This window comes from Peromyscus maniculatus, chromosome 2 (genome assembly GCF_049852395.1).
Source record: "Peromyscus maniculatus bairdii isolate BWxNUB_F1_BW_parent chromosome 2, HU_Pman_BW_mat_3.1, whole genome shotgun sequence".
Classification (NCBI taxonomy): Eukaryota; Metazoa; Chordata; class Mammalia; order Rodentia; family Cricetidae; genus Peromyscus; species Peromyscus maniculatus.
In genome coordinates this window covers 148,482,896-148,602,986 of record NC_134853.1, presented here as the reverse complement: position 1 = coordinate 148,602,986, position 120,091 = coordinate 148,482,896, and the positions used below count along the sequence as shown (strand labels likewise).

The window sequence follows — 120,091 nt, the reverse complement described above, 5'->3', positions numbered from 1 at the left end:
ACTGAGTGCCTTCCTGACTTCCCAGGGTGGAAGAGGTCCAGTGGGTCTTTGTCACATGGAAGTGGAAAGCTCTGCAGGGCTTTGGTGTGTGTCTGCATGTCAGCTTTTTAACCCACCCTGCCGGCCATTCCTAGGGCACCATGGCTGAGCTGGCATCTTGCAGATATTCACTAGTGATTGAGTGGGTTATACTTGTATCCTGTCCACCCTGCACCCAAATAGACTGCAGCTGCACGTTCAGGAGGCACACCACACACACACACACACACACACACACACACACACACACACACACACACACGGGGGGGGGGGGGGGGGGAGGTGCCCATGCAGACACATGCACACACAGCTCCTGAATCAGACAGGACTCTCTTCTTCATCCTTCCGCGGCTCTGGTGTCTGTCCTGTCTCATGGTGTCTGTCATCTCTTTCCTCCTTCACTGTGACCTTGTCCTTGTCTCTCTCTCACCGTCACCTCTATTTCAAACCCTCCCGTGTCTCTCTGCCTTGAGAGCTGTGTCTAAATCCGCAGTTCTCTCTTATGTCTCTGGGTCTCTCTGTCTTTTTCTCACGGTCCCTTTGAGTTTTGGTCCCCAGCTCCTGTCCCTGTCGCTCACTTTCATGCTAGTGTCTCTCTGCCTCTTGGTCTCTCTCTTTCTTCCTCCTGTCTCTGTCACTAAGCATCTCTCTCTGCCTCCAATATATCCTCCTGTAGTGTTCCCCACACCCTCACCCTCACCAAGGTCTTACTCTGTAGCCAAGGCTATCCTTGAACTCATGACCCTCCCACCTCCGTCTGCCGCCTCCTGCACCACCACGTGCAGCCATTGCTCTGTTTCTAAGTCTGGCTTTCTATCTTTGACTGTTCCTGTCTTTTATTCTCCACGCTCCTCCCTGCCCTAAATCAGCAACAGCACCACGTCCCACGGCTGCCCGTGTCCCTGGGGCAGGGAGAGTCATCTTTTACCACTGACTGTCAGTTTTATGGTCCTGTGGGGAGGGCCAGTGCCCCACTCTGCTAATGCCCACCTGTCCTGCAGAGTCACAGCAGACTAAGGCCTGGCGACGGTCACCTGCCACCCAGGCCTGGTCAGGGCATTTTCCTTCAGGTTGCTCATATTACCAGGCTTTTGCTCAATATGGCTACCTTGATTGTCCTAGAAAGGTGAGCTCGGATCCCAGGAGGCTGAGCTGTAGACATGGTGATGGCCAGTGCAGATGGATGCTGGGAGAGGGAGACCTTGAGGTTTCCTGGGTCCTAGCTCTGCTGGCCCTTTGGGCTCTTCCTACTTCTTTTGAATGAACCATGGAGAAAAGGCAGGTGCAAACATCACCTCTCCTTATTCTGCAACCCTAGTCCTCAGTCCCCATTGTAACAGAAGGTTAAACTGTCAATCCCAGCTTGACCCACCATGCCTGGTGTGAAAGCAGCTAAAAAGAACCTTACCTGGGGGCTGGGCAGATGGCTCAGCGGTTAAGAGCACTGGCAGCTTTTCCAGAGGTCCTGAGTTCAATTCCCAGCAACCACGTGGTGGCTCACAGCCATCTATAATAGGATCTGATGCCCTCTTCTGGCATGCAGGTGTACATGCAGATAGAACACCATATACATAAAATAAATAAATCTTAAAAAAAAAAAAAGAACCTTGCCTAACTGCTCATGGGTCTCAGCAGAGGGGCAGTTTTGCACCACCCCTCCAGACACACATGGACAATGTATGAAGACACTGTCTTAATAGAAGAAAAAAGTGCCACTGGCATCCAGAGTCGGGCCAGAGATGTTGCTAAACATCCTCCAGTGTCCAGGACATTCCTCCTAATAAAGAAGCAGCTGGTCCCAAAGTCAAGAGTAGGAAGCTGAGAAACCCTCCCTGCCTCCCAGGGCCAGTACAGCTCTGCAGAATCCATGACCTCCTTTAAACTCTGACCAGGGATGGGAATCATTAGAAGACCCAAGACTCCAGAGTTTGACCCTGCTCTTGCCTTTAATAACCTCTGCTAACATTTATTGAACCCATATCAAGCACTGGCTGGTACTGTCTACGGAAAACTCAATTTAGTCTCACAACACCATGGGAGGCCGCGGCACTATTACCAGCTCCGTTCTAAGGGCGAGGAAGCAGGCGGAGAGGAGGAGGATAATCAGCACAAGGTCTCTCAGAGGACACAGATGGAACACGGATTTGAACTGGTCATTTGGGGACAAGTCCAAAGGACAGAGCGCTATCCAAGAAAGAGCCCACACGACAAGAGTCCCAGCAAGGCCTTCCTTCCTTTCACACTCTTTTGTTAAAAGGGACACGCTACATCACTGAGCCCTCCAACCGTGCTGGGCAGTATGGCACTCCCACCGCATGGCACTGCCACAGCTGCCCCACCAGGACAGTGGGGACTCAAAGATTTACCTCTCAGAATGAGCCCTGGGAGCTCCGCTCTGCTCACGGCTTCTGTCAGTCGGGCTACGGCAGCCCCTTGAAGTAGTAGCTGCTGTCCCCTGGGAAGGGCTTGGTACAGAGTGTCGGGCTTCTAAATCCATCAAGTCCACCAAGTTCCCAGATGACACTGACCCAGAGAACCATGCTGAGAAGCCTGGGCAGGCATGATATCAGAGTTTGGACCTGGGCTTCACACCTTGCTCTGGCTCTTGCTGACTGTGTCTTGGGGTGATGACTTACCTCTTCCTCTCAAAGCATCGCCTCCTCTATCACTCATGGTCACCGAAAGAATTAAAGGAGATGGTAAGGCTGGGCTTGATGACAAGGGCCTAGACCCCCAGACACTCAGGAGGTGAAGTGGATCACAGATTCAAAGCTACTTGGGCTACACAGTGAAACTCTGTTAAAAAAAAAAAAAGTTTATTCACTTATAAAAAAATCAAGTAAGAATTGTCCTTGGGCTAAATGGGGTTGAATCCCACCCATACCATCTGTTTAGTATGGAGTTTTGACAAGTTACTCTCCCTCTTCTTGTTGGAAAAATAGCATTGTCCATACTTCACAAGGAGGGTTGCTAAGGGAGTACCCGTAAAGGACTGAGCACAGTTCCTGGAACCCAATAAACAGCAGCTATTCCAGACACACAGTGAGTGTCTGTAACCTCAGCACCACAGAACACACAAGCTCTTGGCGGCCTCCCTCTTTCTTTCTGCTCTCCCCTCGGGGTTAGCTTTAGGTTGTTTTCTCCTCCTTCCCACTTGGGGATGGGGGCGGGGAGCAACTGGGACCCGTCTCCCAGATGGGCACATCTGGGCAGATGCTCAGAGGAGAGAGGATAAAGAGGAGATCTGAGAGAGATGCTTGTGAACCAGTAAGCAGCGACTATTGATTGGTTAGAGTATCTAGTGCCCTTCTGCGCACCAGGCTTAGAAGGACCTGGTTTGGGTACCATTTCCCTAAAGCCAATGGCAGAGCCTAAGTGGGTTTTTTTTGTTCTTCAATACAAAGTATAAAGGAGGCACCACCACCACCACCCCTTTCTGAGGACCAGAGCCAGTGCCTGGTGAGGCATGAGAGGATGGGCGTAGCCAGAGACTCCTCCCACATTCTTTCTTTGCATGCAACAGCCTCAGACAGTTAGACTCATAGATCCACAAATTCGTAGAACCCTGGAATTTCTGGGTAGAGAAAAGCTCTGACTGATGTGGACCTTCCCTCCTTCCAGTGGTGCCCTCGGCTAGGCTGTGGGGGGGCCTGACAACTTGGCTAGCAAGACAAGCTGCAGCAGTGAGGCAGGCATGCATCCAGCTTTTCCATCAAGATAGAAAAGAAACGATCGGAGAGAGTCCGACCCCGGTTCTGCAATGTCCTGGCTTTGTTCTCGTAGGGCTAATTCACTGGGTTCTCTGAGCCACTGTCTCCATAGCTGTTGAATGGGGTGGTCTGTTGAGAGGATGGAATGAGACAAAATATGAAATGAAGCCAAGTCCATAGGCAAGACTCAAGGATGCTAATTATCACAGTGGTCATCGTCATTACTGAGGGGTCTGGTAATGTACTGAGGACTCTTGTCCTGTACCTCACAGCCATGTTCATCTGACATTTCCTCCGAGCCCTGGCTTCTGCCCTGTTTTATTATTTACCTAGTTGCCTCTCCGTAGCTTGAAGAAGCCAATGGTATTTCTGACAGATATGATGGCTTTTTTTCTGTCAAATGGCTGAAGTAACACCTAAAAAAAATAAAAACTGACATTGGGATATGTCAGCCTTGACCTTCAGGAAAGGCCTGACATCAGTATTTGGGGGCAAAAGAGGACAGGGATTGGAGTGGACGTGGGTTTTTGGGTTCAAGGCCAGGGTCTGCTTGGGTACATTTGGTTTTAGGTGCTCGGTGTCCCTTGGCCAAAGGGAAGGCTGAACTTGGGGACTCTGAGCCTATCCATCCCCCAAGTCTGGAACCTTGAGGACCCAAATATGCCTGCTCCTCAGGGTGACAAGTGGGTTGAGAAGCCAGACCTGTGTGAGGCTCAGTGTGCCACCCCATCCCCTAGCATTCAGGCCCAGGACATGCCTCAGTGTACCAATTGTTCCATATTCATCCAAGGGCCCCGCACCACTTTAGCTGAACTCCTTCAGGGAGCTGCACCCCCACCCCACACAGAGGAGAGACGTCAAGCATGGAAGCCAGCTGGCTGAGCGGGGACTGAACCAAGCGCTGCTCCCAATCCGTCGCTGCTACTTAACAGTTTTTATTTATTACCGCGTGTGATGGAGGAGCCAATACCACGCACTCATCCGGAGGTCCCAGGACATCGGTGTGGAGTCAGTCCTCTCACCTCCACTTGGGACTGGGGTTCGAACTCAGGTCGTCAGGACTGTGCAGCAAGTACTTTACTGGTTGAACCCTCCTGCCAGCTCCAGCTGCTACCTTTTAAAAGTAGTCTCAGCAGCAGCATAGTACTAAGTTTCATTGTTCTCACTTTACAGGTGAGCAAGCCATCATTCTGGTGTCCTCCTCGGCTTCACTGGACAGGCCCTAAGACGTGGCCAGCTAAGAGTGGCCAGCTAAGAGGCAGGACAAAGGTTCGAGTATCAGGCTCTCACACACTGTCTGCTGGGTAGTGGCCCCTTCATGCATTTGTAACTCGGTTTTCTCATCTGTAGAGTGGGAGTGTTTGTTCTAGAACCTCTAAGATTCCCAGATGGGCTATCTCTAGTCCAGGTCCACACCCAGAAGCCCAGAACAGTCTAATGAACTTGGGTGGTAGGGGCAGGTGCAGGCGTGATTGTCCAGCCAGGGGTGGGCTCAGCAGCCAGACACACAAAAACAACCAAATAAATCAGGCCAAGGAACTCCTAATCTTTCCCGGCTGTGCCTGCTACTGCTCACAGGGCCTGGAAGCAGGGCACCGCATGGCCAAGAGCGAGGTCTAGCCAAGAGACTCGGAGTGAAGCCGGGCCATCAAGACTGCCTCTGCTCCCGCGGGGGGTGCGAGAAAAGGCCCTCCGGACTGGTGACTCAGACCTCCCTGACCCCCTCCTGGGTGGGCACTTTCCAGCGCCTATGTCTATTTTTAGAACTGGCTCCAGGTCTAGAGCACAGAATAGCAGGAAAGGGGGTGGAGGAAGCTTGAGACGCCGGAGCAGCTCCTCCTTTGGGGCTCAAGCCTTGAGGCCCTCCAGCTGTCCACCTAGAAATGATAGAACCACGAGGGCGCAAGCGTCATCACCTATGGAGGGGGTGCGGCACAGGCCCAGAGATGAGTCCCCTTCTGCCCTCCCACCAGGCCTGGCAGTTCCAAAGAGCGGGGTGCGGCCTCTGTTAAGTGGGGCCAGGAGCCGCTGAGGTGTCTTGTCTATTGGACTGAAGGTCCCCTGGTGACTGCGCCGGCTAGAGAGAGAGCAGAGAGAGCTGCCAGGTTCACGAACCCAGATTCCCACCCAGCTGTTGGTCACGCCCCCAGCCTCACTTTAGCCACGCCCTTACTGACCACGCCCAGAACCGCTTTTGGCTTCCCTTAGGGTAGGCGAGTCTTCCTCTCCAGGGCCTCACGCTAAGCCCCGCCTCCAACTTGGCCCTGCCCACCCCCGGTCCACTTTCCACCCAGTCCCAAGGTCTAGAGGGCTTGGATGTCTGGGACATGGGGCAGATTTGAGAGGAATGAGCCCCCACCTTCAACCCCCGCCCCAGCCCCTCCACCCTGGCATTGGTTCAGAGAGGAAAGGCGTCGGGGTGGGGGATAGGAAGTCAGCAGGGGCGAGGTCATTAACGGGACACCTAAGGTATAGGACGCGTCTGCTTGAGCCAGACAGACTTAAGAGACTGGAGGGGCTGAGACCGCCCTGAGCTCAGGAACAACCTTGTATAGACAGCCCCGGGGTGCCACAGGATGGCGCTTAGGCCGATGCCTCACCACTAAGCTGAGACCCCGTTTCTGACCACTCGTGGGACCCGGCTTTTGGGAGGTCCAAGTCGAGGGCCATCCTTCTGGGGTGAGGGGCGGACGATGGGAGGCGGAGCCCGTTCTCCCGCACCCTCTAGTGGGAAGTTGAGGAATCGCAGAAGACAGAAGGGGGTTGGGGAGAGGCCCTAAGCCTCCGCCCTCTCCCTCGATCTTCCTTGAGGACCTGCATACCACCCTTCAGGGGGATATCCTCATCAACAGGGTTTCCCTCACTGGAAACAGGAGCCATCTCATGGGTGTATTCCAGCTCCAAGCTCTGTCTGTTCCTTGTTCAGGATTACTTCCAACCTCCTATCTGTCTATCCCAGCCGCTGGTCCCCGAAGCCCCTGCCAGCTGCCGCCTCTTCTCTTACTCTTGCCCCAGCTATTCCTGATAGACACACAGTGTTTCTACAACGGAAATCTAGCAGTGTAACTCTCGTGATTGAAATATCCCTATGGTTTCTCGGGGAGTCCAGATCAACTCCACACTTGGGACTTGAGTGGCCTCTTCCCCATTAACCCCACCTTGTGTGGACTTCATCCCTCTGGTGGCTCCTTCTGCCTTTCCATCCCATCTGAGCACTCCCTGAGTTGGCCTAATCCTTGCCATTTGAGGGGTGAGCCTCATCCTTACCATCTGAGTCCCCAGCACACCTCCACCGCTCACAGAGCAGTCTCCACCTAGGACTCCAGCTGCCCGTCATTCTGCAGGGCAGCTTATGGAGATAGTAATTGCTTTGCTTTTCCTGTCTTCCCCCTCCCACTTCCAAGCTGGTAGGCAAGGTCTTTGATTTTCCTAGCCTGGGGGAACTGTGCTGGGTAGCACACAGTGGCTGCTTGAAGTCTGATGGCTCCCGCCTACTTTTGAAAAAGCTGACCTTCTGGAAGCAGCTGTGCCAGGTGTTTTCAAGGGAGGAGCAGGAGAGGACAAAGAGAGAAGAGATTGGCAACTGGTTGCACAGGGAGCAGCAGGGGACGGGGGGGGGGGGGGTGTGTACTGTGAGTAGAGATAGATGTCCTTGATAGATGACAAGGTGGGGGGGTAGTGCACCGGGGGAAACTGGGGTCTGGGTACTGAGATACTGGCCTCACTTTCCCTAGGTGCCAGGGGAAGAGCTGGGTCAATGATTCTCAAGAACCCCACAGGGACCAGCACCGCAGGCCTCTCCATGGGGCTAACATGAGCCAGGGCAGGAGGCAGCTCTTCCTCCGTGCAGGCAGGAGCATCCGATCCTTGCATGAGCCTGTGGAGAAAGAAGGAGAGGAGTCCACCAGGGATGGTTGAGATGGAATTTTCTGCAAACTCCCAGGAGAAGGCTTAGAATGAATCAGATTGAAGGTTTTAAGAGAATATGGACACAGGGTATTTCTTGGGCCAAGATTCCTACCTGCTACACCTGTCTGTGTGTACCTCGGATACAGAGCTGAGACACATGTGTTTCATTCAGATTTGTCACCTCAGGCCACAGCGTGGGGTCTGGCTTATAGTTAAGTGCTCAAAATGGTTTGTTGTTGTTGAATTCACTTTTTCTCAGTAAAGTCAAGAACTCTAGTCTGTTTTAGTGGGGTACACGAGGGTACCCCTACAGCCCTGCGGTGGGATGTATGAGGATATCCCTATAGCTCTGCGGTGGGATGCATGAGGGTACCCCTATAGCCCTGCGGTGGGATGTATGAGGGTACCCCTATAGCCCTGTGGTGGGATGTATGAGGGTACCCCTATAGCTCTGCAGTGGGGTATGAGGATAACCCTATAGCCCTGCGGTGAGATGTATGAGGATAACCCTATAGCCCTGCGGTGGGATGTATGAGGGTACCCTATAGCCCTGTGGTGGGATGCATGAGGGTACCCCTATAGCTCTGCAGTGGGGTATGAGGATATCCCTATAGCCCTGCAAAGAAGCTAATACACAGTCCCCTCTCCAGGCCCACCAAGCCTCCTGGGGTCGAAGCCCACCTCCCTCACAGCCTGTCTCTGCAACCCACCCTCCATGCAGGCTTCTCTCCAGCCAAATGGCACTGTTTGTAATTCTCCAAACTTGCCAGGTTGTTTCATGCCTCCATGCCTTTGCTTATGCGGCATCTCCGCCTCTGGTGCCCTTTCCCCTCTTTCTGCCTGCTGAGCTTTCAATTAGTATAAGTTCAGCACAAGTCTTCCCTTCCCCATCTTCTCTAACATTCTACCCGTCCCTGCAAGGCAGAACAGACCCCCTCCTGTTCACATCCATGTCTGTCTCCTCTGCAGGCTGTATCCTGGGCTTCTCTGGTATAGCATGTCTCTGTGCCCAGCATAGTGACATGGCTTTCTGTCCCCCTTGGACTATTGGTGTGACCTAAGCATCCCTCTGGCCTCAGTTTCCCTCTGTCTGCACAATGGACCTCAATGGTCCCTGGGTTACCTTCTTCCCTCATGTGAGCTTGGTGGTGATAGCATGTAAAACCTGTGTCCCTGCAGGCCAACTGAAGGCCATGCGTGCTCAGACATGTAGATGCACATAGCCAAGCACACAGCCACCTGGGAGCAAGCCCCTACTAAGCAGTCGCATGTGACCCACACATAAAAGTATGTGGTCTTCTGGATGCAGGTGCTTGGTCCTCCCAACCCCCCATCGCCAGTCAGCCAACTGGCCTTGACAGTGAAAAATTCAGAAGCAGTCAGTGCTGCCAGTCCAGTAGCGAGTTAATATTCAAGGAACGAGCCTTCTGCAATAGGCATGCCCTGAGGCTGGTGTCCTGTGGGGCTCCCCCTTGCTGAGGCCTGCAGAGGCTTTGGCCTCCTACCCCACCCACCCCAGCTGTAGACCCAGACACAACCTGCCTGCAGCAGGCCAGCCACCAAGACCCAGACCCTTAGCTCCGTTTTGCTTTCTGGGCACTTCCTTCCCGATGTCTCCTCATTCCTTCATTCAGGATTGTCTCTGAAGTTCCTATGATGTGCTCCTCTGACCCTGCTCTTTACTCAGGAGCTCACAGGCCAGTGGGGGAGACAGGAAGAACATACTAGATATAATTTCACGCCAAAAGAAATAGTACTAAGGAAAGAGTAAAATGATATGACATTTTTTTCCCTCTGTGTACCAGTTCTGGCTGTCCTGGAACTCATTTTGTAGTCCAGGCTGGCCTCGAACTCACTGAGATCCACCTGCCTCTGCCTCCTGAGTGCTAAGATTAAAGGTGTGCACCACCACCACCTGGCTAAATGATGTGATTTTTAAAAAGTTGATTCAGGACCAGTGAAATGGCTCAGTGGGTAAGGGCATTTACTACCCAGCCTGACTTCCTGGTTCATTGCTGGAACCCACATTGTGGGAAGAGAGAACTGAGTCCCACAAGTTGTTCTATGATCTCCACATGCACATAATGATATGTGCATGCTCACACACACAATAAAATTTATATATATATATATATATATATATATATATATATATATACACACATATATAATCGTTATTATTGTTCTTAATGATTCAAAGAGTGCAAGAGACAACCATGCACTTCTGGGAAACACTGTAGCTGTCATCAAGAGTATGTTAGGAGGCTGGCGAAATGGCTTAGTGATTAAGAATGTTTATTCTTACAGAGAACTCTGGGTTGGTTCCTAGCACCTGCATGGTGGTTCACAACCATCTGTAACTCCAGTTCCAGGGGATCTAGTGCCCTCTTCTGACCTCCAAGGGTACCAGGAAGGTATGTAGTGCACATACATACATGCAGGAAAAACATTCATACACATAAAATAAATAAATCTTATGTATTTATCTTCTTTACTAAATTTTTTCCATATGATATATTTTGATCATATTTTCCCCTCTTCCAGTTCCCCTCAGATCCTCCCCACTTCCCCACCCACCCAACTTTATGCTCTTTTTCTTTCTTAAAAAATAAACAGAATAGGCCAGGTGGTGGTGGCGCACACCTTTAATCCCAGCACTTGGGAGGCAGAAACAGGCGGATCTCTGTGAGTTCGAGGCCAACCTGGTTTACAGAGCAAGTTCCAGAGTAGCCAGGACTGTTACACAAAGAAACCCTGTCTAAAAAAATCAAAATAAAAATATCAAAACAAGAAACACGCAAAAATTCTACAAAAATGAAAATAAAAAATAAACAAGGAAAGACCAATAAGACAAAAAAATGCCCAAACAGAGCAAAATGAGACAAAAAAATATCGTTGATTTTGTTCTGTGCTGGTCATCTACCCCTGGGGAATGGGCCTGCCCTGAAGTGTGGTTAATATACCCAGTAAAATTCCGCTGGAGAAAACTGATCTTTCCTTTGCCAGAAGGTATCAACTGCAGATACTTTCTTGGTTAGGGGTGGGACCCTGTGTCCACTTGCACCTCTCAGTCCTGGGACCCTGTCCGGTTTGAACTTGTGTAGGTCTTGTGCATGCTGCCATGGTGTCTGTGAGTTCATCCACGCATCAGTGGAAGCCACTGTTTCCATGAAGCCATGCATCACCTCTGGCTCTTGTAATTCTTCCACCTCTTCCACATAGATTCCAGGGCCTTGAGGGAAGACATCCCATCTAGGGCTGAGTGCGCCAAAGTCTCTCACTCTCTGCACATCATCCAGTTATGAGTCTCTGTGTGAGTTCCATTTACTTCGAGAAGAAGCTTTTCTGATGAGAGCTGAGTGGGCACTGATGTATGGGTAAAGCAGAATGTCATTAGGATTCTTTTTATTGTTATGTTCCTTTAGCAGAAGAATAGTATTAGATTTTACCTTAGGCCTATGACCTATCTAGTCTCAGTTCTTGGCCACTTTAGCAGTGTCAAGCATGTGTCCCATCTCGTGGAGTGAGCCTTAAAGCCAATCAGAATGTGGTTGGTGACTCCTGCAACATTGGTACCGCTATTGCACCAGTGTGTCTTTACAGGCAGGTCACTGTTACAGATTAGAGGACTAGTAGGTGGGGGATATTGATGATCACCGTCCTCCTCGGGGAGTGTGCAGAGTACCTTCCAGTGTCATGAACACTGGTCATTAGGGGAGAAGTATCTCGTTAGGCACCGGCTCGACGTCTCTGTGTTCAATGACATATGTAAGTCTTGTCTTCAGCAACAGCGCTTTACCACCAGGTTGTGGCAGGTAATAGCCTTGGCAATAGCCTATGATGTTTGGAGTTTCCCCAGAGCCTCTCTGGCCAGTGACTCAACAAGATGCAACCCATTCCTGGCTCTGGAAGTTTTACTTGGTGGCATAAGATGTCTAGTTGTGGAGTCTAGATGTCTCTTCTGCTATTTGGTGACTCCATTTAGGTTCATTTCACATATGTATACATTTTAGGACACTTCTGCAGTAGTAGATTTCCACACAGCTTTCCAAATGCCCTTTAGTATCATTGTCCCTCCCCGTATTCCTCCATTTACCCTTCTCAACCATTCCCTTCCACATTTAATCCTCCCATTCTAGTTCCCCGTTGTCTCTCCAGGACAATGTATCCTAATTCCACTTATTTGAGAGACCCTCTCCTCTCCTCTAGCCCCTTACTAGGTAGCTCACCTCTGTGGTTATTCAGATTATAGTCCACAAATGGAAGGTTTGAAAGCTAGCATCCACATATAAGAGAAAATATATAATATTTGTCTTTTGATGTCTGGGTCACCTCACTCAGGCTATTTTCTAGCTCCATCCATTTGCCTGAAATTTTCATAATTCCATTTTTCTTAACAGTTGAATAATATTCCATTGTGTGAGTGTATCACATTTCCATTACCATTCATCAGTGGATGGACATCTAGGCTGTTTCCAATTTCTGGTTGTTATGAACACAGCAGCAATGAACGTGATTGGACAAATGTCTCTGTAGTAGAATGTGGAGTCCTTTGGGTATATACCCAAGAGTGCTATAGCTGGATCTTAAGCTGTATCAATTCCCAGTTTCCTAAAGAACCAATGCACTCTTTTCCACAGTGGCTGTACCAGTTTGCACTCCCGCCAGCAATAAATAAGTGTTCCCCTGGCCCTGCATCCTGGACAGCAGAAATGGTCATTTGCTGTAAATATTTAAAAAGCCAAAGAGTGACCTGAACATGGCAATACACATCTGTAATTACAGAAGTTGGGAGGCTGAGGCAGGAGGATCACAATTGAGTTCAAGACCAAACATAGTTTGACCTGTGTCCAAAACAACAAACTATCGGGAAGCAGAGAAAAGGGAGATGTAGGAAGTCTTTGGAGCAGAGGATACAGCAAATTCAAAGGCCCAAGCAAGAGACAAACCATGAAACAAGTTCCAGGGGCAGCCAAAGTAGCCACAGTTGAGTCTGAGAAGAGCGGTAGACATGCTGGTGAGCAGTGGTGGGTACCAAGTCGGGCTGGGTCTCTTGGGCTGTGACAGAAGACTTACACTCATTCAAAGAGCAATCAGAGGCCCCTGGGAAGACTACCTATGGCTTCCCCCAGCTTTCTCACCTTGGTATCCTTCTTAGAGACTGTATATTCCTCCTCTCTGTGTTATCAATGCCCCACGTGTGGCCCAGCACAATGTTTACTGAATGGCCAAGTCACATTCTCCCAGCACAAAGCTTGACTCAAAGGCCCAGAGTAGATCATCTGAGTTACTGAGGAGTCATTGGACAGCTCAGGACAGGGGTCATCTGGACCAGGTGAATACATGTAACTATCCTATCCATTTAGAAGAGTCTGGCCTTTCCATTCAGGGCCATAATGGAAGCCACACCAGCCCATGAAGCAAAGCACATTCACCTATCTGAAATAAAAATAACATCTTTGGAATTTTAAGTAGCAAAATTCTGGATATGTTTATCACAGCATAATTTTATACATTGTGGCTGCCTGGCTGATGTGTTCCAAGTTGGACATAGACTGCCCACCGAGTCACCCTGGGCTAGGTGTCAGGCCTTGCCAGACAGTGCCCCCAGTGATATGGTGTTTCTCGGAGAGGCACAGTACACCATCTGATCCACAGACCTGACAAAAACAAAGTGGAGGGGCTGGAGATGTAGTTCAGCTGGTAGAGCGATTATCTAGCGCGCCGGAATAACGCGCCGGAAGCCCTGGGTTCAATCTCCAGCTCCACATGATAGCTCATACCTATAATCTTACTACTCCGGAGGCAAAGGCAGGAAGATCAGACATTCAAGGTCATTTTCTGCTACCAGGGAACAGACATGGGTACGAGCAATCGGTTCCAAAGCAGGAGGGGTCTATGTAGTAAGATCAAAGCCTGTCTGGGCTACATAAGAGCCTGTGTTGGTGGGAGGTGAAGGGAGACCAGCCCAGCCTTGAAGGGAGCCCAGCCCTTGCTTCAACCTCCTCCTCTTTCTTTTCCTTCCTTGTATTTTTTTTTTCCTCCTGGACTGCATTCTGAGCCTCTAAGCTCAATACTTCCCCCACCACCACCAGTCTGCCCTCTAGAGAGAGACCCTCATCTCAGGGTCTTCATATGGATTCCACAGCATCATCTACTCTGTGCATGGACCCTAAGGGAATTAGACTCAAGTCCCCAGCTAGGAGAAAAGTTGACATACCCCCAACCCCCCCATACACACACACCTCACTGTCCTCTCAGGAAACTCGGATAGGAAGCAGGGTGTCTCAGAAACAGCACCCCTGTACAGGCCAGCGTCTCCCAGCCAACGCCAAGCCGAGCTGAGCCTCGAATGCATTCTAGCAGCCCACCCCAGAGCGGGCAGTGAGTGGGTTGAGGCAAACAAGCCTGAGGAAGCGGGAGTGGGAGGGGGCTGCCGATCGATGGCATTAACATGGTGCCCAAATTAAATATTGACTTTCCTGGTTGACTCTAGGGACGCCTGGATTGATAGCTGGAGCTGTGCAGTGCCACCATGGCAGAAGGGGGCATACCAGCCTGGAGTAGGCACTATGGGAAGCTGAGGCCTGTGGGGAGGGTTCCCCCGCTCTTGCCTGCTTAGGAGGAGCAGAAGCAGAGGCTGCAGCGGGGAGGGACTTGTTCCTCCTTCTCATGGAGCCCAGCATCCTCCTCCCACAGGCCTTAGACCCCAGGCTTTATCAATTGCCCCCACCCACAATACTCCCTTCCTCCCCTCTCCAGGAACTGTGGCTGGCCTACAGCCCAACCAATGAGCTTAAATCGATCCCTGTGATGAGCCCCATTACTGGGTCTCGGGACCCTGCCTCAGCATGGTAGGGCTGGTTATTTCTCATTATGTAGGAACTTGGCAGGGAGTTGGGGGCGGGTGAACAACATTCTCTCCAGAGAATTCACCTTCAGCGTCCACAGCAGGCCCCGGGCTTTCTCTCCCCTTTTCAAAGCTTTGTGTCAGGAACTGTCTACATCGCTTTCATTTCTTCCCCTCCTACTCGCTCAATAGCCCGCTCCAACCCAGCTTCCCGCCACGTCACTGTCTCTAGCCCTCCTGGGTTCCAGCCCTGTGTGTCCAACCACCTACCCTCTCCTGATAGCTCCCCTTAAGTATGTTAGGAACATGCCCAAGGCCAAATCCACGACTGTCTTTCCCAAAGCAGTTTTTTTTTTTCTTTTTTTAGATTTATTTATTACGTATTCAAGGTTCTGCCTGCGTGTATGCCTGCACACCAGAAGAGGGCACCAGATCTCATTATAGATGGTTGTGAGCCACCATGTGGCTGCTGGGAATTGAACTGAAGACGTCTGGAAGAGCAGCCAGTGTTCTTAACCTCTGAGGAGCCATCTCTCCAGGTCTTCTTGAGCTCCTAAGCCAGTGGCATGGTGGGTAAGAGAGCGGCCTGAGAGCCTCACTCCTTGCCTTGCCCCACCCACAGGAAGGGGCACGCACACAGCCCACCTTCCTCCCCAGCCACAGCCCCTATACGGTTCCCTTCCGGCGGATGGCTTCCCTGCCTCTGCAGCCTCCTTCACTCTTTCCCCCACCCACCCAGAGAACCCTGTTAATATGCAAATTTCGCCACGTTGCGCCTCTGTCCACATCCTCCTTAACTTCCCATGTTCTTCTTGCCCTACGCACTGAGCATGTGCCTTCAGGAATTAAAAGGTCGGTGATCATACTGGAGCAGGTGGCCTTAAGGGAGTGAGAGGAGGAATATGGAGGTACTGGGATTGGCTTTAGAAAACCTCAACATGGCCCCCATCAAGTAGCCAGTGGGCATGAGGAAGCCCAGAGAACAAGGAGTCCAGAGGCAGAAGTCAGCAGCAACTGCCATAGGTCTTCCCTCAGGCCACCTAATTTCCTTTTAATTGGTACCTAATGAAAGAAAATTAAACCCAATTGAGTTTTAATGTGTGCATTCGAATACCAGCCCCAATTTGTTTGCTCTCTTCCAGGACCTGGGGTTTCAGGTGAAAGATAGGGTGAGGGCTAGGAGAAAGGGGACCTTCCTGCCCCCAAGGCAGTCAGATCCCAGCCTGCAGGTATCCTCGGGACTGTCTCCTACATTCCCACAACACCTCTGCCCCTACCCAGATCTCCAGGACACCAGATTCCATGAGCACTGACTTGGCGATGTGTTAGGAATTTATCCTACCTCACCTCCTGGGACCCTCCCTGGTCCTAGTGGGGACTGTCACAGTGAGGCTCCTCCTTTTCAGAGGATACCATACGGGCTTGCCCAGATACCATACGGGCTTGCCCAAAGGTACTGCCTCTGTTCTGCCTATGATACGCTGCACCACATGATGGGCACCAGCCACATGTGAGTACTGAGCATGTGTAGTATGGCATCGAGATGTGTGACATATGCACACGAGAATCCAAGTATGAAAAAGGACACATGAGGCAGCGGACTGTGAGTTCAAGGCCAGTCTGAGTTATGGAGCAAGACCCTGTTCTGACTAAAAATAAATAAATAAAAGCCAACTTCCTTGGTAATTTTTATACTGATCTTACATTTTTAAAAAGGTGTTTAAGCACGTTATAATGGCATGTTCCTGCAATTCTAGTACTTGAAAGATGAAGACATATGAAGATCAGAAGTTCAAAGCCAGCCTTAGCCTTTTAGCAATTTTGAGACCAGCCTGAACTACCCAAGACTATGTCTCCCCCAACAAAAAAATTCATAATTTTAATATTTTGTGTTAAATATATAGTTACAGTTATTCTCAACCTTTTAAAACTTGTCTTTTCAGGCAGAGTCTCATTTTTTAGTCCAGGCTGGCCTAGAATTATGTAGCCTAGGCTGGCCTTGAACTCATGGTAATCTTGTCTCAGACTCTTGTGGGGCGATTTCAGGTGTGGGCCACCATACCTGGCTTAACTTTAAAGAAAAATTCTTTAAATGGCTATCTGAAAATTGCAAACATGATGTATCATTTCCAGGGCCTTCTCTCAGTGGAAGAAGGCATGGTGTGTCTGCCATAGGAGCCCGGTAGCTACAAGGTAAGGACAGGTGCAGAGCTCCGTGGGCAGGGAGTCTTGCCTGCTGTCTTGACCTACCGAGTCCTTTCAGCACCATGGGCAGCACCCCACGAGGGGTAGTGGAGATCCCACAGAAGTCCAAGGACTGCTAAAGGAGCATTTAGTGCCTACAAAACTTCCCCCAACTTCCCTCCTCACTCCTACCTCCCGCCACTCAACACTACCGCTGAGCCACACCCCAGCCGGTTAGAATGCTTGCCTAGTATTCGCAGGCTCTGGGTTTGATCCCTTTCAAAAACTGTAGGGTGGATGAGGAGAGCAAGGCTCAGTGAGCTCTATGAATTCTGTCCTCTTTGTTTACTGTTTTTGGTTTTTCAAGACAGGGTTTCTCTGTGTAGCCCTGGCTGTCCTAGAACTCGCTCTGTAGGCCAGGCTGGCCTCAAACTCACAGAGATCCACCTGCCTCTGCTTCCTGAGTGCTGGGATTAAAGATGTGTGCTACCACTGCCCTCAAATTCCATCCTCTTAAAAGTCTGCTGAGATCGGCTTTCTGTTCCATGACTGAGTGCACATGCCTGAACCAGGTGGATGCACATGGTAGCCATTCTGTGTGACCATGGCAACAGTAATAATGCACACAGGCTGTAGGGGCCCAATGAGTGGTGTTTGCTGAGCCCAGGGGCTCAGGGACAGTGTTACAGTCTCAGACAGGAAGAATGGAGTTTGCCAATTCAGTTGGTAAGAGGAGAGGTGGGAGGAAAGTCATGGAGGTGAGAGAAAGGTCAGGAGAGATGGGAAACAGCCATGTCCCAAGAGCTTTGCCTTCTTGGCTGATCCTCAGACCACACATGGCATTGCACTGGGCAATGGACCACCAGATCTGTGGTGCCGTGTATGTGAAGAACTGGAGACTGGAGGCAAAGAACGTGAGGATGATGAAGGAACATTGAAGTCCGGGAAAGAAATGCAGAGTGTTAGAAGTCAGCGCAAACGGACTGGCCATCAGGCCAAGGATGGGAGCTCAAGTCTGGCTGGACATGTGGTTTGAGTGGCAGCATCCTGAAATGCTCTGGGTTCAGTCTCCAGTCTCTCCCTTCAAAACAAGGGAAATTCAGACAATGTCCAGTGACCTGCCCAAGGTCATCAGGCAGGCCAGTGCCTGTGGAAGCGGGGACTGGGGGCCAGGCAGGGGCACAGCCCCAACCTAACAAAGCTCAGCCCCTGCCCATGGACCTGGTAGGTCTCAAAACTGTCAGGCGCTTCTACTGGCAGCTGTGGCTGCTGAGGGAGCAGAGTCAGCATGGTGGACCCAATTTCAATGAGAAGAGAGCAAGCATGGAGTGGGGGGATCGCACCTCACAGATCAGCCCCAGAGAGCCCACAGGAGGTGACAGCTGGTTCAGCCCAGGGCTGGAAAGGCAGGAACAGGAGCAGAGGGAAAGTCAGTAAGAAATCCATTAGAGGTGGTGGGGGGCAGCTGAAGAATGTGGCAAGGGTGTGAAGTGGGATCTGCTGGCAGAGACGCAGGAATTTGTTTGTGCAACCCCATCACCCGCTTCTAGGAACAAGCATCCCCTCCCCACCCCGCCGACTTTGAGACTAGTTTCCCTCACCAGGGCTCCTAAAGAGGCTGCCAATCACAGTTCTTGGGACGAATCAAATTTTTTTTCTTTCCTTGGACATTTTCTAATTGGAATTCAAGAGAAAAATTTCTTCCCCTTTGGGGCCAAGGCAGAGTGATGGCAGGGGAAGCCTTGGAGCCCAGGAGGCGAGAAAAAAAAAAAAAAAACTAGCTAAGAGAATGGAGCAAGCAGGGAGGGGATGGAGCTCGCTGAGACTCAGCCCATCACCCACGGCCAGCCTTCTACACCCACGTCTGTCCTTGCCCTGTGTGTGTATTCCTGAGTGAGCAAAGCGCCCTGTGCCTCGCTGGCTGATACTAGGTTCTACGTCCTTTCCACCACATCCCAATTAGTCACTCACAAGCTGTGAGGGATTGGTCTCCTCCTCCCTCCCCTACCTCCCTTGGTGGCCAGGGACCAAACCCAGTGTCCCCGTAAGCTGGGGGAGCTGGGAAAAGCCCCAAATCTCTGAGCTTCGATTTCCTCATCTGTAAAACAAGGAACTTAGACACTTGTCTGGGACTCAATCAGAGCCCCCAGTGACCACTTTGTATAACTGAACCCCAGGGAGAGGACAGGGTACTAGGGTTAGGAGCACAGTCCTGGGAGGACTCTATTCCCACACCTCCTCTGACCGGGACCTACTTCAGGAAGGATTCCAACGGGACTGAGAAGCCTGTGCTGAAGCCTGCAGAATGGAAAAAGTCCACACCCTTCCTGTAGCCAGTCTGAAGCCATCAGCTGTGATAACCCACCCCAGTGGTCAGTCCTTTCTTCCTAGATTCCCATTCCCTCAGCTCCCCCAAGGGCCTAGATTTTGTCTCAAGAGCCCCTAAGGGTCCAGAGGTGGGCGTGTTACTAAACGACCAGGCTAGCAAGCAATGCCCGTAGCCACTGCTGCATCTTTAGCTCCTGCAAGAATCCTAGCACGCACCACGAGACCTTCCACATGCTGATCCCATGCCCCCTTGTACTGGCGCCCAGGAACTCGGACGTGTGAAGAATACAATCCAGCCACGAGCCTCAGAGCCCCGCCCTCCAGCACCAAACTAGCCTTTGCTTTCCCAGCCCCAGCCCCATACCACACCAGAGGCTCCACCACAATCCAGCTCCTCACAGCTCCACTGCAGCTGTGAAGGTAACTCCCAAAACGCCGAGCTGAAATGCAACCTCCACCAAGCCTGAGTGTGAACACAGGCTCTGCCTTTGACCGTGGCCCTGGGCACATCACTTCCAATCTCTTACCTTCATTTTTGTAACCACAAAGTGTGCAAACTTTCCAGCATGGATGCTTCGAAGAATTGGGGACATGTGTGTGTGGTGTTCCTAACACTCCTGTCCCCTGACAGGACAACCCAGTGCGAGCAGCCTGGGCCCTGCCCCAGTGAAAGGCAGCCATGCCTGGGACACTCCCTCAGTCGCCATCCCACACTGCCCAGGTAAGGGGTTGGTACAAACAGAGTAAGGGGCCAAAGTCAGGCTCAGCATGCAGCCAGCCCCTCTCCGCCAGGCTTGGCCTGACCCCATCACACAACTACAGACCTACAGGAACGAAGAAGTCGGGGTCTCAGGCCCGGGCTCGGCTTAGGAGCGGCAAACAACAGAGCAAGCCAAATCCACAGAGTGAAGTTTATTCCCAACAAAGTTTCCCTCCCCCCTCCCCAGCCCAGGACAGGGACAGACAGGCCGGGGCAAAGAAGAGCCTCCAGTGGGTGGCTGCTGAGGGACCTCTGAGAACAAAGAGGGGCCCTGGCCCCCAGGTCCTGCCAGTCTGGCTGCCCCCAGCCAGGCTGAGTCCTCTGCACCTCCTGCCCAGCCTCGGGAGGGGGAGGGGCGCTGGCTCCTGGTAGTTCCAAAGTGGAGTGTGAAAATAGATATATATTTCTGTGCAGTGGGCAGTCCAGCATGGCACTCACACCTCTGTCTGGAAGTCGCCGTCTGGCGGTTCTGTGGGCTCCCAGGCTGCTGCCCGGTGCAAGGCCAGCCGCTCTCGGGGCTTGGGAGGCAGTGAGCCCAGTGTCATAGATTTGAAGGTGCTCCAGCTTTGATGTCTCCTGTGCTGGGACAGGCCAGGGCGTTCCCCGGGGCTGGGTTTCTCCTGTGGAAGGAGGAGGGTGAGCCTGTGGTACCGGTACCCTCTCATCCAGCGTACAGAGCAAACCAACGATGTCCCAGGAGGGTTGAGACTGCCCAGTGGCACCCAGTGGCACCCAGTGGCCAGGTGTCAGGCTAGCTTCTGAGCCTTATTGACGGCGACTGCAGGGGCATTCCTGTCTACGCGCCCTCCTTTTCCAACTGTGGGGGGCCCTGCTCGTGTTTGCTTTCTGTGGCACCTTCCCACCCCCATGCACCCCTAAAACCGCTGCTTATGGCAGGCAGGCCCTGGGTAAGGCATAACTCTATGATTACCCAGGCAAGTGAGGAGAGCAGGACAGGAGCCCCTCAGAGCCCGGGGCCCCACCTCAGGGACCATGCGCTCGGTGCTATGGGGCAGGGGCAGCAGCAGGAGCCCTCACCTTGGCTGAGGACTGGCTACGGTAGCGGTCAAAAGTGTGGAACTTCTGGTTGAGTTCATGGTAGAGTTCCGAGTGCCGTTTCCGGGTGTGCATCACCTTCTAGGGGCCACTTGGGGGTCAGAGGAGTGCGCTTCTCTGGGCAGCACTGTAGACACCCCTCAGCCCCTCTGCTCTGGGCCTGCTGGGCCCTCTGGGGCAAGGCTAGAGTGTGTTCTTGTCTGTCTGTCTGTCTGTCTGACCCACTCTCTCTCTCTCTCCCTCCCTCACTACCCCCCCCCCCATTTCTGCCTCAGAGCAGAATAGTGGGGGAGTTGACAGGGAATCCAGAGGCTTGGTGACCCCAGGACCGGGCTCTGCAATGGGACTTGGGGTACTTTTAGGAATCGACCTTCTGGGGACACCCCCACCCCCCAGCACCAGCACTCACCTCAAAGTCCAAGTCTGAATACCGAAGCTTCTTTCGCTACGGAGCAACAAGCAGGCCATGAGAGCAGAGCTTTGCCCAGGGACCCTTGGGCCCCAGGACTCTACAGCACCTTCCCCCACCCAGAGCCTAGAGTTGAGAGTCGTTATCTTATGGGCTAGCCCTTGGGGTCACAGCACAGCAGCAGAGGTCCGCAATGCACACGTGCGGGGGAGATTGCTGCGGGAGCGCACACGCGGACGGAAACACAGGTCAGCTGTGAAGAGGCAGGACACCACCACATAGGGCCACACAGCCCACACTTGTTTTCTGTGCCCTGGATTCTAGCCTTCTCTCCTGCCTCATATGCCCTCCCCTCTCCTTGGAACCCCGCCCTTGCCCTGCAAACAGGATGTTGGCCTTCCCATGCCCAGCCTATCTGCCTCCACCTGGCCTCTTTGGACTCCTTGCTTCCTCACGCTCTTCTGGCCTCACCTGGCCAAGGCCACCTTCAAGGCCCCAACCAGCTCAGTGACATCCAGCGCCACTCAAGGAGACCTCAGAGTCTTAGAATGCTGGGATTGAGAGGACTCGGGAGACCCAGGGCAACTGTCCCAGTGAGATGGGGAAACTGAGACCCAGGAAGGGGAGGGAAGGGATTGGCTGCTTGGCCCCAGACCCTCAGAGGTGATGCTAAGACCGTGCTGTGGATTTCCTCAACCTGACTCCACTCTCCTGATTTTCCTCCTACCTTCCCACCGTCTCTGCCTCCGCCATGCACCCTGCCTCTCCATCACTATGCCTTGCCCATCCCTAGCTACCTCTCTTTCTACAGGTAACGGCTCCACTGTCCCCACCCACAGTGCTCCAGAGGCAATGGCAGACCCACGCCTGTACCTCCAATGGGCCCGTACTATTCTGGACACCACCTTTGACCCCTCGCGCTTCTGCCACATTTATTACTACCTCCCACACAAGAAGGCCGCCTGCCCACCTGCCCGCCCTGCACTGGGCCCTCCCCAGTGGTCCAGCCATGGGCAGGTGCCCACGGAACAAAGCCTACCCCAGCGCTGAGCACACTGCCTCCCATCACTGATGTCATCTTTTCTGTCGTCTCTGTTAACGCCTTCCTGTTCGTTGCCATCTGTGGCAGGAGCAGGCACCAAATGTTCAAGGAACATTTTAGGCACAAAGCTAAACTTGTGACCCCTTAGCTGCTAACTCAATTGTCTTTGTGCAGAGGACAGAGAGCAACTTTTCCAGGCTAGACACAAGCAGCTAATTGTGTATAAGCTGCAACTCCAACCTCTTGCCTTATCCACATCCCCCTCATTCCTCCAGTTAGAGTTCTAGAATGTCCTGGAGTTCTACTTTGGGTTTCCACTAATCTGCGTGTTCCCAGGGATGGTCTGCAGGGGGCAGGCCAGAGGAAACAGTTGGGGGGGCTACCATTTTCTCATTCGAGGTCCAGGGCAGCACCCAGGGCCAATTTCTGTGCTAACAGCATCTCCCAGTTTCCCCGCACACAGGAATAAAAGGCTTGTATCACCCCATTCTCCAAACAATAACACAGAGGAGGTCTCTGTACTATACCCCTCTACACACAAGGAGGCCGAGGCTCAGAGAGGCCATGCAATGTGCTCAGCATCGCGATGCTGGTCAGCGAGTCCAGACCAGACTGGGATCCACATGCTGCAGAGGCCCAGCTGGGCTCAGCCTCCTCCTTACCCCTTGGGCACCTGAACCACAGTTGCCTTCAGAGAGGGCTCATGCTGACCAGTCACCCCAGAGGGGGTACCAGAGCACTAGTGAGTGAACTCATGAAGCTTCGCCCGTTTGAGGCATTCAGACGCTCCAGAGTTTCCTTGGAGCTGAGTTCTGTGAGCCCCGGGAGAAGGAGGGACGCACGCACGTGGTATGCGCGCCCAGTACTTCTCTGGGGGAGGATGACAGCTTCCCTTCCTGGCTGCAGCCTATGACTTAGACATGGTCTCAGGCATACAGTAGGAAGACTCCCCCTCCCCACCCTCCACAGCCCCTCACCTCAAGGGAGCCCAGCTTCATGGTGGAGCCAGGTACGGTACGGGGCATGGTCCGGCTGCGTTCCCCTGGCTCAGGTACTTGGCGGGCGCTGGGTGTCGGTGGTGGTGGTTGGAAGGTCATCCCATATGGGTTCTGGAGAGACCCATAGGCAGGGCCCAGCCCTAGACCTGAGTGCTCCACAGACAGGAAGCTGGGGTAGCCTTCAGTGTGGGCCACTGTCTTGGCAGCCCGCCGGGGGGTCCCCTCAGGCCGGGCCCTTGGGGCCTCCTCACCCCCTGGGCCCCCACCACCAGGCTGCAGGCTCAAAGTCCGCCGGGGCAGCACCATGTAGTCCCCCTCAGAGCCTGGCTCGCTTGGCCGTAGCCATGTAAGGTCCAACTGCCGTAGACCACCCTCCCCGCACATGTATACGGGGTTGGTCTCTTGGGGTGGTGGTGGCTCCCCGAGACCTGGTGAGGCCGCCATGGGCACTAGGATGTTCCCGGGCAGTGGTGAGAAGCTGAGGCCACCCTCAGGACCCACGAGGCAAGACTTGGGCTCCTCGTCCTCATCCAGGGACAGGCGGGACAGAGTGCCAGTGATGGTGGACGGATTGCAAGTGTTGACCTCCTTGAAGAGCACTAGGGACAGAAGTGGAAGGGAGAGGTGAGCCCTAAGGGACAGAGACCCTGTGATGCTCTTGCCCAGGTCTGGGTGGGTACTAAGCTTCCAAGCTTGGGCAGTGAGGGACACTGATTTCTGGGGAGGTGGTTGGTATTCTCTAACATACAAGAGGGACCCAGGAAGACAAATGGCTCATGGGCCCAAGGGATGTGGGTAGGGAAGCCAAGGCTGAGCGCCCACGAGTGCCCTGGTACGTGACCTAACTTTCACTCCACAGTCCCAAGGCTATCAAAGGGCCTTGCTCTTCCCTATCCCCCAGGAAGCATATACCTTAGACAAGGAACTGGAAAGAGATGCCCGTGAAAGCCAGTGAAGTAATGGAAGAATGTAGTGGCCAGCATACGCGAAGGCCCCTACTGTAAACTCGGTGTCCCGTAACTCACATAGGCCCTAGGCCTTGCTCGTGCCCCGAGACAATGCTATTTTCTCCTTACTAGGTATGTGACGGAGGCTTAGAGAGGGGAGGTTTTTGCCCAGAGGTAATTGGCCTTCCCAGATGTCAATCTGTCAAGGCAGGACACGACAGTGGTCCCCACCGGGGCTGCTATGGCGGAGTGTGGGGCTCCTGTCTTAGCCATGCCTAGGGCTTCTTAGCGCCACCCAACAGACTCACCTGTCTGACAAGCCAGGTCCACATCCTTTTCAAAGTCCGACTGTAAGTCGAGAGGGAGAGAGCAGGTTGGCAGAGGGAGGAGAGCCGTGTCAGGGCTGGGGAGGCTCAGGCCCCTCCCCCACCCCGCGCCTCATTCCTCTCTGGGCGCCACCCAACAGAGCCTCAAACCTGTAGGGAGGAAGCTGAAGGAGGAGGATTTGCCCAGCGCCACCCCAGTCAACAGCCGAGCCTGAATTAAAACCCAGGCTGTTCCCTTCCCGTCTCAGATGGGATGCGGAAGGGAAGGAGCCTATGGCAGGAGGGGTCTGCTCACTCACCAAGATCTGCAGCTGCCCGTTCTTGCATGAGTCAGGGGAGTCTTCGCTCTCATCAGCCCGACACACACCCATCTGGCACTTGACCACGTCCTGGACCTGGGGGCAGGAAGTACTTGCTGGGCCTGAGGCCTCCGTAATAACGCCACCATAGTGGGCCGGGTCTCCCACCCCGGGGTACCCAGAAGGAGACACAAGCATGGAGCCTGAAGGTGATGCCACCTGGACTGAGAAGTCACAGAGGAGGAACTAAAGAAGGCCCAGGCCTTCAAGGCTACCCAAGTCAGAAGTGCCCGCACCCAGGGCCTGAAGCACCCTGGTCACCCTGTACCCCACAGTGGGGAGAAGCCACAGCTCAGCATGGGGTGGGCACGCGAGACGAGCCTGGGCACCTCTCGGCGCAGGAAGCAGTGCACGGCAGTGATGACGAAGCCCTGCGCGGAGTTGAACACGGCAAAGAGGGCCTGGAAGAGGACCGAGCGGCGGTCTGTCATGGCCAGGACAGCAGACATCCAGGTCAGCGCCAGGAGAGGCAGGACCACGCAGGAACTCCAGAGTGAGGCCCTGAGAAGGACAGCAGCAGAACGTTTGTCAGAGTGACACTCCACAGGACAGGGTGGCAGGAGCCTGGGCCTCTACTCAGCACGGGGACCGGCGGGGACCCAAACTCCAGCATCTTGGGAGTGCTTCCAAGCAGAGAGGGGGCAAGGAACCGGACGGAAAACAGGACAAAGACAGAACTACGGGGCAGGGGCCATGAGGGGTAGGAGGGATGGGCACACAGACACAGAGGGACTGAGCAGGCGCAGAGGCGACATTGGGAAGCAAGGGTGAAGACGGCGAGACAGGAGGGAAGAGGGGCAGACAGACATGGGCAGCTTCGGGCCCAGCTTGCACAGAAGCGCCTTGGAAGCTTTGGAAAAAGACACAGGTCAGAACTACATCCCCAGAGACCCCAAGACAGTAGGCGGGAGAGAAGGAGAGGGGGAGCAGAGAAAGATGGCCGCCACAGTAAAAGGAGTACGAGACAGACCCCCAGACAGGAAGACTGAGCAGGCAGAGCATGTGGACGACACCACAGCGCAAACCCATGCAGAGAAGACGGGGTCAAGCCCAGCCAGCTTGAGGCTTGGAGGAACCTCTGGCTCCTGGTGGTTGCTCAGAACCCAGGGCAGAAGGATCCTAGCTGGGGTCAGAACCAGGCCTATGCATCCCTGGCCCCGTTGCAGAGACAAAAGGCAGACAGGATGAGGCCAACAGACTGGTCTCCAGCCCCAACAACTGCTATAGCCCATGAGGAAGAAGAGATGGAAGCCCCACTCTGGCCCACCCCCGGGACCCCCAGCGGAGAGTGAGGCACAGCCCCAGACAGGGCAGGGTGGCAGGCACCGTTCTGCAGAGACAGCCAGAGGCTGAGGCAGAAAGATGGCCAGGCAGGGGGCCAAGACCTGTCCGGTGAAGAGCGGTTCAGGGCTATTGAGCCAGGCAAGGTTGGGGTGGAGGCACAGTGTGTCTCTGAAGCCCTGGAGGCGGAGCCAAGAGCCGGAGAGGCTCTAATCACAGTAATAAGAGCTGTCATTGATTAACAGGCAATTCTCTGCCAGGCCCTCCACTGAACACTTTACATAGATTATTTCAAATTGTGATCAAAACAACTCCAACAAACAGGCCCGGGGACTAGTGTCCCAATTGACAGATGAGGAGACTGGAGTGTGCCCAGCTGGACAGGGAGAGGGGAGCTGGGACCCAAACCCAGCTTGGCGAGCAGACTCTGAGGCCTACACTTTGATCTGCCGGTTTAGCAGACTCGGGCACAGGGAGGTGGTAGCCCAAAGCAGAGGAAGCTCACTGCTCCTCGAGTGTCACAGGGCTCGGCAATGATGGCACCAGCCGCCTCCACAGGTCCCCTGAGGTGTGTGACGAAGCTGTGCCCTTTCTGGTTGGGAGGACTCAGGTGGCCATCCAGCCCTGGGGTTCTAAGATTGCAGAGCTGGGGTTCTAAGATTCCTAGCTGCTAGGTTGGGGTGTCTCGAGATAACTGTCTTCCTCCATGATTCTCTCTCTGATGGTGAGATTCAAGGCCTCTGAAACTCAAGTCAGATTCTCTGACGGACAAGAGTGTGTTTCAGTCATCCTAACACTCTCAGCTTCTGACTGTTTATTCAAAGGTTCCACTATTCTAATTTGAAGGTTGAATAGCTCAAAAATTCTAAGGGCCTAAGATTCTTAGGGCCTTCGGGCTGGTGGGGAGAGGAGGAGGAGGAGTCTGCAGCTGTGCCTGTGTAGGAAATTAAGCCAGAACAAGGACAGGGACCAGAGGGAAGGGTGAGCAGAGTACCACAGCAACTTGTGGAAGACTTCACTCCCATCACCCTCAGCCACCTCAGACCTGAACTCCAGAGAGCATGTAGCAGTTGGGGGTGGGGGGGCGGGCGAGGGCAGGGCAAGCTCTCCAGGACACTGGGCTGATATACCTCCCAATCCCCACCATGGGCACTGCCCTCCCATTCCTTAGCCCCTGCCCGCCCCCACCGCCCCCCCCCAGGGGGCACGACTAACATGGCATTCCTGGCCGAGGCTGAGCTGAGCAGGGGGCTGGGGACCGCTCCACACGCTGAGCAGGGGAGGAGCAGGCTGGCCCAGGGGCACCGCTCCGACCTCGGGGGGGCGGCACAGACATGGGAGAAGGGGGAGACACATGGGAAGCCGGGAGGTGGGCAGAATGAGCCCCGAGAAGGGTGGGAGGGGAGGGCAGACGAGAGAGAGAGAGCTGGGTTAGGGTGGGCGAGGGGTGGCCGCTGAGCACTCCGGGTGCCCACCTTGCCTGCACCCTTGATGCCCCAAGGTTGGGGAGCCTGGGTTGGCATCAGCAAGCCCTGAGTCTCCGAGGTGCACTCGGCTCCCCCTCCCTGCGCATTTCCCAGAGTTGCAGAGACCCTCCCCTTACCCGGCCCTCTGCTTCTTGGATTTGTCTGACACGCCATCTCGAGCCATGAGCTTGTTGAACACGATGATTCCGATGAGCATGTTCACCTGGGGGCCCGGTGGAGCCGAGCGAGCGGGGAAGACAGGATCACCAAGTGCCCTCGGGGCAAGGACACCCCCAGGTGGGAGCTGGAGGTCAGGGAGAAGGCAGAAGGAACCGATGACCCCCTGGGGCCACATCCCTCCCTGGATGCTGAAGGGGCACGCACATACCAGGACAATGACTGCAGCTGGACCCACAAAGGCGTAGAGCAGGCCCCCCTCCAGGGAAAGCCAGCAGCTGGGGCAGGGGAGAAGAGAGGCAATCAGACACCCAGCAGGCCTTTCCTCCCTTCATCCTCCACCTCAGGCCCTAGGCAGTCATGCCCACATCACCAGTCCATACTAAGCCTCCATCCCGTCAAGGAGAAACACAGCCATGTCATGACGAGACTCTTTCCTCTCCCACAAAGATTCACATCAGGCCCCCACAGAAATAAAAGTAAGCTGACCCCTGGGTGCAATGGTGTTTAGAAATGACCCAATCCCAACATGTCCTTTTACAGCCAGGGAAACTGAGGCTCAGGGATAAGGAAGTTTACCCAAAGATCTGCAGTAAGCACAGGTCAAGACCTCAGCCTGGAAAGATCTAATGCCCAGTCCACTTCCTCCAACAGACCCACAGACCCCTCCACCCCCACCCTCACCACAGGAGGCACACGTACTAGCTGGATGTACCGTATCCTTTGGTGCGTGTAAAGCCAACAGACACAGCCACCACCAGGGCCGGCAGACCTGGGGAGTTGGGGTCACAGGTAAGAAGGCTGCAGGGGGGACCCTCCCTATCATCCTCCAGCCCAGCTGACCCCCGTCCCCAGAGAGCTGGGCCAGTGTCCAGGTAGCACCTCCCCGGCTTCCCCGGCCACTCGAGGCCCGACAGCAGAGTCCAGCACTGGCCTTGCTCACCCCAGCCCAGGCAGAGGAAGCGCTTGCGAACCAGGCGGGTGCGCATCCGCCCGATGACAGCCAGATAGGATTGCCAGGCCTCTGTAAGCACCCAGCAAAAGGAGGACAGAAAGAAGAAGTGCAGGAAGGCAGCCGTCATGGTGCATACGCCCTGCAGGGAGAGGTAACGGGAGGGAGTGGCCCTGAGCAGTGGCCAGGGTGGGCGCTGCCAACTTCCCACACTGACTGCCGGGCCTAGGCGCTGCATGGCCAGCCGCCTACCTGAGCCCCTCCCCAAGAGCCCTGCCAGGCACCCCCGCCTTCCTGCACCCACACACAGCACGACACAGGCCTGGTGACATGCACACAGCACTAGGCATCCGGGGAGGCGGGCAGGCAGGCCACCCACGCACAGACAGGAGCACTTGCCACGTCATGGCCGAGCAAAACCCCACACCTGGCTCTCTCAGTGCTGGCTGGCACTGGGCAGAGGAGGCCAAGGAGGGTAGGAGGGAGAGTCAGCATGGAGCATCTGCAGGCAGATGGCGACGGAGGACTCACAGACAAGAGGGGGGTCTGATGCCTCCCGCCCAACACCCATGCACGCACCCAGGCACTCACGCACACATTCACTGATGTATACAAACACTCATTACTGAGTACACACACCCCAACGCCTTCAAGTGTGCCTGCACACTACACACACACACCCTCACCAACATCCATCCCTCAGGCCATCCACACAAACGTCTACCCTCAGAGTTAGAGAGATGACCCAGCGGTTAAGAGCACTGGCTGCTCTTCCAGAGGACCTGGGTTCAATTCCCAGCACCCACATGGCAGCTCCCAGCTGTCTATAAGTCCAGTTCCAGGGGATCTGACACCCTCGTACAGACATACATGGAGGCAAAAATACCAAAGCACATAAAACAAAAATAAATAAACCATTAAAAACAAACCCACCCTCACTTGCAGGCACTCGCCACCTTCACCCGCTCCTTGGATGCCCCTCCCCACACACCCCCAGGAGCCTGCACCTGCCTTGCTCAGCACCCGGGACTGGCCCACGAGGATCAAGATGTTGGAAGCCAGGATGGACAGGCAGAAGTTCAGCAAGATGATGGAGCGTTCTGACTTTATAAACCTGACAGGGCACAGTGGGCAGAGGCAGAGGCATTGGCTGCCTGCCTAACCCTGGAGAGCTGGCCACCTCCCATCCTGCTCAGCCTCCGACTTACCTCCAGAAGGCGGCATAGATGGCAAGCAGTGTGAGCAGGGCCATGCAGGACACTGCACAGCCGATCACCAGGGGGACCGAGGGAGCACCCGCCAGCTCCAGGGTCTGTGGGAGATGGGTTGCCGGGAGAGGGCAGAGGTAGGGCACCCAGTCTCCCCATCTGATGCAAGCAGGCATGCTCCTCACATGCAGAAGGGCACAAGTGCACAGATGTATTTACACTCAGCCACCCACACTCTTCCAGACACAAGCCGATGCACGCACATACCCACATAGGCACACAGGCTCTCACTCACCCACCGCCATACACTCCTGCGCAGGCATTAGGGCTACGATCGACATCAGACCCCCGACCTTGTGCGATCCCACAAGCACATCTGTACAGAGCCACATTTGGGGTCACTCAGATGCCTGGACGAGCCCCAGCACCTCTCTCCCACTCACCAGGTCCTTGGGTGGCTGAGCCAGAACGGCAAAGGTGGACAAATGTTGACACTGGCAGCGGGTGTGCGCTGCCTGGGTCTCCAAGGTCTGGCAGTTCTCAGTGTTCCAGTCCCCTGAGCTGGCATCTCTTGGATGAGGGAGAAGTGGCGTGAACCCAGGGCCCATGACTGTGGCCCCGAACCCAGTGCCGACTACTGCCCAGACAGGTGAAATCCAGGGCAAGGCTACAGCCATGAGATGGAGTAGGGGGCCCAAGGTGTGCTCTTGACCCCTCAGACCAAGGATGGCACCAAGGAACCCTTTGGCCTTCTAGGTGGGAGACCATTTCTGATGAGAGGGTCTAAGGTTGCCCCAACTCACGCTCTCGAATAGTCCCAGCTGGCACAGTGGGGATCGGTGGTGCCCTGGAGAGCAGAAGATGTGTACATGCTAGGATGAGCAGCGCACTGGCCCTTGCCGCGGTCTCTCCTGCCTGCCAGCAGCTCCCACACAGATCAGGCCCACCATCCAACACGGACCACCGCCCTGAGATAGGCCTCAGGCCCGAAGTGGGCAGACATCTGGGGTCCCCACCTGGTCCCTCACTCACATTGATGATATAGGACAGCTCCACTGTGATGAGGGGCTCAGCGGGAGGCTGGGTGGGGGGACGCACAGTCACTGTCATGACCCGGGAGGTAACAGCAAGCGGGGGCCTAGGGGACAAGTACTGAGGTCAGCTCCTGCCAGCAGGTGTTCAGACTGGGAGACTTTAATCTGTCATGGCTGGGGACGGCCAGGGGCCAAGGGAGGGCCCAGCACTTGGTCTGCAAAGTCCTGGACACCAGCACAGCCTCCTGAGAGGCTGGCAGGCATATAACTGCCTGAGTGTTATATTTTTTGTGGATCTGTGTGTGTGTGCATGTGCATGTATGCAGGTGGGTGTATGTGTGTGTTCATGAAGACAACCTTGGGTGTTGTTTCTTTGGCACTGTCCACCTGTCCTTTTTGTTTTTGTTTTTTGTTTTTTGTTTTTTTGTTGTTTTGTTTTTTTAGACAGGGTTTCTCTGTGTAGCTTTGCGCCTTTCCTGGAACTCGCTCTGTAGCCCAGGCTGGCCTCGAACTCACAGAGATCCACCTGCCTCTGCCTCCCAAGTGCTGGGATTAAAGGCGTGCGCCACCAACGCCCGGCCACCTGTCCTTTTTAAGACAGGCTTTCACTGGCCTACAACTTTCGAAGCAGGCTAGGTTGGCTTGTCTGCAAGCCCCAAGGATCTACCTCTTCCTGCCTTCCCAGCACGGAAAATACAAGTGCACTGCCAACATGCCAGGCTATTTTTACATACGCCAGTGGTTCTCAGGCCATGGGTCTCGACCCCCAAAGACCATCGGAAAACACAGAATTTACATTCAGAACAGTAGCAAAATTATGGTTATGAAGTAGCCATGAAAATAATGTTCTGGTTGGGGGTCACCATAGCATTCATTAAACTTCATTTAAAGGGTTGCAGAGTTAGGAAGGCTGAGGACCCGCTGCCAGAAGTCCTGGGGTCCTCCTGCTTACAAGGCAAACACTTTTCCGGCCCTGGCTATTTCTGAGAAGTGACCATGTCCACAGGCAGGCCAGGGGCCCCTTGAGGTGCAGGCTGCAGGGGGACTCACCTGGGGGGTGGGAGGATGAGGCCGAGGGTGCGGTAGAGCACAGCACCGATGACAAAGTAGGAGGACTCATCTGGGTCGGCTGGGAGAAGGCGCTGGTGGGCGTGGCCTGGGCCAGGGGGCACCGTTCCTGGGCCCCTCCCCCTGCCTGGGCTGCCTGCTGTAGCTGCCCCAGGTGTGGCTGGCTTCCCTGGGGAGGACAGGCTGAGCACCTCCTTGGGTAGGAAGAGGCGGTCCTCTGAGTGCCGCACCCAGTCCTTCATGCCCCTGCGGCCCCGCATGGGAAATGTGATATCACTGGACACGGCTGAGATTGGCTCTCTCTGGATGCTGATCACTGTAGTGGAGGGGAGGCGGGCGGGCGGGCGGGGCACATCGAAGACAGACAGGGAGGTGGGGGCGCGGGGGGGCGGGGGGGCGGGAGGCAAGGCGGGCGGGCGGGGCACATCGAAGACAGACAGGGAGGTGGGGGGGCCCGGGAGGCATCCAGGGGAAGAGACAGATGTGAGGGAGACATACACCAGGGAGGACACAGCAGGAACCAACACAGAAGTGAGGGGCGCGGAGGGGCGCGGTGTGGCGCGGTGTGGCGCGGCGTGGCGCGGTGCGGCGCCAAGGTGGATGCAGAGACAGTGGAGCGGAGGAGGGGAGGAAGAGGTGGAGAGGCAGAAGCATGGGAAACAGGACTTGTAAACAAAAGAGCAAAGCAGAGCGCCCCTCACCAACACCCCTCCCCCAGGGAAGTATGGTCCTGTGGTGCCCGGCTCCCCTCCCCTCCCCTCCCCCTCCCCTCCCCCGCCCACATCCTTGTACCTAGATTGTCCGTGACAATCAGAGAACTCTGGAAGGCCTTGAGAGCATCACCCACGAGGTGAATGAAGTCTTCCACAACACGCAGCAAGTGCACAGAGCCAGGAGACACCTGGGAACAGAGAGTGTGTGAGGGTCTGAGGCAGGGGTGGGTCATGGGAGGAGAGAGAGCTGGAGGCTGAGCCCCTCACCTGCTGAGCATCATCCCACTTGTCCTTATTCTCAGAATCCACCATGAAGCTCACCACCTGGAAGAAACGCTGGGAAAAGCAGTGTGCGGGTCAGGAGGTACCCGGCACCCGGCTGCCCCAGCAGACCCTGCCACTGGGGGGTAGTACCTGCACATCATCAGCAGAGGGGACATAGGTGGCCCTCCTGAAGGTGTCGGTGACATTCCTCAGAATGTCCACAGAGAAGAGCAGGTCCCCGCTGTAGTAAGTGCGCCGCGCCAGTAGCTCCTGCAGGCTTCTTACCACCTGTGACATGCCCTCACCTGCCAGCATGCGCTGGCCCTTAGCCAGGTGCTCTCGAAGCTGCAGGTGACATGTGCATGCCCCTGTCACTGGAGCGTTAGAAACCGGGACCGGCCTCTGGCCTGTCCCTCCTCCCATCTACCCACTAGGTGCTTCCAGGAAGAGAGAGGGCGTGGGAAATCAAAGAGAGGCTCCCAGAGACACAGTCCAAGAAAGGAGTCGGAGGTGACTTCGGAGACAGGAGGAACTCTGAGGTCCAAATGCAGAACGATAAGCTTTTCCCAGGGACTGGGCACCTCCCTGTCCCTAAGGGGCCTTGATCATTCTGAAACACCACACACACACAGGCTCTCTCAAACACAAGTTCTCAATGCAAACACACCATCATTACCCAATTTGGTCAGAAATGTTTGCTGATACCATCCTGACACCATGCAAACCCTTGGCTGGGAACCGGGGACATGATGGTAACTTCAACTTTGTCCCTGCCTTCAAAGAGCTCCCAGTGTAGGAGAGCACAGTTAAGTGCATTCTTTGTTTGTGTTTTGGTTTCTTGAGATAGCTCTCTCTATGTAACCCTGACAGTCCTGAAGCGTGCTGTGTAGACCAGGCTGGTCTCAACTCAGAGATCCACCTGCCTCTGCCTCTCCAGCGCTGGGCTAAAGGCATGTGACATTATGCCCAGCTACAATGCACTCTTCGCTCTCCTTGTCTGAGAAGCTCAGGATGGGGGGGACTGTGGGTGGGAACCCAGAGGTATGTACCAGGGATAAAGACACCTGAGAGGCCCTGGTATCTGAGTAGGAGTTTGCCAGACAAAGAGAAACACAGCATACACCAAGGTGTGGGGGGATGGATGAGCCCTAAGCTCCTGCCACCCCCTACCAGGGCTTGGGACGCATCACATGGCTCCCCAAGCCAACGAGGCACACTCACTGACAGGTACAGGTAGCGGTACTCATGGGAGATGCAGCGAGCAAAGCTGGGCAGTCCCCAATATGCCACGCCCTGTGCACTGAGGAGACAGCGGCGGCTGGCAGACCCTGCAGAGAGATAAGACGGGGACCGGCATTAAGGCTGCGCGCGCGCGCTCTCTCTCGCTGCGCCCTGCACATCTAGGGATGCAGACCCAGGGCCTGGGCCCCAGAGGTGGGCAGCAGGGATGGTGGGGCACGGGTCTGCAGACCCAGCTGCCTGCCCTTACCCGAGGCATTGGGGGGACACTTGTTGTAAATGATCTCGCCGGCCGCTGCCTTCTTCCACGTCATCAGCATCACGTACTCATCCCTGCACATCTCGTGGAAGGCTGTGGGGATAGGGCGAGGGGTGGGGGCTCAGCTGGGCTCGCACACGTGACCCCAGCCCCAGGGCTGAATAAGCAGTACCTGGACACCTCTTCTCACTGCAGGGCTTCACCTCCTCCCCTGTGCCCTCACACGGGTAGCCCTGTGTGCCCGAAGCCTGGCACATGCGGAAGCGGCGCTGCCAGCCGGTGTCACAGGTCTTGGAGCACAGGCTCCATGCGTTCCATGGCCCCCACTTGCCGTCAGTGGCTATGAGAAAAAGGGGAAGTTTGAGAAGCCATAGGTGCCTCCAAGGCCAGGGCGACCACCAGCTACCCGCACACCAAGCACTCACCCGGACATTCGAGATTGCTGCACTCGCGAGTGTCGGTAAGGGCACCTGTGCATGTGGCCCAGGCTGGGCCGGCCATACTGCATTTCCGGCTGCGCTGCTGGGTCCCGTTGGCACACGATGAAGAGCATGGGCCCCAGGGACCCCATTCTAGCCACTGGCCTTCCACTGCATGGGGAGACACAAGCAGGGGTGGCCGTTGAGCAGAACGTGGGTGAGCTAGTAGGGATAGGGTTCCACGGGGAGGTGGCAGAGCCTGAAGGCCACTCGGACCTATGACGGGCCAGACCATCTGAGCTGGGCATATGAAAGGGTCTGGGGTGAGTGGGTGGTGACTCGGGGGCCTCTTTCTGCCTGCCTGCCTGCCACCAGCTCCAGGAATACATGACACCTCTCCACGCAGCACCAAGGGCAAGCCTCAGAGGTGAGTTGTGTGTGTGAGAGAGAGGATGTGGATTGTAATGGCACCTTTGCCTACACATAAGCCCAGCTTTGTGTCCATGGTGCCAAGGACACCAAAGTGCTATTTACAGCAAGGGCAGCTGACGGCATGGAAAAACGGGCACCGGAAAGCAGGCCCCTTGTGATGGGGCCACAAGGGGCCAACCCCAAGTCAGGGCTGGGTTTCACCACCCACTGGTTGCTAACAGGTATGCTTCTCCAGTCTCCCCATGCGTGGTCCAAGTTATGGGAACCCCGCCCTCCGCCCAGGGACGGGGCACTGGACCTGACTGCCTCCCCTAGGTCGCCCGATCCCCCCACCCGGCTGGGCAGCGCCTGCCTAGAAGCCCCTTGGCGCTACTGACCCGGGCAGGCGGCCATACTGCAGAGTTTAGTCTGCAGCTCGGGACCCTCGCAGGCCTTGCCGCCGTGCTGGGGGGGCACGCAGGTCCGCATCCGACTCCGGGACCCCCGCCCGCAGCTGCGGGAGCACAGGCTCCAGGACCCCCACTCCTCCCACACGCCGTGCACTGCAAGGAAGCACGTGGCCGGTGGCTGGGCGGCACCTTGGCTCCGCCCACAGCCAGCGCCCATCCGCCCGCCAATCAGGAGTTCCGCAATTCTACGGCCACTTCTCATTGGCTCCGCCCTGGGTTCTGTTGCCAGGGCGAGATGGCTTAGGGTCCCCAGGATATCCACCCTTTGTGGGGATGTGGTCCCAAATCATACAGAACAGATTCTGTGGACACCCGGATAGGGTGGGCAGGACCAGCCTGAGGAGCCAATGGTCTTCCTCTCCTGGGGGCACAGGAAGACCCAGGAAAGGATCCAAGATCCATCCTTCTCTTCCCTTCCCACCCCCAGACCCAGAGCCCCAATCCAACAGGGCAGGCCTGGGGCAACAGAAGTGCCCCTCCCAGCCCCAGCTGCATAGACACACAGACAGACACGAACCTCTACATAGACACTGACGGACACCACGAGCTCACAAGCGGGAACACAACTTTGTCCCCGTGCTCCACAAGCCCCGGCTACACCCCCAAGTCCTGAGAGCCTTCCCCGGTAAACTCTACTAACTCTACTTCACCCCAGGGAAGCCAAGAGCAGAACTGGCTGTCACTGCCCTGTCTCTCAGTCACCGACGGACCCAGGCAGAGACACCATGCATTTCCTCAGTACCTGCCTACAGTACCTGCGTGTTCAACTGATTTAAGTCTAACGGCCCAACAGAGGCGCCCAAGGGAGCGGAAGGGGAACCATCAGGGAGGGCTTCGTTTTAAAAATAGAGTGGCATACATCTTAGATCTAAGGGCGGGCTGAACGCTTTAGCCATGACGGGAGAGGGTCAGGGTAAGAATAAGCAAATGCAGAGAGCTGGGACACTGCCAGAGGTGCTGGTGAGGTCAGGACTAAGGGAGAGTGGAAGAGGCAGTGTGCAGAGAACAGCCTTGGCTACCAAGATGGCGGCGTCAGGGGGTGAAAGCAGACCCCAGATGTGTGTTCTGCTACTTCCGTAACCCCAAGTGCTTCATGCCAGGTTGGCATAGTGCCTGGGTAAGGCATGGTGTGTGTTGGGGGGGGGGGGGAGGCAAGTCTGTTGAAGGCGAGGAAGGGGTAACCGAACATTTGGGGAAGCTGTGAGTTTTATGTCCTGTCACAGACGGGACCTGACTCTGCTGGCAGATGGAGCAGGGAGGAGGACGCCTACCTGGGCAGGTGGCTGAATTGTTGCAGGGCCGGGTCTCCCGAAGGGGCCCGCTGCACAGAGTCCCATAGGGGGAGGACACGCAGGAGCGGGTCCGCACCTGCAGACCCTGACCACACGTCAGGGAACACACGCTCCACGGGGACCACTCCTCAGCTGCCGGGTCGCCTACGAGAGAGGGACAGCGTCGGCGGCAAGGGACACCTCCCAGAGAGTTGCATGGTGGATGGAAGGACCAGAGAGATGTGGGTAGGTATCACAGGGACCCTCCTACCCTGAACCCCGAGTGGCAGGCTCTTTGGAAGACAACCCATCCCTACCCACAGGCTTCACATGGCAACATAAGTGAGCTCCAGGACATAGACACAGACAGGCACACGCCAGCACACATGCCACCAGACGCCACAGTCGGGCCCCCGCCACAGAGGAAGGGAGGCGGGCCCGAGTTACCTGTCTGCGCCATGTATAGCCCAGGCTCATCTGCAGACCTTGGCCACTGGGTTTTCACCTTCGGTTCCTCTTCCGGCTCCTCACCTGGAACACGGAGGTGGGCGGCAAGCGGCTTTAGCGGAAGCCAGCTCAGTGCTGCTCTCAGCGGTACAGAGAGGGCAGCCTTGCTGGTCCTTGGCCGAGGGCCTGGAACCAACTGCAGGCGATGCACAGAGAGCATCACCTTGTGCCCCCTGCCCCACCACCACCATTTTACAGATTAGGAAACTGAGGCTCAGAAGGCCACATGGGACTACTCATAGCCACCTTGTCCACCTCTTGCCTCAGGCGAATGGGATGGGAGGGCAATGGCCAATACTGAGTTCTGAGGAGGGGTCTGCGCTATGCCAAGCCATGCCCACACCTATTTCCCCTAACTCTCTCCCCGGGAATATGTGACTGGCATCTCCGTTGGGAGGTGGGACTAAGGACTTAAGAAGTACACAACCCACTGAGCCTGCTGCTTGGCCGTTTCTCCTCCCAGAACTGGCCACCTCAGACCTGCTCTTTGGGTCACGGTTTGCATGGAGTGAACCATGGTCTTGGCATTCAACATAGAACAGTAATGGACTGTGGTGTAAAGGCCCTAGCTCACCTGAGATGGGGGCGGGGGTGCTCAGGCAGAAGTCTATACCACCCCCGACCCTCCTCCCACTAGAGGACTGGTCCAGGCCCTGGCAACCCCACTGGGCCTGGAAGTTTGAGCCTGCCCTACTGTAGACAGCAGCTCCTAAGCCTTCCCCTGCCACAGTGGCCTCCAAAGGCCCGTGTATTTAAGGTTTAGTCCTCAGTTCGGCACTACTGGGAGGTGGCATTAGTGGGTAGAGCTTAGAAAGTCTTGTGATTACTGGGGACAGGAAGGGATGAGTAGACCTTTGTCCCTTCTCCGTCTCCTTTTCATTCCTGGCCATGAGATGGTGGCCTGATGCACATTGCCACACTGATATGCTGTCCTACCACAAGGCCCCAAACAAGAGGAAAACAGACCAAAACCTCGAAGCTCTGAGCCAAAAGGACCTTTCCCACAAAGTCAGCAGATAACCTTTTTTCTTTATAAGCCGATCTCTCAGGCCTTTGTTACAGTAAAGGCAAAGCTGACTGCCTCAAACTGGGTGATCAGGGGGGGAACGGTAGGAATCCACAAGGGAAGACCACACCCACAGTGGGGCCACTAGACAGAGGACGGAAGAGCGTGTAGGCATAGGGCTCAGCCCATAGTGTGATTCCCCCCCCCCAACCAGAAAGAATTGCTCCCCTTCTCTCTGAGAGCTCTTCTGTTTCAGAAAGCTGGGTGGGCACCACGCAGGCAGGCACTGGGGCCGCAGAGAGACCTGTGCTCCTCCCCGCCCCCTGCTGCTCAGTCACGTCACTGCACCTGAGGGAACGCTGACCAGGCCAGTGGCCACCGCCAGACAACCTCCAGGCCAGGTGTGAACTGCCCCCAGCACTGCATCCAGGGCTTGTCGTCTTCACCGGCCTCGTGGCCTGAGCTACTTCCCATAACTTCTGCACCATCGGAAGCCTGGACACCGTAAGGGCATCACTGGACCTCACCTGGAACGTGAGCCCTGGGAGGCGACGCTAGCCGGCTCCGCAGCTCTGGGCAGTCCCGTCCTATCTCTGATCCTGACTTCTCTAGCAAACGGTGCTTGTAGCATCCCACCTCTGGCACCCCTAACCTTGAGGGTCCCCCAGAGGAAGCACAACAGGAACGACATCCACTGTGGCATCATCTGCTTCCCTGCTACCCCGTCGCCTCCACGCCTCCTTGAGCCCTTGGACAGCCTCAGGCTCTGCTGGTCATTTTTTGTCAGCTCGGCACAGGCCTCCCAGATACACAAGAGGGAATCTTAATTGAGAAAATGCTTCCATCAGATGGGCCCATAGGCAAGTCCGAAGTGCGTTTTCTTGACGAATAATCGAAGTGGGAGGGCCCGGCCCACTATGGGGGGGTCACAACTGAGCTAGTGACCCAGGGTTGTATAAGAAAGCAGGCTGAGCTGGGCATGGTGGTGCACACCTTTAATCCAGAGGCAGGAGGATCTCTATGAGCTCCAGACAGCCAGGGATATGCAGAGAGACCTATCTCAATAAATAAATGTGTGTGTGTGTGTGTGTGTGTGTAAGCAGAATGAACAAGCCATGAGTAACAACACACCAGTAAGCAGTGTTCCATGGCCTCTGCATCAGTTCCTGCCTTGAGTACCCACCCTGACTTCCCTAGATAATGGACAAGCTATTAGACGAAATAAAGCCTTTATTCCTCCAGTTGATTTTGGCCATGATCTCTTAACCACTGCAACCGAAACGTTAACTAAGATCCCGTCCGTCTCCAGCAGTCCTCAGAGACGTTGGAGCCAGGCCAGCAGCTGTTCGGTCCCCTTTACCCGTCTCTTCTGTCACGCCTGCTCAGCCATCCCAGCCTGGAGCCTTGTGACAAGCCACTTTCTCCACGCCCACTCCCAGGCTGCTGAAGGCCCTCGAGCGAAGCCAGCTGGCCCCGTGACAGGCTTGGGGCTCTGCGTCTGCTAGGCACCCAGGCTTCCCAGAGGCCCTTGTGGGCTCCATTCCTTCCTCCTTTCCCTCTGTGGCCCCACGTGCCCTTATCCACTCTCCTCAAGCCCACCTCACCTGCTTCTTTAGCCACAGTCTCCTTCACAGAGAAGGGCAAAGCTGGGATACACAGCCCTGACTTGTGGCCACCTCTCGTCCACCTTCCCAGAAGGCCCCATCCATTCCCTGTCCCCCTCCTGTGAGCATTCCCTCAGCTGCCTCTCCTCGGGGCAAGTAGCTGACCCGGCCTCCTCTGTTCTAGGGGGCTCTCCTGGCCGCCCTCATTAGCTGCTCTTTCCCTAGCTGCTGCCCTGGGCTTCCATCCAGTCCCGCTGAGTGGTCCCCAGCTGACTCTCCACTTTCTCACCTGCCGCTCACTTCCGGGCTGGAATGGCACCTCCCCCGTGGAGATCCACTGCAGTCTTGCCGCTGCCGCCGCGGCCCACACCTTTCTACTGAATCCGGACATGACAAAGTCCTCAATGTCCTCGCTGCTGCTAAGTCCTGGGGTTACTCTGCAGGTCTCATCTCTCTTGACCCTCAACATCGTTGGCCCCACTGATCTTTCCTGACCTCAGCCTCCTCCCTACCTTCCTACAGGGGTTCCTCTGCCGCCTCCCCAAAAAGTCTACCGGCCTGTCACTTCTCACAGCAGGCATTCGCGCCTTGTTCTCCCACAATCATCCCCTCAGAGCTTAATGAATCCAGAACCAGCACTCTCCTCATCCTGTGCAGACCCTGCCTGCCTCACCTCCACAGCTAGGTGACCTCCTGAACCATTTCACATCAGATCCCATTCAACGCATCATCTCAAACCTCTCCCCTCAGGTCCTCACCTTCTTTGCTTAGAAAACTCCTACTCAACCTTCAAACCCCACCTCCAATAGCCTTTCATCTCAGAAGCCTTCCTTATTGGCCACTCCTAGGCAGCAGCTGCCCCCTTTCCTATGTCCCTTTCATCAAAGATGGTTCCATTCCCACCTTTCCAATTATTTATTTTTACGTGTAGGGGTGTTTTGCCTGCATATATGTCTGTGCACCTGGAGGCCAGGAGAGGTTGTTGGGTCCCCTGGTACTGGAGTTATAGACAACTGTGAACGGCCATGTGGGTGCTGGGAAGCAAGCCCAGGTCCTCTGGAAGAGCAGCCGGTGTTCTTAAGCACTGAGCCAGTGTCTCCAGCCCCTGATTCTGTCTTCTGTCTGCGGTGTCCACCTCTCCCTTTGAGCCCTTTGAGATGTGTGCAGGCTCCCCCAACCCAAGCCTTGTGAACACCAGCCCCAACTGGGACTATCCTTAAGGCCCGCATCAATCCCAGTCCACACTCCGGGGATACTGTGCAACTGGTCCTAAGTGCTGTAGAACACCCTGGGTCCTGCTCTGATTACACCTTGTGCCCATCTCTAGGTCTCAGTCTGGCATGCAGTAAATGCCAGGTCATGTCACAATGCAGGTCATGTCAGAGACCATCTGACCTGTGTGTTCTGGGCTTGCCTTGCTCCCTGTGGACCCCACATCCCCCAGCCAACTCACCAGCCATATGCTGGCCAGCGCCATAGCATAACCAGAGAGGAACTAGTGGCTTCCAGAGTCCATCCTACTTGAAATCAGCTTTCCCAGACTGAGATCTGGGGTCCCTCTCTCAATCTCCTGAGCGGGGCCAGATTGGTGAAGGAACGAGCCTGCGGCTACAGAGCTGGGCCTATTCCCACAGCCTTCCCATCCATGCACCGCCCCACCTCCCTCAGGAGTAACCAGCAATTCATCTCCCCGCTTGGGAAAGCCAGTTGTCCCTGAAGGGGGCGAAGACGGATAAGACCAGCTGGTATTCACTGCCAGGGACATTTATTCAGTGTGCATGTGCAGACCCAGAACACGGCAGGCGTACATGAGGCCGAGGCAGGCAGATTCCAAGAGGACAAAGAGGACCCAAGAAGGCCGTGAGTGCCCCCATAATCCCCAATATCCTACCTGTGGTGTGTGTGTGTGTGTGTGTGTGTGTGTGTGTGTGTGTGTGTGTTGGCGTGTGTGAGTGCAGGTTTGTTCATGCCACGGCACACATGTGGAGGTCAGAAGACAACCACAAGCCTGAGTCCTCACCTTCCACCTTGTTTGAGACCACATCTCCTGTTGTTCACCACAAGATATGCCAGGCTAGCTGGCCAGCAAGCTTCTGGAGTCTTCTACCCCACCTCCCACTTTGTGGCAAGATCACAGGGATCACAAATGTGTACTGCCATGCCTGGCTTTTATACAGGTGCCGGGGATCCGAACTCAGGTCCTCGGGCTTGCATGGCCAACACTTTGCCCACTGAGCCATCTCCCCAGCTCTAGAATGTCATTTATTAAATAGGTTCCGGGTGCCTACCACCATGCACTCCCCAGTACCTCACTCAGACCCCCCCGGGGTCAGTTCACCCACTGAGGAATGAGACTCCCATGGGGGAGGGGCTGAGCGGGGCCTCCCAGCCAGGCCTGCCTGACTTGGATTTCCTCTACAGAACTGCCCTGCTCTGACAGGATAAAGCTTAGCCAGAACCGTCTTGGGTGTTCCTGCCTAATGTCCACGGAGCCTCACCACAAACAGGTTCTCACCTGTTACTCTGCACACGCTAATTGTTCCATTTCCCTCTGCTTCCCCTCCCAACAACACTACCTCCTGCCACCATAAGGGCCTAGCTCTCCTCTGTGGCTTCCAGTGACACTTTGGGACGCCACCCCAGCCTCGTGACTCCACTCCTGAGGGGGCCTCCAGTAGTTCCCCATTATTATGGCTACACTATAAACCTCTGGATCCCATTGTCCTGTCCAGTCCTGTTTTCACCTTCCCACCAGACAGTCCAGCACACGGCAAGACCGCCTGGACCAATGGGAAGGACACCGATTCTGGAGCTGAACAGATGTGAATGTGACAGCTCTGACACCATCTTGCTGTGTGCTCTCAGCCAAGTCACCTGACCTCTCTGAGCTTCGGATTCTTCAACTGAAAGTTGTTGTTGTTTTTTTTTTGTTTGTTTGTTTGGGTGTTTTGTTTTTGTTTTGTTGGCTTTTTGAGACAGGGTTTCTCTGTGTAGCTTTGGTGCCTTTCCTGGAACTCACTCTGTAGCCCAGGCTGGCCTGGAACTCACAGAGATCCACCTGCCTCTGCCTCCCGAGTACTGGGATTAAAGGTGTGCACCACCACCGCCCGGCTACTTAAACTAAAAGTTAAGGATAATGTCTACCACATGTCACCATAGAGAGAATTAGAGGTGTGGACTATCTAGTCTCTGTACCCCTTTTCATCGTTCAATCACACGAATACTTTATTCTCTCGATGCTTCTGTTCCCTCCTTGCAAAACGCCCTTCCCTCCATCTCAGCCTGCCAAGCACATAGTAAGTGTGGCCTCTTCCAAGAAGCCCTTCCAGACTGGCCACACAGGAATTTGGGTGTGCTGACCCCCTTTCTGTGGCCTAGTTCTTAGATCATCTTACACTAGCTGTCAGTCACCTGTACCCACAACTCCCATGACACCAAAGTCTCAGTCCTCAGTGCCCTCTGGCACAGAAGGCCCAGACTCCAGACAGCCAAGCACAAGGAAATCATCCAGGATCAGAAAGCATAGGTCAGGTCATCCTGGAGATCCCTCCACCCTAGCCACCAGGGGCTATCCTCAGCTCACCTTGCCTCCTCAGCTCACCTTGCCTCTATAGGCAGGATCCACAGGCTCTCTGCTCCTGGGCTACAACTGCCCATAACTGCTGTGTGTGCTGAGCTCCAGACTCCACGAAGCTCGGCACCCAAGACCTCTATGTTATGAATGTGTTAAAGTAATCAGCACTTCCTTGGAGAGACAGCTGTGACTTCCAAAGCAAGTCCTCCCCAGGGCTCCCAGCACCCTTCCTCACACTGGCCCCAGAGCTGGGGTGGCACCAGCCAGCCCCCTGCTGTGTCCTTCCATGCCTTCCCCCGCACCAGGGTGCAGAGAGGGAAGCGGCTGTTGAAAACTCCAGGCTCTCCCCTGCAGCCCGACGTAACCGGGTCTCCCTATGGTAATGGGGTCTCCCTATGGTAACGGGGTCTCCCTATGTAGCTAGGTACCTGCCGGGATGCCAGGCCCCCCGGGGACCCTTCTTCCAATGAACCTGTGATGCCAATCTTCCACCTGAGCTGGATCCCTGCTACTTCCCCATGTGGTCACATCCTCCTGGAGAGCCAGGATCACTGACTGATCACTGACTCAGCCCGCCTGCCTCCTCCACAGTGACGTTTCTTGCTCCCTCCAAGCCACTAACCAACAGGATGAGGTGGCTTGGGATGGCAGTCGGAGCCCTGGTCCCAGCTCCCTGCACAGCCAACAGCTGTACTCCTTACGGCTCTTTCCTCACGTGATATTTCACACTCCCGCCCTTGCGCAGGCTGTTCCCTCGGCTAACGAGGCCCTTCCAGGGGCTTTCACAGAGTGCCAGCAGGATGGCTGGGGCGGCTGGGGCCTTGTGGACAGGAGAAGCTGCCCTTTCACTGCTAGGTCTCTTCTAGGACAATTTGCTGACGAGTCGGGACAATGCTGTTGGTGCCTGTTGTCTCCCCGAAGGGCACAACTCCGCCTCCCAGGAACGTCAGTCAGAAGCCCTTGCAACTGCCCGAAGGATAAAGTCTCAGGAGCCCAGACTTTCACACGTAGCCACCCAGTGCTAATTTCTCTTTCTAACAAATGAAGGAGCAGGAGAGCAGAAGGCTGGGATTTAATACCGCCGCTTTGTTTTCGCAGTGGTGGTTGCTTTTGTTATCGTCTCTTTCAGATAAGTGATAACTCTTTCCATTTATGATATGAAATCTCTCTTTAATATATTAAATTTAAAAGGCAATTCAATTTAAGGAGAAATTTCACAGGCTAGTGGATTCCTATTCACTCCTCAAAACCCACCTCAGAGTCACCTCCTTTAACTGACTTCCCACTCGTTCAGAGCTTGATCCTACACTCTCCCGCCCCACCCTCCGTGACATCCAGAACACTAAATCATGCTAACACAGCAACTGAGGTTTAGTGTGTGTCCCAAGGGCTCGTGTGTAGAAACTTAAGTCCCCATTGTGGGGTATGAAGAGGGTGGAAATTTAGAGCCAGGCATGGTGACACAGGCCTGTAATCCCAGCGGTGGTAAAGAGACAGAGGCAGGAGGACCAGAAGTTCAAGGTCATCCCCCGCTACAGTTGTGAGTTTGAGGCCAACCTGGACTACATGAGACCCTGTCGCAGAAACAGAAAAGGAGTTTAGAGATGTAACTCAACTGGTAGAGTGCTTTTCCTGGCATGCACAAGGCCCTGGCTTCAATCCCCAGCACTGCATGAAACCAGACATGGTAATCCCAAAGCTTAGGAGATAGAGGCAGGAGGATTGAAAGTTCAAGGTCCTGCTCAGATACATAGCAAGTTTGAGGCCAGCCTAGGATACATGGGACCCTGTCTTCTATAGTATTAAGGGGGAGGTTTGAGGAGGTCACTGGGGTTAGTCCTGGTGGCTTCATAAGAAATGAGAGATGTCAGGTACAGTGGCACACGCCTTTAATCTCAGCTCTCCAGAGGCAGAGGCAGGCAGGTCTCTGTGAGTTTGAGGCCAGCCTGGTCTACATAACAATTTCAGGCCTGCCAGAGCTACACAGAGAGACCCTGTCTTTAAAAAAGAAGAAAACAAAGAATTAAGAGAGAGGAGACACAGTCACACATGGTCCCTCTCGTGCCATGTGATAGACACTATATGCCACCTAGGGACTTTGCCAGCAAGAAGGTCATCAACAGACACAGGCCCTTGACTCGGAACAGAATCATGAGCCCAAATAGACCTATCTTCTTTAAGACAGGCCTCGTCTGTGGCATTGTGACATTAGTAGCAAGGAAGAAGCCTCACAGAGCCAGGTGCCACACAGGCTCTCACAGCGCTGCAGAGCATGGCTCTCCTATCCTCACTTTACAGGTGACAAAACAGCACTGAAGTCACTTGTCCATGTGACAGGGCAACTTCAGCCTGTGGCCTTGACGATCACTGTCTACCAACAGCCACTCGGTGACACAAGAGCACACAAAGTGTGCCTCCCTCCCCTCTGATCTCACTCAGAGCTAGCCCCAGATTTGGTAGGAACTCCACAGATAAGAACAGGGACGAGGGCCGGGTGGTGGTGGCGAATATCTTTAATCCCAACACTCAGGAGGCAGAGGCAGGCAGATCTCTGGGAGTTCAAGGCCATCCTGGTCTACAGAGCTAGTTCCAGGATGGTCAGGGCTGTTACACAGAGGAAAAGAAGAGAAGAGAAGAGAAGAGAAGAGAAGAGAAGAGAAGAGAAGAGAAGAGAAGAGAAGAGAAGAGAAGAGAAGAGAAGAGAAAAGAAAAGAAAAGAAAAGAAAAGAAAAGAAAAGAAAAGAAAAGAAAAGAAAAGAAAAGACAGTGATGTGTATGAGGGATTGGCAGGCTGTGCTGAAAGTCCTGAAAATTCTGGGATGCACTGACAGGGCCCCCAGGAAATGCTATGGACTAGGTCTTTTCCCACTCTGTAGAGACAAGACCGGCCTCCTTACCATGGGAGCCTCAAGGAAGCAGGGGAGGCCCCGTTTCCTGCCACCAGAACAGGCTGGCCAACACAGAAGAGCTAAGCTTGAGCGCTAAGGGAGAAAGCTTCCTCCCTCTCAGGAATGGGTGGAGCAGGTCGGGGTCCTCCCTAGCAGCTACAGGGGTAACACGCGGACATGAGGCTTGGCAAGATTGGAGAGATCTGGTCACCCAGGGTGAAAGGTATCCCAGGGAGGGGAACAGCCCCAGCAGAGGAGGGAGGCAGAAAGCAGGGCTCCGAGGACAATGAGGCGGGTCAGTGAGTGGGCAGGAGGGAGATGGAGGGAGGGCTGAAGAGTGGACAGCTGTGCCCAACGAGGTCTCAAACACCAGGAAGGGGTGCCTGGGTAGAGCTGGAGGCCCGGGCTCTAGATTGGGACAGTGACACAGACATCTAGGAGGGACAGCAACTTATTCAGAGACACAGTGGCAGAGGCAGGGTGGGGATCTGAAGTCACTCTTGCCATCCCGGGAGTCTACAGTCTCCCCGGATGGCTATGCCTCAGGAATGGAGGGCAGATGGGGAGGGTGGGCTGGGAACATCTGGCCCAGGGGGGAAAGTGCCCTGAGGGAAGAGAGTTGTGCAGCCGAGGAGGAGGCAGTCGCATGGGGGTGGGGGGAGCGCTCCCCCCCCCCCCCGAGGATCACTGAGCGCAGCCATCCCTGTGCCCAAGGGACCCCCAGCCCCGGAGCATTAGTGGGCGGGACCCATGTCAGCAGCTGGGCCCTGCAGTGGGCAGCACTTGTGACTCCCCTCCCAGCTCCGGCCTCAGCCAGCCTCCATGCCAGCCTTCCGAGAGCTCCTTCCTGCCTTCTCTTTCTTCCTCTCCCCACACTTAACAGATTGCGGCAGCAAGATGGCACAAATTTATGGCTCAACTCACCAAAAATAACAAGAGATCTATCAAAGGCAGTTTGCGTGAAATTAGCAGGCGCCTGTACCCTCTTGTCAAATGCACTCAGCTCCGAGGCGGGCCAAGGCACCCCACTGCCCCTAACCTCTGTCTGGTGCCACCCTGGGTCCATCCTCCTTTGTCTTCGGCTGGCTCCTCTCAAGGATGTCCCAAAGAGCGTGAAGCCAACTTCCTTCCCTGCCCCAGTTCCTGGCAGAGGGTCTCTTCCTGTTCACCGTCCCGCAAACCTTGCTCTCTGTCTGTGCCAGCCTATTCTGCATTCTAGGGTGTGGCATGGAGGGCGGTGTGGAGGAGGCCCAAGGTCTTGGTGAGCAGAGCAGTGTGTCCCGGGCTGTGGCAATGCCTCTGACCAGTCGACACGCCCTGACACGTGAAATGAACTGAGTCATGTCCCTCCCTGCCGTCTCTCACAGCAGAAAGGTTGGGACAGGAGGGAGGAGGTGGCAGAGCGGAAGAGCCTCCTGCCTGCTTTGGGGAGAGGAAGGGGCTGTGCCAGCCAGCTCTGGGTACCAGTATGCTGGGTAAGTTCGGCTCATGTATGCCAGCTGATGCTACATCCCCCATGCCGGCTCCCCACAGGAGCCCTCCCTGCAGAGCAACCACCACCTGAACAGGTGCCAAGTGGGGCAAGGGGCAGAGCAGAGGCAAGGCCTGAAAGCTGCCAGGGCCTCCAGCTCAGGGGTCTCCGCTCCAAGAGCCTTGCGGACAACCAGCCATCCAACCTCCTCCATCCGTCTCAACCTCGAGGGTCCTCGCAGGGGCTCGGATGGTGGTGCACTGCCGGTCACCACCGCTCTCTGACTCCTGAAGATGCCCTCGCTACCAACCAGATCCTGCTTCCGGCTTCAACCAAGCCCAGCTGGCCGCTCCTGGCTCTGTGCTCCACATGGCAGCTTGCCCAGCCAGTGCCCATCCAGGAGGGCAAAGCCTTGCTCCGTCCACTCCAAACCACTGGGCCGCTGGGCCACAGGGAATGCCAGACAAAAGAACTCGTCCTCAGCTGCGCAGAATGGGGGAAGGCCCTACGGAGTGACAGCAGTGGTGACCACACAGGAGGAGCCATAAACCTCCTGATATATGCCTGGCGCTCTCCGCTGATGTTCAACAAAAGAAGCAAAATTCAATTTCTTCCTGCAGGCACTAAATCCCAGGCCAGCCTCTAGGGCCTGTAACCTGCCCACGGCCTGGTTGTCACATGGATGGCTTCATCGACCGCTGTGAGAGGCCAAGCTGGCCTGGGAGAGAGGCCACGGCAAGGCCCCTGGGTGCTCACTGTGCCCCCGTGGGCACGATGCCAGATGCTTCATGGGGGAGGCCAAGAAGGTCCCCCTGCAAAGCACTGGGAGAGGCCATTGACCTAAGTCCCCTTCTAACTAATTCAGAGACACCTCCCAGTTTTACAAAGAATCCAATGCCTTTGTTAATGATGCTAACGATCAAAGATAGTGTCCGGCCCCTGGGCTCTATTCTCCAAAGCAGGGATACGGGAAGGTATCCCTCCAGTGACCTCACATGAGCCTCCTTCCTCCCATGTAAATACTCAGTGAGACCTAGATACATCCTCCATCCTCTCCACTAGGCTAACACTTGGGGAAACTGAGGTCCAGAGAGGCAAAGGGCCTCCCAGTATATGGCCCAGCTCCCAGACCTACCTCTCTCCCACCTGCCTAGCCTTGGTGCCTGTTCCCTGCTGACCCCCAAGCTAGCGCTTGGCTCGGCACTGGTCACCAGGGGTAGAGGTCCAGCTGGCAGAGGGGAGCTGGGACTAGAAGCTGCAAGATGCAGGGCAGTGGAAGGTGGCCATGGCTGTGAAGCTGGGGTGGGTGTGGGAGCAGGCAGGCAAAAGGACTCGAAGAGCTTTTGCCCAGTCAGCAGGAAGCGCCAGCAGCTGGCGGCCTCGGTCCCAGAAGACATGGGCCCAGTGGGGGAGATGGGACACTGGGAGTTGAGCCAGCCCGGCCCTCCAAGTCACCTCAGAGCTCGGGCCTCTTCGCCCAGGCACACTCTTCCTCACCTCCTTCTGCCCTGACCCTGGGGTACTGCCAAAAATCATTGACCCGTGTGGGCAGGAACACATTTCTGCTCCCTGCCTATTCCAGCCTCCAGGCAAATTTGTCAACTCACAGGGCCAGGGTCTGCCACAGCAACTCCAGCTTTGGGGTTCAGTGCTCTCTGCTCCATCTGCCTGGGGTGCTCGCACCACTCCTGCGGCCTGTCACCTCCCCACCTGTTCTACAGGCCTGTGCCGCTGCCCCCTTCTCTTCCGGAAGCTCCCTTGGCCAGCAGCTCTCTGCCAGGTGCCTGCATCACTGTGCACCTCTCTCATCTGCATCCCACTCGGGTAAAATCTGATTTTTGATGACCTTTACATCCGGACAAGGCTGAGCACAGAGGTGGCATCCATGAATGACTCTGCAAATGGCTGGGACTGGCCGGAATGGACACCAGCAGACACTGCCGGTCCCCTCGGTGCCCCCACCCCCCCCCCACCCCCCCACCCCCGCGCCCCACTCAGACCCTGCTCACACTCACCATATCTCATCTCGGTGGTGAACAGGTCATTGCTGCTCCCCGAGTGCAAGTCAGCCTCACCAGGTGGGGCCGGGCCCCCCGGCACCAGGGCATTGGATAAGGTGTGGGCAGCCGGCGGCCCCGGGGGCGTGGTGGTGGCAGGGCTGGCCGCAGCCTCCCCAGGGCAGCTGCACCCTGGCTGAGCAAAGCCACAAGCCCTGCCTGCAGCCCGGCCACACTCTTCACTCCAGCGGCAGAGCACGCCACAGGTGAACTGGCTAGAGTTGTTGTTGTTGATCAGCAAAACCTCCACAAAGCGGAAGGCCAGGGCAGCAGGCGCCAGCAGCCGCGGGGCCTCGGAGGGCTCGGCCGACAGGCACAGCTGCACAAAGTTCTTGTCGAAGTGCAGGAAGGTAAAGGGGCCTGAGCCACCACACAGCTCCAGCCCGGTCGCTGCCGCCGCCGCCGCCGCCTCCTCCTCCTCCTCTGGCCGCCCCACCTCTGATTCTGCCTGGGCTGCCGCTTCCTCCGGACCAGGCCGCAGGCAGGTGAAGTTGACCAGGTAGTGGTCCAGGGGCAGCAGGCGGGGGGCAAAGTGGGTGCACACCTGCTCCTGTCGGTTGAAGCGCAGGTAGAGGGAGTACTTGGTGGGGTCAGGGTTCTCCAGGGTCCAGGAGCAGCCCGAGGCGATGGTGGGAAAGAGGTCCTGCAGCGAGAAGGCCCCGTAGAGCACACCCGAGGCCAGGGCGGAGCAGGCACTGGGGGCGGGGTCGAAGGCCGTGGCCAGGCGCAGGGACAGAATCACAGACAGTAAGAGGGGACAGGCTGGGGTCATCCTATGTCCCTTGCCCTGTGGAAAAAAACAGAGGTCAGCGGAGCTCTGGGTCGGTCGGCACGTGCTCTGAAGCTCCAGTGTCCAGTAGTGGGCCGGTGGTTCTAACCATGTTCTTTTAAATCCCTTGGGTTTGTCTGTGTGACCTTAGACCAGGTGAATGACCTCTCTGTGCCTTGGTTTTCTTGCCTGTAAAATGGCTGTCCTTATCTCATGCAAAATACCTATCTCATCTATCCTACGAGGGCAATATGAGGTAACTCAGGAAAGCGTTCCCGGAGGAGGCTTGGACTCTTGGGGTTCAGTTTCCAAGCGCCTTAGTTATCACTACCTCCTATGCAGCCCGCCAACCAGAGGTGTCTGGGCCTGGCATCCACGTACAGTGCCAGCCCTGCCACCCCTTTATCCTCCAGAGCGGCTGCTCTCGGTGTGTCGTGATCAGCTGTGAGGAGCGCCGTGTGTAATCCAGCAGTCAGAGTGGTGATGTTTGACAACCCTTTGCTTTTTTATAAATCAGCGCGATTCAAGGTTATTCCCAGAACAATGTTCTCACTCACTCCCTTCACTGAGCAAGAGAGGAAGGGGCGGAGTTACTGCCAGGTGCCAGGAACTGTGTCTAACCCAGCCATGCCCGTGGAAGAGGGGGTATTACCAGTGTGGATGTCATGGGCACCACTGCTGTAGCAATGAGGAGAGGCAGTACCAGGCATCGGTCCAGCTCAGCCAGCCACTTGCTAGCTGGGTGAGTCTCATGAACCTCAGTTTCCTAATCTACAAAATGGGCACAGTAATTTCCATCATAGCCCCCTCTTCACATCTTCCCCACAGGATTGGCTTCCAAGGCCTGGCAAATGGCTTGCCAGCCTCGGTGTGCTCTCCCTGTGGCTCATCTCAAGGCCCTAAGAGGGAAGAGCAGTCCGCTGGCTTCCTTCCCTCAAGGTGCTGTGCTCAGTTGCTCTCCCAGCAAGTGTGAATGCACCCCAGGCAGGCAGAAGACCCAGAGGACCCAAGACCCACCCTGCCGGCACTCAGGCTAGAAGGCTGCAACCACCTTCCCACCCATCAGACCGGGGCAGAACCACTGGCCACTCCCACCCAGCTTCTACCCCAATTCCCAAAAAAGCAGGCTGGTACAAATCTAGATTAGCCTCACTTCCAGTCCAATTCTAACGCCGCCACACAGCCTCCCTCCTCCTCCCTCCACCACACAGCCCACAGGCCAGCATGGACCCATCTAATTGAGAGCTTCCACGTTAAAGAAGACACAAGGCTCAAGATTACAAGAAGGTGGCCTAGTCAGGACTGGAATTCAGGACCTCAACTCAGGCCCACAGTTCCCCACCCCCACCCAGAGCTTCCTGTGCCTTCCCTTAGCTTATTGCTTGGGATTCAGGACAAGGGGCCAAGTGATTCCTTCTGGGACCTCAAATCACAACCACAGGACAGCTCACAGGTGTGGCTAGGCTTTCTAAGATACAGCTGCTCCCTGGGGACAAATTTCCCCAGAACTGTTCTAAATAGTTTCAGGAGCAGAGGACAGGAATTAGAACCCCAGTACTCCAATCCCAGTGCAGCATGCACAGAGCCTGGAACGCTACTTTCCCACACGGGGCACCTCTGAGCCAAGCCCCAGCCCCAGTCACAGACATGCACCTGTCCTTCCCCAACCGTCCGGAAAGGATGGAGGCCAGAGGCATCACTAGGCTCACTCACCCAGGAGGAGCTGCCTCACCCTCCTCCAAAGACCAACAGGAGCCAGAAGAGGCCCCTGTCTCTGCCCTACCCTCCTCTGCAGAGCTGAAAACGGCACCGGAGCCCTGGCCTTCCCTCCTGCAATCATGCCTGTCCCAAACTGTTCAGCCCGCCCAGGCTGCTGCGACAACCAGAAAAGCCAGCGGCTGATGATGAGTGACATCCAATCCCCCCCGCTGCCCCCAATTATTTTTAAGCAGGCTGCAAAATTCAGGCCATGGCTGCAGCTCAGCAGAGGGGAGGTGGGGGCTCATTATAAGTGGCCTCCCCTCCCCTCCCCCACCTACAGCAAGGAAGGGAACTATATACCTGAACAGACCTGGGCTTCAACAGACTTGGGCCCAGAGACACATACATACACAAAAGCATGCATATACAGATGTGTGTGCAGACAAGCCATCCCAGTGTTCTCCATACAAAAACACACATGCATGCAGGTCTGTGACAAGCTCAGCATTATGACCTCATATGTGCACAAGGGTGCATACAGCACACACACACACACAGTGAAGTCAGACCACTGCATACATACAGAGATGCATCTATTCCCATGTGTGTCCACACAGGTGCTTGGCCCCAAGGCTCTGTATATGACAGCTAAGTATTGGGCAGGACTGCCCATGGCCCCTTCCCCATGTTTTTAAAGCTGGGGCATCACAGAGCCCTGGTCCCATCTCCTGGACCTCTGCTGCTCCCAGATCATCAAGAAACACGAAGTCTAAACTGCTCCCTGCCAGGGTCTGGCTTCTCCAGAAGGGAGCCACCTGTACACACTGGCCAATCCCCATGCCTACTCGGTCTCCTCCAGACAGCTCAGACCCATTTTAGGATTTTACCCTGCCCTCAGGGTACGGCCTTCACTGCTCTATGGCTCCTGCTTCAAAGTGAGATGGAGGATGAGGGTAAGCATTCTACCTTTCCACCCTTCACATTAAGGGAAAGACTCAACTGAAGCTGGGTCACAGCCATGGCCTTATTCAAGATCTTCTTGAAGTGTGCGGCTGTGGCCTGTCCTCCTATGGGCATTGATCCAGAGCCTGCTCCCAGGGAGAAGTCTTGAAAAGATCCTAGTCTCCCCGGCAGCCACGTGATTATTAGCCATGCATAACTACCTGGGCCTCAGTTTCCCTCTCTGGGGAGTAGTGTGTCATCACTATCCTCGGAATGACACATGCCTTCTTCTCCGTTAGCCTCCCCAACACATAACCTGGCCCAGCCTGATGAGCTCTGTTCCTGGTCTCAGAATCATGCTGATGCTCCTCTCAACAAGGGGCCAGGGAATGGCCAAGAGTGGAATTGCCACCTCAAAGCCCAGGAAGACCACAGACCCTTCCAAGGTACAAGTGCTAGAAAGTAGAGGCCAAGGTCAGCTCTAAGGCAGAACTTCCTGAGTCAGAAAAGGCTGGTGGAGAGCGTCAAAAGGTTTCAGGACCTTTCTGGGCTGAGATGGAAGAGGAGCTGCCTGGAGTAGTTTCAATCTCAGGGACCCAGTTCTCACCTAAGCCCCCCAGAATTCCCAGGAGCTCCTCTCTGCCTAGGTTCAAAGAGAGAATGGGGATCCTCAGAGACCCCTCAGGCCGGCCCAGCCTCGGGCTTCCATTCTGTACCAAAGAAGGACCCCAAAGCTTTCTCAGCAGCTCAAGTGGAGATGCGGGTGAAGATCGACGGGGGTGGGGCACCTCCGGGCCGGCTGTCAGGGGTCCCGGGATCAGATCGGCTCTTGTCTACCAGGGACCAGCTGTGAACACTGGGTGAGGAGTCGCAAGCCCTGGCCCCAGGCGGGGGAGGGGCGATGAGCAGGGGAGGGGGCGCGGGCGACGAGCACATCCTTCGCGTTTATCCACCTGGCAGCTCCAATTCGCGAGCCCGTCACTCATCCTCAGCCTCACCGGTGCCTGCCAAGGGGCCTCCGGGTCTCCCGCCCGTGCTCCGAGCTGGGGGCAGGGTGCTCGGGGACCCCTCACCAAGAGCTCTGGCACCCAGCGAGGCGCTCAGCCTCCATCCAGCCTCTCGAGCTAGGGGGCGGGACCGAGGGAGCGGGCGACCCGGGTGCGGCCTTCCCAGACTGACGGCAGAGAGGGTCGCTCCGGAGGCCTGTCGCACACACCGAGGGAAAGGCTAGCCGTGCAGACGGGGACAAGGGGCGGCCCCCGGGGGCGGGGGCGCGCGGGTGGCAGGGGAGGGGGCGGTGACTCAGCCGCCCTCCGCCCGCCTCCCCGGAACTTTGCAGCAGCTGGAGCGGTTGCTACAGGAACCGAAAGCTTTTGTTCCCCAGTGTCAGGGCTGCCCCGGCGAGAGGATAGCTCGGAGGTTGCCACTCCTCGATGGAACCCAGGTCCGGCCACACCGCCATAAGATGAATAGCTGACCAGAACGCCACGGGTTCGTGTCTCCGTTCTCCTCCTCCTAGCCCTTCACTGAAGCTCTCACGTCAACGCTAGGTTTCTCCAAACTCCATGGCTCTCAGGCCAGGTTGCCCCTAACTCTGACCTGCAGCGCTAACTAACCTGGAAAGTTCCTGACGATGTCTGATCTCCAAGGGTTGGGAAGAGGGAAAGGCTCTGCATCTCAGAGTGGTTGGTTTTCCATGTGGGCCACCTCTAACGGACTGCCTGCCTTTGAGAGCCGTGTCTCTTCTGTACTGATCCCACTTCCCTCGCCTCTATACTTGAATCTAGACCTCAGAGCCCTTGGCTTGGCCTTCATTGCGGCCCCTATGACCAAGGAGCATCCAGATGTTGCAGAGCCAGAAATGAAGAGGAGGAAACTAACACTCACAAGCTTCCTGGACCCTTTGGGGGTTAGAGGGGTGAAGGTATTTTCTGTCTTGATCATTCTGAATGTTAGAAGTGAAGGAAGTTCCTTTTTGGGATCCGTAGTAGTAGCAAGGGACCTGACCTTGGCTTTGAAGGGAAACAGCACTAGACATCATTATGTAGTATTGATAGGCGTTCCATAGTACAATCTGATTTCATTCCCCAGCAACTATATGGGGCAGTGGTCACTGACCCATTTCATAGAGGATCAACTGAGGCTCCGAGAGGTGAAGCAGCTTGGCCAGGTAACACAGGTTTGGAACCCAGATCATCTGATCAAAACTTGAGTCTCAGCTATTTACCTTCAGTAGCTGTGGGCTGGGAGGGAAGGAGAGAGTAACCTGGACCTCCCTTTGTGTTACAGAAATGCCCACCCCTGACACACACCCTAAACGAGACCCGTCCCTTTCTGAAGAAGGATGGGGAGAGGACAGAACGGGGGTGTGAGGAGGCAGAAGGGAAGAGAGGAAGATTACCTCCGTCAGTCAGCCTTGGTCCCTCGTCTCCCCACCAACATGGCCAGGGCATACCCTGTGCGTGTCCATGCTGACCCCCACTCTCCAGGTGCCTGCTCTGTCCCCGGGTCAGGTGGATTTGCTCACAGCCTCCTTCACGCTCAAGCCGGATAGAGCCCACCTTTGCCCCTATCGTGTAAGGAATGTGATGGGGGTGGACAGACAGAACCTCCCTAAGGACACCTACTCAAGCCCAAGAAGCAACCAGATCATTCTGAAAACCAGGGCTAGTCCCGCTGTGCCTGGTGCTCAAAGGGCTCCTGACTTGCCGCTGGGATGAGCCCTCCATCCAACACCGTCCCTCTCCATCCCCAAAGCACGTAGCCTTACAACCAGTGTTTGGGCACCTGGCCTCGCCCACCAACCTCACCTCCCCAGGGACTTCCCAGCGTCAGTCCCGCTGACACCTAACGCTTGGGTTGCGGAAACCCGGGGTTGTCTGCGAGGGAAGGGGCGGTGGGTCCCGGGCTGCGGGCAGGGGGCGCCAGAGGACGCCCAGGGGCCGGGCAGGCAGCTGGCAAGGCGGGCAGGCGGGCGGCATCTCTCGGCCCGGGCGCCCCTCCCCCCCGCGGGCAACAGACTGGTCGCCCGTTCTGCACTAGCCGTGGCGCGGAGGATTTCCCGCGGCTGTGCCCTCGGACCAAACCGACTGCAGGAGTGGCCGCCAACTTCACAGCCTACAGCCCCCCCAAATCATGCCAGCCCCCAGGGTTGCAGAAGAGTGCGTCTGGTGCCTGGCGATAAGACCGATGGTGGGAGGATAGGGATGGGGAGGCGGGGGTTCCGGCCAAAGATGAACGCGGGAGTCGGCCGAGGGTCAGATGGAGACCTCGGCCTGAGGAACGGGGCTTGTAGGAGCAAGGGGGACACGGCCCCAATTCCAGGCTGAGGGGGAGGGGACTTGCAGCAGAGATTGGAAAGGGAAGGCGGGACTCTGGGCAGATATGGGGGAAGGGGTACTCGGGGCAGAAATAGAGGGGAAGCATGGTCGCCGTGTAGGCGCGGGGGAGGGCAGTAACAGACGTGGTTGGGGACCGGAACGACTACGGGCCGAGTGGAGGAGAGGTCCAGAGTCCGGTGGCCAGACTAGGAGGGGAGATGGGGGAGGGGGACAGCCGAGCTGCAGGTTGGAGAGGGGCTCGAATCAAGACCGGGGGCGCACTGCCGGGATCTTGGCCGAGACAGGGCAAGACTCGCGACAGCGGTGTGGCAGTCTGGGTCAGGATTCTAAAGGTGGGGGACTTTGACATCAGCAAGGGGTCGGTCCAAGCTGGGGGAGGGGGCAGCAAAGGGGCTCGCAGGAGACCAAGGGGGCTTCCGCCCGGGGCTTGGGAGTCCCTTCTAAGACGGGGGTTGAGTGAGCGCTGGACAGACTCAGTTCGGGCCGGAGAACTGAGCAGAGATGGGCAAGCGGGGTACCCCGAGTGCGGGCTGGTGCGGAAACTCGGGACCGCGCGCGCGAGGGCTCGGTGCGGGGCCGGCCGGGGTCTGGGGCCGAGCACTCACCTGGGCGCCGTCAGCAGCAGGAGCGGGGGCCGGCACTGGTGGAGGCGGCCGCGGGGCGCAAGTTTGCCATCCCTAAGGCGGGGGCCGGGCCGGGCGCAGGGCAGCTCGCCGCAGCCGCGCCGAGGCCCGAGGCTCCGGCTCCGCCGAGCGGCGGGTGCAGAGCAGGCGCCGCGGAGCTGCACGGGGCGGGCGGGCGGGCGCCGGGCCGGGCGCGGGCTCCTGCCGCCGCCGCCGCCTCCTCGCCGCGCCGCCCCCCGCTCCCCGCCCCGAGCACCGCCCGCGCCGCGCGCCGCCTCCTATTCGCGGGCGGCGGCCGCAGCCCCAGGCTCTGATCGCCGGTGCCGCATCCTCCTCTCTGTCTCCCAGCGCCGCTACTGCCACTGAACCGGATTCCTCCGGCCGCTCCGGCCGCTGCCCGCAGCGCGCGCCGGGCCGAGTGACGGCCGAGGCGGGACGCGGCGCCTGCGCAGGCCGGGCCCGGGAGGGGGCGCGCGCCGGGCCGGGCGCGAGGAGCCGCGGGAGAAGGGGCGGGGGGCGGGGGCGACGCGCGCCGCCTCCTGTTAAAGGGGGAGCAGCGCCAGCCGAGCCAAGCGCGCCCTCCCCCTCCTCACCCTGGGCCCCAGGCGCCGGCGCGGGAGAAGCCCGGGGTAAGCCCCCGCCCTGCCCGTGACCGCCTGGACCGCAGAGTGAGCCTAACCGCGATACCCCTCCAGCGATACCCCAGGCCAGTGGCGTCTAGCGCAGCCAGGGTCTCCCGAGCTGTGGAGGCGAAAGCATTTTCTCCCCCTCCCCAATATGCAGTGCATATTGCGTGTCCCTGTGCATGCAGGTGCCACTCGTGCCCTGAACTTTGCATATGCATACAGGTGCCCTGCGTGTGCACTGCAATATTGCCTGGCTGGGTGCATGCAAATGCTGCACGTATGCATAGTGCATTGACATGCGCTCAGGTCCTGAATGCATGCTGCTTTTTCCCTGTGCCTTAAGAATACTGTATGTGTAGAAGCTCACAGGTGCCACATGTGTGCAGAACGCTGTGGGTAACTGGTATGTAGAAACAACACAGGTACCCCGCAGCGTGGCATGTTTACTGCATACTCTGGTGTTAATCGCTGTGATGTTGCATGTCCCTAGGCACGGGGATGTTACACGTGTGCAGTATGTTACATGTTTTCCCAAGTCTCTTCTCCCACAAGTGCCTTTCTCTGTGCCAGGGGCGCCCCCATGTTGCATCTGTTTATGTAGAAGCCACAGAGATGCACAGACCCACCCCATCCTGGCCCTGTTCCCAGGAACAGTTGGGTGGGGCCTAAGCCCACATGGCTCAGGCGGTACCCAGAGGGATGTCCATGGCTCGGGGCTCTGGTCAGGAGGTTTGTGGCCCGGGCGTGATGCCACCAGGAAGGTGGGCCGACTGGGGACACACCACAGCAGCCAAAACAAGTAGGTTAATCCGATGACTCTGGGCAGAGAAGCCAGCAGGGGGCAGCTTTGCATGAGGGTGGAGTGGTTTCGGGACATACTTTGGAAGGCTCACACACGTGGAGGGGCCAGTCCTGTAAAGACAAGGTGGTCCTCGGCCCATCCATTGCTAACTTCCCCCTTCCCCCATAACTCGAGTTTCGTCACCTACAGACTGTGGCAAGATGAGAAAAGCCCACCTCTTCCCAGAGGAGTTAGTGGAAAGAGGCAGAGAACTTCCCCTGTACCTTCCCTCTGTCCCTCCCCCTGAAGCAGCCCTGGTGACATTTGTTGTGAGTGATTGGGAGACATTATCGACTTTAATGGAAGGAGGTAATAAGGGGTGATGAAGGGATCTCACCAGTCACCTTAAGGGAATTTATGAGGCTGTGTGAAGCAGGGAGGGGGTCTGGGCTTACACTTTCCCTTTCTCTGTGGGAGCCCTGAGAAGGCCAATGCCTTAGGCCTAGCACCGGCAGGCAGAGCTCCCAGATTCTTGCCAGGCACCCTCGAACACACCCTGGCATAGTTGGAAGGCTCAGCTCACTGTGAAAGCTGAACCAGGCAGTCCTCGCCATCTGCAAAGCATTGACAGCCACGGGATACAGTGGGAAATCCTGGGCTCCTTCCTTACTCGGCTCCCGTGAGAAGCAACTAAGTTGCTGGGAGCCTTTGGGGAGGTGGACAAATGGGCAGAGTGATCAAGACATGGACTGCCCACCAAGATACAAGGACCAATCCTTAGAAGTCTCAACAATCCCGTCCTCCAGAGCTCCAGCCCCTTCCTCTCCTCTACTGAGCCCGCCTCCCTCTCTATGAATATTCATGAATATTTGCATGCTAGAGACCTAGCACCAAGAGAAACACAGGCAGGTCTCTCACAGATGTGATGCAGCTGGATCTCTAAAGCCACACTCTTTCTCTGCTCTGAGAGATCCAGCTGGGTAGGGGGTGATGGGAGGGGCCCACTCCGGGGAGACAGAGATGTTATTTATCTGTTTCTCTGTTCCTTGATAGTCTTCTGACTTCTTGACCTCATGCCCTAGGAAAAACATGGTGGGTGTGATCAGGGACTGTTAAATCACGCTCCATAGCCCAGGGACTCACAGGGCAGACTCACAGGAAGAAACTAGGTAAATCAAGTCAAGACAGCAGGACTTGTCAGGGGGTGTGCAGAAGCTGTCTGGATTAGGACAGATGTTGGGAGGGCTCTCCCTGTATCAGGGCTTCTGCCACCTGCTTTCCTAGGAGCCCCTGCCCTTCCAGACTCACTCTGGTGATAATGCCACCCGCCTGCCTGCCTGCCTGCCCGCCCAGGAGGACTTGGAGTAATTACAAATTGTTTCCATATTCAAATCCAGCTGGTTGAAGAGAAATTACTTCTCTGAACAGCCCAGGCGGGGGTGAGAAGAACGCATCTTAGCCCCAGGAGAGACCCCCTCCCCCAGGGAGCCTGAGGCTGAGACAACCTGGGAAGAGACACCATCCAGAGCTCAGTCACAGAAGGCTTGGGCAGAGTGGAGGGCCAGCCTTACACTCTGAGCAGAAGACAATGACCCCCAGCTCTTGTGTCCCATGAGGGTCTGTTCTGGAACCTCTAAGGGGACCAAACACACATGGACTGTAGGGGGTCAAGCTTCCCACCCTGATCTACTGTTGTGCTGGGTGACCTTGAGAAAAAAATCCCTTCAGCTTTCCGGGCCTCTGTTTTCTCATCTGTGGAATGGTGTAAAACATAAACTGTCTCAGCCTGGGATCCAGGAAGGTCCGGGTATGGATTACAAGTGCTAGGCCTGAGGAGAGGCCCTTTACAATAATGATCTTATTTGCAATTAATTAATATTTTTGTTAAGAATAACCACCACCAATACCCCAGCTGGGAGGCAGCACACCGCCAAAGCCAAGGCCATCAGGGCAGCTCATGAGAGGATGAGGGTCAAGCAGGGAGCTTCCTGGCCTCACCCGCCTGGCCTCAGCCTCGCCTCCCGCTGGGCCAGAGCGCTATGCTTCGTTGCCCTTTAAACAGATGAGAAAATGTTCTTCTTCCCTTCCCAATGATTTATTTGGCCCGGAGCCTAGGCAGGTTTCCTTCCAGCCGATGAGACCCAGAGTGCCCCTCACTCAGCCCCTGCTTACCCTTGCCACTCAGTCAGGCATTCCAGGGCCACCCATGTCCAGGGTACCGAAATCTTCTTCCAATCCCACAACCACCTGAGACACCTTTAAGGAGCTCACATGTTCCCCAAAATACTCGAATCCATTCAACAAGTTCCTCGCCAAGGTCTGCCCCAGTGCTCACATGCATAACCCCCCCCCCATGCTGTGTATGTGGGGGAGGGAGGTTAATAAGTCCTGGAGGGCTATGCTATGCGAGGCAAACCATCCTCTTCACTTGCAGGAAGTCCTGTGTGTGTAACTAAACAGGATTAGGGGCCTTGAGTAATCTGGGCTGGATGCTTGTCCTTTGTTGTTGTTGTTGCTGTTGGAGACTGGGGAGAGAAGGGAGGAATTGGATGTTCCCTCACCAAACCCTCCCAGAGGACGCCTGGCTGTGAGCAGCCCATTTGCCCCATTTGTACATTGTCTGGCCCCCGGGGTAGAGAAACCCTTTAGGGTCCCGAGTGGTCATCGTGTGTCTCAAACTAGAGGGTACATGTGAGTGATTGTAAAGCCTAGTGCCAAGAAGGCTTGCTTCTTTTTAAATTACTGATACAACAAATACGTTTTGAGTGTTTACCCCTCTAGGCACTGGGACCCAGTCTATCAGCAAGTTCATGGCTTCCTCTACCTCCAAAACTGTCCCCAACGTACACAGTGCCACCAACAACAACAGAGTCCAAGTGTTCGGATTCTCAGACCACACCCCGGGGTTCCTACTCCCACCTCCCCCATGCCAGGACACTCTCCTGGCCCACTGAACCATCTCTTCAATGTGAACCCAAGTGCCTCTTCTAATAGCCCCAAGCTCAGCACATCCCTGTCCCTGTCATCCTCCCCAGGCCCATCTCCTCCTCTCACTCCACATGCCCTGAGCCCCAACTGGTCCCATGACCTTCTCCATGTTCATGGAAACCTCCAGACTATTCCCTAGCAGTTCGTTCCCAGGGCTCACCCCTTTAGATCAGCTTCCATATTAACTTCCTGCCTGTACCTCTAAGATTGCCCCTCCCCCATTGCTCTATATCATGCCTCAGGTGAACTTTCTTGGTAGCACTCATCACTCTGAAAACGTGTTTTTTTCTCTGTATATACATCCCCGGTCTCCATGCTGATCAACTGTAAGCTGTGAATCCCATGAAGACAGGACATTGTCCTCTATTCACAGCTGGATCCCCTGGCACCCAGCGATACAACAGGCACAAGGTGGTACTCAGTAAATACTTGCTGAGTGACTGAACAATAAAAGAGACAAGACAACTGGCTCCACCGGAGCTTTTGACCTATGACCCTTGACCCATGCTCACCAGACATACAACATCTCCCTTTCTCACGGGATGAAATAGAAGAGTCTGGGGTCACAAGAAGCTTCCATCAGACACTAACTATGTGATCTTAGACAGTTCACTTATGCGCTGCAAGGCTCATTTGTTTTCCTTCTGTAAAGTAGAAATAATGGCCAGGCACTGGTGGCATACGCTTTTAATCCCAGTACTCGGGAGGCAGAGGCAGGAGGATCTCTGTGAGTTGGAGGCCAGCCTGGTCTACAGAGCTAGTTCCAGGACAGCTAGGGCTGTTGCACAGAGAAACTCTGTATTGTGTATACACACACACACACACACACACACACACACACACACACACACACATATATATATATATATATATATATATATATAATAATGACTTGGACTTATCAGAGCCATAGAGATGGCAAGGACAAGGTGCCGAGCATGGTGCTGTGCCCAGGCAGGCTCATCTGTGTGACTGTAGGTTCCTTTCAGATTTACTCAAGGCTCAGGGCTGGCCTGGATTCTGTGGACATGGAGATGACTCAGAATTTGGATCCTAACCGTGACCCCTTCCCAGTGCCCTCTACAATAGAAAGACCTATCAGCTGGACCCATAGAGAGAAGGGCCCAGGGAAGCCCAAGCGGGGGCTGCCATGTGGGAGCTGCCAGCATGGGGTGTTCTGCGCTCTCTGTGTGTGTGTGTGTGTGTGTGTGTGTGTGTGTGTGTGTGTTCTAAGTGTGTATTCTCTTCCCTGCAGAACTGCCCTCCATCCTCTTCCCCCTCCAGGTCTGGGCTGACACATATGCATATGACCACATATGCAGGTGACCCCGATGCACACACTGCCACAGTCAGGGATTCATGATTGTGTATTACAACGACACACGCAACTCCAGCATACAATCCCCCAACCTCATTTTTCTGGTCTAGAGGGCACCCATCTTGTTATGCCCTCACCTATCGCTCTAGGCTGGGGTCAGGGATCCCATACAGTTCCTTGAAAGAGGCAGCCCAAACATTTCTCTTGATAATTTGTTCCCCTAGTCTCATCCCACAATTCCCTACTTCAGGCCTTAAAGACTGGCCCTGGAAACCATTCCAGTCATGTGCTGAATACAAAAAAATACCATGTCCATCTGCACACAGCACCAGAACCACACAAACCCTGCTCTGTCCACACAGATCACAGTCACAGACTGAGTAGACACACAAACCCCAGCATTGTACACATGTGTTTTCTACGCCACATATACACACAAACAGGAAAAAGCAAAGCATGTAAACACTATCCACCCTGCAAATACAACACACACACACACACACACACACACAGCACAGATCTCAGAGCAAGAGCCGAGCTCCTGACGTACAAGGCCTAGGCAGACACACACTAAGATTGCACCCAGGCATACAATACACACACACACACACACACACACACACACACACACACACTCTCCCTACACATTGACGCACACAACCACCCACTCGTGTACCCGCAGCCCACTCACTCCCACTCTGATGTGCAGAACACTGGACCAGCCAGGCACTCTGAGCCCCACCCCCTCTGACCATAACCTTCAGGAACCTGGTCTCCCTCCTCATTCCTTCCATAGGCCTTACCCCCCAGCCTGGAGCAGTCTATACTAGGGATGCTGGTGAGACAGAAGTCCCATTCCTTCACCCAGCAGTGACAGCTATACTCCAAGGGATGGATGTCCTCCTGGGGTGTGTGGGTGGGGTGTGCGGTCTGGCTTGCCAGGGAAGTGTGCAAGCATCAGTGGTCCTGTACCTTGTTCTCGGTACACCGGCCCTGATCACCTGTCCTCAAATCCGGTGGCCAGCTTCTTCTTGCAGGATCCAGTGCCAGGAGTCAAGCCCTCCAAGGCTGTCACCTTGAGGGAGCAGGTCTTCTTGGGAAGATCAACTCTAATCCCGAAATAAATCGTTTTCCACAGCTGGTGCTTGGTCTATGCTCTGGGGGAGGTGACGAGGAGGACGAGGACAGGGCAGGGCTGAAGCAAGGTCCTGCACAAACCCTGGATGAGGCAGAGACATGGATCTTGTCTGCCTCTGTCAAAGTCTCTCATCTGTGAAATGGGGCAGCCATGGAGATTGTAGGGTGGGCCTGGGGGTTCTTTTAAGGCAAATGAAAAGCTTCTGGCATAGTGTTTGCCCCGAGGGGCTCAGCAGCATGAGCTGGTGCCCTGACTCCCCAGGTGTTCCCACCCTCCCTTTCTGCCCATTGTGTCCTGCTTGGCACAAGCCCATTTGGCAGGATCCAGATGGTACAAAGCCCAGAGTAGAAGACCCAGGGCAGCCAAGATGGAAAGAAGCATCAGTCCCCCAGGCCTGCCTAGAGGCTCCATCCTTCTGGAGGGAGTCTCCTGTCCCTTCCTGGACCAGAATCTGGGAGCTTCTTCACAGACACCTCCATCCTCTTGCGTGCTCACAGCCCCTTCCCTCTGTCTCTGTCTCTGTCTCTCTGTCTCTCTGTCTCTCTGTCTCTCTCTAGATGTGTGTGCATGTGTATGAAGAAAGTGTTATCAGGCCTTTGTGTGTTTGTTCTTTGGTGAGTCAGGGTGTGGCATGGATCTGATGTATCTAATGGGTTCAGTATTCATCTCGGCCAGCCTCACTGTGTGTGCCTCAGGATACAAGCAAATCTCCGGCTTCCAGTGGGGGTCCACAGAAGACACTATTTGATATGTGCCTGAAGGTGCCTAGGTTTGGGGCATGAGTAAGTGCATGACGTGTGTCTGCAGAATCTGTGATTCCTACCTTCAGGGACCTGTGGAACAGTTCTCTGGGAAGCACCCTCCCCCTGGGGCCGAAACATCAGTCATGACTTGCCAGCCAGTGTAGTTAGCTCTGCACTTGCCTTCTCCAGAAGTCCCTTTTCTGTGGGAACTCTGGAACAACTGGCCACCGGCCTGAGTCAAGGTCATACAATGGGGAAGGCTGACACCTTCTCCTCTGATGTCCTGCACCTCTTCCCGCTCATCGAGGGACCCACCCCTGAGGCTGCCAGCACCCCACTGCTGCGCTGGATCTCCCCTGGAATGAATTTTAATTTCCACTCGCTCCGGGCAGGCAGGCACAGTGAGCTCTGAGCTGCTGGTTGGGTCGGCGGCAGGGGTGCTGGGGACAGCCAGGCCACGGGGTGGAGGAAGGGAGCGAGGATTTGAATTTCAAAGGCCGCTTAGGCTCCAGGCGAGGGTGGGTGGGCGTGCTGGTTAGCTGTGTGTATCCACCGGTGTGTCTATCAATGTGCACCTGCAAATGTGGTGTGTGTCTGGATGAAAGCGTGCTTTGTGGCTGCTCCTCTGTGACCCTGTGTCAGTGTCTGCACGGGGCACTGTGTCAGGGCTCTGAGATTGAGAGTGTGACTGTCACCACACCGATGCTCCTGAAAGCCTGTCCTCGCATGTCGGTGGTGATTCTGGGCATTTGGTCTACATGAGGGTCTCCGTGTCTTTATGTGTCCCTGTGGTGAGTCCTGAGTTCATGCCGCACATATCTGTAGACATGGGCGTGTATGAACGTGTCCCTGATCCAGTGTGTCTGGTCTCTGTGTCACTGAGTATATCTTTAAGTGTTTATGCCAGTGAGTGTGAGTGTGTCATGGGGCTGAAGCCCACGGACGTACTGGAACAAGCAAGTGCAAGAAGCAGCCGGCGCCACACTCGCCACTGCCCTCTCTGGGCACTGAATGGATCCCAGCCCTGGGCACACCCCTCCTCCAGGGGCTGGGCACTGACCCATGGGTACTCAATGGGCTTTTGGGAGGCAACAGCCGGAGAGGATGGGCTGTTATGGAAGGGGCACCTGGCACTCCTTCCTCCACCTTGCTGGCTGGTGACGGGAGCAGCTCATCTGTCTCAGGCAATGGGCTTCGCCGCTGTGAGATCTTTGCTGACTGTGACTGTGCTGGAGACTGCACAGTCACAAACGCAGGAAGACAACCCGGTGCGGATGCAGCAGTATCACTGGTCACCTGGGTACGTGTGCCCAGAGAGCACACGGCATTCCCAAGGACCACTGACGTCTTGGGTATCTTCACAAGAGTCTAAAATATCCAAGAATGCAAACACACACACAGACACACACACATCAGAAGACTCAGGCCTCTCTGTATACACTGCAGTCATTTGATACCCCACCCCTCAACCCCCCACACCCCACCCCTGTCCCAAGGTCTGAGTCTGAGGAAGAGGAAGGCCAAGGCTCAAAGTCCCAGTGAATAAGGTAGCCTTGAGTCACTCAACGGCCCCCTACTCAACCCTGCTCCATGCCGGGCCTTGAGGACTCAAGCAAGGGAAGGAAGCAAGGACAGACCCAAATCCAGCCTTCCCTACAGCATCAGTTCACAGGACAGACCCAAATCCAGCCTTTCCTACAGCATCAGTTCACAGGGCAGACCCAAATCCAGCCTTCCCTACAGCATCAGTCCAGAGGGCAGACCCAAATCCAGCCTTCCCTACAGCATCAGTCCAGAGGGCAGACCCAAATCCAGCCTTCCCTACAGCATCAGTCCAGAGGGCAGACCCAAATCCAGCCTTCCCTACAGCATCAGTCCAGAGGGCAGACCCAAATCCAGCCTTTCCTACAGCATCAGTCCACAGGGCAGACCCAAATCCAGCCTTTCCTACAGCATCAGTCCACAGGGCAGACCCAAATCCAGCCTTTCCTACAGCATCAGTCCAGAGGGTAGACCCAAATCCAGCCTTCCCTACAGCATCAGTCCAGAGGGCAGACCCAAATCCAGCCTTCCCTACAACATCTGTCCACAGAGCAGACCCAAATCCAGCCTTCCCTACAACATCAGTCCACAGGGCAGATCCAAATCCAGCCTTTCCTACAGCATCAGTCCACAGGGCAGACCCAAATCCAGCCTTTCCTACAGCATCAGTACAGAGGGCAGACCCAAATCCAGCCTTTCCTACAGCATCAGTACAGAGGGCAGACCCAAATCCAGCCTTCCCTACAACATCTGTCCACAGAGCAGACCCAAATCCAGCCTTCCCTACAGCATCAGTCCACAGGGCAGATCCAAATCCAGCCTTTCCTACAGCATCAGTACAGAGGGCAGACCCAAATCCAGCCTTCCCTACAACATCTGTCCACAGAGCAGACCCAAATCCAGCCTTCCCTACAGCATCAGTCCACAGGGCAGACCCAAATCCAGCCTTCCCTACAGCATCAGTCCACAGGGCAGACCCAAATCCAGCCTTCCCTACAACATCAGTCCACAGCTAGACAAAGGCTAAGGGCAGGGGCTGCCTCTGGGTAGGAAGCTCCAGAGACCTGGCTGGACCAGGGAAGGGACATCAGTATGACCAGGGACAAGAAGGGAGGCCCTAGAGATGGAATGATAGCCTCAAGGCTCCTTCCCTGACAGATGGGCAGCATTTTGAGACAAGGGAGAGGTCACTGCTCCCGGGAGGGCTCAGCACAGGGCTGGACCCAAGGAGGCGCTCTGCTCTAAAAACACTGACTGCCAAAAGAGGTTCTCAACCTGTGGGCTGTGACCCTTTAGCAACCCCCTGTCTCCAGGACAATATTTATGATTAATAATAGTAACAAAATTTCAGTTATAATATGGCAACCAGAATAATTTTATGATGGGGGGGGTCCCCGCAACATGAAGAACTGTTGTATTAAAGGGTCACAGTACTAGGAAGGTTGAGAGCCCCTAGCTTAAATGAAGACATGAAAATGCAGGGCCACGGAAGTGAGGGAGCACTAAACAAAAGACAGAAATACTACACCAGGCTCTGAATGATGAGTGTGTGTGTGTGTGTGTGTGTGTGTGTGTGTGTGTGTGTGTGTGTGTGTGTTTGTATGGGAGCATGCATTTGGAGGGGTCTATATGAAGCAAGGTTCCACGGGAAATACATCATGGAGGGCCTTGTAAGCAAAACCCAAGGTAGTTTTTACTCTGAAAGCAAAGGTGAATGGTTTTGGACAAGACAGGCTCACAGTCACATTTGTTTACAAGCTGGCTCAGTAGATAAAGCCCCTGCAAATGTGAGGACTAGAACCCAGGCCCCCAGCATCCAGGTAAATGCTGGGTGGGCATGGGAGTCTGCCTGCAATTGCAGCACCCGGGAAGACAGAGCCAGGCTCCCCGGAGGTAGCTGGCTAACTAGAATAGCCCTCACTGAGCTCTGGGATTACTTGAGAGACCTTGCTTCAATGAATAAAGTGGAGAGAGATTGAGGAAGACTCCCACTGTCAGCCTTGGGCCACTCTATGCATCGGAATACACATGCATCCCCAAGCACGTGTGTTCCCACACATACACGAACATGCATCATACACATAGACACATGAAAAAAAGGTAAAACAAAAATTCGTTAAGAAACAAGTAGGAGCCGAGAGGTGGTGGCGCACACCTTTAATCCCAGCACTCAGGAGGCAGAGACAGGTGGATCTCTGTGAGTTCGAGGCCAGCCTGGGCTACGCAGCAGGTTCTAGGCCCCACAGAACAACAACATAGTGAGACTGTCTCAAAACCAAACAAGAACGGGGGCTGGGGAGTTGACTCAGTAGAGAGTTGGCTCACAAACGGAACACGTGTGATTAGGACAAAGGGAAAGAACGACGCAGGCTGGGAGGCGGGGAGAGATGGAGCGGGGGCGGGTCTTCAGTTTGGGGGAGTTCTTAAGGAAGTTGTTTCTGGGAAGGTGACATCTAAGCAGACACCTGAGGGAGGAGAGGAGGAAGAGCTGTTCAAACAGGAGAAACTGCAGGTGCAAAGGCCCTCGGGAGGAGTGTGCCATTTACTCAGATGGGGAAAGGCTGTGGGAAGTCGATCTTTCTATTTTGGACTTGCCGCATCGAGGCATCTTCAGGACATCGAAGGGACAGTGACCAGGAAACAGCAGAGATAGGGAAGACTGGACTTAAAGAGAAAGGACTCCTGGGCACTGATGCAGAGGAGAACTTTGGGGACATGAGTGACTGGAGACAGAAGAGGCCATCGTGAGGAGATGGGTTGCTCGGGTGGGGACAATGTAATTAAATGACAGGACCAGCTCAGCCTCTTCCAGTGCCACTCTGTCTGCTGAGAGAGAGAGAGAGAGAGAGAGAGAGAGAGAGAGAGAGAGAGAGAGAGAGAGAGAGAGAGAGAGAGCAGACCAGGTTGTTGACAGCAGGCCCTTTCTAGATGGCCTCCTAGGGCCCTGCCGCTCTCATCCAGCCATCAAAGCCAGTCAGTCATCCTCTACAGTCCTGCTCCTGCTGCTGTCTAGCCTTGGAGTAGGGGAGTCCAGTTGAGAGTTAGGAGGTCCAACCAGATTCCCCGAGTGGCCTCTGAGCCTGCTTCCCCGCTGCTGGGATTTGGGGTGACACCTAAGCCCGATCTTCCAGCCAGAGTGTGATCAGGACCTCTGGGAAGAGGCCCTCATGTTCAGATGGGTCCCGCAGGACGCTGGTACCTGTCCAGGGACGGCACAGACAGCTGGGGCGCTCTGCTCTGAGGCGTTTGCCGGTTCTCACGGTGGTGATGCTCCCAGGATAGACAATTTAAGCTGCCAATGGGAAGCCAGCGGCCTGCACAGCCCCAGAAAAGCTGGGAGGCGGCACTGCCAGGCCCAGAGGGGTCAGCTCCAGCTCCTTCCCCAAGACCCTTTCCAGAGAGGCGGGGAGAGGCAGGGAGCCTGGGGTTCAGGCAGGGGCTCCACCAGTTATCAGGGGAGGGAGGAAAGGCAGGCTTCCGGCCCCAACTTCTCAACACCTGTCTCTCACCCACACCCCAGGGAGAGACTCCCTGAGCCTCATGAGCCCAGTTGTTCCTCCAGCTCTACTTAGCATCCTTGCCAAGATCTGTACCCAGCACATCAATGAGAATGGGGTCCCTGCCCTGGCCCACTTCCCCTGTCTTTGGAAACAGAGGCCAGAAAGCCATGGTTCTTACCACCCTGACCCCCAGCTATGGTTACGATAGACCAAACACCTGGATGTCAGACCCAGCTCTGCCACTAGCTCCTGAGAGGCTCCCTCACCCTCAGTTTCCCCATCTGTGAGATGGGCAGCAAGTGCTGGCCTCTCCCAAGCCCTTTCACCTATGAGATTCTACCATTCCCATCCCTCTTTGCATTAGCCCCAATGGCAGCTCAGGGCCTCCTCTCTCAAACATGTCCCCAGCCTCTTAGACCCTCCATGCTGTAGCGGCCCCCCACTGCCTCTGGCTCCCCAGGCTCCCCGATAAGGGGCCCAACTAATTACATTAGGATTTCATGCCAATTAGCAAACAATTACACGGGCAAATTGGTGCCTAATTTGGAGCAATAACAACAGTTCCATTGGCTGGGGAGAAAGATAGCTGAAGATGAAGCTGTTCACCCCACCCTGGCCCTGTGGGACCCCGGGAGGATGGAGCTTCCCATCCCACCCCGAGCAAGGACCCGGTTCTTCTTTTTTAGGATCCTTAAACAACCGTTGGCAATGGCTACGTCGTCCAGCGAGGCCTGTGCTAAGAGAGGGAAGAACTGAACCGACAAGACAGGCTTCATGGAGGAGGCGGGGAGGCAGGAGGGAAGATGGCCTGGGGGTGGGGTGGGGGAGGGAACGATAATTAATGTGAGCGCAAGTCTGGATGCTGAACTGAGTCAAATGCTCTCAACATTAACGGGGCCACAGCTGGCCAGGATGGAGGAGGGGGCAAGGCTTCAGAGGTATAGAGGAACAGACAGCCGGAGACCATTGTCACAGGACATTTTCTTGGAGGCCTATGGGAGCCACTGAGGGTTCAAAGAAGGAGGAAGCAGCTGCCGAGACTCATCTTGGATCGCCAGCAATTACATAGCCCATCTTCAGATTCATGGAGCACGGCCTAGTCTCCCATCTTAACATCCCAACAGCTTACTCCTCCTATTCCAACCTCTAGAGACCATAGCTGTGCTTCCCCGACTACACACTGGAGTGTGTGAGTGAGTGTGTGAGTGTGTGAGTGTGTGTGTGTGTGTGTGTGTGTGTGTGTGTGTGTGTGTGTGTGTCTTGCCACAGTGTGCATGTGGCTTCAGAAACTGGTTCTCACCTTCCACCTCACTGAGGTGTCTCTCTGTGTCTCTGTTGTGCCGTGTACTCCAGGCTAGCTGGCCAGTGAGCTTCCAGGAGATTCTTCTGTCTCCAGCTCTCATTTACCCATTAGAACGCTGGGATTACAAATGTGGACTATGGGCTGGAGAGATGGCTCAGTGGTTAAAAGCACTGGCTGCTCTTCCAGAGGACCCAGGTTCAATTCCCAGCACCCACATGGTGCTCACAACTGTCTGTGACCTCAGTTTCAAGGGATCCAACACCCTCACACAGACATGCATGCAAGCAAAACACCAATCACATAAAGCAAAAATAAGTATAAATTGTTTAAAAATGTGGCCTACGGCATCAGGCTGTTTATACAGGTTCTGGGAATCCAAACCCAGGTTGTCAGGCTTGCGTGGCAAACACTTTTACCCACAAAGCCATTTTCCTGCCCCATCCCCCCCACACACACCGATTCTTACCCATGTCTCTCCCAAACTCAACTATATTCTTCTTTGGTTTAAATCCCCCATGGCTCCCTGGTGCTGTCAGAATAAAGTTCAAGTTCTCACCCTCTGCACGGCTGATTTCCACCATCGGATCCCTGGGGACTTCCAGCACTTTCTCTCTCACCCCACCTCCCATCCTCCCCTGTGCTCCAGGAAGGATGCTACGTACAAACCGGGGCCAGGCTCCTGCACCCCTCCAAGCCCTGCTGCCCCCCATGCCCAGGCTGTTTGCCAATGGCCCTTTCTCAACAGCAAGTGCAGCTTCCCGGTCCCTGCTCCAGCTACCCACCCCCGTCCGTCCTCCTCAAGGTCCACTGGACCCTGATCACTGCGCAGCTGAGCTGTGGGCACTGGGCTCCCCCCCCCCCATCCCCGACCCCGAGTCCCTGGAGCTGAGCTGTTCAGGGGCGAAGTCTGGAGCTGATATTATTACCTCTGATTCACCCAGCACCGAGGACAGCAAGTGGCTACAGAAAACAATGAGTGGGTCTCAGAGTGTTCTCCCGAGGACAATGGGGGACACTGAGGCAGAACTCCAGAGAAAATGTCACGGTCAAGTTCCTCTTAGAAAAGCCAGGTCAGCTCTCAGCCCTCTGCCCACGCCTGTCCCCAGCCCCTCCAGGCTGACTTCTGACCTTGCTCACAAGCCTGCAGGAGTCTCTCTCACTCACTCCCACCCAGGTACTTCCACCTCAGCCCTCAATAAGTACAGAAGGAAACGAAAATCCCTCCAGGGCCTGGGGAAACGGCCCAGTGGATAAAGTATCTGCTGTGGAACTGTGAGGACCTGAGTTCAGATCCCCAACACACATAGGAAAATTGAGTGGGTGTGATAGTCTCCCCCCGCCACGGGATCCCTACAGTTGAGGATCCCCCAAAGTCACAGGCCCCCTGGGGCAGTGGCAGAATGAACTGCAGCATGAAGGACTGTGGGCAGCCTTAAGGAAGAAACTTCTGACTATCTTTGTGTTTAGTGATTCACGGAGGAATGGCCAGAAAGCAAGGGGGTGAGGGCTTGCTCAGTCCCCAGGGAGTCCAGGAAGAAGCCACAGTTAGAACGCAGACGTTCCTTGAGGCAGGGGGATGACCCAGCTGACTTTCCTGAGAATCTTCATTCTCTCACTTGGGGGGCTACTGCTCCATCTCAGGGCCCATCACTCACGTTAATTACCGAGAAAAAGCCGATTTCTCCTCATTCCCAGACTCAAAACGACAGTATCATTAGGCTGGTAATGTGCAGAGAAATTGTGCGTGTCTGTCTTGGAACATGTCCTGAGCCAGAATGGGTGAGGGCACCCCGGCCGAGGTTTGCCTCCAAGATGTTCCCTATGGCAGAGGGCCAACTCCTGAAGAGATGCTGTGCCACCCAGGGAGAAATACGCTCCTTCTCTGTTCCATGGGCACCAAAGATAGTAATTAAATCCTTCCAGCCAAAGGCTTAGATTAAGAAGTACACAACACACAAAGCTTGTTGATTTGAACAGAGCTGTGCCTGGATTTACACAAAGACACAGACCTCCCTGTCTTAGCTGAACTTGAACTGAGGCCTGTCTGCTTCTACAGCCTTTCCAAGTCGTACCTATGCCTCTTTCTCTATGCTCCTGCCCACCTCTGAACCAAGAGGCATTCCAGAACCTTCCGGCCTCTGGAAGGGAAGAACTAACTACCTATTTTTACACCTTGCTTCCTCACTGGGGAAGGCCGTATCCATGAATACTAGCCCAAGTGGTCTCTCCCTGGAACGCTAGCTGCTGTTCACACACCTATTCCTACCTCACGTTAAGCCACATTCAAACCCGCTCAGCATGGGAGGAAACCCAGGCCCACACCGGTGAGGGGAGTCGTCCATGTTCAAGTCTCAGAGCTAAGCTAGGCCAAAGCCCAGGCTGGTGGCAGAGTCTCAGTCATCTCCCAGGTAATCCAGGAACGTGGTCTCCCCCCACACCCCTGCTCCAGTCCTCGAGCTGAGGAGGGCGTGGCAGAGGCTGGGAGTACAGATATAATTACAGTTCCTGCAGATGCGCCTGCTAGGGAGGACAAAGGGCTCCTCTCACCAGGAGCCGGAGATGCAAATTAAAACAACAGCACAATACCTGTTTCCATCGGCTGAAATTAATACAGCTTTTTGTTTTGCTGTGTTTTGTTCTCTTAAAGACAGCTGCGGTGTTGATGAGAAGTGAAATCCGGGCTCTGTGGATGGGGAGGGGGGTAAGAGCAACTTTCTCGGAAGGCCACTGGGCATCAAGAGCTTTAAAAACCTGCGGACCTTTTTACCCCATTTGCCTCCTTTCGGGGACTGGCTGGCTCTAAGACTCAACCAGAGATGTTTAAAAAAATAAATAAAAGAGAGCCAAGTATAAGGATATTCAGTGCTGTTATTTATAACTGTGGAAAAATTATAGCTGACGAAAATGTCTAGTGGTGGAGGGTTGGTTGGTTAAATAAATTATGATCCATCCATATAGAAGAATATGTGCAAACATTAAAAGTCATGTTCTTGGAGAATCGCTAATCACCTGGGGCGGGGAATGCTCGCTGTGTGAGAAAAACAAAGCAAGAAACAAAACTGCATGAAGGAAGGACGCCGGCTCCACGTAGAAAACAGGTAATCAGTGTGTGGAGAGTCTGTGAGAAATCAGCTCCGCTCATCTGAAAGGATTAGGGTGATTTCTTTGTCCCAACCCCTACTTTTATCTTTCCTCCAAATTGTCCACAGGTGGTCGGGGAAATGTTATTAGCAATGCACGCAGGCTAGGGAGATGGTGGCCAAAAATGCTCGTGGTGCAAACAGGAAAGTTTGAGTTCGAGACCCAAGAATGCACTGTAAAAAGCTTGGTATAGTGGTGCATGTATGTATTCTCAAAAGAAGGGAAGCAGAGGCCGGGGAACGCCTGGGGCTTGCTGGTCAGGCAGCCTGCCACGTCAGGAGAGACTCTGTCTCAAAAAATAAGGTAGGAAAACAAAATAAAATTAGAAGAAAAAAAAATACACTGGCCTACACACACACACACACACACACACACACACACACACACTGCACACACATACACTCACTGCAGACACACACACACACACATACACACACATACACACACACACACACACACACATACACACACACCCTTGACCAGGTCTAGAATCTCAGCTACTCAGGAGGCTGAAATAGGATTCAAAGTGCAAGCCCTGTCTAGGTTACAGGGAGACTTCAAGACCAAGTTGGGCAATTTAGGAAAACTATATCTCAAAATAAAAATTAAAAAAAAAAAAAAAAAGACTGGAGCTACAGCTCAGTGACAGAGTGTACAAGGCCCTAGGTTCAATCCCCATAAAGAGAGAGACAGAGAGGCACAGATCGTATATGGAGAGAGGGCGCCAGTCTGTCAGGAAACCACAAGGTACCCATCTTGGGAACAGGGGCCGTCTACCCTGAGTCCCAAAGTGAGGAGCTTTGACCAGCACTGGAAGGTTCAGGGTTGCAGGCAAGAACGTCAAGAGCAAAGGCACAGAGACCAGAGACGTCCCGACCACTCCTGGGAGCTCTCAGTAGCTCAAGCTACACGAAGTTGGGAGAAGAATGTAGAGTGGGGAGCCCGAAGGCCAGGCTGAAGAGGTGCCTTTGACTTTGAGTAGAACGTCGTCCAGTGTGGACGGGTCTTGCAGGGAGGTGAAAGAAGGCAGAAAGAAGGCAGAGAGGGAGAGACAGGGTGTGGCAACACAGGAAGCCTCTACACCGGCAGGTTATCCTGAAGAGGCTGTCACGTGGCCTGGGTGAGAGTGGGGTGGACTCGGTCTGGCCGTGGTGGCTGAGAGGAGAACGGGAGGGCCCTCTGGAACACTGATTACAGCAGATTTGTCAGGACTTGGTGATTGATGGGAGAGGGGAGGTGGGCTGGGGGAGGGGAGCTGTGCCGCTGACTGACGGTAGCACACGCTTGCACACGGACACACGCAAGCATGCATGCACACATGCACTCCCTCCCAGGTGTAGTCTGCACACTTGGACACTTATCCCCCTCTGTTGCTCCCCTATGGGGAAGACTGGAGTTTAGGTGGCATTTGATAGGAGGTCCTAGGAGAAGTTCGTCCCGTCACCACCATGTCCTGCTGGCCTCTGGCATACTCTAGGTACCTCTGTAGTACTGGTTCTTCTACACTGCCAGCCTACAACCCCAGAAGGCGAGGGACAGGGCCGGGACATTCTCAGGAAGCCATGGCCGGGTCCCTCCCTCACACACGGGTGCAGAACCATAGAGATAAAACAATCATCCCCAGGGACTTTGACAATCGAGTCACAGGCTTTGATGTACACCCAGGGAAAAGCCCAACAGAGGCCACACACCCCACTGCCACACAGCCTCCACACGAGCAGATCCAGCCTAGGTCTCACACACAGGCCATTGTGCTCCGTCAGAGTTCCCAAGGTCCTCCCGCCTGCCCCACCCCCGCCCCACACCTGCTCCCCCCACCGAGGAAGCCCGGACAGAGGGTTGGCTGGCAGAGGGGCCAGCACAGGGGGACTGGCACCGAGACCTGCAGCCAAACGGGGCAGCCCAGCCAGGAGGGAGGCCTCTGAGAAGGGTTGCCACGGCAACAGGCTCCCACAGAACCAACCAGAGGCTTCAATCCTCGGCTCTTATTTTTAGAAGTTGGGCCTGGACTGGTTGGGCCTGCCAGGGGCCAGGTTCCCACAGGCACTGACACCAGCCAGAACCTCCAAGGGCTCTGGTAGGCACTGCCCACCACATTGGGCTCCTTCCCCCGGGTCATGCCCAGGGGAGGAGTCTCTTGCTTACCTGTCTTCACCCTGACTAGTGGCCTTCTATCAGGGGTATCTTTCACCCTCTAGTCCCAGAGAAGGGACACAGCCTGATGACCCATTGCACCATAGCCTGTGGATGGCTGTGGCTTAATTTATTGTGTGTCAGGAGAGGGAAGGGGCAGGGACTTGGGCTGATTTATAAAGTACAGTGGGCAAGACTGTGTGTGTAATTGGGTCTGAATGAGTGTATTTGTGTGTACTTAGGGACTCTTCTACTCGGTGTGTGTGTGTGTGTGTGTGTGTGTGTGTGAGAGAGAGAGAGAGAGAGAGAGAGAGAGAGAGAGAGAGAGAGAGAAATTCCCTCGTCTACAAGAAACAAAATTGGGAAACACCACCACTAACTGCCACTCCTGCCATGATCTTGCCCAGACCCTTCCTATATGTCTGAGCAGACGGCTTTCAGAGTAGTGGTTCTCAACATAGGGGTCGTGACCCCCTTAGGGTCAAGTGACCCTTTCGCAGGGTTGCCTAAGACCATCTGAAAACACAGATATTTATTGACGAGTCATAACAGTAGCAAAACTGCAGTTATGAAGTAATAATGGAAATAATTTTATGATGGGGGTGGTCACCACAACATGAGGAATTGTATTAAAGGCTCGCAGCATTAGGAAGATTGAAAACCACTGTTTTAGAGGGTAGACGCATAGAAGGATGGTGGCCCTGGCAGATCCAGGTGGATAAAGCCTGAGAGGGGGGTAATAGGGAAGCTAGAGCAAGCTGACTTTGTGGTGACTCCTCCAGCTGCTGGGGATTTCTCTGTTAATCTGGGACTGCTCTGTTTGCATCTCATTTGCCTACATTTGCATAACAAGGGGCCGTGCTGGCACCAGGGATCGAAATTCCTGGCCTGGGTAATTGTGTGAAAAAAGTCTCTGGAGACTGAGCAGGAATCCTGGGGCCCCAGAAGTAGAGGCAGGGAGTTTTGCCTGTGGACAGAGGCTCTCCAGCTGATCTACCCTGGGAACCCCACTTCCTCCCTAACCCCTGGGGCAGGAGGGGTATGCATGAAGTGGGAGAGCTGATAAGATTAGGAATTAAGTCATCCTTGAGAGATCCACTGTGGCTTCCAGCATGGATCTGGACCCAAAGTATTTTCCTGGGTGCAAGGAGCCTGAACTTGGCAAGGTCTGGGCTGAGATGGGAGAGGGCATGCTCAGCCACGTCTGCCCTCTCCATCCACTCCTGCAGAATGATTGATTCTCTGGCTACATTCTGGACCGATCACTTAGGATCCACCTCCAGGACTCTGAGACCCAGGCAACAGACATCTCTTCCCTGGGTCTCCTACTTTGGATGACCCCACTTTAGCCCTTTTCTGCCAGAGTTAAAGAATTCATAGGTCCACAGGACCAAGGGCTGTGTGACCTGGGACTCCAGCCCTCTTATAGCCTGCACCTCAACCTAGGACCCCAGAATTCCCCACCCGAACAGCCAGAAGCCAGTCACTAGAGCTCGCGAGGCCATCTCCCCTCCTTAAAGAGTGGCTATTGCCAGGAATGGGGACCAGGCAACAAGCTGGAGTACTGAGGTATCCATGGGCATGCACAGGAGGTCTCTGGAGCTGCAGGGCAGGGGAGGAGCTGGAGGGCTAGCTGCCCTCTTTGGAATGCCTTAAACACCCCGGGGTGGCTTTGACAAGCTGTTTGACCTTGGCCAAGTTACTTAACCTCCGTGTGACCACAAACGGGGCTAGTGACAGTGGCTGCCTCTGCAGGTCGTTGTGGGGATGTACTGAGTTAATTCACGAAAAGCACTTAGACCCAGGCCTGGCACCGCGGACCAGGCCTGTCAGCTATTATCCGTCATCCTGGAGTCGGTGCTTTTCCCTCCAGCCGAGGAAGCAGCAGCTTCTCTTTCATTTCAAAAAGACTACGGAAGAAACAGGGTCTGGGACAACCCTACACTCCAGACCACCTCTGCCCAGCATCCAGAAAAGCAGGGGCGCAAAATGTCATGGTCTCTTTAATGTCTTTATTGGCTGAATAAATGAGAAGACAAACAAATGAATGGATGAACAAATGAATGAAAACCAGAGACGAAGTGGAGTCAAAGAAAGAGCAGGCTGGCAGGACTGGGTGGGAGGGTCCGACAGGGAGACGTTTGGCAGGGGATCTGTGGGGTCCTCAGATCTATTTCACCCAGCCATCACTTTCTGTAGACTTCCATTGGATGGTGGTCAGCAGGGGAGCAGCAGGCGACTGTGGTCTCTGCAAGTCAGTCCTGGCTTTGGGAGGTGGCTCTTCCCCCTGGGAGTTAGAGTGTCCTCTAAGCCCTGGGTCCCTTTGTAACCCATAGATCCTGCAAAGGCCTAAGTGTAGGGGGTGGCTCTGAGCTGACGCACTGTCCATCTTGGTGTGGGGCAGGGAGGCTGGGGGAGATGCTGGTGGGCCTAGTTACCTCCTTATTTACACCCCACCCCTTCAGCACAGCCAGGCCTCGGTGCACCTGCCTGTCAGCAGGCAGACTAGCAGTGATGGAGAGCCCTCTTGGGATCCGCCAGCTTCCACCATCTGGCCAGTCTGAGGTTGAGGGAGGTGGGGGAACCTGTCAGAGGGCACCCTCCGCACTCCTAGGCCTAGCCCTAGGCTCGCTTCAGACAACGATGGTGTGTGGGCCTATGGGAGTGATATTGTGTGTGTGTGAGCCTAGGCATGGTGGTAAGGTCCTGGTGCACCTGTGAGGAGCATTTCACATGTCTATATTCATGACTTTCTAAGTTTACATATTGGCCTGTGTCCTTTTACAGTAGGATTTTTTGTGTATGATGGCATGTGTCCCAGACTGGAGACTTGGTGCGGAGATTTTCCTTTGGGGGGAGGGCTATTAGTTCGTGTGTGTGTGTGTGTGTGTGTGTGTGTGTGTGTGTGTGTGTGTGTGCTGGGTGTATATATGCATATGAATGTCAGAGGGCAAGCTTGGGTATTAATTCTCAGAAACTGCTCACTTTGTTGTTTATTTGTTTTTGAAACAAGGCAGGGTCTCTCCCTGGAACAGGAGACTTGCAGAATATGCAAGGTTTGCTGGCCACTGAGGCCAGGATTCCTCCTGGTCCTGACTCTCCCACACTGGAATTACAAGCATATGTCATAACTAGCTTTTCACGTGGGTGCTGAAGGTTGAACTCAGGTCCCCATTGCTGGCACAGCACATATTTGACTAATTGAACTATCTTCCCAGCCTTGGATATTAGTTTTGTTTGTATAATTTTGGCCTTGAACTCACTCTGTAACCTAGGCTGGCCTCGAACTTGCCATCTGTGATGGCTAGTTTTATGTCAGTTTGACACAAGCTAGAGTTATCTGGAAGGAGGGAACCTCAATTGAGAAAATTCCTCCATAGCATCCTGCTGTAGGTCATTTCCTTAATTAGTGATTGAGGGGGGAGGGCGCAGTCCATTATGGGTGGGGCCAGCCCCAGGCTGGTGGTCCTGGGTTCTATAAGAAATCAGGCTGAGCAGGCCATGGGGAGCAAGCCAGTAATAACAACCCCTCTCCATGGCCTCTGCATCAGCTCCCGCCTCCAGGTTCCTGCCCCATTTGAGTTCCTGTCCCGACTTCCTTCAGTGATGGACTATGATATGGAAGCGTAAGCCAAATAAACCCTTTCTCCCCAACTTGCTTTCGGTCATGAGGTTTCATCACAGCAATAGACACCCTAACTAAGACACCATCCTTCTGCCCCCAGAGTCCTAGTCTAGGGGTTTTCCATGGGGAACTCTCTCAGATCAGGAGAAACTGAACCTTCACATCTGTTTCTTTAAAGTGGCTGAAAGGTCCTATGAGGGGATCCGGGCCAGCCAAGGAGCCTACAGCATTCCTAACTCCCCTGAGCTCCACTTCCTGGAGGTGGGCTCTAGCTTCATGGATCCAGAGATCACCAGAGTTCCTGGGTTCCTTACGGCATCCTCCCCTCACACCCACCCACAGAGAAGCAGGTCACATGTAAATCTCCTCTTATGTACAGTGGTATATTATGCAGAACTGTGTATTAGTCAAACACATACACACAGAATCCCAAACCCATCAGACTCAAGCATATGATGAATACATAATCGTGTTTATATCATGACAGACCAATATAGCTTAATATAAATGTAAACATATAGGTGCATGCATATTTACATGTTGGAACATGTCTACAAATTGATAACTTACATACAAGCACACACAGATATGAATGCTTAGAACCATCAGCGTGCATCACTCTGGCATATATATTCATGTGCATTCTGCCCCTTCATGTCCCTTCCTACCCTCCCTCCACTTCTCATAGGCTTTAGCTCTCACCAAGATGATCCCCACGCAAGGTGGGCACCAGAAGACGGCAAACATGGTATGCCAATAGGATCCCATGTGTAGGAAGCTGTGTTTATAATGTCTACATTTAGATCATTATATATTTCATCATCTGTGTAGTTCCAGCTCTGTGTGACATGTGAGTGTCTCAGTGACACTGCGTATTTTCCAGCATGTCTGTGTTTATTTCTGGAAGGACTTCTTTGTGTCTGTGTCTATCCATCTGGGTGAACGTGAGCTTTACGGCTGGAGTGTGTCTGTGTAACTATGTCCTGTGGACCATCCCTCTGTGTGCCTGGATGTATATGCCCATGTGTACATATCTGGGCATTGCCCCGTGTGTCAATGGCTCTGTAGTCCAGACTCTAACTAGCTCAAGTGTCTCCACTGCCAGCAGAGGCTATGGCCAGGGTGGAGCCAGGTGAGACTGGACTGAATTCCCCAGCGGTTGACAGTCGTATTTACAGAGCTCCGAGTAGGACATAATTGCTTCTATTAATCTTTCTCCGGTTGTTAATTGCTCACTTATCGGGTTGTGTATTATGCCGACTGTTGCTCTTAATTCGCCTCCATAGCTGCAGGTGTTTGCTGCCTTATTAACTGTTAATCGGCGCGGCTAGGGACAGAGAGTTAATTGGCCCCTGGAGTGGGACGCAGGCGGGCCAGCCGGGCACTGCCAGGCTCTCAGCCTGTCCCTGGAACTCTCACCTGTGGAGTACAGGTGGCTACCGGGAAAGGGCTGGCCTACTGGCAGCCAAGAGTGGTCCTGTATACAGCAGTCGGAACAACAACTACCAAGTCCCCATACAGTCCTTCCTCCTCCCAGAAGCCAACTGACCAATCAGAGCCAAGCTCCTATGCCTTTCTTCATCACCAACAACCATATTCTACCCAAGACAGGAAGCAATCCCATTTATGTTAATTATGCCTAGTGAGAGCTATCCCCAGCACAGAATGGAACTGGGTTTGCCCTTCAATGCCTCTTCTTCCTCCTTGTGGCTCCAGCAGTCAAGGCTGGTTAAGGTTAGAAGGACATTGGGAGAAAGAAAGGCAAGAAAGAGCCTCTACCAGAACGTGAAGGGCAGAAGTCAGACCCGGGAAGGACTTCCGCCACCTTTCAAGGAGGCAGCTTCCAGGAAGTTCTGTTCCATTCCAACCACACTTCTGCTTGCATAGTCCCAAGAATGGGGAACTCACTCCCTGTACTGATGCTGCGGGGAGGGGGGCGCTTTTCATTCTCCCCCATTTTCCCACGCCCCACGACCGCCCCATGAGACTCCCAAGTATCCTCAGTAGGGAAACTGAGGTCTAAGAAGAACAAGGTAGTAGCCCCAGAGTTCTTCGATCCTCCCTGGTGCAAGCTCAGACAGGCAACTCTCTGAGCAAAGTTCGGGCTCTCCTTTCCTAACTCATCACAGGCACCTCAGTCTGGCCTCCCAGTCAGCTGCTGCCCAGCGGCCACCTTAAGGTCCAGTGCCTGGATAGGAATACAAGGGCTCCTGACCCAGTGAACTCCTTGAGAGCATCGGTGGAGTGGGAGGGCAGGCTCCATGGTACACCAACCTGGCTTGGCCAGTATTTCTCATCCCATGCCTGGAATCCAGCCTGCCCTGACATATGGAAGTTCTTCCTGTCATCTCTGGAGCTGCAAAGGAAGTTCATTTGCTTTAGCTGGGTTCTGAGTGGATGGAACTGGGCTCTAAGGAGGGAGTCGAGGAACAACCATACACTGCCTACCGTCCACCAGAACATCAACGACCATGTGCCGAAGTGGCACCCCGCCAACCCTCACATAACCTAGTGAGTTAGAGATTAGTATGCCTATTTACAGAGAAGGAAACTGAGTCACAGAAAAGGGCACCAACCTAAGATGACACAGCCAGGAAAGGCAGGACTGGGGTCCAACAACTCTCGGTGTTGCTTAGGGAACTGAGTCTTCGGTTGGGATGTTTCTGTAAGGGCATGAGTGGACCAGAACTGATAGTCACTGTCAGAGGTCTCCCACCCACCTCAAATCCCAGAACACGGAGACGCAAAACACTCACGCATGCGCAGTCCAGGTGGCCATCGGACGGGATGAAAGCAAAGCGAGGGGAACTGTCCAGGGATAGTTGCCCAAACAAGTTCCGGCTCCGCCTCTATGTTAATGACATGCAGATATATGTAAATTTGCACACGCAACTGCTTAAACCTTTGGGAGCAATAGGGTGACACGGGAGCAGTTGCTATGGAAATTCAAAAGAGACAATCTCCCCCCACCCCCCCCCGCACCAGCAGGCGCACAGACACGTGTACAAAGGCCCAGGGTTCCTCGCTCTGGAGCCCAGAGGATCACGGAGTAACAGAGGGTGTGAACCGGAAGGAACCCCGGAGACTGCGCCCAGCCTGGGGGTGCCGACGCCGGTCCTGGTTGGGGGCGGGCGGCGTCCGCTAAAACCCTTTGGGCAGCGGGCGACTCCTCCTCGGCCTAGCAACCAGGGCCCCGCCCGGCGTTGCATAGCAACAATCCTAGAACCTAGCAACCGCCGATCACACCCCCTAGCAACGTCATGCCAGGCTGCGTTCCTGGCCCCTATCAAGAGATAAGCAAAGGTCTTGTGAACTAGGAACAGAAGGTTGATGGGGGTCATATGCCCAGCCCCCAGCCCGAGGCAGTATACAGGATTTCGGGATATATATATATATCCCGCTTCCTGGGGCGAGTTGTCAGAAGGCCGCGTTTGCGCCCCCACCTAGGGAAGAGCAAACTGAAGCTCTAAAGGCAGGCCCCAGCGAGGGCAGAGGCTAGCTCTTCCCCGATGCCTCTCCTGTCTCCCCAGGAGAAAGCTGCGGCTGGCCAGGGGGAGGCGTGAGCCGCGGTGTCCCCAAACCCGCTACGTTAGGAAAGCCACCCAAGTTGCAGGCTCCAAGAGGAGCTGCAGGTTTGCATAGTAATTTACAAAATTTGCATTTAGCGCGGAGGCTGCGGCAATCCCATGCCCTCTGAGCCAGAGGAGTTCCCTCAAGAGCCCTGTTCCTTTCCCTGGTTCACCTGTCCAGAACCTTCTCCCTGCTCTCACTCACAACCCACCCTCGCCCACCACCCCCGCTTCCAACCCCTCCCACTTTTCTCTCACCCGCCCCCAGCTCAGCATCCATCGGTCCTGCCAGCCCCGACCTCCATCCCAAGGCAAAGGGCCCCCTCTGCTGTCGGCTGGGGGTAGGGCAGCCGCAGAGCTCTTGGGGTAGCAAGAGGGCTCCTCTTATTAATCATCTCCTCTCCCTTTCCAGTCTAGCAGGCTCCAGAATGAGGCTTGCTTCGGATGCTGCAGCGAAGGGCGGGGTCCTGGGCGAATCAGCCTGGGGCTGCCGGCTCCCAAGTCAGTCCCCAGACTCACGGCTGCTATGAGAAGCTCACTCTAGATCCAAGGCAAGGCAGCAGTGGTCAACCTACATCCCACCTCACCAGGCTTAAATGTCTTCTCAGGCTTAGACCCTGGCTGTCTCTGGGAGTTGTCAGGATCTGCAGAAAGCAGTCCCCTTCAACAGAGACCCCATGCACAAACCTTCAGTCACACGCATGGACCGACAGGCCCTCACAGATGCACATGGACACAAACACTTAGAGAATACTGTGGTATCTTGTGCCATCCCTCGACTTACCCAAAAGAAAAATTGACTTCAGAAACTTAAAATTACTCCTGGAGCTAGAGAGAAGGCCCCAATGGCTAAAAGCCTATCAACCCCTGCATTAGAGGGAGGGGGTAGCAACTAGCTAATTTACAAAGCTCACTGGCCAGCCAGCCAACCTAGCCAAAGGGTGAGCTTCCAGTTCGGTGAGAAATCCTGTCTCACAGCAGTAAGAGGCCGGTGATGGAGGAAGACACCAAAGCCCTGCTCTGACCTCCGTGACTCACAGGTACGCTGGCACACCACAACGAAATGAAGAAAAATAAAGCCACTCCCTTACCTTCCTAACACCTCTACCTCCTCCTGTCCCTCGTCAGTTTCTCTCCTCCAACCCCTGCTGTCTTCTCTCCCTCCACTGATTCTTTCCCTTAATCCAGATTTTGGGTTTTGTTTGTTTGTTTGTTTTGGTTTGTTTGTTTTTGGAGACAGAATTTATAGAATGAATATATATATATATTAGAGCAGCTTACAATCCACGGTCTGTAATGTCCAACAATGTCCACCAATGGAGAGTCCAAGAATCCAGTAGTTGCTCCGTCTACAAGGGGGGTCTGTCTCAGCTGGTCTTCAGTATATGCCAGAATCCTGAAGAAGTTGGCTCCAAGCCAGTGAAGGAATGGACTTGCTAGCAAGAGGAAACAGGCAAAGAGAGCAAGCTCCCTTCTTCCATGTCCTCGCTGTAGGCTGCCAGCAGAGAAGGTGTGGCCCAGATTAAAGGTGGATCTTCCCACCTCAAAGATCCAGATTAGAAATGGGTCTTCCCACTTCAAATGATTTAGTTAAGGGAAAAAAAAACCTCCTCACAGGGTATAGCCAGACATTTGGATTTTAGTTAATTCCAGATGCAGTCAAGTCAAGAATAGCCATCACAGGGTTGGGCAGTGGTGGTGCACGCCTTTAGTCCCAGCACTCAGGAAGCAGTCAGGCTTCTGAGTTCAAGGCCAGACCGGTCTACAGAGCAAATTCCCAGGCAGCCAGGATTACACAAAGAAACCTTGTCTCCAAAACACAAATAAGTAAGTAAGTAAAAATAAAATAATATAGCCATCACAGACAGGATTTCACTGTGTAACACTGTCTAGCCTGGAACTTGCTATGTAGAACAATCTGGCCTCAAACTCTAGAGATCTGCCTGCCTCTGCCTCCGGAGTGCTGGGATTAAATGTGCCCACACTCAACTCAGAGTATTTTTTTAAAATGCCTCCAGAAGCCACAAAGCAAAACCTTTGTCCTGCGGCAAACTGATGGTTCAGAACCCCCCATCAGCAATAGGGGGGGTCATGCACTTGTGGAAAAAAAATTTCAAAGACACCAAGCCACATCTGGATGGGACTAGGGACGCTCCTACACAGCCATCAGATGCAATTCTTATTTTGTCAAGTTTTTATTGAACCAAAAATCACCATCCAACAAGCTGCAGAACGGATACAAACTGGGCGGGTGGGGAAACGCTGACCGGCCTTTCCTCTCACTCAGCATTGAGAGTCAGGGAATGGACACTTCTGTTCCGGTGGGTCCGAAGGGTCAGGCCTCTCCGGCCAAAGACACTCAGAGCCACCTCCATCCATAGGGCCCAGAGAAGGGTCTGGGGTTGGCCCAGGGGGATCCGGAACTGCAGATACCTCAGAGGAGGGGAGGGGAGGCCCCTGGCCTGCGGGCCACAGAAAGGCCTGGAACTGGTGACTCATGGTCACTAAGACCTTGAGGTGCTGGAGTAGGTCTTGGTGGAAACAGGAGGTCCTGTGGAGGTGCTGTCCACGGCCAATGCCGGGGAAAACTGGCCCACCTGAACTGGGATGTCGGGGGTGGCCCCAACTTGCTTCTGGGGACTGCTGCCCCCAGCCAGGTCCCTGCCTCCCCCTGCCTCTGGGGAGGCTCTGCCCAGCACAACCACTCCTTGGAGCCAGGCTGCCCTTGGCCAAGCTCTGTTTGGGGGCCTCCCCTTGGGAAAGTGATCCTCTCGGGGTGGTCTCTGATGCCCTGTCCTCCGGCTGGTAGCATCTCCTCTCCACTCGTTTGCTGAAGGAGGCAGTCTTGGGAACCCTGTTCCCCACAGGGACGGACAGAGCTGTGTCTGGAAGCCCATCCTTAGGGAACAGGACCGCTAGTAACAGGCTCGTGTGAGTGGTTTCAAGACCTGGGAAGAGGAGAAGGAAGGGTCCCAAGACCTGGAGGAAGCCGACATGGGTTCCCTAAAAGCTGCCGTGGGTCTGGAAGTTTGATCATGAGAACTTCCTGACAGTGAGATGGAGAAAAGCGAGCAGGCAAGTGAGCCTGTCTCAGAAAACTTGGTCTAGGTGATCAGGGGTCACCTGGCAGAGGGTAGCACATGGATGGCCTGACCTCAAGGCTGCATGGAGACAGTCTATACCATCCCGGGGGTTGGTGTATCATCTGTCCTTGTGCCGACCACAAAGTGAGGCAACGACTTCTGAATGAATGAAGGGTGAATAGCTGTGGGCTGGGCAGTAGCACTGAGGGAGACCTCGTGAACATAGAAGGTGTGGACCTGGACTAGCTGGCAGCTATGTCCCAAGACAAGCTGGGCTTTTGCCCAGAACCACCTGATGGAGGACACGTCAATCTGCTTCCAATACTGGGAGCTGCAGCCCAGAAAGGTCTTAAGGCCGCTCTTGAGTCCCTAAGGTCCTCTTCCATAGGTGCCTTCCTAGGGCTACGCCTAGGCTGATCCTTGCCCTGAAGCCAGGCCTGGCTAAGGCAGCTGCAGAGTCAGGCCCTTCCCTCCTAACCTTTTCAGTCAGTTGTCTGCATCTGCCTCTGTCCTGCCACCCCGGGGTCACCTGTGGTTGCAATCCTATTCAGGTATACACCGGGTTCTCACCTGGGCCTCCCAGAGGGCGCAGTCGGGCTGGCAGAGGCTGGAAGGCGGGCAGGGGCAGCAGGACCATCTTCGCGTGCTGCACAGTGGCCAGGCAGTGCCGCTGCTTGTTGTTGAGGTAGGAGTAGAGCATGCGGTAGTTCTGGATGTCCCGAGACCCATGGGGACACAGTCGGACCACGCAGATGTCCTGGGATACAACAGGAAGTGGCAAAGGAGCTGTCATCCTCTTGGCCTGCAGGCACACTAAGACTCAACAGGACAGTGGTTCTCAACCTTCCTAATGCTGCCACCCTTTAATACAGTGATCCCCCAACCATAAAATTATTTTTGTTACAGTTTCATAACTGTGATTTTTTGCAACTTAAGTTATGAATCATAGTGTAAATTATCTGATATGCAGGATATCTGATATGGGACCCCTGTGAAAAGGTCGTTTGACCTCCCTGGGGTCGTGACTCACTGGTTGAGAACCACTGTTCTAGGAAGAAGACAGAGGGGGGGATCTTGCCCAGGGTCATTGATGAGCCTAGAATCTAGGTGGGGAGGGAAGGAGATGGGAAGGAGAGGCCAAAAGAGAGGGTACCCTAAAAGCAGGCTGTTTACCTTTGCTCTGGCTGGGCACATGAGGTCTAGAAGATCCCAGAGGTCCTTCGGTCGGAGGCAGCCTGCTGAGCGAATGACCTCCGGCAGAGCCTGGGGGCAGGTGATTGGTCAGCACCCAGCTTCCCACCCTTTTAGACAGTTTCATTTCCCATTACCTCAGGCCAAAGCCTGAGGAGAAGGGCAGGCAGACTCTCAGGGGCTCCCCAGAGAGCTCTAACTGCCCCTGAAGGCCTACAGATTGTTCTGGCCAAAGTCTCACAGGCTCACACTCACTCCCCACCTAACAGTTTAGCCATCAGTCAGTCAGTCAACAATCACTCCTAAACCTTCCGGTGAGCTGAGAGGCCCCAGGATGCTCTCCCAGAACCTCTCTTGCCTTATGCCTTGAGGTAGAGAGATCTATCACGCTCAGTGTGTCTCACGATCGGGCTAGTGTGTCATCTGGCCTCAAGCATAGTTGGCATAAGGCTCGCTGGTGATGTGTAGAACCGATGGATGATTACCCACTGGGCTGGGCAGTATGGAAGGGAGTCCTCATAGGCAGAAGTGGAGTACCTGGACAAGTTGACAACTGTGTCCCGAGACCAACTGGGCCTTGACCCGGAAACGCTTGATGGAGAACATGTCTAATGAGCCCTCCCAGGGCGGAGGGCTGGGTGGGACATTTTTGTGTCCAGCAGGCATCTGGAGCCTAGAAGGAGGGACAGGGCAGGGGCAGGCAGAGTCATTCATTAGGGTGTCCCCAGCACCCCTTCCTTTGCACAGCCAGTCCTGCATGCTCACTGCAGAGACCTGAGTACTGATCCAAGTATGGCCTCGTGCAGCAGGGAACCAGGAGGCTGCATGAGTTCCATTTCACAGATAGAAAAACGGAGGCTCACGGACATGGGAAGACTTAAGGTCATAACGGAAGGGAGCTTTGTTATAGCGCCAGCTGGTGGCCTCTCCCACCCATGCTCACTTCACCTGTGTCACTAGCATGGAACCCTGAAGGTTCCCAGTCCCATACCTGTCCTGTGGTTCCTTAGAAGGTGTCTCCCCAGCTGTGAGCATCCCTGGAGAGGACACAGGAGCTGGACTTGGGGCTTTCCAGATGACATTTTCCTCCTTGTTCGTGGTGGCTCTGGAGAGGCCTGGCAGTTCGGTTGAGGATTTCCAGTCTGCAAAGAGCAGAAACCAGAACTGAAAAATGAGCAGGCAGAGACAGAAGACAGCCGCAGCCTGACGACCGAGACTTGAGCCAGCTTCACCCCAAGGTGGCCTGCAGCTCAGGCTCTCCCATTCTGCCTCCTTCGAACCGGGCTACCCACCCAGGTTGTGGCTGATGCCCACATGTGGCTCCAGCCAGCTACCACTGACGCCCTTCCTGCCTCCCTACCCACCCTTGCAGATGTGGCAGTTGGAGTCCCAGATGTGGTGCTGATGCTGATCTGTGGTGTCCTCCAGGGGGGTCGTCAGGGCCTGTTGGCTGTTCTCTTGGGGCATCATGGGTTCCTGGAAAGCACGAGGACAGAAAGGAACAGATGGCAATGTGGCCGGGGAGGAGTCCTCTGTGGGTAGAGAGTCTCGGGAATGGGGTTTATTTTTCTAAATATGCTTCTTTTCTAATTTTTTTTTTTTTTTTTTTGGTTTTTTTCGAGACAGGGTTTCTCGGTGTAGCTTTGCGCCTTTCCTGGGACTCACTTGGTAGCCCAGGCTGGCCTCGAACTCACAAAGATCCGCCTGCCTCTGCCTCCCGAGTGCTGGGATTAAAGGCGTGCGCCACCACCGCCCGGCTCTTTTCTAATTTTATAATTATAATTTTTACAATTTTACTGGAAATTTGTAAAGAAAACTTGGGAAATTAAAAAAATCAAAATATTGCCGGGGTGGTGGTGGCGCATGCCTTTAATCCAGCACTCAGGAGGCAGAGCCAGGCGGATCTCTGTGAGTTCGAGGCCAGCCTGGGCTACAGAGTGAGTTCTAGGAAAGGCTCCAATGAATGCTACACAGAGAAACCCTGTCTTAAAACAACAACAACAACAACAAAAAAAAAAAACGTAAAATTGTAACTTTAAAAACAACAACAACAACCACAACCGTTGAGTCTCTGGGTGCCCTTTGTCATAGTTTCTCTATGCAGAGTCTGGGGGTCCTTTCAGGAATAGCTGGGGTCAAATATCCTTTGTATTCTCGTTTTTCCCGTTAACTGCAATAAAGACATTTGCCCCCTTCTCTCGACCCTGTAGACAGACTATGGGGCAGACTGTCACCTCCGTTGCTAGACATTTGCTGATCACCTCCAGCTGCCACAGAGCCCTGAAGGCGTCCTCATACACAAAGTATTTTCCTAAATCTTGCAACCTTTCCTTAAGTCAGGTTCTGAGAAGCAGATGACAGAATCCGGAAGAACAAGCCTTTAACTGTCTTTCCCCTTACATTAGAAACCCTTCCAAGTACAGAGGCAGGCTGCATTCGGAGGGTTCGGAGGGATCCTCGAAACGCTACCAGGGTCACATCTCCACGCCACTCCTGCCCACTACACTAAGTTGGGTCAACGGTTTGGGCTTCTGGAAGGCTGTGGCGCGTTCTGTGTCAATCACGGCCATGTTCAAATGAGGTGCTGTTTGTAAGAGGGGCAGATGCTCAATATAGGGCAGATCGCTCTTCTCTGTCACCTTCTCCTCTGCCATCTCCTCTCTTCTCTTCTCCTGACACTCTTCTCTGTGTCTCCAGTCCCTCGAGTGCTGACATTCAGCCTCTTGAGGGAACGTGGCTCGGGTGGGCCGGGTAGCAGCTGTGCCCCCTGAGGGCTCTTCTCTGCACAGGCACTGATTCTTCTTGGCTTGGATGCCACGTGGGGTGGGGGGTGGGGGGTGGGGGGGGCTGGAGTTTGTCTTATCACGCCTGCTGTCATTTCCTCCAGGGCCTAACACCCAGGAGGGGTTCAACCAATCTGTACTGAGGAAATGAGCATAAGCTAAGGGACTTGCCTGCCCTCCACCCATCTCCTGACCAGAAACACACACAACCAGGTGACAACTGACCCAAGGAGACCCCCAACCAAGCCAGAGTGGCCTTCTGAGAGTGATGGATGTGGGGCAAGGGGAAGGTCCTGCTGGTCACAGGACATGGAGATGCCGGTCAGGCTCTGGGCAAGATGGGGGCGCTCGGCTGCAGGATGGTACAGCATGTGCCAGGGAATGGAGCCGACCCATCAATGAGAGACTTAGATGCTGGGCCTTCTCTGGGTACAAGGGCGAGCTCAGGAGGTTCTCCACCTGGACGGCCCAGGGTGTGGGGCCATTCCCTGCCTGTGGCATCTCCAAGCAAATAAACCCACTAATGAAACGGGTCTCTGTCTTTCACATCTAGAAAAGCCAGTGCCCGAAGCCAGAACAGCTGGGGCTGGGGTGACCGCAATGACAAGCCTTAGTGCCACTCACGGTAAGTGTTCTGAACAGGAAAGAAGGAAGCCCAGCCCTCAGGCAGACTGCCACCACCTGCTCTCAGGCCTCCACCGTGAACAGCCAGGATCACAGAGCCTGCTAAACCTTGAACATGGAGCCCATGGAGTAGGCAGTGACCTTGCTCAGGGCCCCACAGGAGTGGGGCACCTGTGCCTAAGTCAGGTGGTCCCTTACCATCAGGTCCTCCAGGGTCAGCATCTGGTCTGAGTCCCGTGGGATCTCTACCTCGCCCTTGTGAGTCAGTTTGGAGGAGGGAAGTCTAGACAGCTCCTTCTGTTGTTGCTCAAGGATGTCCAGGCCCTACAGAGGCCAAGGCGGACTCAGCCAGGGCCTCCAAGCACCCAGTCAACTCCCTTCCCTCCCCCAAAGTTCCTTCCTTGCCCCCCCTGCCCCCGTTTTCCAGCCTCTCTCTGCTCACTTAGAAAGCGAGCCCCCTCAGCCCTACCCCTCCAGGTTCCACTCACTGAAGCCTTGCCTCCTCTAGGAAGTGTTCCTGGACTTGGCCTTCACCCAAGTCAATTATGCCTCTGGCTGCCCCACCCGACTCCACCCCGGGGGAGGCTGTGGTGTCTGGAACAGGCTGAGTCCCAGATGGGCCATTAATAAAGATTTAAGGATTAGTTTGACTTCGGGCCACCACTTAGTGGCCCTAAGCCTCAGTTTATCTATTCTCTGGGGATTAAGAACACGGTATTAAACAGGACCGTATTAAACAGCACATGGAGAAGGCCCAGCCTAGTCCGAGGTTCATAGCAACCCCAAGCTAGCTGACATTCTTCTTGCTGATCAATGTCACCTAAACTGGAGGCCTGCCTCTCCTTTGCTAATGGTGCAGGAAGATAGGGGTCCTGTACCCCCACACCCCGGCAGAGGGGCCCCATGATGAGGACATGTACGCTGGGCCTTGTACTCCAAAAGGCCCTCACTCGGTTCAGGCTCTGTGTTCATTACCTTGAAATTCTTCACATGCGGGCCTGCATGTCAGTGGCTGGCTGGACGCATGTGCACGTGTGTACACGTGCTCGTGGAAAGCCAGAGATTGATCTTTGATGTGCTCCCTCAGGAGCCATCCACCTTGCTTTGTGAGACAAGGTCTCTCACTGGGCGAGGCTCGCTAGCAAGCCCTAGGGATCTGCCTACTTTTCACATGGATGCTGGAGCTCGAACTCGGGGCTTCGTGCATATGTGGCAAGCACTCTCCGTGCGTATGTGGCCAGCTCCCCCGGCACCCTGGAATTCTGAACGGCTGCTGCACAGAGCCTGCACTGACCTCTGAACTACACAGCTGTTCCCACCCTGTGACACCACCAGTGCCTGGACAGAAACTTGGCTGAGACACTGGAGTCACTGGCTGGGCTCGGGCTATTAGCTCTCCCAGAAGAGCACTTCGGGACCCTCTCCTCCTCAGCGCCTCAGCCCTGGACCAGTTCGGGCCACCTCTGACCACCAAATGTTAGGCCAGCCTTCCCAAAAGCCCGCTCAATGTCACGCCTTCCCTGCTCCCAAGAGTTCCACGCAGGGCGAGGTCCACGGGCATGGGCAGGGGACAGGATGATTTGCCTGAGGAGGGTGGAGCTGAGGGACCCCTTCCTTCAAACCTGAGGTTGGGATGGGAAGAAGAGCACTAGGAACTTCCTCACGGAAGTCCTCCCACCCCCACACAGCCTAACTCCACACCAGCACACGAGTGTGGCCTGTTTTCTTACCTTTGTCCTGGAAGACTCTCTCCCTCCAGCCTGCTGTTTCCTCAGCTCCTCCTCAGTCCTGACTGTCCATCTGTCCTGCTTCCTCTGTCACCGTCTTCCATTTCAGGGCCCACGCACACCCACACACAGGCCCCCCCACCTCGTGTGATTTTGTCCCCCCAGCTCACCCTTTTCTTCTCCTGGTCCCGCCAGCGGGACAGCTCCTTGGGGGCCAGCTGGATTGAGCTCATCTGTACCAGGTCGTGAGGGCTGACATCACAGTGAGCCACTTTGAGAAACAGGTCCTGGGGGGTGGGGAGGAAGAATGCACCGTTTCGCCCTGGGAGCACCCACTTGAACCTACTGTCTGCTCTGGGTGTCCCCAAGGGAGGGCTGGGCCGGCTGCACCTCCCCCAGCTCACCGAGTTCCGGGGATCTCTCAGGTTGAAGAGCAGGCTGCGGTACTTGATCTTGTAGCGGAGGTTGGTGTCCTGGGTCAGGTGGAAGAGAGCCGCCTCAATGCCCTCCGCAATGCCGGCTACCTCTTCTTCCCTCAGCAACAGGTCGGGAAGCTCCTGGACACTGTGAGGACAAGCCAGCCCTGAGCAGGGAAGCTGTCCACTCGCCTAGCCTCAGAAGGAAATGCAGGGGTAGGGAACAGAGACTGGGCTACCTCCGTTCTGTCATGGGTGCTTCCCCACGGACCTGGTGACTCCCACCCCAGCTCTGTGAAGAAGAAGAAATGGTGTAGCTTCCATTGACACAGGGAGAGCTCCGAGTTCAGGGCTCACGCTAAGGCTACACAATGGACCAGGGGGAAATACAAGGGTCGAAGCCAGGCTCCTGGGTCCTGCCAGAGGAGCTGGGTCTGTGTGGAAAGGACCAAGCCTGAAGGTGGGGGGTAAGGAATCAGCTAGAGCAGAGAACCAAGCTGGGGTGGGGAAGTGAAACCTCAACCCCCCCCCCCATCTACTCCTGACTTGCTGTGTGGCCTTTGCCAACTCCTGCCTTCTCTGAGCTTGGTCTCACCATCTGTAAGCGAGAACCTTGGGCTCAAATGTTTGAGACCCTCCCAGATCACACTCTCACTGCAACTGAAGCCATGTATACATTTCAGCTCACCACTGACCTCCCTGTACTAAATGTGTTTAGATTCTCTCTCTCTCTCTCTCTCTCTCTCTCTCTCTCTCTCTCTCTCTCTCTCTCTCTCTCTCTCTCTCTCTCTCTCTCTTAAATGTGGCCTGGCCCAGAGCTACACAGGACAGCTGCCAGCACATCTGGGAGGTAGGCAGCAAAGCCTTACCGAGTCCACAGCACCTCCTGCATGGCACGGACCACAGTGGATCGCACTCCAACATCCAGAAGCATACACTCCTGCTCACCTGCAGTAGGGGGAATGTGTCATGTGATCCCAGGGGACTTCAAGGAACATGAGGAGGGGCAGATTTGAGGGGGCTTGGGTCCCTCCTTAAGGACCTAGGACCCCAGTTCCTTTGGAGGAGAACTTCGGGCTGATGTTGAGTGAAGAAAAGGATCCTAGCCGAAGCCAGGAGCGGGATGAGAATCCTCCCCCAGGCTCTGTGGACTATCACCTGGGTCCTCAGTCCCCTCCTGACGAGGCTTCTCAGTTTCCATGAGGTCACACTGTGGAGAGAGATGAGCAAGGTAAAGAGGACTACTCCAGCCAGCGCTACCTGTGCCAGGAGGGGCTCCATTTACCCACGGCCATGCAGCCTCTACAGAGAGATCCCTAAGGAGCTCTGGGGTGAAGAGGCATCCAAGAGCACTCTATGGTCCATATCCAGTAGATGGCAGGGACCCTGGTACATCGGGACATGTGGGTCAGCCAAGATCACAACAGAACCTTTCCTAACACAGTGAAGGCCCACTCCCCTGTGCCCCCAACCTCCCACGCCTAGTAAGAAGAGCATCCACAGAGCCCAGACCAGCAGCCAACTAGGGCCAACCTACCTCTAAACACTGGTCTGTGTGACTTTAACCGAGTCACCCCATCCTGGGCCTCAGTGACATCATGTCGAAGGTACCCATGGAAGCAAGATTAATCACTAGCACCTAGACAAGGAAGCTAGCGTTGTACCTGATCATCGGCAGGGTGAGAAGTCATGGGCCTTCTCTGCCTCTTGGCTGAGCTGACCTTCGTCAAGTCCTCCAGAGTTTCAAGCTGTCTCCCTGGCTGGCCGTTGCTGAAGGCTCCCAGGAGCTGGATCACTGGCCCAGAGCAGACCTGCAGGGACAGAGCATGCTCTGTCCAAAACAGTCCCTGCCTCGGCTTCTATCACTTACTGTCGCTGGCCTCCACCAGGCAGACCTCCATAAAGACAGGGTCAGTACTATACCCCCAGTGTCCACAAAGACCTGGCACATAGGAGGGCTCACTCAGTGTCTGCTGCCTGGCCACCTCTGGCCCAGACACGAAGCCACCTGTCTCCGGGCCCACTCTCTCCACTTCCTCTCTAACCTCCAGCCCCTGCATAAACAGGCCCTACACTGGGACCCTCCTCCTGACCCTCCATCAGGAAGGGCACACCTGTCCTGACTCCACCTCAAAGATCTCTCACGCCTCTTTCAGGAACTCTGAGAAGCTAAAGCGACCGCCACCCATGTGTTGTCCCTGGGAGAAACTTCCTCAAGGCTATTTAGAAGTGATGAGTAGTTTCAACATGTCTGACACACTGCTCCCTTTTTACCACTACTGCCGGGAAACTCAATGCTTCTTTGGAGCCCAGAAGTTGTGCCTTTTCAGGATTGGTAGATGGAGGGTGAGGGGGTTGTTGTACGAGATACCCAGTGCTTTCTCCTTTTCTTGCTTCCTTTGGGCTTTTCTCTCCTTTTAAAAGGTGCATTTTAAATCTTTTCAGTATGTTGCAAATCCCAGGGATTGTGTTGGAAGCAAGTGTGTGTGTCTGTGTGTCTGTGTGTCTGTGTGTAGGGGGGAGTTGGGCTGAAAGGTTGGAGAGAAACCGAAGTCTAAGCTTCGGCATCCCTGAGGTAAGGGGGTCGGGGGAGAGGGCTCAGAGCCTCTGCTGAGGAGGAGCAGCCCACCCACATCCCAGAGCAAACAAAGATGAGGGCGGTGATGAAGAACACCTACGTAGTACACAAGCTTCGCTCCACAGGGCACTCTCATCTTCTCCTTGGAGAAAAAATAAAGGGGTACAGAGATTAGAATCCAGAGGACCCAGTAACCCACCCCACCCCCAGAGAACTGAAAGGAATGGTGTGCTGGCATTTTTAACAAAGACACTGGGCATAACCCAGTGTCTTCTAATGGGGGCATTGTTAATACATTAGGACACATCCAGACTATAACTTCTATGTGATCATTGAACAGGGGAGGGAGTCACTTAAAAATGACATTCTCCTGGGGGCCTGGATGGTACACATGCCTTGCATGGGCTCATTGCTGTTCCGGACCATGAGGAGGTGTACATTATGTTACCACCTCACAGATGAGGAGACTGAGGCTTGAATCGGCTATAAAGAGTCCTGCGCTACTGACCTGCGCAGTTAATGTTGGAACTTAATTCTTTCCCATTCCACACCCTAGCCCTACACTGAGGGGCTACATGGATCTGTGGAAAGATTCATGGAACGATATCATGATATGTTGTTGGGAGAAAGGGGGAAAATAGGTTAGAAAACAGTGTCTGTTGCATAAGCCCATTTATGTAAATATATATTTATAGATGCAAAATAGATGTTATCTCTAGGGAATGAATTCCAGGGAGACTTTCACTCTCTACATGTGTACACTTGGGAATTGATGTTATTCAAAATGAGCACGTATTTCTTTCATAACCAGAAACATATTTTTTATTAAAAAGCAAGTGCAGAACAATATATGTAGCATGCTACCATTTGCGTTACAGAGAGAATGAATTTTTAAATGTGTATTTGCTTGACTACACATAAAATATATCTGGAAGTCTCTGCAGATCCTAATAGTCCTGGCTGCCGGCGGGAAAGGCTTTGGGTGCTGGGAGGGAGAATCTACCCTTGGTTCCTCTTCAAACCATAGGATGAATCAGCCTTTCAAAAAAAGTAATTGAGAATGAGGGAGAAAAAGGAAAACGGGGCATGGGAGGGGGGGAGCAGGAGAGGTATCAGACCAGGCTTTCCTTCACAGTCGAAAGCCTTCTGGCTGGCTCTGGCCTCAGGGGTCCTTCCACCAGCCCCCAGAGGCTCAGTCTGTCAACGTAGCAGACAGAACACAGAACAGGATGAATGTAGAATACAGTTAGAGGGAGAAAGGAGTGAAGGGAAAGATGAAAACAATCAGATTCAGCTGGGAACCAAACACAATTTCTGGAAATAAAAACATAATTAAAATAAAAAACTCGGTGTATAGGTTTAATAGCATATTAGACACAGCTGAAGCCAATTAATGAGCTGGGAGATGGATTTCAAGAAATTATCCAGACTAGTCAGAGCACAGAGACTGTGGAGCAAAGTCAAGAAGATGCAAATGATAGGAGTGAGCAGGACTAATTAATCTAACTAATTAGGAGAGCGCAAAGAAAACTCGGTGGAAGCAACACTTGAAGGTACACAGCTAAGGATTTTTCCAGAACTGATGATAAACGATAACAATTCACAGTTTTGAAAAGTTCTGTGGAGTTCAAACAGGAAAATTAAAGGAATCTCACACCTACAGACATCAATCCCCGGTAATAAGGGAATTCAAAAAGCATGAAGAGGGAGGCTGGGGAGGTGGTTCAGCAGCTCTTCAGAGGACCTGAGTTCTGCTCCCAGCATCCACATCTAACGGCCCCAACCGCCTGTGACTCCAGCTACAAGGAGAGCTGATGCCCTCTTCTGACTTCCAAACGTTCTCGAGCATGCACACACGCACGCACACAATTTAAAAGCAGGGCGGGGGGGGGGGGTGCTGGTGAGATTAAGAGTACTTAATGCTCTTGCAGAGGACTGGGGTTCAGTTCCCAGTACCCACATTAAGCAACTCACAACCACCTGTAATCCAGCTCCAGGGGACCTGACACCCTTTCTGGCTCCACAGGCACCAGCATTCATGGGGTATACCGTTAGACACATAGAGTGAACATACAGACACATAAATCTTTAGAAAAATAAACATATAACTGTAAAAACCAAAAAGAAAAAATAATGGCCAGCAAGAACATTAAAATGGTCCGCTACTGTGGAGAATGGTGTCGTCGCTCTGAACTCCCTCCATCTTCAGGTCAGCATCGATACTGTCATTAACACATCTGACACAAGAGGAAACTGAGGCACAGAGATTAATTACTTAGTAAACCAGAGAGCTAACATTTAAACCCAGCAGGTCTGATTCTAGAAGGCCCCACGTTCACCCATTCACTAAATGCCACCATGCCTATGAAGGGGATGCACACTTAGCCAGGGCTGGCTCCCCAGTATCACTAAGAAAAAGCAGAAGACAGCAGGAAATTATTTTCAAAGTGCTCAAATAAAGCAATCATCCACAGTCCACTGTAGACCACGGCAAAATCTTTCTTGAGCATAAAATGAGAAAAGGCACCGTAGAGAAAAACAGAAGTTGTTTTTCTGGATAATTGTATGTTACTCAGTAAACAAAATGTACTTAAGACAAAATGAACCAAAAAGACCAAAAATTTAAAAAACGCTAAAGGATGAACCTGTGTTGGAAGGAAAGACAAATTACCCCACATAGGAAAGACGAGCTGCAATGAGGAACTTTGAGCCAAGAAAAAGAAAAATATTGTGTTGAACCTAAACACTGTCTAGAATGACAATGATGGTGTGTAATTTGGGGGATTAAAAGCGCAAGAAAGGACCAATTTACCCGGTAAGAATAGTACACAAACTGGGAAGACATGTGCTTGGAATTAAAGCATCTCGAGGCCTTCCTACCACTCAGGAAGACGTGTCCTTTGGTAAGTGAATTATCAGTGTTAAAATCCCCGAGAGGGCCACTGAGAGGGTACAAGTAGGACACAGTGAGATGGACAGAAGAGCGGCAGAGAAACCAGCGGCTGCAGGAACGCACTCGGGTCTGGAGCAGATGCCTGCAATCTCAGGTGCCGAGGCAAGAGGTCAGTTTGGGCTATATCAAATCATGTCTCCAATGAAAAAAAGCAATACCAAAATGAATTAATATTTCAGACAACCACAAAAATTATCAGGTTTTTGTTTTAGGTTTTGTTTGTTTGGGTTTTTTTAAAGACAGGGCTTCTCTGTGTAGTTTTGGCTTATGTTAGTTATTTATTCACTTATTAGAAAAGATGTTTATTTGCTCCACTGCAATCAGGAGGCAGGGCAGAAAAAGAAAGAAAATCCAGGCAGGTGGTGGTGGTGCACGCCTTTAATCCCACACTCAGGAGGCAGAGGCAGGCAGTTCTCTGTGAGTTTGAGGCTAGCCTGGGCTACAGAGTTCCAGGACAGCCTAGGCTACATCCAAAGAAATCCTGTCTAAAAAAAAAGAAAAGGAAAGAAAGAGAGAAAGATAAAGAATAAAAGGAAGGAAGGAAGGAAGGAAGGAAGGAAGGAAGGAAGGAAGGAAGGAAGGAAGGAAGGAAGGAAGGAAGGAAGGAAAAGGGGAGGAGAGGGGAGGGGAGGGGAGGGGAGGGGAGGGGAGGGGAGGGGAGGGGAGGGGAGGGGAGGGGGGAAATCCAATTATGAAATGTAAGCGCTATTTCTAAAATACAATGATGAAAAAAGCCAAGAGACAAAATGGACTTAAGTGAGAATGTGAGAGCGGGCATATGCCAAGCACGACAAAGTACTGGAGCGATATTAACAGCCAATAAGAGACTGCAGAGCCAGGATAATAAAAACCAAAGACTTCACAACTCAGCGATAAGCAGGTCCACCACAGAGCTACAACTTGGAACTTAAAAGCATCAAATAACACAATCTCAGAAGCCAGGAAGCGAACGTTGACAGAACTGTGGGGAAAAGACAATTTCACCATCACAACAAGCGTGTATCTCTGCATCCAGCAGACAAAATAACTGGTAAGAAGGAAAAAGATTTTACAAAACAACCAACCAACCACTTTACCCTGCATAGATAATACCGCCCCTAACAACCACAGGGCACACATTCCTTTCAAATGCACATGTAACATACATGAACAGAATACTGCACAGCTGGGCCAAAAACCAAAGATTAGCAAATTTCAAAAGGTTGGTATTATTTATTTAGTGAGTGTTTGCCTACATGTAAGGGAATCATGTGTGCACCCATTGCTTAAGATGGCCAGAAGACGGCACTGGACCTCCTGGAACTGGAGTTAACAGGTAGCTGTAAACCCCCAGGTGGGTGCTGGAAACTGAACTTGGATCCTCTGCGAGAGCAGCAAACACATTTAACACTAAACCATCTGTGGTGGTTTGAATGAGAATGGCCCCAAAGGGTCATATGCTTGAATACTTGGTCACCAATTGGTAGAACTGTTTGGGAAGGATTAGAAGATGTGGCCTTGTTGGAGGTGTGCCACTAGGGGCCAGGTTTGAGGTTTCAAAAGACTGTGGGATTCTGTGTGTCTCTGCCTCTTGGTTTCGGATCGGGTTGTGAACTCTCAACTGTTCCTTTGCTCCTCCATCAATCCACTGTCCTGGATCTCACTCTGTAGACCAGGCTGGCCTCAGAGATCCTCTTGCCTCTGTCTCCCAGGTACTGGGATTAAAGGTATGCGCCACCACCAGGTCCCATCATCAAATCTGAAGTCTCTAAAACCATAAACCAAATGCAACACTTTATTTTATAAGTTGCCTTAACCATGTTGCTTCCTCACAGCAACAGAAAAGTAATTAAAGGCTGGAGAAGGCTCAGCGTTCAAGAGCACTTTCAGCTCTTACAGAGGCCCCAGCATCCACATGATAGCTCACAACGGTCTGAACACTCATTCTAATGTTTACTGCCCTCTTCTGGGCTCTGGAGGCACTGCACACACATGGTGCACATACAAACAATGCAGGCAAAACATTCATACACACAAAATAAAAAGATGAGGGAAGCTGGGCAGAGGTGGTGTGCACCTTTAATCCCAGCTCTTAGGAGGCAGAGCCAGGAGGATCTTTGCGAGTTCCAGGCCAGCCTGGTCTACGAAGCGAGATCCAGGACAGGAGAATAAGGAAAAACTGGGACTCTGATTTCAACTGACACAAAGACAATTTGTAACAAAGCTATAAAATATTGAGGCTGATGAAAAGGCTAAAGTCTGTGGGTGCTGCTAAAGTGATATTTTAAAGGTTCATTTGTAGCTTTAAATGACTTTATTGGAAAAAAGGGGAATTATGAACTAAGTGCCATTTTTTGGTGTTATGAAATAATGTGCTGAAGAAAGACATTAGAAACAGAAAACAGAACAACAAAAGGAAACATGGACTTTCTGAAGAAAGCAGTTCCCTGCCCAGGATGATTAGAGAAGAGGAGAATACATCTGGACAGAGCTGGAATGAGTAATTAGGAACACACAGCAGTTAAAAGCAAGACGCCACTGTGAAATAAATACTCATGCCAATTTGCCAATGAATCCATAAACGCAGATAACATGGACACATATCTAGAAAAAATATAACTAAACAAAAGTGACTCCGAGTTGGGGGCTGGAGAGAGAGCGGTTAAGAGCACTGACTGCTCTTCCAGAGGACTGGGGTTCAATTCCCAGCACCCACATGGCAGCTAACAACTGTCTGTAACTCCAAGATCTGATACCCTCACACATACATGCAGGCAAAACACCAATGCACATAAAATAAAAATACATTTTTAAAAACATGTGACTCAGCATAATTAATATAACGGAGACACACAAGAGCCTAACTCACTCTTCCGGAAGCACTGGGCAGTGGGAAGCAATGGTAAGGTGCTGCTGAAAATCTGTCCAAGTCACCATTAGTGTTAGTGATAAGCTGGGCGTGTTTTAACTTTATTACGTCTATTTATGTAGGGGGGCATGCTTCGGAGGTGATGGCAACTTGTGTGTGACATCCTTCCACCATTTGGACATCAGGGATCAAACTCAGGAAAGCACCTTGACCGACTTCCTAAGGCACCTCATTGGCCCATCTTCTGTAAGGTTATACTGTAAGGGCCTCTTCTGAAGTTCATTTTCCTGTGATCAAGATGCTGGTGATGAGGCAACCTGATGCCCTCCCTAGTTAACAGCCCCTGGACTCTCGCTTGCTGCCTTGAGCAAACAGACTATTAGTCCAACAGGCAGCCTGACTGCCTCTTGTCAGTACCAGAATGCGCCACGAGCATCTTTTGAAAAAAGCTACAGCATGGTCTGGAGGGAGATCAGCAGGCAAGCAGGAAGATCACCAAATGCTCTTCCAGGGGACACAGGGGTTTGATTTCAAGAGCCCATGTGGTGGCTCACGACCACCTGTAACTTCAGTTCCAGGGGATCTGATGGTCTCTTCCAGCCCCTGTGGGCATCACGCATGCACATGGTACACAGACATATACGCAAGCAAAACACCATACACACCAAAAATAAAAATGAATAAACCTTTAAAACAAACCAACTACGGGCTATGGCAGCCACCACCAAGGGCCTGAAGGCAAAGCCCCCATCCGACTCCAGCACACATCCCAGTGAACTATTTCCACATAGGCCAGGCGGGAGCAATGCTCCCAGTGTGCTATCAGAAGGAGGGTTGTGACTGGTGCTGAGAAAGGCTGGGAGTGGCCCACACAAATGTTTGTGGTTGGTCCAAAACAGATAGCTGTGACCGGTCCTCCCAAAAGTTGTAATGATTGTGATTGGCGTTGAGAGGCTCACCTGTGAGCATCCCAAAAAAGGAATGTTTATGATTGGTCCAAAACAAACCGCTGGGATTGGTCCAAACACCCTTGCTCAGGCTTTAGATTCCATGGAAGCAAGCCACTCAGCCCCAGAGAAATGGCTGGGGGACACTAGCCTGTGCTGCCTCTCTGATGCTGGGACATTAGACTCAATAAAGCCTTCTCTCCAGGGCTCTTTTTGTGTCCAGCTTCGTGGGCACGGGCCAAGCTGGTAACACAGGGGAAGGTGTAGCGGGAACAGCAGCCGGCACCAATGGCCGCAGCCGGCACGCCAGGCTGCCTTACCTTCAGCAGCGGCCTGAGCAATTCAAGAGAGTCTAGTCCAGAAAGACAGGACAGCGGAGGCGGGTGAGCAACAAGAGAGGGTCGAGAGCCGGGGCTGAGGGGGTAGCCGACTGTAAAGACCCGGAGAAGAGTGACAAGAGGCCCTGAGTGCCAGCAGAATCCCATGAGGCTGTCAAGTTAAGCCTTAGGACCAAGGGCCTCAGACCCAAGGCTGAGAGATCTAACACTGGTGCTGGTGGTGTTGATGGCCAAGGAACCCTGCCTTCTTGGACCTACAGAAGGGCTGGAACTCTGCTTGCTGCCAAAGGCTGAGGAATCTCAATACATAGGCCTATCTGGAGGTCCCAAAGTCATTTGAAAGCAAGGGCCGATAAATCCCAACTTCTCAGGCCCATCCACGAACCATTACCTTCTAGGACAAAGAGTTTCAATATCTGAGGCCTATAGGAGAACTGCAGGGCGGAAAGGTACCACTTGCTGTGACCCCCACCTGCCCACTGCCTCCCTTAATGCTACCAGAGACCAGCATCTGACCCACCATTTTCTTTCCTTTGCTTTTCTTTCTTTCTTTCTTTTTCTTTTCTTTTTTTTTTTTCTTGTTGTTGTTGTTGTTGTTGTTTGGTTTTTCAAGAGACCCACCATTCCTATCCGGATAGAAACAAAGCACAGCCAGCTAGCTGACTCTGTAACACAACTACAACCACAGGACACATCCAATCCACAGAGAGGAAGCATTTCTCCTGAAGAAAAATACCATTCTAAGGGGTGGTTTTTGTTTGTCTTAAACCAATGCTCTATTCCCACAATGTTCCAAAACCGAGTAATTCCAACCTCATAGAAATGACTCCAGAAGACAACACAGCCCACAGATCAGTCATTTCAGGACCATTAACTCATCAATTGAAGTGCAAAAATTATAAGCAAATTATTGATAAACTCAGAAAATAGGAAACGCACACACACAAATACCCACCAGGACATCATCAAGTTGTACTTGTTTCAGTAAGGCAAGATAGGCTTAACATTTAAAAACTCATTAACTCTCCCATATTAATAAATTAGGGGGTAAAAGTCATATGATTATCTCCCCAAACGCACCGTGCATCCAGCATAATTAGCAATCTGGGAACAGAGGAAAGCTTCCCCAGCCTGCTAAGGGCATCAGTAGGAAAGCACTTCAGCCATGAAACCATGAACAATTTCATTTAAGACCCAGAACAAACCAAAGTCCTGGAGAGCAGCTTCCCCCGGGCTTCTTTCTATATGCAGCAGGTGAGGAAGGGGAAGGGACGGCACAAAGGATTGTAGAGGAGATGCCATCACTGCCTTTTGTCCTCGTGGAACTGTCTCTGTAGAACACAGAGACAGCCAAACAGATAAATTATACGAATTAGTTAGAGTTCAGCAAGATTCCTACATACAAAATCAATATGCAAAAATCAATCATGTTTTCTTTTTTTTTTAAGCTAGCAACAGTCAGACATTGCAGTTTTTAAAGTTACCACATTAGAAAAGCATCAAAAGTATAAAGTCGTACAAGCAGATATTGTGGGCCCCTCTGATGGAAACACCACACCCCCACCTCGGGAGTGGCACAAGCCCCAGACAGCATCTAATTCTAACCCAACTTCTGATTCAAACAGCATTCTGCGGGAACTACGGAGAAAGGAAGAGGGGGAGACAGCAGCCTGGATGTACCGAGAGACAGCATGCAAAGAACACTTCTGAGAGGCCTGTGAGGGGTCTCCCGGAGAAGATGAACTACTCTGGGAGGACCACCCTAATATGAGCAGCACCATCCCATTGGCTGAGGGCCTAGAGGGAACCAAAGAGGAAGAGGAAGTCGGTAGCAATGGTGATCCCCTCACTTCCTGGTCACCGTGTGCCCACTCTGCTCCACCCTGTCCTCCCTGATGTGATGGACGGAAAACCTCTGAAATCCCATGCCAAGATAAATCCTCTCTGGGGAGGTTCCTCTCCAGAATTTTCACAGCAACGGAAAAACACACCCAAGGACCATGTTTAACTATGAAACAGGAGTGCAATAAATTATAGAACAAACAACCTCATTTCTTCAGCTTACCAGAAAAAAAAATCAAGAGACAGAGAGAGCCTGTGGATTAAAGGAGACATGAAAGACTTATCAACCACTTAAGATGTGCAGACTTTGTTTGGATCCAACATTAAAAGGCAAACTATAAAAATAAATCAGGAGCTGGGCATGGTGGTACACACCTTTATCCCAGCACTCAGGAGGCAGAAGCAGGTAGAGTATGAGCTTGAGGCCAGCCTGGTCTACACAGGGAGACCCTATCTCAAAAAAAAAAAAAATATATATATATATATATATATATATATATATATATATATATAAAAGAATTAGAGCTGGGGATGTCAATCAATAGGTGGAATACTTACCTAGCATGCACAAAGCCCCAGTTCCATTGCAGCACCACATAAACTGGGTACAGTGATGCACACACATAATCATAACAGGAGGTGGGAGGAAGAGGATCTGAGTTCAAGGTCAGACCGGGAATGTGGCCCAATTGTAAGGTGCTTGCCCAGCATTCACGAAGCCCCAGGTTCAATCCTCAGCACCACATAAACGGGGCCCGTTGGTGCACTCCTGGATCCCAGCACTTAGGAGCTTCAGGAGTTCAATGTCATCCTCACCTACATGCTGAGTTTCAGGACAGTCTGGGCTATTGCAGACCCTGTCTCAAAATGTTCCGTCTCATTATTGGCTCTATACAAGGCCAAACCTGAGACACATAAAATCTTACCTAAAAATAATAATTATTATCAACTAAATAGAATAAATGAGCACTGCTGGAAGTCTGGTGCTGAATGAGTATTAAATTGTTAATACCATTAAGGAATTGTTGTCAGCTTGAAGGTAAGGTGACACTTGGTGGCCATATAGAGCATGAAGGACTCAGAAATCATTTTCTGTCAAGGGCTACAGAGTAAACAGTGGCAAAAATTGTGTCTCCTTGACCAAACTCTACGCAAGTCCCTTCGAGGGCTCTTCTAAACTGGGTCTCAGACTTATGTCTATAAGGATTTAGAAACTCAAGACTACATCCCTAAGATGGCCCTAGACTTAAATCGCCGCCTCAAGTTCACTGCTTGTTCCTGCCAACATCTGAAGGACCCAGCTCCTAGACTTGATATCTGTCATCTAGAAAAAGAATTATTCTGCTGACGTTTATACCAACCAACGCTTTGGGTTTTCACTTCCTAGACCAAGTCCCTGCCTGCCCCATCTGTATTCCTCATTCTTTAAAATGCACAGTTGCTTTTTGTACAGAGAGGAGCTAAGTTCAATGTACACTGTATACTTCCCTCTACTGAACTAGACACAAATCTGTCCTGATCACCTAACCGGCACCAAACTGTTTAAAAACGTCTTTGATATTGGCTACATAATTGTCAAAATTGCTCAACTCGGACACTCCACCATGAACTCAGCCACAAGCAAGTTGTAAACATCCAGCCGTGTTTGCTTACATGCCAGGTGACATAGCCAATCCATGAACCAAAACACACCAGCCAGCACTTACAACCTATGTTTAGATGTATTGAGAATTTTCCATAATAAAAAGTTAGCTATAGATATTTTGTTTAGGGATAAATCTGGAAAAAAGACGCATAAGATTAAAAAAACCAAAAACTACTAAAAGACATTCCAGAAAATTCAAACAAGCACAGAGGTATACCATATTCAAGGATCAAAGACTTGGTGTTAGGGAGATGTTACTCCTCCTCAAGCTGGTTGACAGTTCAATACAGCACCAACTGAAGTCCCAACAGGTTCAGAGGAGGCTGTAAATGGACAAACGAGTTCTAATACGTATAAGAAAGAGCCAACATAAACATGGCACAAGCAGGGGCAGCATGGGAAAACTAGAACTCCGATCCAACACCCACACAGCAGCTCGTTCTGTGGTGGTGCTCACACAGTACGTAAGCAAGGGAAGACAGGATCGGTCCGGAAGTGGTGTTAGAGCAGCTACATTTCCACACAAAGGCTGTACCTGGATCCCTAGTCCATGTCAGTCAAAAATCAATTGCAGATACATTGCCATGCTAAACAAAACGCAGTACATGCACACAGCAGCACGTTGTTCCTGTATGTTCTGCAAAGTGAAGCAGCTTCAGTCTCCAAACAATGAGGTGTCTACTGTAATCAAACTCAGGGAGACCGAAACTAAAATGTGCCAGGCAATAGTAGGACACGCCTTTAATCCCAGTGCTCGGGAGGCAGAGGCAGGCGGATCTCTGTGAGTTCCAGGAAAGACACAAAGCTATACAGAGAAATCCTGTCTCCAAAAACAACAACAAAAAATTTCTTTCACCAATCGATACTGTAAGAAAAACAAAACTGTGGACTGGAGAGACCTTGGCTCCTGTCTCAGAAAGACTCCCTCCTGACAGACACCTCTACACTTCCTCCAGACAATGCTGCCTGTGCGGGTCTTTCTCACTCCTCCCCGACCCCACCCCACCTACCCTGTACCACTCCCAGATGCCCGCCTCAGTCTTCCGCACATGCTCTGCCCTCTTCCCGGCATGTTCCTCCTACCTCCTCTGTGTGCTGGGCATCTATTTCCCTTGTCCAGACCCAGCTCTGACAGCCTGGTCCTCTGTCCTACTCTACCCTCTGGGCATCCATGGTCTTCTGAACTTCAGCTTTCTGATTACCCTGTCCATGCCATCCACTAGACTTCAAGATCCAGGTAGGAACACCCCCCCCCCTACTCCACCCACCCCCCACAACCCCACTCTGTTCTAATCATTCCACAAATTACAATAAAATTCCTTATACAGCTGAACCCTTTATCCAGGCCTTTGGTAGCCTCTCAGCTTACACAGGTTCCACCCCTTGTGTCCCTGTAAGCTTGAGTGAGTCAATAATTTCCAAACGCCAATTTTCTCTATCAGCTGAATGGGGATGTCAACGTTGGCTTTTTGTGCTCTTGTGAGGGTTAAATGAGATGATGCATATGACGCTCTTGACAGAGCAAATACATTCACAGTAAAAAGAGCTGCAGCTGGGGTGTGGCTTGGCCAGTAGAGTATTTGCCCAGCTTCCATGAAGCCTTAGGCTCAGCCCCCAGAACCTCACAAACCAGACTTGGTACACATGCCTGCAATCCCAGCATGTAGGAAGTAGAAGCAGGAGGGTTAGAAGTTCAAAGTCATCCTTGGCTCCACAGTGTATTTGAGGCCAGCCTGGGCTACATGAGAATCTGTATCACAAACACACACAAAGCTGAGTTGAGAAGGGGAGAGAGAAATTGTTTGGTTAATTTGTTGGTTGGTTTGCAGAGCTGGGAATTGAACCCAGGGCCTTGTGCATGCTAGAGAAGTACTCTACCCCTGAGCTACATTCCCAGACAAACAAGCTATTCTTAGGTCACCCACTGAGAACATTCTCTCCTCCCTCCCTGCCTCCTGACACTTGGCAGCTTCGGACTGCACCTTGAGCCAGGGTGTCTGGGTCAGGCCAGAGGAACTATGGTGAGCATTCCAAGGGAAGAGGGCAAAGCGCCAGAGCCGCCCTCCTCACACCTCCTACCCCATGCCCAGAGCAGCTCCTGACCTCTCTGGATATTGCAGAGCTCCAGACAGAGAAGAGAATGGCGCCCTCACACCCTCCTCCCTGTCCCACCCCCTCCAAGAGTCTCAGTTTCAAGGAATACAACATGGCCAAGCTCTGCTGTCAGAGCTCAGTGATCTTCGGGCTGAGCGGATGCTCTCTACCTCACAGAGAAGGCAATTACAACTCAGGAAAATCTCTACCTGGAGTCTTTGTGTACTAAGAGCCCGACCTTGAACTCTTCCGCCTGACCCTGCTTCCACCCAGGCAACCTCCAGGAAAAAGTTCTGGGTCCCCTGCGGGGCTCTGGTAGATAACTAGCTGGGCTCTGTACCCATGCTTGTCCACACCCCACTCAGCCTTGTCCTTAACCACCCACTGCCTGTCCCTGTCACAACCCAGCCCCAGTTCTTCTCCTGCAGCTGGCACCAGTTTCCATGGCAACGGGTTGTTTGGGCAGCTGTGGGATGATAGGCTATGCTGCAGTTATCAAGGACGGTGCTTGGAGTAGCACGCAGTGGTGGGCTGCCTCCAGTCAAGCAGGAAACCCGGTCACACCGCTCCACTCCAACAAGCCCCCCGAAAACGCTGCAGCCCTAGCAATCCCAATCCTGGCATCCCATCCAAGTAAGAGTTATCTTAAGTGGGGAGAAATCAAAGGTACCAGGAACCTCACCCCAGCATCCCTTACAACACAACCGAACTGCGCATTTCAGGAACACCCCGGAGCAGCTCCCCTGTCACAAGCACCGAGTTAAATGCCAAATGTGTCATTGCACTGACTCCTCACCATCACCCCACAAGGTATTATTAATACCCACGTCTTCCATAGAAAAGAATGACATCCAGGAAGGCGAAGGCACTTGCTTGGGTCATCAGGCAAAGTGAGGCTGGGTGGCAGCTCTCAGTACCCTGCAGGGGCTAGGAATGAGAAAATGAAGTCCCTGCCCCGTCTCTCATCTCAGTGCCCACGGCCGTGACAAATACAGCTACAGAAGGCTCCGACGCAGTCAGGAAAGGCAGAACTTCTGCAGAAGAGTGTGCACCAACCCGGAAAGGCTCAGGTTCAAACAGTGCAGAGCCTAAAAACAACCATACTGTCAGAGTGGGCTCCTAGTCACACACAAAAAGGTTAAGGCCGCATCTGCATGTACAGACACTCACGAAAAGGAGCCTGAAGGGCACCAGCCTCAAAAGGTTGTCACTTCCCAACGACGGTGGTTAGTCTCAGAGGCATTCCAAGAAACTGCTTACTCTACTAAAACATTAGGTATGGATTTTTTCTGTGTAGTATATGCACACGTGTGTGTGCACGGGGATAAGCATCTGTACACGTGCAGCGGCCAGAGGAGGGTGCAGAACGTCCCCCTCTACCAACGCCCCCACCTTATTCCTGAGACAAGGTCTCCCACTGAACCAGGAGGTAAGCTGGCAGTCTCCAGCAAGCTCCAGTGAGCCTCCTGCCCATCCCCCACGGCACGCCCTACTCAGCTTCCTGATCCTCCTCCCCCCTCCCAAGTACTGGAATTATAGGTGTACCCCACTGCACCCTGTTTATCCAGTGCTCCCCAACGGTGAGCCTAGGGCTTTGTGCATGGTAGACAAGCACTCTGCCAACTGATCTAAATCTCATCCTAATTGTGAAATATTTTAAGTATCAAAAAGAAAAATAAGCCGGGCGGTGGTGGCGCACGCCTTTAATCCCAGCACTCGGGAGGCAGAGCCAGGCGGATTGCTGTGAGTTCGAGGCCAGCCTGGGCTACCAAGTGAGCTCCAGGAAAGGCGCAAAGCTACGCAGAGAAACCCTGTCTCGAAAAACCAAAAAAAAAAAAAAAAAGAAAAATAGGCCGGGCAGTGGTGGCACACGCCTTTAATCCCAGCACTCGGGAGGCAGAGCCAGGTGGATCTCTGTGAGTTCGAGGCCAGCCTGGGCTACCAAGTGAGTTCCAGGAAAGGCACAAAGCTACACAGAGAAACCCTGTCTTGAAAAACCAAAAAAAAAAAGAAAAGAAAAGAAAAATAAAAATAAAGTGTGGTACAATTATCACAGTTTTGGGTAAGATAAGACATAAGCATAGGAAAAAGATGCATGAAAAGTCTGCTCCAGATGTCCACAGGAGGCTGCATTGGACGCTGCAGCATGCAGGGTTTTCATCTTTTTTTCTTTCTTTCTTTTTTTGTTTGTTTTGTTTTTTTGTTTTTTGTTTTTTCAAGACTGGGTTTCTCTGTGTAGTCCTGGCTGTCATGGATCTTGCTCTGTAGACCAGGCTGGCCTCAAACTTAGAGATCTGCCTGCCTCTGCCTCCTGAGTGCTGGGATTAGAGGTGTGTGTCACTGCCGCTGCCACCACCCGGCTCCTCTTTATTTTCTAAGATGTATTCATATTTCTTTTGAAATTAAAGATGAATGGTTTGGGGCCTGGAGAGATGGCTCAGAGGTTAAGCCTGCTTGCTGCTCTCCAGAGGACCTGAGTTCAGTTCCCAGCACCCATTTCAAGGTTCACAACCACCTGTAACTCCAGCTCCAGAATCCAATGGCCTCTTCTGGCCTCCTTTGGCTCCGGCACTCATGTACACACATCCCTAACACAGATACATATGCAAAGTAAATAATATAGTAAGTCTAAACAACGACAAAACAGATCAGTGGTTTTGAGTCAGGTGTAGTGATACATGCCTACAATCCCACCACTTAGGAGATGAAGGTTAGAGGGTCAGGAATTCAGGTCAGCCTTGACTACATAGGGAGTTTGAGGCTAGCCTGGGCTACCTAAGACCTTGACCTACCACCTAAAATGCCAAAATACAGATGCTTGCAAGAACAGTGTCATAGTGTTGGGATGCGATTATCCTAAAAATAGGGATCAACACACAGGCAGCTCATTGCCTCCTGTCTAAATCTTAGTAATGAGCTGTTTGACCCTGATCAGTCATTTTATCTCTTAAAGCCTCTGTGACCACATCAGTGCAATGGGTATATCATCGGTGTCTACCTCCAAGGTTGTTACAAAGATTGCAGATCAGGTACTCAGCACCCAGCACCCAGGGTGTTAACACCGAAAATGGAGGGGCAGGCAGCACCTCAAGCTCACAGGAGAACTACCGGGTTTGTGACTCGGTTGTCATTTTCTTCCCTCCCTATGCTTCATATAATTGTATCAAAAACACCTAGCAGCCGGGCAGTGGTGGCGCACGCCTTTAATCCCAGCACTCGGGAGGCAGAGGCAGGCGGATCTTTGTGAGTTCAAGGCCAGCCTGGTTTACAGAGCAAGATCCAGGAAAGGCACAAGGCTACACAGAGAAACCCTGTCTCGAAACCCGCCCCCCAAAAAAAAACACCTAGCACATAACTCACACTCCATCATTGCAAAACAGCCAACTATGTGGGAAAAAATAAGTGCCATCTTTCACCCCTGGTTTATAGACATTAGACATGATTATTAACAAAATTAGTATCAAAATTAAATGGACAATGAATGCAAAGAGAAACTGTGAATAGAGGAAATATTTAACTACTGTCCATTAATGTGTGAGCCAGGGAAGTTGACTTCCCTGAGCCTCAGTTTCCCCATCTGGTAAAGTGGAGCTCATTCCACTTTATGGAATGTCCCCCCAACCCACCCCTGTCTTGAATGGCCCCCAAAGGGAGTGGCATTATTAGGAGGTGTGGCCTTGTTGGAGGAAATGTGTCACTGTGGGGCCCCGGCTTTGAGGTCTCTTTTGCTCAAGCTTCCCTCAATGTGACAGCCAGTCAACTTCCTGTTGCCTGCAAGATGTAGCACTCTCGGCTCCAGCATCATGTCTGCCTGCACACTGCCACACTCCTCTTCATGATCATAATGAACTGGACCTCTGAAACTGTAAGCGAGCCACCCCAATTAAATGTTTTCTTTATAAGCGTTGCCGTGGTCATGGTGTCTCTTCACAGCAATAGCAAAACCTAATTAAGACAGCCACCTCACCCAGGTTATGATATTTCCTTTTTTTCTTCCGAGACAGGGTTTCTCTGTATAGCTTTGGAGCCTGTCCTGGAACTCACTCTGTAGACCAGGCTGTCCTCAAACTCAGAGATCCACCTGCCTCTGCCTCTCGAGTGCTGGGATTAAAGGCGTGCGCCACCTCCACCCAGCAGTATTTTCTATTTTTAAATAAGAGAAAATTTATTAAAATAGTAGAAGGTGATCCCTCCAGGAAGTAGGCTGAAGCAAGATTTAAACCCAGGACTTGCTGCCTCCAAAAGATAATGGCCCTCCCAGGAACTTAGTAATATAGTTTATTTTTCATCTCCTGACTCCAGAATTTCAGTGTACATCATCAGGGAAGCTGGGTGCAGTGGAACACACCTATAATCCCAGAACTTGAGAGACTGAAGCATTAGCATCAGAAGTTCAAAACTAGCGAAGGCTACAGTGAGTTCAAAGCCAGCCTAGGCAACTTAGTGAGACCCTCTATCAAACTAAAATGTAAAAGGGGTTTGGGGAAATAGCTTAGTCGTTCACAGAGTGTCTGCCTAGTATGTGTGAGGCCCTGGGTCCAATCCCCAGCGAACCAAACAGTACAAGTATGAGAGAAAAATGTTCACTAAGAAATAATGGAGGTTACCTCTGTTAAGTGTTATGGCCTAGAGGAGAGAAACAGGAGCTATCCCATCCTAAACTACCAGGCTCAACTTACCACTCTGGGGCAACCTCTTTGAATGACTTCCTCAGGTTGATCTTGGCTGGAGTTGTCTGGGTGCTGCTTTGGGGCACAGGACACTGGGCCAGTCTGTCGCCACTTATTCACATGCCTGGGTCTTCTCTGCTCCAGGGATGCACCACTGAGACCACCCAAGGGCTCAGCTGGAGCAGCAAGTCCCTGTCCCTGTCCCTGTCCCAGCCTGAACACTGGCTGGGCGTTGACCTCTGGCCCCTCTGGTCCCTCTGGGTCAGGTGAAGTGCCAGAGCTGCCAACCACAAACACGGGCTGTGCTTCCGGTTGCTCTGTAGAACCCTCAGTCAGCACCCCTGGGTACAGCGCTGGGCTCTGGGGAGAGTCCTGTGTGACCAGACTAAGGGACTCATCTCCAAAGAGCTCTGGGAATCCAAAAAGGTGATCGAGGCTGCCTGCCTGAGCCACATTCTTAGAAAAGAGCATACATTCCAACTCGGCCTCCGGGGCAGGTTCTACCCAACTTCCACCTGGATCTCCAGGACCAGCATCCTTAGAAGAAGTAAGTCTTTGGGGACCTGCAGATGACTCCAGAGATGCACTCTGCACAGGACGGCAGTCCCCATCAAGGCTCTGACCAAGCCTCAAGAAAAAGCCTGCCTCCTCTTCATCCTGGGGACAGATTCCACACTTCCTGGTTTTTCTCCGGACTCTCTGAGGGTACGGGGCTGGAGAAGGGGACAGGCCCCTTGCACTGACCCCCTCCTTGATGAATGCAAAGACTCTTCCATCGCCTTCTGGGGAATCCATTCCTTCAATCATGGTAGCTTGTCCAGGCCTGAGGCTGCTGGCCCCTTCCATCCCTGCTGGCCACTCTGTGCAGACCAGCACTCTATCTGGGAAGGCCAGTGATTGCAAAGATTTCTGAAGCTTCCGGTGGCCAAAAAGTCATGCAGAGAGTCCTGGTGCTAGCAACCCTTAGAGAGTCCAGCTAGGAACCTCACCTCTTAGAAGTGCCCCACCTCACGCCCTGCAGGAGGGAAGCGATCCCAGGGGAGAAGGTGGCCCTCAGGGCCAGTTCCTCTGAACTTTCCAGTATCCTCTTGCATAGGATAGGTAAAAAAAAATCACTACTTATCGCGCCGGGCGGTGGTGGCGCACGCCTTTGATCCCAGCACTCGGGGAGGCAGAGCCAGGCAGATATCTGTGAGTGCGAGGCCAGCCTGGGCTACAGAGCGAGATCCAGGACAGGCACCAAAACTACACAGAGAAACCCTGTCTCGAAAGAAAAAAAAAAAAAAAATCACTACTTATCAATGGCACTGTTGAGTATCTCACTTCAGTCTAGTTAATTGGGAGACCGCCCAAGAGCACAGAGAGAGCACACGGAGAGCAGAAAAGAGGAGATTCTCTCTGAAATGCAAAGCCTAGCTCTAAACTCTACATGGAGCAGAAAGCCATCATCCCTACACCTCACTCCTACAGAGCCCATTCTGAAACAAGAATCCCAAGCCTAAAACTCCAAGCCTGGGGCGGGGGGGGGGGGGGGGGGGGGCCGCGGGAGTTGGGCAGGTAGGAGCACGTGATGCGGGGGTGAGGGTCCTTGATCCCGGGCTGGGGTGGGGCGGGGGGCGGGGCCTAGTGGTGCTCCACAGCGGCTCGCTAGGAGTGTTGGCATTCATTTCCAGCAGGCGGCGCTCGCTCCTTGCCGAGGGCTTCTGGGAGGAGGTGCCAATCACTCTGGCTCCCAGCAACGCGGCAGGGTGCGTGGGCAAAGGAGTCCCAGGCCCCCTGGATCCTGAAAGCTGCCTGAGAACGTAAACAGAGTGGGGGAGGTGTCGAGACCCTAGGGGGTTGTTAGACTCAAATCTGATGTTTTCCCTAATTAGTTATTTTAAGATTGTCTGGAATACAATATATCTAGATGCACGTGTGCCTTCCAGCCCAATAGAACGCCTAGAAATAGAAAGACTTCCTCTCATTTCTCACCCTCCACTCTGGGGAACTTGGGGGGTTTTCTTTGAGGTCGACTTAGTTTGCCTAATTTCATAACTGTGGGTAACATTCTCACAGCCATATCACTTGATTTTTAAATTTTAATAGTATTTATTCCCACATGCGATGATTTCATTTACCATTCTTTCCCCCCTCCTCCCACTATTTTAAAATATTTTTTTAATTTTTAAAAATTGTGTTTGTTGGGCATAGTGGCACACACTTTTCATCCCAGCACTCAGGAGGCAGAGGCAGGCAGATCTCTGTGAGTTCAAGGCCAGCCTGGCTGCGTGGTACGTACCAGGACAGCTAAGGCTACATGGTGAGATCTGTCTCAAATAGTTTTAAAAAAGAAAAGAAAGAAAATGTGAAGGTAGCTCAAGAACCCTTCCAGTTCAGAGGCCAGCCTGGATGTCTGAGGTCCTGTCCCAAATTAAATAGATATGAATAAATAAAGTACCAGTTGCAAGGGACTCAGGGAGGCCACTTCCGCCTCCCATTCTCTCCAGAGAGGGGGAAGGCACACTGGAATAGGAGAATGGAAGCAGTCTTTGAAAATATTTTTCATCTAATAAATCTTATCACTTTCTGTCTCGTGGCATTTTTGGTTTGTTTTAATTTGGGTTTCTTGAGATAGGGCCTCATGATTCCCAGGCTGGCCTAGAAATCAGTGAGAAGCCAAGGGCAGCTTTCAGCTTCTAGCCTCCAGGGTGCTGGGGTTACAGGCCTGGACCACCACACCTGGGTTTCTGCCGTGCTAGGCCCGGAGCCCAGATTCGGGTGTGCTAGGCAAGCACTCTCTCCAGGTCCTCAGTGGGGTATTTTTAAATATCAGTCACGGGTTAAAAATACCCCCTGTTAATGGGGGTTATTTTTAAATCTTGCATTACAGTTGTGGGTTTATGTTTGTAAATTCCTGCTTTAGATACTTCCTAACCGTTTTTTAGGAAAGTACAAAAACCATACTTTTTTTTTTTTAAATGTGGAACCTAAGGATAATGTTTGTCCTAAAAGCTTATTTATTTCAGCATAATTTCCAGCTTGGAAAAAAAAAGGTGCAAATGTATAAATTTCTAGAAGCTCTTGTGTACGCCCGTTGCCCTGCTTGCTTGCTCTGTGTGTTATCAAGAACCCTGGCCACAGCCAAGCAGCCAGCTCCAGGGCAGGGGCTGTCCGCTCAACTCTGAATCCCCTGTCCTTTGGGTCCAGGCTCCAGCGCAAGGCGGCAGAGAGCACTTAACTCCCTCATCTTCTCCCTCCTGTTCTGAAGAGTCCCAGCCATTCCTTGTTTCCCGTGATGTTGACATTTTTGACCGGGGACCCCTGTCCTGTGCTTATCAGCTGGGATTCCTCTAATGGCTTCCTCCTGATTAAGTTGATATTAGACATTTTCAAAGTGCCACTGAGGAGAAGTATCTTCTGTCACGTCCTCCTGGGGCATGTGACAGCTACCAGTGACATTAACCTTCACCACGGGTAGAGTGTTTCCCAGACTTGGTCACAGCCAAGTTACTATTTTAAGAGTATTAAGATGGAGAGGGGTAGGATTTTCAAAGGCTGTTTCAGAGTGGCATTCTGTGATGTCAGGCACAGGAAAACAACGGAAGGCCCTGTCTGGATGGATGGCTCCGTGCTGCCCGGCTCTTCCTAAGATTCTGCTTTTGCTTTCTATGTTTTCTATTGTCCCACAATTAATATATATGAGGTGAAATTATTAAAATTTATTTCGATTGACTGAATTTTTACTTACTTATTTATTTATTTATTTATTTAGAGGCAGAGTCTCTCTATGTAGCCCTGGCTGTCCTAGAACGTACCATATAAACCAGGCTGTACTCGAACTCAAAAAGCTCCCTGGACCTCTGCTTCCTGAGTGCTGGAATAAAAGTCCTGTGCCACCTCACCCGGCAGATTTCTTTCATTCTTCCTTTTTTTTTTTTTTGTTGTTGTTGTTGTTAAGATTTACTTTATTTTTGTAGCTGGAGAAATGGCTCACCAGTTAAGAGCACCAGCTCTTCTTCCAGAGCTGCTGAGCTCAATTTCCAACAACCACATGGTGGCTCACAACCGTCTATAATGAGATCTGGTGCCCTCTTCTGTCATGTAGGCATGCATGCAGTCAGGACACTGTATACATAATACATAAATAAATCTTTAAAAAGATTTACTTTATTTTCAAATATATGTATGTATTTGTGTCTCTTTGTCTGTATATGCCGTGTGTTTGTGTGTGTGTGTGTGTGTGTGTGTGTGTGTGCCTGCACAAGCCATAAGAGTGTCTGATCCCCTAGAGCTGGAGTTATAGGTGTGGGGCGGGAATGACATGGGTGCTGGGAATGGAACTCAGGTCCTCTGAAAGCACAGCTCATGCTCTTAACTGCTTGAACTGGAGGGGAGCTGAGGGAGGGCACTACTGCCTCTGGAGGTGATCGCCAGCTGGCAGTGATGAATGACCGACTTTACTAAAACCCAACTCTGCTCTCAAATGCCTGTGCCAGTTTGCCCCCTAGTGACTTCATGCCCTCTGCACCCTGGCATCCTCGGGCTCACACAGCACATGGTAAATGTGGTGTGTCCCTTCTCTCTCCCTCCTTCTCTCCTGCCATGAAGACATGAAGACATCTCACTGGCTTTTTTTTTTTTTTTTTTTTCTGTGTTTCTTTAAAAATTATAAGTAAAAAAAAAATTGTTTTGAGACAGGGTTTTACTATGTAGATCTAACTATTCTGGAACTCACTCTATAGACCAAGCTGTCCTCTAACTCACAGAGATCCACCTGCCTCTGCCTTCCGAGTGCTGGGATTAAAGGAGAGCGCCACCACACTTAGCTCACAGAAGTAGAAATAAAGTTTCTGTTTCCAAGTAGTTTCTGTTAAATAACCATGGTGGCATTAGGGCCCGGAAATAAAGACTGAAAAGGCCTCATCCTGAGGTCCTGGGTTGTTGGCGACTGTAGCAGAAGTAACTGGGGGGGTCAGAAGGGCTGGAACATCAGAACACAGAGGGGGGGTGTGAAAACGGGGTGCAGCAGATGGCAGCCAGCTGAAGGCTCGGGAGAGAAAGGAGCGAGATGGCACGAAGAGGGGACTTTCCGAGGACAGGACAGGATGCACACCCAAAGGGGACGTGTCTCAGTCACGGTTCTACTGCTGTGATGAGACCCCATGGCCAAGGCCACCCTTACAAAAGAAAGCATTGAAATGGGGGCTGGCTCACGGTTTCAGAGGTTACTCCATGATCATCCTGACAGGAAGCCGGGCAGCACAGGTGGTGCTGTGTCCTGACCCACAGACAGACAGACAGACAGACAGACAGACACTAACTGAGCCGGGGCCGGGGCCTCGGTGTGGGCTTTTGAAACCTCAAATCCACCCACAATGACATACTTCCTTCAGAAAGGCCACACCTGTATGAGCCTATAGGGGCCGTTCTTATTCAAACCACCACATTCCACTCCCTGGTCCCCAAAGGCTCCGAGCCATATCATAATGCGAAATCCATTCCATCCTGCTTTAAAGTCCCCATAGTGTTCAGTCTCAAGACTGCTTCAAGGTTCGAAGTCTCTTCTGAGACTCAAGAAAATCCCTTAACTGTAACCCCCTGTAGATCAAAATAAAAAAGCAGATCACACACTTCCAATAAACACTGGCACAGAATATACATTACCATTCCAAGGAGGAAAGGCAGCATCGTGAGGAAATGCTGGACCAAAGCAAGTCTGAAACCTAGCAGGGCAAACACCAAACTCTGCATCTCCATGTCTGGTGTCAAAACACTCTTCAGATCTCCAACTCCTTTCAGCTTTATTGGCTGCAACACACTTCTCTCTCTTGGGCTGGTTCCACACCCAGTCTGCAGCTCTCCTAGGCAGGTATCCCATGACTCTGGCAACTCTAACGTCTTGGGCTCTCTAACACAGTCTTCCCCTTCACAGCGTCATGCGAAAGATTCCACAACCCCTACTCTTGACTCTAAAGCAATGGCTGAAGCAGCCAAGTCCTGCTGCTTTGTGGGGCTGGAACTCGGCCCCCCTCCTTCAACTACACCTGCATCAGCTTTCTGATGTGGACGTTTCCTTCCCTGCTTAGGCTTTCCGATAATTCCTTTTCACAGGCTGGGTGGGGTCTTGCCCTGAGGCCACCTCCTTTCAGTCCATTGAGCTTCAGGTTTTTCTTCAAACTTCCTACCTCCGTGACCACAGGACTCGGCTCCAACATTACACTTCCTGGAGTTCTTTTTCTCCTTTTTGTCCAGCTTGCTCCTTTTCATCATAGATCTGCGTAAGTTATTAGTATCTGTGATACTAATAATCACATGACAGAGTCAGTACTAA

The 120,091-nt window shown here is 53.4% G+C and overlaps 2 protein-coding genes across 15 annotated transcripts; both read right to left on the bottom strand.

Moving 5' to 3' along the window:
* Window positions 1–19,917: 19,917 nt before the first annotated feature.
* Window positions 19,918–83,414, bottom strand: Adgrb2 (adhesion G protein-coupled receptor B2). Of its 13 annotated transcripts, none has more exons than XM_076565191.1 (30): window positions 83,227–83,414; window positions 50,215–51,043; window positions 37,597–37,680; window positions 37,150–37,314; window positions 35,807–35,971; window positions 35,004–35,168; window positions 34,751–34,918; window positions 34,570–34,671; window positions 34,302–34,408; window positions 33,231–33,425; window positions 33,084–33,152; window positions 32,896–33,004; window positions 32,086–32,419; window positions 31,034–31,139; window positions 30,805–30,848; window positions 30,445–30,571; window positions 30,002–30,105; window positions 29,805–29,907; window positions 28,785–28,935; window positions 28,544–28,613; window positions 28,053–28,119; window positions 27,802–27,887; window positions 27,414–27,512; window positions 25,247–25,418; window positions 24,858–24,953; window positions 24,541–24,580; window positions 23,265–23,884; window positions 21,246–21,281; window positions 20,819–20,917; window positions 19,918–20,400 (listed from the first exon to the last, which is right to left on the bottom strand). In XM_076565191.1, the coding sequence occupies exons 2-30, from the start codon at window positions 51,026–51,028 to the stop codon at window positions 20,215–20,217; spliced, it is 4,683 nt and encodes a 1,560-aa protein (XP_076421306.1). In that variant the 5' UTR covers window positions 51,029–51,043; window positions 83,227–83,414; the 3' UTR covers window positions 19,918–20,214. The 13 variants fall into 13 exon arrangements, with proteins under 13 accessions (XP_076421306.1, XP_042127877.2, XP_042127876.2 ...); XM_042271943.2 differs by lacking the exon at window positions 83,227–83,414 and adding an exon at window positions 57,615–57,745; XM_042271942.2 differs by lacking the exon at window positions 83,227–83,414 and having other exon boundaries at window positions 20,819–20,914.
* Window positions 83,415–86,215: 2,801 nt separating this feature from the next.
* Window positions 86,216–114,624, bottom strand: Spocd1 (SPOC domain containing 1). Of its 2 annotated transcripts, XM_006975684.4 has the most exons (14): window positions 113,788–114,624; window positions 96,542–96,583; window positions 95,528–95,674; window positions 95,022–95,073; window positions 94,733–94,811; window positions 93,852–94,011; window positions 93,618–93,734; window positions 91,919–92,044; window positions 89,678–89,789; window positions 89,305–89,455; window positions 88,851–88,986; window positions 88,296–88,385; window positions 87,693–87,879; window positions 86,216–86,987 (listed from the first exon to the last, which is right to left on the bottom strand). In XM_006975684.4, the coding sequence occupies exons 1-14, from the start codon at window positions 114,622–114,624 to the stop codon at window positions 86,323–86,325; spliced, it is 2,901 nt and encodes a 966-aa protein (XP_006975746.4). In that variant the 3' UTR covers window positions 86,216–86,322. The 2 variants fall into 2 exon arrangements, with proteins under 2 accessions (XP_006975746.4, XP_076421305.1); XM_076565190.1 differs by lacking the exons at window positions 96,542–96,583; window positions 113,788–114,624 and adding an exon at window positions 95,806–95,895.
* Between the last annotated feature and the right edge of the window lie 5,467 nt (window positions 114,625–120,091).

Coding starts and splice junctions, on each gene's coding strand:
- Adgrb2 (XM_076565191.1), bottom strand. CDS start 51,028: ATGACCCCAGCCTGTCCCCTCTTACTGTCTGTGATTCTGTCCCTGCGC. Junction 35,169..35,806: donor CAGTATGGCCGCCTGCCCGG/GTCAGTAGCGCC, acceptor CTCCCCATGCAG/TGGAAGGCCAGTGGCTAGAA. Junction 28,120..28,543: donor GGATACGGTACATCCAGCTA/GTACGTGTGCCT, acceptor CCCCTGCCCCAG/CTGCTGGCTTTCCCTGGAGG.
- Spocd1 (XM_006975684.4), bottom strand. CDS start 114,624: ATGGAAGGGGCCAGCAGCCTCAGGCCTGGACAAGCTACCATGATTGAA. Junction 96,584..113,787: donor AAAGAGGTTGCCCCAGAGTG/GTAAGTTGAGCC, acceptor TTTTTCTCCAAG/GAGAAGATGAGAGTGCCCTG. Junction 92,045..93,617: donor GGGACCAGGAGAAGAAAAGG/GTGAGCTGGGGG, acceptor TGGCCTCTGTAG/GGCCTGGACATCCTTGAGCA.